At 40.8% G+C, this 116,143-nt stretch overlaps 3 protein-coding genes across 7 annotated transcripts; 2 read left to right on the top strand and 1 right to left on the bottom strand.

Moving 5' to 3' along the window:
• Positions 1-32,674: 32,674 nt before the first annotated feature.
• COG2 (component of oligomeric golgi complex 2) lies at positions 32,675-61,215 on the top strand. The gene is made up of 18 exons (XM_027721321.2): positions 32,675-32,785; positions 33,371-33,532; positions 34,269-34,334; positions 35,158-35,238; positions 35,853-35,956; positions 37,159-37,267; positions 38,974-39,153; positions 40,181-40,305; positions 41,549-41,675; positions 45,226-45,365; positions 48,604-48,665; positions 49,927-50,078; positions 51,502-51,702; positions 52,480-52,552; positions 53,716-53,858; positions 55,635-55,774; positions 58,971-59,151; positions 60,776-61,215. Exons 1-18 carry the CDS (start codon positions 32,714-32,716, stop codon positions 60,875-60,877), a joined length of 2,220 nt encoding a protein of 739 aa, XP_027577122.1. The 5' UTR covers positions 32,675-32,713; the 3' UTR covers positions 60,878-61,215.
• Positions 61,216-63,561: 2,346 nt separating this feature from the next.
• On the bottom strand, positions 63,562-78,710 carry AGT (angiotensinogen). Of its 3 annotated transcripts, none has more exons than XM_027721326.2 (5): positions 78,637-78,710; positions 72,223-73,057; positions 68,431-68,695; positions 67,850-67,994; positions 63,562-66,869 (listed from the first exon to the last, which is right to left on the bottom strand). In XM_027721326.2, exons 2-5 carry the CDS (start codon positions 73,016-73,018, stop codon positions 66,678-66,680), a joined length of 1,398 nt encoding a protein of 465 aa, XP_027577127.2. In that variant the 5' UTR covers positions 73,019-73,057; positions 78,637-78,710; the 3' UTR covers positions 63,562-66,677. The 3 variants fall into 3 exon arrangements, with proteins under 3 accessions (XP_027577127.2, XP_027577124.2, XP_039235449.1); XM_027721323.2 differs by lacking the exon at positions 78,637-78,710 and adding an exon at positions 75,955-76,708; XM_039379515.1 differs by lacking the exon at positions 78,637-78,710 and adding an exon at positions 73,145-73,945.
• A 9,899-nt stretch (positions 78,711-88,609) lies between these two features.
• Positions 88,610-115,463, top strand: CAPN9 (calpain 9). 3 transcript variants are annotated; one of them, XM_027721366.2, is made up of 20 exons: positions 88,610-88,822; positions 93,437-93,506; positions 93,944-94,062; positions 94,669-94,802; positions 95,448-95,616; positions 97,162-97,245; positions 97,497-97,582; positions 99,645-99,722; positions 103,468-103,628; positions 104,388-104,545; positions 105,183-105,391; positions 106,095-106,131; positions 107,558-107,638; positions 108,143-108,200; positions 108,780-108,844; positions 111,198-111,266; positions 112,663-112,741; positions 113,348-113,464; positions 114,496-114,554; positions 115,336-115,463. In XM_027721366.2, exons 1-20 carry the CDS (start codon positions 88,610-88,612, stop codon positions 115,360-115,362), a joined length of 2,073 nt encoding a protein of 690 aa, XP_027577167.2. In that variant the 3' UTR covers positions 115,363-115,463. The 3 variants fall into 3 exon arrangements, with proteins under 3 accessions (XP_027577167.2, XP_039235461.1, XP_039235462.1); XM_039379527.1 differs by lacking the exon at positions 99,645-99,722; XM_039379528.1 differs by lacking the exons at positions 93,437-93,506; positions 93,944-94,062.
• Positions 115,464-116,143: the final 680 nt, after the last annotated feature.

The raw sequence follows: 116,143 nt of genomic DNA, 5'->3' as shown, positions 1-116,143 counted from the left end.
GTTGACATTTTTTTAATCACTTCAAAAATTTTTGATGGTAAAAAGAAGTGTCAGAACTGACACTTTGCTGCAAAAGGTTTTAGCTTGAATGAATCAGCATTATTCCATAGGAAACTAGCTTGATGAAAAACACCTTGATGGTCCAAAGCTCCATTCAAAGCTCACGATTATGCATCACAGTTGTCATCCACTGTAATTCTTTGATGCAAAAGGGTTATCTTCAACCAAGGGTAAATTTGGTCTCAGAACTCTTTAGGAGAGTTTACTTCCATGTAGTCCCTTACCTAAATGCATACATTTTCACAGATAAAAAACTGTCTAAGGAACTCCATTATATGTTAGAAATACATTTTTATTATTTAATTCCAGCAAGCATAATCTGGATCAACTAATTTGGGGGTGGGGATGTGTTGAAATCTGATCTTTTCAGTCTCATCCCAATTTGGCTTTTTGATTTTAAGTTTAACAGAAATTCTCTGGCTCTATGATTCCTTCAGCTGTATGTAATTTAAGAGAAACCAATTTAGAAATTAGATGCATGAACTACTCAGCAGTGGCCAGAAAAGAACCTTCCTTTTTGTAGTTGGCTGAGTCCAAATTTCTCTTCTAAGTTCTATACTATTAATTCTACTTTGAGGTGAATTAGATCAGTTTTTAGAAAATACCAGGAGTTTTCAGTGGAAACATTCCAATTGAAAAAACCTGGTTTTTTAATGATTTTAGGTTGATCCAAATTTGGACCGATCAGGTACTCTGCTCTGTGAAGTGCTAGGCTTGGGGGTGATCCCTCTTCTGATGCAAAATGTCCCTGGGATCACACCAGCATGCAGGAAGACAAATCATAACAAACCTGGCCTCTGGAGAGAAAGGAGACAATCGGGAATCACAATCAGAGCTACTCCTTCAACTGACTATGGCACATTCAGGATTCTATCCTTGTTTATAAAACCAGAAACACAACGCGATTTTTCTGTTCCTTGGGTAACTGCTGAGGTTAGTTTATGTACATTTACTAAACATTTAGACTTCCCCAGTGGAACAGCTGTTACAGCTCAATGTTTTATAAAAACAACACATAAGGGTTGTTGCAAGGTTACATAATCTTCAACAAGGACACTATTTTAAGAAAAACAATTCATTTAATATTTTTGATCTCAAAATCAAGAAGAAAATTACTTTTATTTAGCACTTCAGTGGGCTTTACAGATATTTTTCTAGATAATATATCTGAAAGTGGAACATTTAAAACTCACTGACCAGAACTTTTCCTGTATTGACATTTTTGTTCATCTCTTTGAAATGTACACATGTGGCATACTGTAAAGTCTTAAGTCGAAACCACAGTGGAAGTTATAGTCTGCGATACTCTCTAGTGCTTTACTCAAGAATGTGTGGGAAAGAGTGTTTTCCATATCCTGTAAGCAAACAGACCAGTGTTGTCCTTGGGTTACAATGAAATTAGTTTTATCAGCTGCAGATGTGGCCTGCTGTTTTGAATGCTGGTAAGGAGAGTAAGCTCTGCATCTCTGACTGCACACCCTTATTGTTTCTTAGCTGGCCGGCTCCCTGTCTATATCCAAAAAGCATGTTAAAGCACCAAAGTTATTCAGCACAGAGTAAGCAAAAAGGATGTCTTTCAGTCATTTTTAAGATTAGAAAACTCTTCCTCCCTTCAAGATGCATACAGAGGCAAAGATGATTTCACCTCAGTTTGATCTTAGGCATATTTGATGTCTCTGTCAAAAGTGCCTGTCCTATTCCATTACTTTGCTTCTTCAGCTTCACCCTTAGCTCTGCACATTTGACAACATGGAGGAAAAACGCAGTTCACTAGGTCTTTTAAATTCTTCGCTTCTAAGCTATATTGAGGACTGTAAATTGGTGAAGAAAACTGATCATGCTAATCTATACATCAATGTTTTTTCATTTGGAGAACCAAGAAAAAGTGTTCACACCAGAAGCCTCTGAAAAAAACCACCCCTGCAACAACTGTTTGGCATCTGTCTGACAAGACGCTGATATGATGAATGGACGAAAGTCATTACAGCACGAGGTGCACACCAGGTAGATTTGTATTGCATAACTTGGAGCTGTTTGTCAGTAGTTTCCTGCATGACAGAGATAGTGCTGGAAAATGTTAGGATCGGTGTCATGTTTGTCTCCTGCACATACAGGCGGCTTAGACATTTCTTAGACATACCAAGGATTCAGAGATTACTGTTGCTCCCCACTGGTCTACTGACCTAATGTGATTTATGCTTGAGTTCAGCTCAAGCACTGATCCCAAGAACCCTCCTGTAAATGGCCACACATGCACAATACAGCACATAACCAAGAGCCCCTCTTGAGAAACAGTAACTTGGGCAATGTCTGACAATATGTGTGTTTGTTGGTGGAGCTGTTAGTCCTGATGTCAGTGGTGGTCCCAGCATGTCCCCTGGCAAGTCTGCTACTGAAAATTGGGCAAGGCATTTTCAAACATGATGCTGGTGATTTGTGTTCCCAGATGCACAGAGAAGGCTGGGTCATGGAGTGAGTTCTGTGGCAGTGAGAGCGTGAGCTCCTAAAACATAAAAAGTTCTTGGCAAGGGGCTCTCAGCTAGCCTTGGGGACAGGCATGGACCTATCAGGGTGCTGTTGTAGGTCTCAGCCTTTTCCTCCCCATCTGCTCCACAAGAATGTGTCCCAGAGCATCAAACCAAGCAGCAGTGTTTTCTTCCCTGGAGTCAGACGATGACAGTTTCAACCCCTCAGTGGCCTCCACAGGGGCAGGAGCATACCTACATTTTCAACATGCATGAGAAATATTCCATGAGAAGAGTTCAGAATACTTATCTCTATATAGGGACAGAAATGACAAATGAGTCACAATTACCAAAATATTGATTTTTTTTTACCTTTGTTACATAGATAACATTTGATCCTAGTCCCTTGTACTCTTAGAAGGTGTTGCTGTAGAAACACTGTTATCAAAGGGAAACACTGGCTTAAAATGTTGGGCAATATTCCTGACTGCAGTCACTAAGGTGGAGAGAAAGGGGCTTTTATAACCTTCATCCACTGTTTCCCTGCTGCTGAAGGGGCCATGGGTGAGCTCAGTCCCCCACATAATTCGGAGCAGTTCATGGGCTGCCATACCTTTTCACTTCTTTGGATCACCCCTCCTCTCCTTTAGACACGACTCCTTCAGCGACTGACCCTGGCAGAGGGATCCTTCTCTGACAGCAGCCCCCTGCCCATCACAAAGGGAATGGCATAGCTTCCTCCAGCCTGTTTTCCCCATGCAAGGCCCCGGCTTAGCTGCGGTGGCTGCAGCCCCCGGGATGCCATTACTGGCCTGTCTCTCATGTTGCTATTAGCGTGACTGAGAGAAATGACTCTAGCCAGTAAAAGGCATTAGCAGAGGTCATTAATGAAAGGTTCTGGGTATTCTTAGAAAATCACAGCATTAGTGGGATGATTTGAAATATTTATTAACGTGGGGAATTATGTCAGTTTGCAGATTTCTCTCATTATCCTTCATTTATTTTTTTTTTCAGCTTGTTGCAAGGCTACCAAGCAGGCCTGTGAGGAATCCAGCAGTGGTCTCTTCAATCACAGAAAGTGCTTTTAGAAAACATTATGGTAATGCTCAGCACTAAATACTGTCTGTCCCTGAAAAACAGAAAAATCACCATGAAGAAAATGAGAAAGTAGCACGGGGAGAAGAGTGTTTGCTGGAGGAAATGTGCTTCTTTCCTCCATCTGTGAATGTTTTTCGAATTCAAAATCGAGATGGCTTTGAGCAAAAAAAGTCAGATGGCAAACAGTCCCCAGGCTTGAATACAGGTAATGGCCTAGTCAAACAAGAAGGCAAAATCATTGTTTTCATCAGGTTTCCTTTTGCTCACCGGGGGTGTTTCAAGAAAAAACATGTAGGCATGGTTAAGGAACTGGTATTTGGGGCAATTTTTTGCCTAGTTTTTAAAACAAATATCTAATGTTCATTTGCAGGTCCTTTGTAGGTGATGAGGGGTCAATGTCACAAAATTTGAACCCTCTCTTTAGAGACAGTAAACTGTTTTTCAAATGCTTTTCCTAACTACTTTATTTTGCATCATTCGGATCCATATCATGCTCTGTAGATGCTAATGATGCCTGCCTACAACTGTAGGTTGGAAAAGTAGGGAAAATATAGAGAATCAAGGTAGAGGAGGGGCTTTCAATCTATACTCTCAAGGCCCATGTAGAATCTGACTCATGAAGGAGAACTGCTACCAGAAAAATCATCTTTGAGACTTATATCCACTCATATCTCCACCTGAGCACTAGCACCCACTCAAAGTGAGTCTGTGCACTGATGGGTGAGCATGCTTGTTTAAATTGTTGCAGCAATGGAGATGTTGTTAAAATTAACTGATGAAAGGGAAAATGATGATAGCCTTCAAGTTGGTGAGAAGAATGTAGGTGACTGTCATAAACAGGCAAAAAGAGCATTTGTCATTTGTGTACAATACCAGGCAGAAGTTGCTATGTGGGTGTGTAGCTTTGCATATGTTTGTTGTGGTTGACTTAGCTTAAGTCAATAATTCTGCTGAGATAAGTATCTGAAATGCCAGAGGCAAATCAATGAAGGAAAATGTAGGTATCTAAACTTCTCCAGAATTGAAATAAATCCCCAGTGTAATACCTGCACAGTTAAAGGCACAATCTAAAGAGAAATAAGGAGTTAGTTTTGAACAGAATTTGAGTTACACTGAAAAACCATCAAAATGTAAAAATTTGTTGCATGATAAAGACAATAAAAGGATTTTGATGTTATTGTTGTTTTTAGCAATTGACTTTGTGATTAATCTGAAATTTACCTTTCCTGAATCTGAAAAAACTAAGGGTAACAGGGGATGAAGAGAGATGTGAATAATTCTGTAAGCATGGACTTAAGAAATTTTCTTGTAAACCTGCCCCAGTCATTCTTTTTGGTAATGGGGGAACACATTGAAGAAGGAAGCATATCTGGTAATAATAATAACAGGAATTACATTAAAATTTTTAAATTAAGGAACACAGAATCTACAACAAATATTGACTGTTTGAATCATTGAGGGAAGTCTGAGGGGCTCAAAGCCAGAGGAAAAATGTAGACTCAGGATTATACCATGCAAATCTGATACTACATGGTAGTTTCCCACTAATGCAAGGGAAAGCATTTCGTTATTGATAAGCTGTTAGTAGCTGGAGTCAAGACAAGGACTAAATTAACATGCATGTTTGCTATGCATATCCCAAACTTGGATCAAAACAAATAGAAAGTGACCCTAAAATCTGTATTTCAGACACTGTTTACAAATCTATATATGTGACTTATAACTCTTTTGGTCAGTCACCTTCTTCATTAGAGAAGGAACAAAGACAGCATTGCTAAGATTTCTTCCCAAAGTTATGTTGATTATCTGTAGAAGTCCAGAAGTTTTACACTGTTTTCTCATTCATTTAAGTAGGATTCCTCATGTGACTAAGGGCTCATTGGCAGGAATAAAGCTTGATTAAGTCTGGCGCTGAAAAGATCTTCATGCTATTGACAGATGGATTTTATTCTCGTACCGTTTATTAAAAATATCAGATACCTCAAACTGGAGCATGGTTGCCTATATTTCCTGGTTATATTTCATGGTTACTGCATGTCCCTGAACTGGAAGAATAGCACTTTTGGAAGCAAATTTCTAGAGAAATTATTCCTTTGTATAAATGCAAAATGTATTTCTTCATTTTTGCCATCATTATTATTACCACTTTTTTTGTTGTTGTTGTTAATGAAAATGCTCTCCAGAGTGCTTCTTACTGGAGTATTCATGCACAAGGAAACTATTACACTCTTATCCATTTTTTTTAGTTATACTTTTTGTGCTGTTATTCCACTGCAAATATTGATCTTTTACAGTATATGAGGAATTAAGGAGTTTTTTAATGGTAAACAAGTTAGTCATAGGGTACCGTGCTTTCATATTAAAGGGAATGCTGAGAGACAGCACTGTGGCACATGCAAAATAGAAGTGAAGCTCACCACTTCTTTCAGGAAGCTCTAGAAATGGACTCCTATAGCTTTCTGCAGCTGGAATGTGAGAGGTTTCTCTTTTCTTTGATTAAAACTTTATTTTTATTCCTTATGCCAAAAAATTATTTCAGAACTCCTGTTGTCTTTCTGCACAACATCCTATGGCCTTAGGAAGACCTCTGCTCTGGATGGACTCTGGGAACAACACTCAAGTGTCTAAATGGAGTTCAACTGAAATTTATCTTAAAATGACCATAACTTTTAGTGAAAAATGATGCCTTCCCCAGAACTTTAAAATGCTACAGATAGCATATCAACGCATCTGAAAAATTGTACATTTTCACCTTTTCAAGGTCTAGACAGCAACAACAAACAATCCCCCAAATTAATGATTTCTGAAGCCCCATATTGTGGTAATGCCATTTTGAGAACCTATCAGCAATTGCAAAGATGAAACTGGTGCCTGCCCAGTTTAATTTTTATGCTGAGTAATGTGTATGGGTGCTGAAGAAGCTCTGTCTAAAGACCGCTGCTGCCTGTTCTGCCTTCGACAGCCCCTGTGGCTTTTCATGCATGATCATTGAGATGCTGGTGGCATGGCAGGTCATGGTTCCCAAAACTCCAGTAAGAGAAAAGAGACTTACAGCTGTGCTCAGGAAATGAAACTGCAGTTGAGATGAGAGGAAAAGTGCAGTGAAAAATGAGGACAAGTTCTAAGCCCTCAGAAACTAATTGGCACCAAAGCCAGCTTCATTCACTAAGACATGGACATGAAACCAAATTGCTTTCTCATCATGAAAATATTGAGATTTTTTAATACTCTTTTTCATCCCTTTTATTGTTTTTCCCCTGTAGTTTTATTCTTTCCTTCTGTCTGATCATTGACCTTCTGTTCCCCCTTTTCTCTCTCATTTCTAGCATTTTTGCTTTTCTCTGTTCCTCAAACAAACACTTAAACTCAGCATTTATTTCCCCCCTTTAAATAGTCCCTTTTTCAAGCACCTTTTTTCCCTCTGCTAGTTTGGCTCCCTCACCTTCTGTCTTCTCTACTAACTCACACCCACCCAAACACAAAGTTACTATTTTTTTTCTTTTCTACTTGAAAAATGTGAATGAATGGGCAACGGGTGGGTGTGAAGGGGTTTTCCCAGAATGAGTGTCTTCAACTCCAACCATCAAATTCCCGAGGAAAACTGATCAGCAAATGTGTTGGGAAAAAGGCAGAGAAGATGGCAAGGAGGTTTTTGAAGGTCTTTTTACTAGTCTGGAAAGCTGGAGACAAGGATGTCCAAAAGTTTTGCATGGAAATAGAGCTAACTTTTCAAGTGTCTAACTTTTCAAGCAAATAACCCTCTGGGAATTTACCATTGTCTGAGAAGAACACATACACACACACACACACACACTGTACTCTCTCTGACATGGAATTTTTCTTTAATCTTTGTTATCTGAAATTTTAATTAAAGTCATCCAAATTGAAAGAGTTTTTGACTCTGTGCATGGCATAACAAAAATCACCACTAGCACGGCACTGCAACACATCATAATGAACTCTATCTTTTCATGCAGCAAAACAAGTCCTTCAGTGGTAAGCCAGTTACATTTCTGTGATGAAACATGAGAAGACTGCAAAGAAATGCTAGCTCTTTTCCCTATTATTCTGTTGGTGACATAACTACATAGAAGGAATTTTCTGATATGTGATTAAAAGCCCTACCTCAGTTGACTAAAACATATTTGGGTTTTTTTTTATAATAAACTCAGATTCACAGTCAGCGATCACTTTGCTTCAAATAGATCATGTGGTATTTTTATTTCCTTGCCTACTTTAAAACATATATTAACACTGCATAAGGAGTGGTTTGAAATGGAAGTCTGGGGCATAAAAATACATTTGATTAAATACCCCAATTTTATTACTGAGAAGGACAATTTGGTGGCTGCAGGCTCCATGTGCCCTTATGAAGATGGATTGGGCAGGCAACACATACAAAAAGCCAAGGCTGAGGAAGGAAGAGGCAACTTCATATATTTTTCAAAACAAATTTTCAACCTCTCTCTCAAAATGATGTAACATAAATCTGCTTGATCATAGGTAAGCAGTGGCATAAAGAGAAAATAGAGTAGGCTGAGTGAAAGATCTCACCAAACAAAATTGTATGTCCTCAGTCATCAGTACAAGCCCACTCGAAATGGATTTGCTGATGGGCTGCAAATGAGGTTTTTCATCCTATCCAGACAGTCTTCAGCTTCTCTGCCGGCACCTTTCATCACTAACAGACTGAAACAAGACTGGCTTTGTGCTCTGTCTCCTCAAGATTTATTGTGGGACAAACTAAGATGCCCATCTCCACTATCTCTCTGAAGAGCTATCCACCTCTGAATTGCCACCCAAAGAGGAACTGTACACACTAATAGGCTTCGTCATGAGAACTGGCCCAGGCATGGAGCAGACAAACAGAGGAAATTCTATGTTCTGCTACTTGAATGACTGCTTGTAAATAGAGATTCATACTGTACTCAGATGCGAGATGCTAACACGTCTTAAGCAACACAGTCTTGATCTGGATTTAAACTGACAATCAAAGAGAAATGAGACATATAGCATTTCTTTTGAGTCAACTAATCCTTTTTCTGTGACGTGATTTTAATATAATTCTTTGCATTTGCATAGTGTGGCTTAATCTGAATTAGCTTTCTGAGCAAGACCTGATATGGGCTGATCTTTAGCCTCTCCAATCGGTTTTCTCTCAGACAGACCTAGTTTTAGGTCTCCTTAATATTTCTCCAGCTGTTTTGTTGTGACCTTCAGCAGCTCTAGCTCCCTCCGGCTGACCCAGATGCTTTGCTTCTGTGATCTGAATCCCCAGTTTTCAGAGGCTGCCTCTGCTCCACTGCTCCTTTCTAAGCTTGCAATAAGCTCTCACAGAAAGCTCATAAAGGAAAACAGTCATCATGGCACGGAAAAGAAGTCACTCTTGCAATTAAAATCTGCTAATGACCTAGGGAAATGAAGATACAAACAAATGGTCATTTTTCATAAAGAAGGGAAATTACCACTAAGAATCACAAAAGTTGTGTGCTCGGACTTGTGTAACAACTACAGATGACAGGCAAAGGAGGTGCATGCCTAGCTGACAAACTTTTTGTGATGATTAAAAATGATTTAGTAAAATCAGTTCTAAAGCTTGCTGCAAAAAGTGTCTGAAGGATTTCACAATGTTGAATAGCTGCAAGACAAAATGGTAGGTGAAACATAAGGTTAAGACCATTGTATCACATACAGGAAAAAACATTTCTAAGTGAATGGGCTCTAATTTAGCTATTGACACAGGGGGAAGGAAAGAATGGGAATCACAAATAGAAACCATAATTAATTTGATAAGTACACTGTGTGCCCACACTTTTTCAGAGATTTTTTTTCTGTAAAATGTGGACAAAGGAAAGTCTGTTCGAAGCTATGGAAATAGCTTAGTGTCTTTTAACTTGGAAAAGATATGAATGAGGGAAAATATGATCAAGGTTTATGAAATTATAATGGTTTGAAAAGGACAACAGATCACCGCTTCTCATAATGAAAGAATTAAAGTGCACCGAAACAAAATAGCCAGCAGCAAATATAAATAAAATAAAAAGAAGTGCTTTTTTGCACAGTAGGCAGTTAAACCACGTAACCCTTCGTCATAGGTGTTGAGGAGACAAAAGCAAGAATGGGTTGAAAAAAACAGTTAGATATATTCATTAATGTAGAAGTTGATCAAAGATTACTTAACATAAACTCCAGTTAAATCTTTGAGATGAAGAAAATCTCCTGGTCCAAAAACCTCCAGCTCTTGATCTTAAGGCATCAAGAAATAGAAGAAAGATTGGAAATAGAAGAAAAATTGTTTTATATTTGCCCTTTTTCTTACTTTCTTCTTCTAAGTACCTGGTATCGGCCAGTATCAGAGACACAACGCTGAGTTAGAGTTGTCTTTGTTCTGACTCACTACAGGCATCCATCTGTAATTAAGGAGAAAACGTTATACAGAAACTGTTGACCAAAAGAATCTTTAATATGAGAACGGAGAGAAGTAAATACAATCTCCAGCTCAGGTCCTTCCAATATGCAATTAAAACAGCCCCCAAACAGATTACAAAGATAGCAATGATATTTGTAAGTGCAGAAAGTGAATTTCAAGTGCAGAACCAGCCAAGGAAAAATCTAGGCAAGGAAGAGTCTTGTTTAGATCTTGCATTGTGCAGATATTTGGATGCAGGGTTAACAGAAGCCCTTGTGTGAGCCATCCTGCTCAGGGCAATTTTGTGAACCAGCCTCCATGGTCAAATACTCTGCTGCATGAGGGAGGAGCTGATGATGATTTAAAATGAGCTATATATAAACTGAAGGGCATTAAACAAACAAGTCACACAGAATCACAGAATAGTTTTAGTTGGAAGGGACCTTTAAAGGTCATCTAGTCCAACCATCCTGCAATGACCAGGGGCATCTTCAACTAGATCAGGTTGCCCACAGCCACTTACAATCTGACCTTGAATGTTTCCAGAGATGGGGCATCTACTACCTCTCTGGGCAACCTGTTCCAGTGTTTCACCACCCTCACTATAAGAAGTCTTCCTTATATCTAATCTAAATCTACCCTCTTTTAATTTAAAACTATTACCTCTTGTCCTATTCACAACAGACCCTGCTAAAAAGTCCTTCTCCATCTTTCTTGTAGGCCATCTTTAGGTACTGGAAGGCTGCTATAAGGTCTCCCCTGAGCCTTCTCTTCTCCAGGCTGAACAACCCCAACTCTCTCAGCCCTTATCCATAGCAGAGGTGTTCCATCTCTCTGACTGTTTTTGTGGCCCTCCCCTGGACCTGTTCCAACAGGTCCATGTCCTTGTTGCGCAGAGGATCCCAGATCTGGATGCAGTACTCCAGGTGGGGCTTCATGAGAATGGAGTAGAGGAGCAGAATCACCTCCTTCGACCTGCTGGCCACACTCCTTTTGATGCAACCCAGGATATGACTGGCTTTCTGGAGTGCAACCACACATTGCTGTGTGATGTCCAGCCTCTCACCCACCAGCACCTCCAAGTCCTTCATGGATGTGATTGAAATTAGCAATTCTGAGGAACAATAACAAGTTCTTGTGGAGGAAAAGTAGAGCCCACACAATGATGATTTTGCCAACAGACCAGGCTTTGTATCAGGTGTAGAGAGCAGATGGCAACAGAAGGAAATCTGAGCTACATGTAGCTGTTGCCACAGGCACACTCTGAATGCAACAAGCCAAAACTGCCGTAAGAGATAGGCCAAAAGCTGTTTACATAACTACATGGAGAAGAAAAAGGAAGCAAAATATGATCCAAACAGGATGTTGCATTTCAGGACATAAGGTGGGAAGTGTTAGTCACAGCATTATGCATGCATGTCTTTAATCCAAGAAGAGGAACTGTTTGTGTGAAGGCATTGCCTCTACTTTCCAAAACTGTCTGGTACAGTGTGTTTTGAAAGGATGCAGTAAAAGTTCATGAAATGAGACTTTGAGTGGTGGGGCATGTCGTGTTAGATGGAAATGTTAATCTTCGCCTTTGGTACGGAATCAGAGCGAGCAATCTCTCTGAAGTTCTGCAGCCTGTAAATTTCTACCCTCTATGAAAACAACATTCAATTCAATTCCATTCACCCAAAGTGTTAAGAAGCCACAACTTTTCCTGAAAGCAATGTTACCAGAAGCTTGGAAATGAATGAGATTTCTAAGCACACAATAATAAAAAAACAAAACAGGTGACATGTAAATGCAGACAATCAAAGTAACAGATACATAGTTTTAAGCTATCTATTTCAAATATTTTATTTCTCAAAGTTCAGTGTCAAATCAAGATTTGAAGGCAAGAGCTACAGAAATTATTCATAATCTGACAACTCTTACCACTCCTATCACTAACAGAAATTTCAGCTCCGGGTGTATTTATAGACCAGCGTTCTGAATCCAGATACGACTGATTGATTCTTCAGCTTCTTTTAGCTGATTTGGTAGAACTGGCAATGGTATATAAACAACCAGTGTTTTACCACTGCAAGTCATATTAAAAATATGACTTTGATCAGGATATCAGAACTCGAGAAGAAAATATTTTCTACATTATACATTATACATTTTATACATTATACAAACAAGATGGCTTTTTACTTCAAATTGTTGCAGAAGGATTCTTTGAGAATGCAAAAAGAAAGAGAGAAAGGCTCAGCACCTCTGCAACTTCAGAAGTCATGCTTAGAAAAAGTACAGCTTTAGTGAGTTTGTGTCACCACTGATTTCCTCTGTTTTTAATAAAATAGAGATGTGACCATCTCTTCCAAAGGCAGTGTGTCCTTTATACACTTACATAAAATGTAGTGCTGGGTTTGGCTGGGGTAGAGTTAATTTTCTTCACAGTGGCTAGTGTGGGGCTGTGTTTGGGTTTGTGCCAAACACAGTGATGATAATATAGTGATGTTTTTATTATTGCTGAGCAGTGCTCACACAGAGACAAGGCCTTTTCTGCTCCTTGAACTGCCATGCTGGCAAGAATGTTGAGGGTGCATGGGAGGCTGGGAGGAGACACAGCCAGGATAGGTGACCCAAACTGACCAAAGGGATGTTCCATACCATAAGAAATTATGCTCAGAATATAAAGTGGAGGGAAGAAGGAAGAAGTGGAGATGTTTGGAATGATGGCATTCAACTTCTCAAGTAACAATTACACGTCATGGGGTCCTGCTTTCCTGGGGATGGCTGAACACCTGCCTGCCCTTGGGAAGCAGTGAATTAATTCCTTGTTTTGCTTTGCTTGCATGCACAGCATTGCCTTTCCCTATCAAACTGTTGTTATCTCAACCCAGGAGTTTTCTGGCTTTTACCCTTCCATTTCTGTCCCTGATCCTGCTAGTAGGGGAGGGACTGAGCGGCTGCATAGGGCTTGGTGGCTGGCTGGGGTTAAACCATGACATCCATAAACACTTCAGAGAAATGAGGACCAGCCCCTAAAACCTTTGTGGCTCATCTCTGAGTTGTGTGCCTTGGACTGGTCCATCGGGCACTCTCTGTTCACTGGAAATGAGGTCTGAGTCTGTCATATGTTGTTTGGTTTCTGCAGAGCATGCTGAAGCTAAGGGATGTCAGCAGCATTTACAGAAGCAGGAATGATCCATCCTTCACAACTAACCATGAGTGGGCATGACTGAACTGAAGGATGAGAATGAGCCTCAATGAACTTAGGCATACATGGGGGTGATGGCTGAGGAAAGGGATGGAGAGGCTCAGGGTAGAGTGACAGTTTTTACACAATTCATCCTTCTATACAGGAGACATGGGATCTGAGCCGCTGACTGGTGAAGTCAGAAAGCACTTTTGGAACACTGGTCTCAAAGCACAAAGGAACAGTCACCCCGTAAAGTTAGCATGCAAAGCCTGGCTGCCTCCTCACCCAAAGACATGCCACTGCATTTGCAGCTCCCAACACCACCTATGGCTGCCTCTTGCAAGGATCAGAATACCTGTAGAGGTTTAGTCTCTCCTCTTCATTACCGGCAAAGCTGTTCAACTTTGCTCTTCTCAATTTCAGAAAAATAGATCTGATGTACTGCACCACCTTGCGAAACTGAGAAGTTGTCACATTCCATCACAGAAACAGTGGTCTCTTAAAATGGATAGATCACTGAACGAGGTTGAGATTTCCAAGGACAGAGCATTGCTACTTAGGTTAAAGAAGCAGGCACGTTTTTTTTATTTGCTTATGGCAGTAGCAACATGTATCGTAATCCATTAAAAAGGCTTTTCTGGACAGACCTGGTTTGTAAGATGCCATTCTGGAATTTACTGTTCCAGATGGTAAACATTGGAGAAAGCTTTCCTGGAGTTTCTTTTCTGTTATTGAGTATTTGGCTGGTTTTAAAAAAAGAAAAAAAAAGAATCTATTTGTGGCAGTCACCCAGTAAGGCATGTTTCATCCTAAGCAGCTAAAGAGTTATATAATTACAGTCAACAGAAAGCAGTCTTATCTGGAAAGTGTCAAGCAGGCTTACTTACAGGCAGTGACAGGAACTCAGTCCCTGCTACAGCATGATCTTTCATGTTTATTCTCCTTTTTGTTGTTTCGTGTGTGTAACTTTTTGCCCTGATTTTACCTGGATTGTACTGGTTCAGTATTAGTCTTCTGTAAAATCAATGGAGCCTCTGAATTAAAAAAATATAGATTGAAAGGGAAAAGAAAGATTTTTTCCAACAGAATATTAATGACTTGTCAAGACAGCTAAGCTTGGCTTATGAAGGCAGCTTTCTTTGGCTATCCAAAAACATTTCTACAGTAATTGGCTTCTTTCTCACATTTTTGAAGGTTGTATCCCCAGTACAGTAGTATGCAACTGACGATTTATGCTTCTTATCAAAGTGAGGAAACTACAGGAAAAATAGTGTAAGTGCCTAAACCACACTTGGAAAAAAAATGACTATAACACATCTACCAGAACTTTCTCAAGCCGCTTCTTTAAAAATAAAGAGGTGAGGATACTGTAACAAATCTCAAATCAGTAAAGCCTGAGCTTCTCACAAACTGCAAAGTCATTGCAATAGTCAATGAATGGAGAAGCTATTTCTCTAGATGACTATCAAATAACTTCTACAAAACAATCTGTAGCAATCGTGGAGGAGGTTTTTTTAGCAACTGAGCTGTGTTGTCCTACAGGGACACCAAAGAGCAGCAGCTCCGTATTTTGGCATGCTGCACTTTGATTTGGGCCTATATGTGCATTGACTTGGAAGGTGATGCCCCCTGCCTTTGAGAAGAGCAGGAAATGGTAACAACCAGAACAAGGGCTCAGGTATTTCTTAAGCTCTTTTTCCTGGTGGCTTTGTGAGGGATTAATTGACCAGACAGGGCAGAGCATAGTTACTGTAAGTGCCTGTGCAAGCAGGCTCTACCCAGCCAGTTGCTGGTGTCATCTGCAACCTCTGCACACCTTCACCTGTCTAGTCCTGGGTACAGAATATCCATTCAAGGCAGAAACACCTCCACATGCAAAAGTGATGCTCCTACCCACCTCCAACACAAGGAGAGGAGCTTTGCAGGTCCTAGGAAACAGAGGAACTATAGGGCAAAAAATCATACACCCCTCCCTCTCTGTAAAATGGAATGAAGTCCAGACTATTTTCTAGTCTGATAGTCAAAAATATCATCTATAAGGACTGATAGCTAATGCACAGAATTTGCATGACAGATAAGGAGTCCTGGGTTTTCCATTAGCAACACAGTCCATCACATAAAAGAGAACAAAAAATAGAAGAAATAGTACTGGCTAGTCATGTCTTGTAGTAACAAAATTATGCTAATGCAATAAAAGATACAGGTCTAAGAATGTGCTGTATTAGCAATGAATGGATGAATAATCCCCACAGCTATGCTTTCAAAAACACTCTATCCCATTACTTTTCAGAAGCCTCTAAGAACATAGAAACCTGCCCTGGGTGATGCGCTCATCCTAGGGTAGTATGACACCTTACAATAGCCACAGGACCAAAAAACCCGTCAAAATGACAGGTCAGTCACACTCACGTTGTCCTTGATGCTCTCCTTGGGCCAGATTGTGGGCCAACTTTGCTGAACATCTGTCTGCATTTGTGCTTTGCTATTCTGCTCAGAGCTGCAAGTCATTAAGCCTTCGTTTAAGGAGAGGAGAGAGTGAAAGGACAGAGGTTAGCCATGAACTTTATCATCCAGAGATGAACAGTGCTCTCCATGAAACTGCCTCATGCCAGGAATCAATGAGAGGTTTAAGATGTTGAGGGATGTGGTGAAAGAAGAGACAGAGAAAGAAGAGAACAACCCAATCGACCTTTCTTGTTTCCTCAGATATGGTGGGAGTTCCATTTCCTTTTATGCCTGCAGAAGTCATTGTGACTTGTGTTGACACCTCATAGTGGCATTCTCCAATGGTTCTGTTGTTGGCTGAGTTCTTCAGAATGACTTGAGTTCTTCCTAGCTTGTTGACAGGCTTCTACATTGTGCTTTCTGCAGCTTAATCACATTCTGTCAGACACTAATGGGGATGTTAATTAACTAATTATCATTCATTGGTAGCTGATCTTCCTGGGAATGCAAGGGAAGCTTCTCTTCACTTACATCACTAGGAGAGTCTTGCTCCCTGCTTAATCAGAGATTTTCACTTGTTGATTTGGGGTTTTTTTGCAAAAACAAAGCTGGGAATGTATATACTACACAGTCTTTCTCACATCACAGATCCCAAGAACGTGCACCTATCAGTGGGACAAGCAGTGGTGGGGAAGAGAAACAGAGGATTAGTCACTTGAGTACAGCCATGTATATTCCACAAGTCATCCTAAGAAACTGGGTTTGATCCCCATTGTAGAAACTTTTAGAGGAATTTCTCTTGTCTGTTGGCCACAGCAAGAATAAGGGACTAAATGCCTAATACATCAGATACAATGGACAAATCAATTGAGTGGAAAAGGACATCTTCAAAAATTGATTCCAGATTTTAGGCAAGACATAGCTTGTGCAAGAAAGCAAAAATTGTGATGGGTATTTTCTTCAAGGGAATACTGATACTGCTGTAATAAGACATGTTTATGAGACAGTTTGGGTGTTACAATAAAAGAGTTCTGGCTAATTCAGAAATTAAGGAACATGCACAAGGTCTACCAATAGACTATATTTCTGCAAAGTTAAAAACCAGCATATGGGATAGAGTCACCAAATTCTAATGTGTGATCTGTGCTGTGGAAGAAGGTACCAGATATACCAACCTCCTGTTCTTGTTATGCTATTTTTGTCTATAGCTGAAATGGAGTGATTTCCCTTGGTTAAAATGGATTTTAAATCTGATCCAGGATTCACAGGATCCATTTGAATATCTAGGATATTCCCCTAAGAATGTTAAAGTGGAGAACTGGAATGGAAGAGTGGAGAGAAAAGGGAGAAAAAACTGTTGGAAAATGCATAAGAGAGGGGGGAAAAGAGACAATTAACGCATCTCAGAATAAGTATGTAAGCAAGAGATACACCACACAAAAATAAGTGAAAAAAGGCTACAAAATGAAAGAAGAGAACATTTCTATTCATATCTCTCTCTGATTATAATTTCTGATAATGTCAGGGGGACAAGGCATTACTCCTATTAAAACTGTCTTATGGTTGTAGAACGGAAGTATGTTGCATGTATGTTCCCACTTCAGGGAATAGTCAAAAAATGACTGACTGTATGGGCTTTGCACAGTTTGAACAACTAATTGTTTGATAAGAAATACTGGAGATAACCATCCAGCCATGTACTAGCCTTCAGGGCAGGAGAGACAGCAAAAAAAAAGTGATGAGTTTTGGTGCAGTTGACACTTCTTTTGAGTGTTATGCAGTTCTGATCCTAGAGAGGACTGCAATTTGTTAAAAATGTGCTCCTATCTTCTATGTCACAGTGTCCTATCAATCATCACAGCAGTGTTAGGATTTCTGCACACAGGTAAAATGCTGCCATGTCACAGGTTTGCCATAATGACTTTGAGGAAAGGACAGTGCCAAAACAAGGATATTTTTAAGGAGGTTATATATACGCTTCGGAAATAGTTACTTTAAAATCAACCCTAGTTATCTGCAAAGAAGGGATGTGAATAAAAATAAGATAGTAAATAATATTTTAAATAGTAGATTTCAATATTACTAAATAAAAATTCTATTTTTTTCCCTTGTGATTGGATCTTTTGCTGAATTATTTTGTTACTGGAATAAAATGGAGGTAGAGAATTGATAAAGCTACATAATACTAGAAATCAGTTCTTCACGCTACCACTTCTTTTATGCACAGTCCTAGACAGATAACATAATTTCTGTGCCTTGGTTTCCCTATGAGGTAAGGAATAGGTAATCCTATTAATAACACCATGATTTCTTTAAAGGAGTGAAATGAGACTTAAATGACACTAAGAACTTTCAGATCTACCGAAAGTAAATGCTAAAAAAGATTTCAAGTGTTGTTGTTACCGTAAATGGTTTTCCACAGAAGACAAAAAACAAGCTGAGAGAAAACAGTAAATGGTAAGCCTCTTGAATGAATGACCTGAATTCTCTAAATACAATTCCATCCAAATAAGGTGGCACTGGTTTTTTAGTTTCTCTTGAGTTAGTATCACTTCTCATCTTTGCTGCTACACATATTATATCCAGAGTTCATTAGCTGCATGACCAAAAGGGAGATGGGAATGGGGGGAGCTGCACTACCTCATCCCATGTCACATAAGCCAACTACATGCCAGCTGAGGCTATCTGAGCAGTGGATGTCCTTTTATCTGCAGTGGTAAGTCTGTGTTTTCTTTCTTTGCATTGAAGCAGTGGAGAAGCAGAAATAACTGGGGCAAAGTTCTAAAGGGCAGGATTGTGTAGCTTTTATTCCCTTGTTGCATAACACGTCATATGAGTGTCTGAAACACCAAGTTAAGACTTATCTTGAATTTAATGATGCAATTGCCCCATTCCATAGCAAACTGCAGGAATCACTAATTATATCTCTTAGAGGCCAAGCTATTCGGCTTACATCAAATGAGAGACTGGAAAAAATAATTACTGTTAAGAAGTGAACTGAAACTATTATGCAAACTTCCCCAGTGTGCAGAAGCTGCAAGCCATAATCTGAATGACATGGAGGATAATAAACAGCAAATGTCATTAGAGCACGTGGATTTTTCTGTGTCCTGTTTTAAAAAGAAAACAAAATAAAACAAAAATAAAATAAAAAAAATAAAATCTAAGAGATCAATGCAAAAAACGCAAGCACATATTTCTGCCCTAGGATCACAAAGACAAATTGGGATGCTGATGAGACACTGCTCTCTGCAAAGCCTCTGAGATGAAGGAACAAATTACATTATTGCCATCAACCAGGCCAGTTGAAGACCAGTTCAAAGTCTCCTTTCCCTTTTCCACTCTATCTGCTTCCAGCTGGCCCTGTCAGCTCAGATGTTGTAAAGAAAATTCTCTTCCTTCTCTGGTGAGAAGTGAATGCATGCTATAAAGCCTAGCTTGAAATAAAACTGGGCCACCTGCCAAACTTGGATTCAGGGCTCCAAGTTGTCCTAAAATAAGCACATTTACCTTCCCCCACATGGTGAGAGCCCATCCCATGGCTGTTTTCATTCTTTCCACCTCTCCCGTGTTCTCTTTACTCATCTCCAGTGATTCACTCCACAGTATAACCTTCTTCCCAAGCCTCACTAGGGCTTTTACAGGGCAGTGGTGATCCTAACACTGGCTCAGTGTTTGCACAGGGTGCTGTAGAAGAGATCTGGGAGCTGCAAACCCATCACCTCCTACAAGAACACATCTGTTGCTCCAGCATCACTGCTAACTTGTGCTACGGCCCACATCAAGTTGTCTTTCCTTCAAAGGGAAAGAGGCCTTCAATTATCTTGAATTATCCTCCACAGCAGTGGTTGCTGCAGACAATTGGCTTGATAGGATGCAGAACTGGGCAGGGTTTCGGCAAGATCCTTCTAAGCACATAGTTATGACAGTCATTGGACTATTTATGCCTGAAGCTGGATCTAACTGTAAGTTGAAGTCTTGGTCTTTTGTTTCATTAATGCAGACATTGGAATCACTGTTTGGTATAAGAAGAGATTTTTTTGACATCTCAGGTTGTTAATTTGCTTTGAGGCGTCTGAGTCCTTTTGAGCATTGTCTAGGGAGAGATTTCTGTAGAGTATCTCCCAGGGATTTAATAAATATTCCTAATTTTTTTAGACACCATGAAAGACAGAATGTAGGTCCAGCTGAGCTGGCAATCGGACTTTCTGTAGCAACTGCTATCATCTTAAAACTTGAATTAGAAACATTTTTGATTTATAGCGGGGACTAGACAAAACTATTTAGGACAGAGATGTTGTAGAATGGGAGAGAGCTGGAATAGCAGAGCAGAACCGAAACTTCACCTGCCATATTTTATGAGACAATGGGAGAAAATAGCAGTGAGTTTTATTTGTAGCAAGGTGACCCACAGTGCTTTCATGGCTGAACTCACAACTTGCACAAAATAGTCATGGTTTAGGGCCTGTGAGTCAGAAATAAATTTAAACCCTGTATTTTTTATACTGCCAGCGGTACTCCTTTCTTTCTTCTCCTGTCCTTGCCGAGCGTGACACTTAGAGCCTGTGATTTTGGGACTCTTAGAGAAGAGAGGCAGGTGTGATGATAGCTTTAGTCTATTTATACCTACTCAAAGTGTACCTCAACCTTGAAAATTCTCCCAGGCTCTTTTTCCTCTTTATCAAACAATGTCATTGCTGTGGATGGTTAAATACCCAGTTGGGAATCACTTAATATGGCCATGTGAAATACAGCTTATGAGACTTCAGATGGTTACAAAACCTATCAGGCAATGGAGACACATTTAGAGGTACCTGGTCAAGCAGAATCAAGCTGTGAACAGTAAGGGAAATAGTCATCACAGAACACCAGATGACTCAGCACTGCCAAGAATTTCAAAGGCAACACTTTAGAGGTGAGTTTCAGAAAGGCTTAAAAATATTATTATAGCCTCATTGTTTTCCTCATGAGTCTCTCTCATAATTGAAACAGGAACTATTCCTTCCCTTGAGTTCAATGCACTTTCTTTGGCATTCCCAGATGCCCTGTAACTCTTTCAGGTTCATTTCCTGCGGTTCCATTACTTCAAATGCTTCACGCAGCACTCTTGGGCATCTCAGAAGCACCAGTATACAGGTTTACCGAGTAAGATCAGACTACTCGGGCTCCTTCATTACCTTTCTTTCTCTCTTTGCTCTCTTGCTCTCCTTACCTGAGATGCAAATATACTAAAATGCAAAACAGTGCTCAGTATGGTCTGGGGCTTCCTCAATGCCACAACCTTTTAAAGAAAGCAATCCAGGAAACACTCTCAAAAACACCTGTCAGCCCACCTCTGGATTGCACTCTGTATCTAGGAAGTGTGAAACTCTCATCTCAGCCTGAGAAGTTCTCCTAATTTCTCTAACTGTCAACCAAACACCTATGCCCGGTCCCCCATACATGCCCCCAAGGATTCATCCAACTGCTGAAAATCAGTTGTTGTCCATTCTGCCATTTGGCTATGGCAAAGAGAAGTGAAATAGGAACTCAAGGAAACAAATGCTGTATCATGAGACTTGCAATAAAAATTACCAGCAAGCAGCATGTGTGAGAGCACTGAGAGCAGCTGACAAAAATGTTTCTTTCACACTGGCAGTTGCCCCACAATGGGGTGTCTCAGGGGTAGTTGTCTCTATCAGTTTACAGAAAGGCCACATGTAATATTGTGTGCACCTCAGCACCCTGCCCTCCACCTGGGGTGACTCTGGGGCACTGCAGCAGAAAACTCCATATATCCAGTGCCCCTCACATGAGACCACACATAATAGGACCACACAGGAAGTGGAGAATGGCCAGTAACCTTGATCAGTAAGGGAGGAATAGTTCTTCACAGCAAAAGATATTTAGCACTCCTGCTTCTAATCAATCTCCGTTGCACATCTTTTCCATATCTTACAAGAACCATATAGTCAAAGGCATCAGAAAAGATGAAAACACAGTTTCTGCTTTTGAAGAACTGGATCAGGCTGGGCACAATGATTTTTTTTTAAATAAAAAATGCTGACCACTTCCTCAAGGCAAGTCCTTTTAATCTATATAAAGAAGTCATATCTTGCTTTCAGTCTTCTTCACCACAAATTCATGCTTATTTGAGCTGTTTGTGTTCTTTATTGCACAGCAATTATCCACTGGGAAGGGAGAGATTTAATGACCAATCAGGTAATTTCTATTGCTGATTTCTTTGCTTATATCTCAGGAGGATGCATGCGAAAAATTGTTTTTAATGAAAAGAGCTTTCTTAACCTAGTGCATATAATTAAATCACTGGTAAAGCACAGATAGGTTCTACTTTTTTAATAAATGACTCATCATCCTGCCTGCCTTGCTTTTCAGATGCTGAATGCGATCCATCTTGTAGGGATCTGATTCATAAGAAGCCTCAAGCGTGGCTTTTGAATATGCAGTCCCTTCGAAATGTTATGAACTGTCTAAACAAAAAGCACCATAAAACTAGTAGATCGAAAATTTCATCTGCAATTACAATATCCTTCTGTAGCTGAGGCCAGTGGAAACTCTTTTTTTTAACAGAGGCACATGGTTGCACAAGTGTCCTGACAAGAGCCATTCCTTAAGTTTAGATGGCAGAGGACAAGCAGAAAATGGTGGAATCAACATAAAATATGAGCTCATGTCCAATCATTTATTGCCATGTGTAAATTATTTGGTAGCCTAAGTGAGACTCTGACAAAGCTGGCCTATGGACGGAATGAGGATTGAAGATTATAGCCCTGTGGATTTGGTTTTTTCCCAGCTCTAACTGTGCAGCAAGCACTAGACAAAATTTTGCTTGGGAAAAATGAGAGGATCTCTCACATTTGCCTATGGTTTCTAGGCAGCTGTCCTTATTTCTCACTAGGTCCAACCAAGCTTTTGTATACGTGGAATGCTGGGGTATTTCCTCAGAGCATCAGTAGACCAGATTTATGGTGCTTGACCTGAAGGACCAACACATGAACGTGAGGATGGTTTAGCACATGTGCTCATGGCCCCTACCCTTCTCAGAAGCACCAGCTGATTAGCACATGTGCACGCTCAGGAGAGTGTAACATATCACAGAAGCATTGAATACTCTACATGGCTTGTAGTAATTAGCTGAATCTTACAACTTATGGAGTATCAGAAATGTTAATTCAACAAATCCAATACAAAGATAGTAAAATTTTCTGAGCAGATAAAAAAGGTTAGTAATTATGCGAACACTCATCTACCTGCACGTTAACTGGAAACCATTGCATGAAAAAATATGAAAAAGGAATGACACATACATTATTTCTATGATTTCTTGAAACTGTCAAGATGTTCAGATTTTTTCACAAATATTTGAATAGAAAGACAGAGCACTTCCCCTGGCAATGAGTCAAATTCAAGTCCTGTACCTACAAGTGTATTTTCCCTATACAGTTGCATCAGAAAGATGCTTTAAATGACTTCTGAAGACCATGGATTTCTATATTCTGAGAGTGCACATGAATCTGCAATCTGCACAGCACTTGAATTATCAACTGCCTGAAACTGGTCAAGACATTGCGGACTTTACCCACAGAGAAAGCCAACCAGGCATGGTATAAAAGAATGGAAAAACCCCAGACCGTTCTCTTTTAAAATCACCTTGTTGCAGCACAGGAGAGCTTTCTGTGGAGAGATGCCATGCCAAGTTAATGACAAGCGTCTGCTCAGACACCTGCTGTCCTAAACAAGTTGACATGCCTTAATCACTGAGCAGTCTGGGGTGGAGCTGGGGAGAAGAAGGCTGACGGCCGGCTGGGGAAGCAAATGGCATCCACAAGGCAGCCGTGCATCAGGGAATGTGTTCTGCCAAGGGAAGCCAGGTAGCAATGCAGTGCCTCACTGGCCCTCTTCCCTGTGAGTTCTGCCAACAGCAAACAGCTTTAAATCCCCTCTCAACTGATACATAGCCTTTCCCTGCTGATCCTATTTACTTTTTGGGATGGCTCCCAGCACCTAGCAGTCATGAGAGATTGCCACCGTTTCATGATGATGCTCCCACTCCCCCAGGAGAAGCTAGGAGCCAGAGGAAGATGGTGTGAGGAGCAGATCTTGGCCTCTTTGGCATACAGCAATAAACCTGTGGGGTTGGCAGGGACAGGATGGATCTTGCCAGGATGGGAATAAGAAAGATTTTTCATTTCTTATTTCCACTTTGTTTCTGATCACTTGCTCTGTTACAGGCTGAAGTGGCAGTGTGTACTTCAGCACAGAAAATGGGAGGCTCGGATGAAGCCTGAACTCACTCGTTGCTAAGAGAATAACCCAATTTACAGCAGATGGTGTTTATTGTTACTTCCCATCTGCATGAGGATTAAGAATTCTTCTCAGAAGAAAATTATGCATCTTGACAGCATCCTGGTAAGAACAGGCAAACTTAATTCCAATCAAATACGGCTTTGCTCCTAAAAGACAGGTTTTTCTGAACTTTTGGGTAAGCTTAAGTTAAATGAAGTTTAGGATTTTTTAAAAAATAGTATCACTCAAAGTTGCTAGCCTTGCAGAGTCATTTTAAAAAATGTGCAGGAATGGAATTAAGTAAAGTGAAGGTTAAGCACATTGCCTCTAATCAAAAAGAAACCTAATGTCAGAGCTGAGATTAAAGTTTCAGCTCTCCAAGGCCTTAGACCAGGATGGAGATTCACAAAGGAACTGATAGCACATCTTGTAAGCATCTATCCTTGGCCTTAGCACAGATAAAAGAGAGTAGATGTCCCTCTTGTATTGAGCTCCCATTGACCCATGGTGCCTCATGGCTCAGCATGTCTTTTTGTACACATTAAAAAACTAAATTTTTATTCTATTTATATAATCCATCCAAAATCATAAGAGTTATACCAAGATGGTTAGTACACTGAACCTCAACAAAGTCTGCCTGAGGTTTTTTTGTAACGCATACCCATAAAATTGACATATACCACTGCCACTATTATTTGCAGTTGTGCCTGGGCTTTAGTAAGCACTCAAACACTGATATGACTACAACTTAGAAACCAGGATGAAACTTAAAAATGGAAATGGAAGGAACTGACAGTGGACAAAGCAAAAAATAATAGTATTCAAAGCACAGATAACAAAAAAAACAAAGACTGAAATGACAATTTGATCAAATATGTGTTTACAAATAAGGAAATCTTGCCTTAATATGTGGGCCAGCCCCCAGACTGCAATGGTTGTACTGTATTTACAGTGGTGCTTTACTTCTGCTCTCTATATTCTTGCTTATAGATTCATTTTTTGGCTGGCATGCCCTCTTTTCCTTCCTTCAGTTTAAGTCCTAGAAGAAAAAGCAGAGTCTGGTTATTTTTCTGCAATTTCTAGAAATCAGGCATCCCCCGGCATATGGCTGGTGGTGCATGAGAAGATTGACTGGGTATGTCAGGAAATTCATGGCATTCCAGGCAACAGGAATGTGTCTGAGGCCAGTGGACCTGACCAAACACCTGCCTGGACTGCAGCAGACAGAATCCCTTGCACGACGGCTGCACAGTTGATCTGTACATTCACAGCAAATCTGAAGCAGCTGGGGTATGTCTGATATCTGGCATATGTGCTTCATAAATAGAAATCGCTCTCTAGGATTTCGTGAAGAGAAGTCTAGAAGTCCTACACACATCTGCAGCAGGTATTCTAGTGGTTGCTAATTTAATGCAAAAATCATGACAACATTAAGTCATTTGGTATGTTCTCGTCTTGAGACTTCCAGTGCAAAAGGCACTGCAGTGGTGGCACCTATATGGAGATGTTTTCCAGAAGATGCTTTGCCATTTTAAATACATTTATTAAAATCCTCAGATGTGTATTTGCCTCTTAATTGCTTTATACAATGATGGCACATCTGAACCTTTTTCATTATTTCGTCTCTTGTGCTCTTATTATGTGGACTCCTTGTGCGTGACTGCACACTTATTTACAATACCCGTTATATATACACTGCAACTGACACTCAGGTTTTCCCGTGGAGAGTCTTCCAGCTTAGTTATGCTCATACCTCTTAACTGAGCTGTGCAAGAAACTTTGCTGTGTTTGTTCCCCAGAATCTTATAACAGAGGATCTGTTTGCTACCTGAAAAGTCATCAAGTTCAACACAACTTGGCAAGCCCAACCAGATCCATGCTTACTTCACGCTAATAAGATTTTCTCCCATTTCAGATAGAAATGCTTCACATTCAAACCTTGTGCTCTTCAAGTAATTTTTTACCCTTTGGAAAAAGTGCACATATTTCTATGTTTCTGTGAACCATTACTGACATCCAGTGGCTAAAATGCTAAAAATCTATAGTTCCTATTGTCTAGGGACACCTTCCATCTCTTTCTTTAACAGAAACCTAGTAGAAAAAGGAGAAAGATGAAAAATTATGTTCCCTGGCTCTTCCACAACACATTCTTACTGTGGATTTGATTAAACCTCATGAACTTGCAACATACCACTGTTATCTTTCGTTTTTGATGACGGTAAATAACTATAAAGCTCCATTAAGAAACCAAGTGGCTGAAACCTTGCCATGTCCAATCAAAACACAGATACATATTACAATAAAAAACAAACAAATACATGAAAACACTGAGAAATATAAACCAGATACACATAAGGGTTTCACTAGGTAGTGTTCCAGGGAGGGATGTCCCTGTCAGAGTGAGACGTGCTGAAGAAACAGGACAGAATGAAAGAAAAGCAACAGTAGGGATCTTCTGGACAGTCACAGTATTGTAGAACCAGAGAACTAAAGAATGATTTGGGTTGGAAGGGACTTTCAAAGATCATCTAGTTCAACTCCCCTGCCATAGGCAGGGACGTCTTCCACTAGATCAGGTTGCACAAAGCTTGACCTTTAACACTTCCAATGGTGGGGTATCCACAACTTCTCTGGACAACCTGTTCCTATGTCTCACCACCCTCAAAGTAAAAAATTTTCTTCCTTATATCTAATCTAAATCAACCTTCTTTCAGTTTAAAACTGTTGTTTCTTGTCCTGACACTACAAGTCTTGATAAAATGTCACTCTCCATCCTTCTACAAGCCCCCTAGAAAGGCTGAAATAAGGTCTCACAGATCTTTCTCTTCTCCATGTTAAAAATCCTCAACTCTCTCAGCTTTTCTTCATTAGAGAGGTGTTCCAGCCCTATGATGATTTTCATGGCTCTCCTTGTGAATAATGTAATCCTGGCCAAAAGCTTAAGAGATATTTTTGAGCTAAGCACTGGCTAAAGGAGATCTAGTTCTATAAACCAATATATTGTGCTGTTGTTCGAATAGTCTTGTCCTAAAAAGGTAGGCTTTTTTAATCTCTTGTAATAAGCACATCATCAAAGAAATAAACAACTCTGCCATTTGGTTTTCCTCCTAATGGAAATAAGTTGATAATCCCTGAATTTTGGGCAAGAGTCTGCTGAATCAGATATAGGCAGTTATCTCAGCTCCAGTTTTGCCACATCTGTGATGCCTGGGGTATCACTGAACTCTGATTAGCCAGCTAATGACTCAACAAGTGAGAAGAAATGTTTGGATTAACTCAAAATAATTAAGTTCCATTTTGAAAGCTTTCCTCATTGTCATTGTGAGCATGTCAGGAGGAGCTGAAGGTGGAAACCCAGAGCCTTTTTTTCATTTATTTGGGGCTTTGAGGCAGGATGTTTTAAGTTAAGCAGCTCCTTTATGCTATGATGTTTTGGGCATAGCAGCTTGAGTAAGGGAGAGCTGAAGCCTCCTCCTTCCCACCCCTCCCATCTCTCTCTTTCCTGTTGTCTCTGCATTCAACATATCTTTGTTGTAAAGTATCAGCCTGCACTTACCCTATCAGGGAAAGGGGACAATTCTGCAACATTTTAACATGATATATGCTCAAAACAGTTTTAAGTTGGTGGACTTTCCTAACACAGTTCTACATTTTACATACTTTCACTATAGATCTTGTAAGTAGGTATCACAGATTCATAGAATAGCCCAGGTTGGAAGAGACCTCCAGAGATCATCTGGTCCAACCTCTCATGTGAAAGGGAGCCTAGGTAAGATTATCTAGTGTCCTGTCCAATTGCTTCTTGAAAAGCTCCAGTGATGGGGACTCCACCGTGTCTCTGGGAAGGCTGTTCCAGCGAACGATTGTTTCAAAAATTTCTTTTTTATGTCAAGATGTATGTTTATATCATACATATAAATTAATATTTTGATATAACCACAAACCAATGACATTACTACAATATTATAGTTGTCTTCCAAGACCCATCACCTGAGGAATTTTCAAACTTCTTTAGTTTGTTTACTTAGGAGTAAGGCTTTTTTAAGTTACTTACTGATATTAAGCATGACTAGAGCCTCAATGGCTCAGCAGGATTATTTACACCTTTGGAGTTAGGTGACTGACAGCTACCCACAGAAATCACTCACTTCAGTGTTCAGGACTGGAGTCAGGTATATAAACTCTTCTACCTTTATTTATGTATTTAATTCCATTTCCAAAAGAAAACAAAATAAAGGGACTCAGTAATGTCAATATTGGGAAAATAATATTTTCTGCCTTGAACTTCTATTTATTAATTGATGCTTGTTGTTTTGAAGGTCTACTGTGAGCAGTTAAAATAGAAGTTTTCTTCCACAGTTTTGCTGGAGGGCCTAAAGATACACTGATGGAGATGTCAATTTAGGAAGGCGAGGTACTCAAAATAACACATCAACCCTGGTACCTTAGTTTCCCTAATACTATCTACATTTTTTGAAGGTTCTCAGTACCTGGTGTGTTCTACCTCAAATTAATTGTAGTATATCTGTCCCTACATGTTTTACACGGTCACACTCTTCCTTTTTATCATAAGTTGTGACGTCTTTAGTTTTTTTAAATAATAAAACCAGAGAAGACTTTTAAGAATATGATGGAAGCTATAACTGACTTCTTTCCTTCCCAATCTTTTATATACTGGTATTTCCAAGATAGTGGATTAGTCATTGGCAGCCCTCAGTAAAATGATGCTACAATTATACTAAACATAATTTGTCGTATCATTATGCCTCCCTTGAAATGTTCTTTATTTGAGAATAAGAAAGGATGCTGGAATCTTTAAAATTCAGCACCCACTCAACAGCAAAAAGTAGCTCTTCTACTCTTGTGCGCCTACATCATCCCTATTCAGATAATAGCAATAATACTGAGACAGACTTTCAGATGCTCTCTCTTCATTCACCTAATGGGTCCATTAATGATATGTTATCCAAAACTTGCAGATTAAATAGTGATTAAAAGTTTTCACAAGAAATTATTAAGTGTCATGTCTTTGTGGTTGGGAAAAGAGTTTAAAACTGTGTTTTCTAAGCTGGGAAGTTTTGGAATGACAGTGACAAGAGTTAGGAAAGGAAAGGGACAAAGGCACTTGTAGTAGAAATAAGCTAAGTAATCTTAGCATAAAAATAATGGAAGTAAAGGTATGACTCTTTGGTATGACTCTTTGGAATGGCTAATTCCCCAACTGCTTTGCCTGTCTCTTCTGACTTGGAGAAACTTTGTTTTGTGCACCACTGCCTCACGTGAAGATGGCTGTTCAGGGACAGCATGTGGAAATAACTGATGAGTCCTAGTTCTAGTTTTACCGTTAACTTACTGGAAGTGCTATATGGCAGTTTCCACTGGCAAATTATTAAATTCCACAAACTTCATATTTGAATTTACAATTACATCAATAAATATGAAAAGTGTAAGAGCTCATCAATAAACAAATTCAAGTAGAAGCATACTTTTTGTTTCCTCAGAGTACTTTGTAATTAGAGCTTTGTAAGCAAAAACATAAAGGGCAACATTAGTTCTTTTTAGAGCAAGATTTGTCTTAGCTAACATGTAAGACTTTAGAAAAAGTAAGTGTAACTCCTCGTTGAGAAGTTAACATTGAAAGCTGGTTAGAATTTTAATTTCAAGCATCCAGCTCATTAAATTAAAAAGATAGCTAAGCAGTAATGGGGTTTTGTTCCTGTACCAGAATATAGGCATTTAAATACCACAACATAAGAAAACCTTTTTGATCTGATACACACAATCATAGCTATTGCAAAGAAGTGCCAGTGTAGATTTGTGGTGGGCGTATCTTTTCTGCTCTCTAGCTGACAACACATGACAGCTATAAATCACGCCTGCCAACATCTGAGATCTCTGAAAGAGTTGGACACCATGAAAAATGTCAGTCTTAAAGTGCTTTGCAAAGGGACAGGGTGAAAGCAAGCAGGGGCAATTAGCACATAAGAAGCCAGCCAGCAGGTGCACATGCCCACCACATTCATCACTGAAAAGCTTGGCTCTTCATATTTCTAGTAATTCAGGGAAGTCCGGACAAACTCGGTGCCAGCTATAAATCAGTGGCACGAATCCTTGCTGGTTACAGACCAGCTGGGCTCTGCTGCAGCACTGAAGGAGTTAGGAGGGGATGTACATGTTGGCCCTGTCAAAATGTTGCCTGCCTGAGAGGTCTGGGGGTCTCCAGCCCAGTGTACCACCAAGCCCACGTTCATCACGCCTGGGGAGTCTTCTCTGCCCTTACCCACAGAGCAACTGGCAGAGCTACAGTGGATGCACCTTTACAACTTTTTGGTAAGGCGCTGGGCTCACTCCTTATTTGAGCTCACTGAGACAAAATTAAATCCATAAAATGTTCATGCAAGGAACGAGATCGTTTGCTGTCTTTCATCCTGAGGCGACAAACAGAAATGCAAGTGACAGCAGGGAGGCCTTTTAGAGCTAAATTTGTCTTCGCCAAGGCATAAGCAACCTTGAACAAAAGCTTTTGAAGGAAACAAGAGCCTAAGAGAAGAGTCTGCTGAAAAGAAGGGTGGGGGAGGTAAATAAAGCTCTGACTCAGTTTCTGTTACTCAGGACCATGTGGGTACAAATTACAATAAATTTAAACAAGAGAAAAGGCTTTTTTCACTGTTAAAGAGTGGTCAGACCCTGGCACTGCTTGTCTATAGATGCTGAGGGGCCTCCACCCCTGGTATTACCCAAACCCAGAGAGGATGTCTCTGTGGGCCATCAGATGTGGGTGACCCTGCTCAGGGCCAAGGGGCTGCACTGTCCCATCCTTTGGAGCCCCTTCCCACCTCTGCAGTCCTGGGTCTCCATGGCTTGTGCTGTGGGCTCTGATGGCTGGCCCCTGCAGCTTTACATGACTTGGGGCAGTTTTATGCACTCGGTGACCACAGTGGGGCCACCAGGCACCCACTTCAGCAGCACAGCTCAGCCACCCTGATATCTCAGGGTGACAAGAACCATAGGTTTAGGTTAGATATCAGGAAGAAATTCTTTACTGTGAAGGTGGCAAGGCACTGGAGCAGACTGTTCAGAGAAGTGGTGGATGTCCTGTCCCTGGAAGTGTTCAAGGCCAGGTTGGATGGAGCTCTGAGCAACGTGGTCTAGTGGAAAGTATCCCACGGCAGAAGGGTTGAAACTAAGGGATCTTTAAGGTCCCTTCCAACCCAAACTATTCAAGGACATTGTCCCTTCCAACCCAAATCATTCAAGGACATTGAGGTTCTAGAGTGTGTCCAGAGAAGGACAGCAAGGTTCATGAAGGGTCTAGAAAACATGTCTTATGAAGAACATCTGAGGAAGCTGGGTTAGTTTAGCTTAGAGAAGAGGAGGCTTAGGGGTAACCTCATCACTTTCTACAGCTACCTGAAAGGAGGTTGTAGTCTCTTCTACCACATCTGCAGTGAGAGGAGTAGAGGAAACGGCCTCAGGCTCAGAGAGGGGAGATTCAGATTAGATATTAGAAAAAGATTTTTCACTGTTAGGGTAGTCAGGCACTGGAATAGGTTGCCCAGGAAGGTGGTGGTCACCATTCCTGGAGGCATCCAGATCTGGTGCTGGGTGACATGGTGTGGTGGTTTAGGGGTTGCAGTGGTAGTGCTACTGGATGATCTGGATGAGGGGATCAAGCCTACCCTTAGTAAATTCATGGGACACAAAATTGGGTGTGAATGTTGATCTGCTGGAGGGTCAGAAGGCTTGGCAAAGGGATCTGGGCAGGCTGAATAAATGGGCCGAGACCAATAGTATGAGGTTCAACAAAACCAAGTGCTGGGTCCTACACTTTGGCCATAACAATCCCATGCAGTGCTCCAGGCTAGAGGAAGAGTGGCTGGAAAGTGGCCCAGTGGAGAACGACCTGGGGGTGCTGTTGACAGCAGCTGAACATGAGCCAGCAGTGTGCCTAGGTGGCCAAGAAGACCAATGGCATCCTGGCCTGTATCAGCACTAGTGTGGCCAGCATAATTAGGGAAGGGATTCTTCCCCTGTACTTGGCACTGGTGAGGCTGTGCTTTGAGTACTGTGTCCAGTTCTGGGCCCCTCAGTTCAGGAAGGACATTGAGGTGCTGGAGCAGGTCCAGAGAAGCACAATGAAGCTGGTGAAGGGACTCGAGCACAAGTCCTATGAGGAGAGACTGAGGGAGCTGGGGTTGTTTAGCCTGGAGAAGAGAAGGCTCAAGGGTGACCTTATCACTCTCTACAACCACCTGAAAGGAGGGTGTAGCCAGGCGGGCATTGGTCTCTTCTCCCAGGCAACTAGTGACAGTATGAGAGGACGTAGTCTCAAGCTGTGCCAGGGAGGTTTAGGCTGCACATTAAGAAGTTTCTTCACAGAAAGGGTGATCAGATATTGGAATGGCCTGCCCAGGGAGGTGGTTGAGTCACCGTCACTGCAGGTATTTACAGGAAGACTGGATGTCACACTCAGTGCCATGGTCTAGTTGACAAAGTAGTGTTCGGCCATAGGTTGGACTCGATGACCTCAGAGGTCTTTTCCAATACCTTTATGATCCCTTGAATCCGTAACTTCCCCGAGGAGGCTGGCTGGGCCGGCTGTAACCCCGCCTGCCTCACACACCGCCCGCCCCGCCCCGCCCCGCCCCGCCCCGCCCCGCCGCTGCCTCCCGCAGTGCCGCTCGGAGCCACGCAGGGGGCGCTGCCGGTGCCGCCGCTCTGTGGTGCCGCTCTGGCGCGGGGGGCGGTGCCGCCGCCCTGGACCGGGCCGGGCCGGGCATGGAGGCGAGAAAGATGAACCTGCCCCGGGGCCCCGAGAACCTGTGTTTTGACAAGGACGAGTTCATGAAGGTGGGTGGGGGCCGCCGAAGCTGGCGAGTTGCGGAGGGAGGAGGGGCCTCCTGAAGAGGGGGCTGGCGGGTCCCCTGGAGGAGAGAGGGTCGCGGAGCCTTGATCGGGATCTTACAGGTCCGCCACGGCTCTTCCCCCGGCCTCGGGCCTCGGGAACGCCGAGTTTGTCACTGACAAGGGATCCGGGATGCGGCTGTGTCCATGAAGGGCTGGGCTCCGAGTCTGGCGGGACCGAAAGGCCTCATTGCTTGGAGAGGTTAAAGTAGTTCTTAATACTGAATTTCGAATTTTGGTTGGTTGTTGTTTTTTGGTTTTTTTGTTTGGGTTTTTTAAAGTCTTTATAGGGAGTATACGACCCTGTATTTCGGTGAGCTGGTCTCTAGGTACTCTGTCCCAAGATACTCTGTGCTTATTAGCTTAAAGGCCGAGAGTTTGGAACATTGGAAACTACTGAGTTAAGAAACCTTTTGCCCCCTAGAGCTTTAGTTCGGTCAGCTCACTGGCACATGGAGTACTTTATTTTGGGTGTGTTCACTGTTTGAACTGTTTGCTTACATTCTTCTTTCTTTCCTGTTTGACTTTCAGGCGGATTTTGATGTTGATCATTTTGTGTCAGACTGCAGGAAACGTGTGCAGCTGGAAGAGCTCAGGGAGGATCTGGAGCTCTATTACAAACTCCTAAAAACTGCTATGGTAGAACTCATAAATAAGGACTATGCAGATTTTGTTAATCTCTCAACAAATCTAGTAAGTGTTATTAGTTGTACTGCATAGTTCAGACTTAAGGTGGTTCAGTGAGATTTTTGTTTTTCACATGCAAAGTATATGGCTTTTATTTTGTCATTGTTAGATTTAAGACATCTTAAACTGTGAGCCCTTGCACTGAGAGAAACTGAAAGACTGTTCCTGTAGAACTTAACTACTATACAGAATTGCTCTTGGCCTGTAATAAATCTATAGGTGTATGCTTTTTGTCTTGAAAAACTGATTCATTAGGAAGTTAGATTCAGGGCAAACTTTGTTTCAAACTGTCAGCACTTCTAAAATTAATGGAAATAAATCATTTAAATAGAGTAGCAGTGATACAAGTAAGGCCGTTCTGAAGGATACTTTAGAAGTCTTTAAATTTTTTTGTATAGTCAAAATATCTAAAAAAAACCCAAATCCAATCTACTTGACTGAACATTGTAATTGTTCCAGTTGTACAGGTTCAAAGACTGAGATTTAACATTTTTGTGGGAGGAAAAATTTCTATAGGTGGAAATTTTGTTTAACTTTTGGCTTTATGTGACAGGCAGTGTGATATTTTTATGTCTCTATTTGAGACAACATATTTTTGCATTGAATTTAAAACTGCAGATTATAGGGGGAGGTTTGTTTTCTCAGTTCTCTTTTAAGTATCTGTAAAATGATAGGCTTTGTCAGTAATTCATGTCTGACCTCACTGAAAAAGTCATAAATGTGTTTATGGTAATTTCTTTAGGTTGGCATGGACAAAGCTCTTAATCAGCTTTCAGTACCCTTGGGACAGTTGAAGGAAGAAGTTATGGTATGTTCAAAACAATCATTGTAGACAGCTGGGTAAACTTCAGCTCACTTTCATATCATGTACAGAACATCTTTTACTGAAGTTAATACTTGTTATAATAAACTTCTTTTTGAAAATTGATGACTGGTAGTAGGAGAAGCACTGTGTTTTCAAGCAGTTGTAGTAGCAGTAAATTTATGTTTTCAGTAGTGCATTTCATCCAAGGGATAAAGGATTCCTTAAACATGACAAGTGAATGAACTTTTGCAAGACAAGTCTATGGTGATATCTTGAAACTGTTTTAATATTTGAGTAACTTAAAAATGGTAGTAGATAATTTAGATGCAATACAGTCCCTTTAAGGACTTTTTTTGCTTAGTCTTGTGATTTAATCATAAAACATCACCCTCTTGAAGGTGGGTATTATTCTGGCTCTTCCACCAGTGACTTGGGCTTTATAGCAAGGGCCAATTTTTGATCATCTTGGCAGCCACTTCAAAGAGATGTTTGCTGCATAAATGTACCTTCAAAATATCACAGTCTTGATGAGTAAAACAGAAAGTAGGGGCAGTTAGGGTAGAGAAATCCTTATTATTTGAAAAACACTATTTAAAACTGATTTAAATCTTCAGTTTCAAGACATAACGCAGTGAGTTTATTGTCTGTTTTTTTTAGGTGATAGGTCATTTGTTCTCTCTAAGGTAGTAAAAGAACACTTCTGGAGGAAATATTTATACTTGTGGTGGCAATACCTTAATCTGTGCTCTGTTTTAAGTTTAGGTTTTTGAGTTAAGGTTTTCTTCAAACCTTAAATAGCTTTATATACTGACTGTTTCTGTCACAGAGTCTAAAGTCATGTGTCAGTGAAGGAATTCAAGCAGTAGATGACCGGATGACTAAACAAGAAGATATTAGAAGAAAAAAGGTACAGCAAATAAATTATTACCTTGAGAAGGTTATCCTTAGGATGAATTTGGTTTTGCCATTAACCCAGAGAAAATAAAATTTATAAAGTTTTAGGCTATCTGGGTGCACACTCTGCAGAATTGTGTACTTGTAAAAATATATTTACGTTTTGGTGGACAGACTTAATTTTTAACAGTGTCTAGTTGATCATGAATCTTTATTTTACTTTTGTTCCCCAAAATATAGATGTTTGATTTAGTTGGATTTTTTTTTTAATTATAGTTGTTCTTATTTCTGACTGTAGTAGTATATAAACTTATTGTGAATGGAATTGAAATAGAGCTGTTTAATTTTTATAGGACGGGGGACACACTAACGTTTGTCTTTGTGCTTAACTTTGAAAAAAATCAGGGATAAGAAAAGTTGTCCTTGGTCCATGACAAACATTTGTGGAGTTTTATGGACTTACGTGAGCAATACTTCAACTGAGACATGACTCAAGTATTAAGATGAAGGGAGAAAACTTACACCAGGAAAAAACCCCAAAGAACTAAGAAACCATCCGAAATATCTTCTTTAGGTGATGTCAGTTGGGATTGGGGTCAGATATGGAAAATCTTTCTTTAATTACAGATGTGTGTCCTGAGACTTATTCATGTTATCCAGTCTGTTGAAAAAATTGAGAAGATTCTGCATTCCCAAGGCACTAAAGAATTGTCCTCATTAGAGGGAAACAGGTAAAAAAATATATAATGTTCAGTTCTATTTGTAATTGATGGGACTAACTGAATTTCATAGTGTTGCTGAAGGTAACTTTACAGGCATTAGGATATATTTTTAGAAATGTAACTCTGATGGAATAAATGACTGTAATTTTCTAGGTTTTAGTCTTTTGCCAACTAATCATTCACAGAACATGTAACTTAGACTCCAGAGTTCCAAATTACTGGTGTTGCTTTCAGTAAGCAACCTTTTGGAAGTTAGTGCAATGTTTCTAGGTTTTTTTCTTGGACATTACGAATCTTGTCATGTCTGAAATACTCTCTGCAGTACAGTTTATTCCAATATCATTTGGAAGTGAAACAGAAAATAGCTTTTTTTGTTTTCCGTGATTATGTATAGCCAAAAGGACTTTTGCAAGAAAGCCAAAGGCAGGCAAGGCAAACATATAATAGTTTTGGTACAAGGAAGTACAAATTCCAGTCAGACCTCTCCCTCTGCCTTTACTGAGGAATGGAAGATGTCTTTCAGCCAATTTGGAATTGATGTACCAGTCATGCCCTTGAAGTGCTTGACTGGGATGCAAGTGCAACTTCAGCTGGAGGGAAGAGACAGTGTAAGACTGTCACTTCAGTTTATTGTGCTGGATCACATAGTGGTGGGGGGAGCTGTACAGAAAAATATGTTGATACCTAGAGGGACAAAGCATAAGCAGATGTTTTCAGTCAGAATGAGGCATTTTGCAGAATTATGTTTGTAAACAAGACGGAACTTGAATGGCTGAAAATTTGGCTCATTATTGGGGCTGTGTAGATGGTAGGACTGTTTCTCTGGAGATAACTGTCATTAGTTTTACTGTATGACAGAAAGGGAAATAAGAACCAAATCTGGATGGTGAAAGTCATTTAGTGCAGTTTCTGAGCTCTCTTAAGGCTGACTTTCATGTGATAAGCAAAACTACCATATAGAAAACAGTGCTTCATACTGCTGAGGCAAGAGCTTATGTTCCTCTGAGCTTCTGCTTCACCCACTTCATATTTTGATAGCTGCAAAACAACTTTAATCATGCAGTAAGTCTAGTAGTACTTACCAGAATTCAAAATATTTAGATTAAACCACAAAAATTGAGGGAGAGCACTATTCGTCTGCTACAGGTGAAAGTGAGTTAATTTGAAAGGATCTAACTGTGTATTCTTGTTTTATATCATCTGTCTTCTAGTCCACTTTTAACTGGACAAGTTTTAGAGAGAATTGCCACAGAATTTAATCAACTACAATTTCATGCAGTACAAAGCAAAGGAATGCCCCTTTTGGACAAAGTGAGACCAGTAAGTATTACACGATACCAAGGTTAACACTTGTAGAGTCTGCACAACTGATATAATTGGAAGGCAAATGCCTGTTTCCACAGAGTTTTATTGAATTAATTTATGGGGAAAATGGGTTTCACTAGATCATTTTTATCAGTTGACTAGAACTATTGCTTTTTTTTGTGGATTTATTCCTTGTTTGCTAACTTCTTTAGGATAAATTACTTAGAATAAGAGTAGGAAATATGACAGAGATTTCTGTCAGCCTAACAAATCTTGCAGTTTGTCTGCTTACTGATACTGAGGCCTCATTCTGGAGATTCATGTTGGTTTTTTTAGCTGCAGCGTACAGACCAGAATATAAATGGAATGTGCCTACACAGTGGCTGGCTTGAATATATATTCAAGTTTGTCTTTTCATGAAATTACTCTGGCCATTCAGATCAGTATACTAATCTCCCCAATATCCTGTTTGTGATAATTATCTAATGTAAAAAATGAATTGATGGTTTGGTGGCGTTTTTTCTTCTATCCGTTCAACAGAGAGAGGGAACAAATGAAAACTGGTGCTTAAAGGGAGGTAGGAATATGGAGATGGGGTAATGCTTTAGGCTGATTAACATGGAGGTGTCATTCTTGATGGCTTTTGAGCTAGTAAGGTAGTTCATAGTTCCAGTTTCTCCATTGTATACCTATGCCTATTGGCAGTATAAACTTGTTTCAGCTCAAGATGTCCATTGGTACCATGTCGATTCATGGACAGTTTACAGGACTGTTCTGACCATTGACTTATCAAACTTGGATAATAACACGAGTAAGGGCGAGCAGCAGAGAAGTGTACGTGGTGGGAGAACGTTTGTCATGTAGCTTCCTTAATGATGTTTGGCAGGACTTTTGTCCTGTACCTGTTAAGGGTCTTCAGAATGTAGGTTTTATGACTAATCAGTGATTGGGTTCCTGACTTTGCATGTTCAGTACAAATTCTGTGGAATCATTTTAGGATGGATGGACACAATAGAGCATGTAAAAAGGCAGAAAAGAAATTCTTCTGGTTAAATTGATAGTTCAGCTGAGACTACATTAATGTGTGTTGCTGAATTTTGCATCAAATACAGAGTTGTAAGGACTGTCTTGGGCCAGGAGTGTATCTGCAGGTAGTGTAGCAATGAGTTGGATCTAGTGGGAAAGGAGATCAGGAAAAATGGTTAACGAAAGGGAGAATGTATGTGGATTGAAACCTTTTTCTTTTTTTTTTTCTTATTGCTAGTGTCACTCATTGTCTTTGGTTTGCAGTAATTTGAGAAATAATGTTGGGAACACGCTGTCTTTTTAGTCTGACAGTGAGGGATAAATGCTACAGTTGTTATCTCTGGTCACTCATTGTAAATCTTTTGTTTGTTGTCACACACAGTGGTTCAGTTGAACAAAGAACAATTATTCACCTATTTCCTCAGAATTAAATGGACCTTAGATAAGTTACCATGTAACTTACAACATATAGAGGAAAATAATTGCCTTTAGCCTTATTATAATAAACAGTGTTAAACAGCATCAGTAGTGCATTAAGTCTGTGTTAATGTTCATTAACTGCCAGTTGTCAAAACTTTGGCACCTTTCAAATGAAAATGGAGAGCTGAGTTAGGTATTTCCAGACAGATTTACTTCAACAATGATGACAAGGCTTTGCTTTTGTTTTTATTACTGTATTTTGTTTCTCTTCATAGCGTATAGCTGGAATAACAGCTATGTTGCAGCAGTCTCTGGAAGGGCTGCTCTTGGAAGGCCTTCAAACTTCAAATGTTGACATAATACGCCACTGTCTTCGCACTTATGCAACAATTGATAAAACACGAGATGCAGAGGCATTAGTTGGTCAAGTGCTTGTAAAACCTTATGTAGATGAGGTAAGATAAAGTAAAAAATCCCAACTGATTTGCAAATGTGCTTATTTTTCATGTTAACCTCCAGCTTTCAGTAGCAGCTTCAAAATACCTTTGTGGAGAGAGCAGGAGAACTGAGCTCCAACAAAATGTCATTGTCAATTTGTTTATTGTTGCTATTTAATAAAAAAAAGATGGAAGGATTCTCTTACCTGCCTGTCACCAATTTCAGGTTATATCCAGTTGGGATTCTTCTTCTTATCTACATTTTTCTTGGGCTGAGGAATGAAAAAAACAAACCCATCCCCTTAAGGACAAACTTCCATTGGGTGCTTGCTAATGCTGTAGCAACTGCTACAGTGGAGGATAGGTCATTTTCCCCTAGGTTTTCTCAGTGTCTGTTCTTTCACTAGTTTTGCACCATTCTGCTTGTTTATGCAACAAGAGGCAAAAGTGTTTAGACAGGTGGAAGAATACCAAGAAACAAGCTATTGTTCTTTTCCTTTGTTGTCCAGCTACTGTCTGCCTTCTCTTTATGGCAGAGATTATCCCTTTTCACTGGATATGAGATACTGTCCAGACAAACTGCTTTGCCAGTTGCATTAAAGGCTTAGCTTTGTCACAGAAGTTTCTTGGCTTTGGCTTGCCTGTATTTGGAATTGGACCAACAACCTGTACATTTAGAAGAAATTTTTTACTTTATTCTGAGGTTTGATTAGCTTTTGTCAGTCGACTGTTTAACTTCATAGTCTACTTTAGGTGACAGTGATGTGGCAGTGAGTTGGGAGCCAGACACAGTGACTAACATTCAAAAGCAAAGAGCACGTTACCATTCTTGGGGCTAGTCTTGGCAGTAAGAGTGCTGCACTAAAGGAAGTAATAATTCAAGCTGGCAAGTTGTACTTGTAAACTATAATATAAAAAAGTAATATACTGACTACCCAAATATTTGAGTTTATAGTGTTAGGAGTTTTGAGTGAGTAACTGAATCTTATATTACAGCATTTTATATTCACTTTTCTGACATTTAACACTGAACTCTTCCCAACAGGTGATTGTGGAACAGTATGTGCAATCTCATCCTAATGGGCTTCAGGCTATGTACAATAGACTGTTGGATTTTGTTCCTCATCATTGCCGTCTCTTGCGTGAAGTAACAGGGGGAGCTATTTCCAGGTGAATATCTTGGGGGTTTCTCTCAGTTGCACTGAAATGACAACAATTAATTTTGAAATGCTTTGCATTATTAGCTTTCACGCACTTAATGACTTATCTGGACTTTTCTGAAGATTTGTAGTCAGGTTTGATTTCTCTCTCATGTCTGTGTTTTTCAAAACAAAACAGTGAACAGACTTTCTTGGTGCTGCGGCCCAGACCTTCAGAGGAAGGAAAAACAATCCTGTATTTCACTAGTAGAAGTGAGTCCAGTTCATAATACAATGTGTCAGATAAGTTGGTTTTTTGAACCCATTAAATATGATTTTACACTTCATCCAAGGAGAAGAGCATAATAAAGCTGTTAAAAATATAAGTTCAAAAGTTATTGAGTTGTCAGTGCATCGGAAAAGTGGGGATGATCCCCAAAGGTTTGACTGATTTATCACATGTACTGAAACTATAAGTTTAATTGATTTGTGCTTACACTGTCTTCTCTGAAAGTGCTTAATTCCTTATGCAATTTAATTGCCTGTTTTGAAGTTTAAATAATTCAGGTCTACTGAATTGTATCCATTTATTCATCTGTTTGCAGGCTGGTTAAATAGTAGACTGCTGTAATTAGCAGAACCATGGATGTAGCCCCTAGGGACTGCAGAATTACTTTTCTAGTTAGTCATCCATTGCTGAGCTTTTTATGACTCCTAATTTTTAGTAACATTTCAATTCTTTTAATCCCTTAGCAAGTGTTAATCTCTCTTCTTAATGGAATGTTTCCACTCTGTACTGTGGTGTACTGAACTGGTATTGAATGCTTTTATCTCTTCTGCTCTCAATTTATATGTTTTCATAATCAGGGTAGCTTTTAATCTTTTGCTTTGAACACAATATCATGTATAAATACAGCTTAGAACAATGAGGAAAAAGTTCTGCTTCTTTTCTTAACATTAGTCACATTACTTTTACTCTGTAGGAGTTCTTAGCTGAAATGTGCTCATTTTCCAGAACACCCTTGCAATATATATAGCTGATAAATTTTTTAAAACACCTTGAGAGTTATAAAAAATACTTTGGATTTGATGAGACTGTGGAATTGGATAAGAAACCTCACAGGAAGAATAGTTTAAGGGAATCCGCATAACTATGTAAAACAAAAAATTACGTTTTGTCTAGTTCAGTGCATGTATTTTTTTAGTTATCCCTACCTCGAATTAGAAACCTGGTGATAAAATATAACCATGGAATAATTACAATTTGTTTTCAGTGCAAAAGCAGATATTGTTCCTGGATATGATTTCCTAGTGAATTCAGTGTGGCCAGAAATAGTACGCGGTTTGGAAGAGAAATTGCCATCGCTGTTTAACCCTGGAAACCCAGATGTGTTTCATGAGGTAATTAATTTTATTTTTTTCCATTTCTGATTTCTTTGACACACACAAGAATTAAATGAGTCGTGTTCTCTAGTTTTTTCCCCTCTGCTTTTTTTTGTGTAAATTCATGTTGTCGCATGGCTTGAAAGAAGAGGTTATCTCAAATCACTTGACTCAGTTTTTACGGGAATTAATTCTCCCCTGAAATTTGTCAGAAAAGCTCACAGAGAAGTTATTGGAAGCCATTTAGTCATGTGAATTAATATTTGTTTTGGGAATAGATATTCTTTCATAATTGCAGAACTGCAGCATAATTGAAGGTGGGAGGGGACGACTCCAGTGTTCGCCCAAGTCTAGGACTCCTGTATAGCAAGGGCTGTCATGTTAATTAAATACCTGGGTTACGATTTGTTTTGTACTAGGGGAAGGTTAAAAAATTTCTTTGTTTCACTTGCTTGTTTTAGCTTTTGCTCTCCTACAGTACTGCAGATTATGTTGTGATTAGAAATACAAGTCACCTAAAAGAAACAAAAACAGCTGGAGATTGTGCCATCAGGTTTGGAACATAAAAGTAGTATTTTCTGTGGTATCACAATCAACTATGAAGCAAGCTTAGATTAAATAATGAATTTAAAGCACTTGTCACTCTTGTATTTTCTTCACTGGCAGCGGTGCTCTGCCTCTAAAAGATCATCTTTTACTAATGGTGAAATAGATTTCTTGGTCTCATATGAATATTGGCTCTGTCACAAGTAGAAAATATGAGCTTTCTGCTTTTCCTCATGTCCTGTCTACCTGTATTTAACCATGATTGCTGAAAAAATTGAATTTTTTTTTCCTTGCAACTTGACTTGTGATTAGGACGAGACATTTTATTTTTAAGATGGAGATGGGAAACAGTTATAAATTGTCTGCAGAGGTCATCTTAGGCAGATGACTTAGGGAAAAGCCTTGCTGGTGCAGGTTTATAAGGCATGTGATTCTTCCTGTGTTCATGCTAAATTGCTTTTACTAAATACTTATTTTTTTCTTGGAATTTAAGATCTCTTTTCGTACAGGTTGAATAATTGAAAGCAGGCAGGCATGACAGTGAATGTCTGCAGAGCTGGCTCTGAATAAGAAGCAAATTAAATGAATGTTGAAGAAAGTTTCCATGCAAATGACACTATAGTGTGTTCCCCCTCTCTCATGACAACAGTTTACCATAAAGCTTCAGTCACTATTCAAGCTTTCACCTAATGCCCTGCATGCTGCAAGTCATGAGCCTTTTGGTGTTCTGTGCTGCATGGTCTACCCAGGAAAGTATTTTAGCTTCAGAAAAGCTGGGTTTGCTTGTAAGTCTGTTGTCTTTTATTGCACTGATATTGACCAAAAATGGCATTGCGTTATTTTAAAAGACAACCTACTATCCAAAAAAACCCCATAAAAAAAATGACATCCACCCATGACTTTCAGGTAAGTCATGTAGTAAGTCTAAAGTACTTTCCAGACTGCTTTTGACTACTTAAGTGACTCAGAGGCATTAAAATAATTAAAATATTTTACTTAAAAATCAACATGAAGTTGAAATGCCAAGTGTAAAAATGCCATTATACCTACCTGAAGACTAATAGTTCTGAGTTAAGAGGGAGAAAAAAAACCTTTAAAATTGTTTTTGCACTGCTCATGAGCCAAGTAATGCAACAGAGATTTTAGACAGTTATCTATCTCTGTTTGCTACGTTGATAGAAATGCAGAAAAGTCTTTCACCAGGTTTGTTTGCATATGTTTATGTGTATAGGTTCAGTGCTGAAAAGTTTGAATATGCAGTATTACCTGCATTAGGTTTTTAGATGTAGAGGAGAGAGGGGAATGGAAACATTTATTTTAAATCCTTTAGAAATCAGACTGGCAGCATTAAGTATGTATGTTAAAATAACTATTTATTTGTGCAGGGTTGGGTTTGGTTTTTTTTAAGTTGTTTCAGGTTGATGTGCCCTTATTTCTAAGTCAGATTTGTAGATTTACAGGTATTTGGAAAGAATACTTCTTTTGTCCCTAAAGGTTCATTTGAGATTAAGTTTAGGTTCCTGTGTTTGAATATTGCTCCATTTTGGTTCCTAATTTAAATAACTGTGCAGTTAACAATCCAATCCTAGAAGCAGAAACAATCTTGCAGATCTCCTGGATATAATAGTATCATTAACTAGATAAATGTCTCTTGAGTTGTCTTCTATTTTGAAAGTGATAGGTCTTTACAGAGTGTTTGATTCATATCTCTGACTTAAGATAGCAGAACATTAACAGATTGTTTACCTTTTTACAGTGCTGGGTTTGTTATCTAAAAAGGAGGCTTGAAAGAGCACTAATCTGTCATTCATTCTGGATCTAACTCCCGAACCTTTTATGGGTCCATTGTGTTATAAATACAACCAGGTTAGCAGAAAAGTAGTTACCTAAAAGCTTTTGTGTGCATTTTTCAGAATACTACTCCTTACAATGTTCTGCTGCTTCATAAGAGGCAAAATCACATCACTCCCATAGTGCTCTGGATTGCGGTAAAAGCCTGGCTGCTACAGCCCTGCTGCTGCTCTTACTGCAGTGAAGTCAGAGAGATTCGTTCAGCAATGGCTTAATAAGAATGTGTGATAGGTTTTATGACTGATTCCTATTTTTATAACTAGAAGAAACTTGCACAGAAGCCAAACTGTTTTTCATTCCACAGAAATAATTTTAACTGTAGCTGTATTTTGATTTTAAATTTATTTACAGAAGGTTTGTGTTCTCTTAGCAAGGTCTATTTTATGTGAAAGAACTTTTTTGGTACTATTTTATTTCCAGTTTTCACTTAGATATTTGGCTTTCTGCTTTGTTCATGATTTAATTTATTATTTCATTACTTTCAGTGCATTAATAAGTTACTGTTGAGAGTAAGTCCACAGTGTATTTGGGGATTAATATAATTTTTTTTCGCTTGCAACCAACTTAATACTATTTGTAAATATCTTATTAGAAGTATACACTAGATGAAGTTAGTTTGTCTGAAATTGTTTGAAGCTCTTCTGCAAATATTTGGTATTTGCAAAACATTTTTAGGGAAACAGATCTAGAAATTCTTATAATACAGGTCCCGTGTAACAGACAAAAATATCATGCTTCCATTCTCGTGTGTGTTTGGCTATGTGTGCTTATGAGTTTCATTCCTGATTATTTCTGTTTGTTTATCTCCTGCACCTGACTCTGTTCCTAGTTCTGTGCGGCACTGTTGTTCCACCCCAGTGACTGAGCTCAGAAGTACTGCTGCATCTCTCTGATCCATTCTGCTTGTTCAATGTGCTTGGACAGTTCTATGCTTTTTCAAAGTGACCCATGCTAGCTTTCCTTACTGGAGAGAAACACCTACTAGTTAACTGGTTTTGGTTTTGTTGCAGTCCAGGGTTTTAGCCTTGTGTGATTCGGTGATGGGCTGTCAGCCCACTCTTAACCTCGACCTTAACTGTAGCGTGATACAAGAGTTCTGCTGAATGGGTGGTATCCTGCCTTGGTTGCTAGGCCCCTGTGTGTGATCAGAATGCTCTTTCTCTTTCTGCAGAAGTACACTATTAGTATGGATTTTGTACAGAAATTTGAACGACAGTGTGGGTCCCAGGCCAGTGTGAAACGGTTAAGATCTCATCCCTCTTACCACAGCTTTAACAACAAATGGAATTTACCTGTATATTTTCAAATAAGGTTGGTATGCATTTTTTTTTGTTCACTCTTTCAAAAACAGTTTAGTCACAGCAAGATGATCTGGCTTACAGTCAGATCTCCTCATTGTTCAAAGTTTCACTTGTCAACAAATCATAGTAGAAATCACACTAAGAATTTAATTACTAAGTCATGTAACTGTTATATATCTTTCTGCACTTTGGCGAAATCACAGCCTACTGTTCTTCGATAGGTATCATGTTGTTATACCAGATTTGATATTCTACTCATAAGACTTTGGGGACCAGATCTAAATAAGTCTTGAACTCTTCTTTCAAATTCTTTTTTGCCAGTGTCCCTGGAACTAAACTGTATGTTGAAAGACGCTACTTGTGCAAAATCTAGAGGAATACTTACTGTGAGGGAAGAAGTCTTTCTTCTTAGAAGTACAGAATTAAAGGACTTGACAACTTGTAGATTTTCCAGATCTAGCCATATTTCGACATCCTTTTTGTCTCACAAGATGTACTCTTTAAAGTGCTGGGGTTTGTAGCATTGCCTTCCCAAAGATTGCCCTACTATTCCCTGTTCCTGAGGAGCTAAATAATAACTTTTAGCTTATTTTTCCAACAGGTCTGATGTAGCTGTAGCACTGCCTTTTAGAGACCTTGCAACTAGAAGAGAGCAGAGAGACACAAGAAAGCCCTGGTTTAATTCTAGTAATGTTAGAATTTTAATTAACAAAATAGAATGTAAAACTGTATTTTTAGAAAGTGTAGTCTACATATCTGATTGTAGGGCTGGATACCAAGCCTTCAAGCAAGGAAGACAGCCATTGATGACTTGAGTGTGCCATGTGTGATCTCTCTTGATCCAAAGCCTTCTGACAGTCTCTTAAAAAAAAAAAAAAGAGGGAAGAGAAATTGATGCTTATTTTTAGCCTGAATCACTTGAGTGACCTTGTTTATTGCATGGTTCTGTAATTGGCAGGAACCGTACCATAGTCACATTTATGCAGGTTCTTTAATCGAGGATAAATCTACATTTCTGCTGAAAAATTCCATCCAGCAATCTTATGAGTGGTGGAGTTAATGTAAGTGACAGGAGCATGGGGCTGGGAGCAGGGTCTTAGTGTTTTAGTGCTTCATGGTGTTTGGTAAAATGGTAGTCACAGCACCTGATATCCTGGTTTGGTTTTTTGCTTGCACATCTGTTCCCACGGCTGTGAACTGATGAGGCTCTGTTACTCTGGGCAAAAAAAGGCTGACGTTCAACTCCAGTCCGTTTCCCCAAACCATTAAATTGTGCAAATACTCCTGCTGGCCCAAGGGAAAGGGTAGCAGCTCTCGCTACAGTAGTGGTGTGGAGTGCTCAGACTAAAAGTGTCCATGGAACTGTAGCCATTATGAACCTTTTAACAAATATGTCATTAACAGGTCTATATGTCTGCCCCTTTTGTTTGAAAGTGTAACTTTTCTAATAAGAGGCCACTTGATCCCACTTTTATACTCTTGCTCATAAAATTGAAATGGAGCTTCAGCATATTCTTGCTGTTCAAAAATGATTCCCATTAGGCATTCTGAGCTCTGATTGATTAAAGAACTTTTAAAAAATCATTTTCCTGTAAGATTACTGTAAATCTAAATAGTGCACTATTTTGATAAATGGTTGGATAACAGCCACCGGTTCATCTTTCACCATATTATTGCTTTTTATTGGAATAATCTCATAACTTTTCTAAGTGCCCATTTAGTACAAAATTTTGCCCTTTAGTGCAAAATTTTGAAAATAATGTGACATATTCATTATATATATATTAGGGAAACTTTTTACTTGATGTATATTAACATCCTTTAAGTCATACAAGATTTTTATTGAAATATTATCTAACAATATGACATTTATAGTTAAGATTTGGGGTTTTTCTTCCCTTTTCAATTACAGAAATTACACAGAAAAATCAGCCACCACTAAAGCCTTTACAAATGATCCTTTGAGGAACAGATGGATGTTCAGGCACTTCTTCTTTAGCAGTGCTGGCACAAACAGCCCCAGTAACTCTTTCCTGTACCATTCTTTCAGTTATGTCAGTCCAACTGGTTGTGCAGCTGTAGTGAACCCGACATTGGGGAAATTTTTTTTGTATGTCAGAAACATTCAGGAAAAATCCTGTCATTGTTCAAAATCTTATTCTGTTCTCTAATCCTTTTCACCATAAGACTGAAAGACACTGCTCTGGTGGTGGAGGCAGCGCATAGGCAGAAATGAGGTTTTGAAGCCGTTTCAGAAATATGTTTAGTTGCTAAACATGCATCTTAGTCCATTAGGAGTTTGAACAAGAAAACCCAGGTGGGCCCCTGTTCTGATCTAGAAATGACAGTTAAGAAGCTATAAGAGAAGCCCTACAGGTTCATAATTAGTAAGTTTGATAGAAAGGCTTACAGAGTTACTATGATGGACATAAAAGCAAAAAAAAAAGGGAAACCAATGACAATAGAACTTTCTGTAAGGGAGCTTAAAATGATAGAGTTATTTCAGTGCTTGGAGGGAAAACCTGGTTAAAGAAGGATTTTTTGCAGCTCTAACTTGGCAGTTTTTAGAGGAGGTAAATGCTATGTTGTTTATCCAATATGCATTAAATATGGAGAAATATCAGAGGTTTTAATAATAACTTCTGCTGTTATAATTCACCTAAAAATTGTGAAGGTGTGATTTTTTTTTGTATTTTTTTTTCTTCTTCAAAGGGTGAATTTTTTAAAAAAGAGGGTCAGGGTATCCTGTGAGGAACTATTGATTTTTATTAGGTACAGAATTGTTTGCAGAACCTTATGCTTCTGTTCTTTAACAAACATGTAGAAAGCTGGAGCCTCCAGTGTCACATGACATATCTGAAGGTCAACTAAAGCAAGTACGAGTCAATTTGTTCAGTTTTAGTTTAAAAACAGTAACAAAACAAAAAACTTCACTCGTCAAAAAAGGTGAGGACTTGTCTCTCTGTGAGCTATCGTTTTGATAATATTTGCAACCATGACTTTAACAGTTTCCCAAAGCATAAGCTTTGTATGTGCCTGTAAAATGTCAAAGATTCTCTTTCAACTGTTTGAATGCTGGTGTGGTTTATATCCCACTTTAAGTTGGGCAAAAATAACCCTATGTTTAAAATCTGTGTATGTGCATTGATAGCACAATGAAATAATACTGAAGTAAGCACTGAAAAATGTCTTGGCATCAATTTAAGAAACTGTTGAATTGTAATATTCAAAACTTTTCTGTCTCTTAGATTCAGAGAAATAGCAGGGGCCTTAGAAGAAGCACTTTCAGATACACTAGAGGAAGCACCAGGTAAACTTTTATGGCAAAAAATACTTTTCTTATTGTAAAGGAATCAGTGGTATAAGTAGCAGTGGTTACTGTCCGTCTGTTGAGTGTTTAGTAACATGCATCCCGTGGTTCACATGAGCTTTCTGATTTCTGATTAACTGATTAAATAATATAATACCTTTTTATGGAGATAGCAATGTGGGAGTACTGTTCAGTGATCACTCCGCTTATTAAAAACACCCCTTTTGGCAGCAGTCGTTGACATACTTATGGAACCATCCGCTCAGTGCAAGAAGGAACTAAATTAGCATTTCACATCCTCTAAGTAGCAACCAAAAGGCTATGCTGTGTTATTTGGGCATATTTTTCTTAATTGTTGTAGCACTATGTAGAGGCAAAAATGGCTGTCTGTTGGCAGCATCTGGGCTTGCTATGGTTTATAGTGTTGCTATCTGGTCCAAAAACATACACTGATTTATGAGCAGATGAGGAGGTATGCACAGGAAGAATTAGAGTGGAAGGGGATAACCTGGTATATTCATTAGAAGTATGTTTTAATCAGAAATACTAACTTCAGTTAACAGAGTGCAGAAGGCAGCTAAGAAGGCAACTAAGAGCCACATAAATATCTATGTGTGTATATGCACACACACATGCCCTCTGAAGAAAACAAGGAGAAAAAAATCCTAATGGAGACAAAATGCATAAATCTTACCACTTCAAGGTGTGGAACTTGCAGACACATTCCTTAACTTTCTAATTGTATTCTATAAAATGTTACTGTGAATGGCTTTTAAAGTATTTTGTTTAAATATGGATATTTCTACTGTGTTTTAAATAAATATTTATAGCAAATATCTCATATAACTGTGAGAGGAGCAACAGTTTAGTGCTAAAGGAGTATTATGTTGTGGTTGGCAGGCATATCTAATATAACTTCTTCATAAGATTGCCAAAAATTATCCTGGAAATGTTATCTCCTGAAGTGGATTATTTGGCCAAGCTGTTTCTGCCTTTATTGCATGCAAATTCTGACTTATTGCTTTGGCCTGCACAGCTACAGCAAGACTTAGTGGAATTTGAAATATAAAGCATTGAGGAGCTAGTATTTTAAGGATTTATTTCAGACAATGCTTAATAAATTTCTATCTTTCTGATTGTGTCTCTCTGCAAGACTTTTGTTTGTTTGTTTGTTTTAGTCTTAGATAATGTACTTACACTGATGTTGCATCTTTTAAAAATGTGCTTAGGAACTTGACCTTTGTTCCCTAATTATTTCTAGCTGGCAGCTCATACTGTCTTTTGGCCACTCACATGGTCTGGATGAGTCTTCTGAAGTGCTGGTCAGATCAAATGTTTTTACCATTATTAGCACACCGTTTGTGGAAACTTAGTCTGCAAATTTTGGCACGCTACTCTGTGTTCATCAGTGAGGTAAGAGACCAGCATGCTTTTGCTTTTGGTGATTGGATATGTCCATCAGTAAGAGACCTTTTGAAGCGAAGTATGTGACCTCTTTTTAAGCTTTCCCTCCCCCCCAACTTAACGTTCTTTGACAAGAACACTTTCAACCAGTTCATGCATTTGGTTTATAAAAAGCATCACTGCAAAATACATGATTAACCATAATTATCAGTACTGTTGCAGTGTTACTGTCTGATGGTTGCCAAGGCTGTACTTACATGTTGCTTAATACTGCCTCTGCCACTGAAAGAAGTAGTCACAATCTTGGTTTTCTTCTGGTTTTATTTGTTGATAAAGTGTTTATTTGTTGATAAAGTGAATGAGGTTGTGAAACAGAGCCAGGTGAAAAATAAACATGCAAGTGAAAAGGGGTAAGATAATCTGAATTAGTTGTTTGGTATTGAGAATGTAAAACCAGAAGTTTCCTGGGCAACTGACTCAACATCAGTGATTCTCTGCTTCTGAGCAGGAGAAATTGTGCTTTGCTCTTTTACTCCCTGCTCCCGGCCATACAAGTTTGCCCCTGTTTCTGCTGTCATAGAAAGAGAGCATGATAGAATAACTGGAATTTGAGGAGATTTCTGGGGGTCATCTGTTCCAAATTCGTGCTCAAAATAGTGCCAGCGTAGATGAGGTTGTGCAGAGCCTCAAGTTGAATCTTGAATATATCCAAAGATGGCGGTTTCGCTCCTTCCTGGGAACCCTAGTCCAATGACTGCTTTTTCCTTCTATTTGATCAGAATTTCCCGTGCTACGGTACTTATACATTGCCTCTTACCTTGTCACTGTGCCTCAAGATAAGATCTGATTCCATCTTCTCTATACAGGCTCCTTAGGTGGTTGAAGACAGCAGTAAGATCTGCCTTTATACTGTTTTCTGCAACTCAGTGACTTAGTTCTCTCAGCCAAATTAGCTCATGAAAAATACTGATAAGTACCACAGTTAAAACAGAGTAGTGAAGCACTTGACTGACAGCAGAGAGCTTGAGGAGGTGGGAGAAAGGAGTTGTATGACAGCAGTGAATGGTTATGACTTTGTATTCCAGCATATGTAAATAAACTGTGTTTCTGCGAAGCAGGTAATGATCAAATTCTTGGTCTCGCACGTCCCCCCAGTGCAGCAGTTCATTTGAACATCATGCAGGTGAAAATTGCTGCAGGACTAGACTGCCCTCTCTTATACCAGCAGATTTGCTCCAAATCATCCAACTTTGTAATGCACCAAAATGTTTTTAAAATACACTTTTTTGCATAATTTATGAATGGTAATATCCCTTGAAAGTGTGGCATTCTAATGCTGAGAACTTACAAATCCTTTATATACTGTTTCAGTTTGTTCAACTTTAACTGCCTTCATTATTGCTCGGGTTCACATTTCAGTTTGATGTTTCAGGTTTCTGTAAGGCCCATTTCCAGTGAGAATACAAAGGAAAGCAAAAAATCTGTGCCAGTTGGTAGAAAGGAATCTTCTGTAAGCCTCAACCCTAGTGAGGACCAAGGGAATGGGTCTTCTCCAGAAAGTCTACCAGTGTCTTATATATCTAGTACTCAGCTGGTATATGTTGCTGCAGATCTGGACAAACTCCAAGATCAGGTTTGTGCTTGTGACTTTACTTACAAAAGAGTCTTTGATGTTTGGCATATTGTTAAGGGCATGAAATTCCTTAAATAATGTACCATAAAGTTCTTTTTAAATCTTAAATGCTAAAACTTGGGTGGTCTGATATAGAAGATATCACCTGAAATATTTGGCCTACTCTTACTTGGAATGGCAGATTACAGGGAAACCACCTCAGATATTTAAATGCTTTTTATCGGTAGCTGCTGGACTTTACCCCTAAAATAATTTGTTTCTGCATTTTTTTGGTGCGAAGAGTTACTCCACCCGTCCTACCTTTTCTAGTAAAGTCTCTGTTGGAGCTTGGAGTGTGGTGCAACATTCAGCTTTAATATTATGTTCTCTTTTAAATGTCTACTAGTTTTAGTCTTTGAGGTTGAAAAAGCTTTTATCATCATGATTACACTTGATTAATGATCCAGAATTTTGAAGAGAGTTGTATGGTATTAATTCTGTGTATTTTTGATCAATAAGGCTGAAATTTCTGTAGTTTGTGAAATTGTAAGTTGCAGGTAGAATTTGTTAATTCTAAATTATTTGCTCTGAGTACAATAGTAAGGTAGAGGATTTAGTGTGTAGGCCTTAATTCCTATGCATATTCTACTACTAGTTTCTCATAACTGCAGCAAAACTATAGAAATTGAAGGTGTCTTTTGATGCTCTTTAAACTTGCAGGACGTAGAAGAAGTAATTAAATGTTTATAACATAACTGTGTCTCTCTTGATTTTTGAGTGTTTGGGGTTTTTTTTCAGATTCCTGACATATTAGACATGATTAAACCAAAGCTTGAAATGATTGGTGTCAAGAATATGTCTTGTATTGCAGGTAAAGCTTAGAGGTTCTTCCCCCTTTCTCCCACATCCCCTTTGCCAAACAAATGAAATCAACTTTTACACAGTTTCATTATTACAGTGAAAATTTGAAAAGACTAATGTGTCTATTACTTAATGAAACTTGCTTTATGTTTAAATTTTTAAATAGAAACAATCTTGAACAGACATGGTGAGTTTGGAAAATGTTTAATGATTAAAATTGAGTGAGTCTAAAGTGCTTTTAGGATTCTTCCCCAGAAAGTGAGGACTTTATACCAAAAGATTCATTTCATATCTTTAAACTCCTACATATAAAAGAATTGGGGAAGAAGTAAGGAGAGGCTTTCTGTTATCCAGTTGGAACTAAAATATTTTTCTAAGATGATAGTTCTCTCTCAGGCCTGATGAATCATATAAGGGCGAGAGTTATCAAAGTATCATAGTTAAAGACCTTAACTTCAGAGGACAGAAGCAATTCAGTCTTTTAGCCACTTTTTTTTCCTGTGTTTTTGTTTTTGTTTGGTTTTTTGTTTGGGGAGGTTTGCTTTTTTTTTGCTTGTTTCTGGTTTTGTTTTTTGTTGTTGGTTTGTTTTTTCATCTGATCATTCTTTATGTGAAATACGGAGTTTGATTTTAATTTAGTAATTAAAGCTAAGCATGTAGCTGCATGAGTGAATTAGTCCCTGTCTTCAAGCCTAGCCAAAAGTTCTGTGTCATGAATTCCACTTAAATCTCTAAATTAGAATTATTGGTAGATGTCGAAGTCCATAAGAGATGTAGGAGTTTGTGCACATCTCCTACTCAGTAAATGGTCTGTTGTCAATCACAACTTTGAGCTGAACATAGTCCAGTCATTCCATAAGGAATTTAGAGAGAAAGAATTTCACAACCACCATTTCTTTGGAAGCTCGGAGCCTTTTGATTCAAGTGTCTTGCTTCATTGGTAATACTGAAAAAACTTTTAACCTGGAGAATGTTACTTTACCCCTCTTTTCTTTCCTTCCCTTCATCCGTGTTTCTGGCTGAGGAATGGTTGGTGTTACTAGTAATGTTTTATAAATGGTATATTTAACACCAGAGAGTGAGTGAGATTGGAAGCATGATGGGGTTCACATAATTTGTGTTGTGATTGGACAGGGTAGCTCAGTTTAAACTTTAGCATTTTTACTTGAATAGGAGCCTTGGAAGATTCAAAGACTTCTCTATCAGCCTGTGTGCCTACCTTGAATAACAGGATTATCCAGGATCTCAGTGAGTCCTCCTTCGCGTACCTGAAGAGTGCACTGGAAGTTCCAAGATTATATAGGAGAACCAACAAGGTCAGTGATGGTTGCAGAGGCAAAAGTAAATCTCAGAAAGGCCTTTGCTAAGATTGTTGTGAGTTCTTATCTTCAGATATGCCTGTCCATATCTGCTTGACAGTCAAGAGCTCTATTAAATATCTTGAGATAATTTAGTTATTTATTGTTTACTTCATGGTGAAGGGGAAAAAAGGTAGGGTAACAGTGATGAGAGCCTGGGCCTGAAGTAGAAGGAAGGCCAAGAAGTAGAACTGTAGATGTGCAAAAGAAAAAAGGGTTAATGGGGATGTTTCCCTCATGCCACAGCATATACTGTAAGATGCAGTGCTGCTGAGTGCCAGACTTATTTTAGGAGGCTGACACTTCTGCCTGCAGTGTCAAGAAACTTCCTCCCATTGAACTAGATGCTTTGATTTGGTTCAAGAAGTATCTTGCACAGAAGGAAACAGATAAGAATGGCTAATAAGAGTAATTTGTTGAGAGTGTAACAAGAAGTAATGGTGAAATAAGGTGCTGAAACCAATTGTCTGATCTTGGCTTGTGTTACTCCTGTGACATGCCTTTGCCAGTCTCTCTAGACAGTCATCTTGGTAGTTAGCTTGGTATCATTCAGTCAATAGAGAAAAATCAAAGTAATGTGAACCAGAGACTACTACATCCTTGCCTAATTTGAACCCAGGAGGCAGGCTGAAATGGCAGGCCACAGCTCTTCCCATTTCACCCCTCTCCCCTTGCTTTTTCTTCCTACTGTACTCTGCATAGTGATTTAGGGGACTGCCATTGTCTCTGTTGTCCATTGGCTGTTGAAGCAGATGCTGTGCCAACACAAAGACATAGGACCTGGCCACCTTCAAGTCAGGCGAGGTACTGGCTTGAGCTCTGTACTCCAAGAGTGTGACTGCATTGCTATCTCGGCCATCAGTGTAACTGGCTTTATGCGGTGCAAAACCTGAGCTGATAAACAGGAGAGAGATCACTTGGGTAGAGAAGGTACATTATTACAGTTGTGTTAAGTTCTGGCAACTTCGTTTTTCAATGTTCTAATACTTCAATTTTTTTTTTAGCAGAATTCAGAATTTGGTATGAGAATAGTCTTTTGCAGGAATCGTGCAAAGATTTTTGCTTGGCCAGGTTCTAAGTAAGACGTTACTGAGATATTTTCAGGTGTCAGAGATTTTGTGTACCCTGCATATGTTCTGTTAGTTTGCAATGCATGAGGTTCACCCAAGCTATTCGTGGATCATCCCTGGAGAGGAAGCATTCTGCAACCAAAACAACCTGAGAAGAAGATAGTGAGGGGATATTAGTTATCCCCAAAGCATTCTTCTAGAAAATATAATGAGGGAACAGAATGATGTAAGAACAGAAGGAAACATGTCTTCAATTTAGTGAAGTATAGTACAAAGCAGTAGGTATTTTAACAAACTCTGTAAATAGTCTGTTTTGAGCATGGTGTGTGCTCACCTTTCTCTGGAATCAGCATGAGCAGAAAGAGCATTCATGATCATACCCTGATAATAGGAGTGGCTGGCATGTGCATCTCTCAAAAAACTTTGGTCATTTTGAACCTTGTTCTATATTATATCACATCACACTGTGTAACACTACTGAATAACTGTGATGCTGTCTTTCCTGTGTATAATGATCTCTTCATTGACTTGTCCTGATTGGAGTATGTATCTCGTTGCTTAGATACAGCCTTAGCATTTTATATTATCTGCTAGAATTGGGTGTTGACACTTTAAATAATTACTGGTTCTTTTTTCCCCAACTTGTTTCCATGTCATCTACCAGGAGGTGCCAACTAAAGCTTCACCTTATGTTGACAGTGCTCTTAAGCCCTTCTACCGACTGCAGAATGAATACAAAGATACCTTGAAGCAGCCCATGATTCATCAGTGGTTGGAAGGTGCTCTCTCTGAAAGCACACAAAAGTAAGAGAATCATACAGAACATTCTTTGCTTTAATTAAAAACTCCAGTGTCCATTGAATGGGTACAGAAAAAAACCTAAAACACTATGAATTAATACAACTGTAAACCAAACAAGAATATACCACTCTTTTGTTGGGGTATATTTCTTCAGACTTACTCTGTTGTTTTGTATTCAGCAGATGAAAACCTGGGCAGGGAATCCAGGACCTGGCCTCTGCTCAGATCTGTGCAAACCGTGACCTTGTGGGCATTTGAAAAATTGATTGAGCTCTAGGAATGCAACAATAAACTAAAAATTTGCATTTTGTTTCAGAATTGGTGTAAGACCTTAATCTCATGTTATTTTCAATGAACAATGGTTGAATTTTCAAGGAACTTGAGTTCTGCTGTCCTTTGACTTTTTTAATGTATGTAATGATTATCTGACATCTTAGTGGTGTAAAAAAAAAGGCCTAGGATATTAACTGCTGAAAAGCTAACTGTTCACCATTTAATAAGGCACTTATACAGCAATACTTTCTTTAGTAGATCTTCTATTTCTTAGTTAGCATCCTGAGGACTTCTTGAACATGAGTAGCCATCTGCATTAAGTTCCTTAAAGAATTTTGTTTCTGTTTCTCTAGCTGTATTTTAAATTTGTACTACAGTGGGATGTTGCACTCCACAAGTTCAACCCGTTAAACTGTGTGACATGAGACAGCAATACTTGCTTTTGTTTTAAAGTTCTGTGAACAAGTTTCCAAAGACTCAGCAAAAAAGCCTACTTCCCAGAGAGGGAAGGGGAAAAAAAAATTTCACTGGATACCCCCTATTTCTTGCATTGTGGACAATTTATTCCTTCCTAATTTTTTTATATCTCTAATTGTGCTTCAAACTAAAGAGTCCCTGTAGCCTATTTGAAAGGGTTTTTCTTTTTCCCATCTTTATAGTTGTGCTTTGTTGGTTTACTTTGTCCTTTGTGGCCATGGATGGTAAGATCAGAAGAGTCCGTGCAAGTTAAAGTATGATGCTGTGATTTCTGTCTGTCCTTACGTGGTTCCTGATAATTCTTAGCATATTATCCTGTCTGTTGACTGCTGCTGAGCATTGGATTGATTTTTTTTTTCCTGTGAATTAGCCACATAATAATACTGAAGTTTTAAACTGTAGTCAAGACATGAGTTCTTTCTTGCCCTTTGCCTCCCTATCCCTCCCTACTTTTCTATTTCTGGCACCTTGCAGGTGCTTATTAATGCTCAGTGCACCTGCAGCACTTTGCACTCACTTTTTTCATTATTCAGAATAAACTTAAAATTTTAAGACATTTTTGACACATTCACCAATTGTCTTAAAATTATTCTTGAGTATTTTGGACGAAGCTAAGCTTATATTGGTCTGGACTCCACTGGTCACTTCCATTTTGCACAAAAACTTTTTTCAAGCTTGGTGTCTCTTAATCAGTTACTAGTCCATAAAAAGAAGCTTACTGTTAACCCAGAACAGTTACATTTGTTAACTAACATTGCTGAAGGACTCCAAAGATTCCTGGAATCTCAAGTCACATGCTTATAGAGCTAAAATACCTTAGAGTGAATTCTACCTCTGTGTGTCTGGTAGGTCTTGCTTTTAAAGCTTCAGTAAATCTGGAGATACCATGCAAAGTAACTGTTCTGTAGTTCCTTGGACCTAACCAGAACTTTTTTCTTTTTTTTCCCCAAAATCACACTTTCCATGTTATCATTACAAAAACTGACTTTAAGTTATAAGTTAAACAGTGTCAGTGGTTAAACACCAGTAAAATTGGCACATTCATTTTTTAATTCCATGGAATTTTCTTTTGAATTCTGTTTTCATGATTTGTTGTTACTCTTTTTATCAGTTTGTTTTAAAATATCCTCACTGATAAGAGATGAAACAAACTGAATTTCTTAAATGGAGGAATATTGTAATTTGTTTATTGAGAATAGAGATGCAAGTAAATAATTTCCTGCTGTGACAATATATTCTTACATCCCTATGAGAAAAACAGAGAAGAGCATAAACTGGTTAAAACTCACTGGGACTAAGCTTGCTTAAATGGCGAGAAGAAATTGGGAGTACAGCAGAAGTAGGAAGTCTTCACAAGTGAGTGGGAATAGGAAATACCAAGATATGAAAAGAGAACCCAGTTGACTTTTATTGGAATACTTTTACTTTTCATGGAATGGTATCTTGAAACAGTTTCCATGGCACTGGCAAGCACTTTTTCTTTAGCTATCCCTATCTAATTATCCTTCTAAAAGGTTTGCCTGCTTTCTGTTGCCTCCTTGTTTAAAAGTAAGCATCGGGAAGATTCTTTCAGCTTTGTTAATTCTAACCGTAGTAGTTTTCTTAGGCTCTTAGAAAGTTACACATTTTAGGAAATTATAGAACATAGCTCAGTCTGGTCACTTCTCTTATGGATCCTCTAATTTCCCACTGTTGCTCTATTTTCTCCTCCTAGCTATTCTTATGACTTATTTTTAACAACTCGCTGTCCCAGGCATCTCTTAATTGATATGATATTATGTCCTTCCCACTAAGGCATGGGATTTCAGTCCATAAGGCTTTTTGAACTTTTGTTACTTAGTTGATTTGTTTACCTTCTTTGATTCTATGCTTTCTTTAATCAAGTATGTGGGAAGTGGTGTTTTATTTCATCTATACCATTTTTGGTTTAGGATTAGTGTTCTTCTGACTTTTTCTGCCAGCTTCCTGAGACTCCTGCTTAGATTAGTTTCTTCATTTTAGAAATAGGCATTTATGACTGGTATGCACGTGCATGCTCTCATATACACTTCTGTAACTTTCTTAAAAATAGGACTGTAAGGATGTTATTCTTGTCCTGTGTGTAAAAACAATTTTAGTCAGTGTCAATAGAGGCTGATTTAGGCTGTTGAAAATGGAACAATTGCATTCCTTGGTCACTATTGAGTACAAACATCTTGAGCAGGTCAAAAATGTTATGATGAGAAGGCGGCTTCAAGATGGAATAGTAATCTTGAGAGTGACCTCTAGAAGTAATGATGGAAATACTGATTAATTGATAATGATGAAAACATAAGTAGCTTTCTTGCAAGGAAAGCTATTCTTGCCAGCACTGTTCAGCAGTTTTCCCAGTGGCGTAGTGTTGTGTATGAAGTAGGCTTTTCTATAAAAGTGGACATTTTTTCTTTCTCTTTAATCTTCCTTAATTTAGGTATTATGAAACTGTATCTGATGTGCTCAGTTCTGTTAAGAAAATGGAAGAGAGCCTAAAAAGGTTGAAGCAAGCCAGAAGAACTGCGACTTCAAACCCTGTTGGTACAAACGGGGGCATGAGTGATGATAACAAAATCCGACTGCAGCTGGCCCTAGATGTTGAGTATTTTGGAGAACAAGTAAGTTATGAGAAAGAAGGGGTTTTTTTATTACTACTACTGGTTTTGGAAGGGAGTGAGATAGAAGAGGAAAGGGAAGCTAGACTCAGATTCTGGTCTTGAAGGCTTTGTTGGTGTGGGTTTGTGCTTTGGGTTTTTGCTTTTTTTTTTTCCACACTTTTATAAAGGAGGTGATTTGAGACCTTGATGATTGTAGATACCACATGAGCAATGCATGCTTTTCTGTCCTTTCTTACACAAATGTAAAGCTTTTATTTCTTGCTGTTCAAAATTCAAATACTGCTTAGTGCTTGGAAGCTTTAAGAAGAAACACTGTGTGGACAGATCAGAGGGTAGGGGCCTCCCTTAGATCTGATAGAAACTTCTTTATGGCCCTGCTTTTGTTTGCCTTCTCCCGGGGTGTTTCCAGCCTTGACTTTCTGCACAGTCAAAGTCTGTTCCCAAAAACTGTGAAGATGTTGGCCTGATTTGTTGTGCTGCACAACTGTAAGTTCTTTTCAGTGCCAAATATGAAACCCTAAATAACAAAGCATATAAAAAAAGAAAATATTCCAGGAAGCGTGTGCAGTAGCTACATCAAATTGAATACTGTTTGTACTCGTTTATTTCTGAAAATCATGTATAGAAATAAACTTCCAAGTGCAAGTCCATATCATTAGTTGCCAAGGAGCTGTCATCAGTCTTGTTTATGAGCACATGCTGTTGATGCATTGTAACAGGTAGATTAAGTCTGCTTTTTTGTGAGCAAATGCTTTTCTCAGATATGAGACTTACCACAAGGACAATTTGGGTGGAAGTAGGGAAATCTTAATAACAAGAACTAGTATTTGTCAGCTTTTGCCTCGGGTTGAGCTTTTGTTGTTTTATTCCTGTTATGTGCACAAACATCACTGCACTATGAATTTTAACTGAACTGGAATAGATTATTCATAGTTGTTTAGGAGATGTCTTGATACATGTGAATATTACAAACAGTTGCAGCAGCAAACACCTTTTGAAAATTGTTTCATTATGGTTTTAGTTAAATCCAGATTTTTGTTTCAGTGCACTCTTATTTTTCTCATGGTCATACTTTTCTAATTGTCAGAGCAATAGATTTCCTGGCTAAGAAATTACTAGCAGCAACCCCTGTATTTGTAGAGTTGTTTCCATCTCCCAGGAAGTTCAAGGCTAGAACCATAGGCTCTTGCAGCCTATTGAAATGCTTTCACCATCATGCTGTTGGCTGTTCTTGGATGTATTCATGTTTATCTTTAAAGTTTTGCCCAGAAACCTCATTTGGAGTTTGAAAAAAAAAATCAGTTGAAAATCAATGAATTAAAACCAACTACAGCCAAGTTTCTGGTTTTGACTACTTCACTGGAAAACTTCCAGCTGGCTTTAGTTACAAGTTGCCTAGAAGATGATGAAATATTTCCCTGCAAGACACTACATTAACTAGAAAGACTTATCTGAGCAAAGTTGAAGACAAATATTTTTATACTTTGCACTATATGCAGTTGTGGGTTTTTGCCTCACATAGATGCAGGAGAAAATATATACTTGGCTAAACGTTTGAAGTAGAATAATTCGTGAGGTTTTTTATGTTTTACAGAAAATTAATGCTTTTTCTCTGTCTTTTTAGATACAAAAGATGGGACTGGAAACAAGCAGCATAAGAAGCTTTTCAGCCCTTACAGAGTTGGTTCTAACTGCCAAGGACCAGGCTACAGCAGAACAATCCTAGAAATTTTTGAAAGCATGTGATTGAAGATAAACGACGTTCCAAAAAGAAAGACAGAGAATTTAACTCTGCTTTATTTTACCAAATAAGTAGCAATGAAGTGCTTCCTAATGTATCTCGAGCAACAAATCAGTGTATCTGCTGTCAAGATAAACTTGTTTCACCAAAAGACTGAGAATTTATCATAGTTATCCATTATATGGAAAGCAATTAAAAGTTCTAAACTTTCTACTATAGAATAAAGTAGAAGAAAATGTTTTTCTTATTTTTGTTGTACAACTTAAAATGTAGAAGAATGAAGTTATATGTTGAAAATAATATGTAATAAATTGTCTTCCTAACTTTTGATGTCCCATACTTTTTTGAATCAAATGTATTAATTGATGGCTGTGTTATAACCCACCCCTGAGGTGGGATAACTGAGATTCTTGTTAATAGATCCCTTGGGGTGGATTGGAGTGAAATGATGCTGAATGACTGATGTTTATATATATATATATTTTGCAGGTTTATTTTAGAACAGTCTGGTTGCAATGGAAAGGAGATATGTTGCCATTTCAGTTATTATCTATAGAAATATAACAATATAAAAGTATAAAGATATCAATAAATAAGGGAAGGAAAGAAAGAGAAATAAAGCATAAGTGTACATAGTGGACAGGAGAGATATCACCATGTGTGAACCCAACGACAAGACTTGGTTGAAGTGATGGTCACAATCTTGATCCCTCAGGGCTGGCGAAAGCCCACAAAACAAGGAGTGTAATGGGTGTATATATATATATATATATGTTCAGGCTCAGATGGGAACTCCCAAGTACTTCCCGTGGTGGGTGAGGGTTTTACACTGTCTGATGCAACACTGGATCACGTGCAGTTCTCTGGTGGAAGGCCCCAGAAATCATGCTGGGGGCACTTCAGGGGTTGTTGGTGCTGTCTGTCCGTAACTTGACGTCATCTTTGCTTGACTTTGTGTATGAACAGTTGTGACCTTTCCCACAGTTTGCCACAGTGGGAATTTTTGTCCAGATGCATTAACTGGGATGTACTAACTAGATTTCACCTCTGTCAGGTCTGGAATCAGGGCCTTAGTGTCACAAATTCCTCCCTTCTGTACTTGAGATATCTCAAGTTTCCACTGTGGTGGCTTATCTTATGGCAAGTCGCTTCTGTGGCCTTGACAGTGTTTGAGACAGGCAACTGTGCTCTTTAACTCCTTACAGATTGTCAAAAACTTTCAAACTTTACTCCAGCTCTTCTGGAATGAAGTGCTCACAGGAACATGATTCTGCTGTTTCTCATTACTGCTTTGCACTTACTTGCTTTCCCTCATCATGGGGCATGGTTAGCTCTCGTTTGGTTTTTGAATGTTTTCATTTTACTGATTTGGCTTTTTCATGGATCACGTTGTTGAGAAGTGCTGCATGACAAAAGCTCATAATTGAAGTTTTGAAAATAATTTTTAATATAAGTAGCTTACAGGTTATTACATTCAGAGTACCTGTTTTCCTTCAAACTAAAACTTAGTTCACTAAGATAGAATTTATTCGCCACTGGCATATTTCTGATTTGTATTATATTGTCTATTAGTACTCACCTGAATACACATAGAATTCTAGTAACTTGAAACCTAGTTACATCTGTACAAGGTGCATCTCTATATAGCAGGAAATTTGAAGGTGTTACCAGGGTTTAAAATGGTAGAAGGCTTAACAAAGACCTCTCTTGAACCTGGAGTGATCTGCCTATTGATGCTTCTTTTTTATAGGTGAGGGACAGGTAGCAGAGTCTGGGAACAGTAGGGCGTGAATTTGAGGCTTTCAAATTGGAGAATGCCCCGTATGAGTGAAGGAAGATTTTGTTTGTGGTGTTTGTTTTTTGGTTGGTTTTTTGGTTGATTGTTTTGTTTGTTTGGGTGTTTTTACCTTGTGGAAGTTTAGCCCTGGAATTCTAGTTCATGTTTCTTAATTAAAAATAACTGTATTTAGAGAGCTTGGATGCGGGAGCTGAGATGATGGAAATTTTCTGAGTACTTAGAGATACATAGCAATGTAGCATTGAAGCTGTAGTGAGCAAACCTTTCACAGCATTTAGGCTTTTTATTCCTCACTGTTGGATAACTGACCATAGTTTAGTTGAGAAGACACAACTGTGTGATCATGGTGCTTTTGAAGCAATTAGGATAGGTGGCTATTATGACTTTTCTAAAATTAATTTTATAAGGAGGGCAGTGAGGAAAATATCAGTGCTTAAAATTATGTGGTAGTACTTGGATTCAGTCCCAGTACTGGAGAGCAGGATTTGGCTCTTCTAATTTGCTTAGCATCTCTCTTTTCATGGCAACATAAACAACTGAGGGAGCATCCAAATTTATTGTTGAAGAAAAACAGCAAACTGAACCAACTTGCCAAATACCCAGATCTGTTTGTTTCCTTCAGGGACATTGAGATCTTCAGCCTTAGGCACACTCTACGGAATGGACATAACTCTTACGGCTTATGAACAAGAACTTCTGTATTATATTTTTCCAGGTTTCTAAATGATGAACCCGAAAGCTTGGTCTCCCCACTCCTCTTCATTTGTTTTTATTAAGAATTGAAAGTAGAGACATCTTCCTACCACTAGCTACTGTTTTCAAGAATGTTTTCTTATAAAATGGACATGCAAGTTGTAGGCTGAGACTAAGATTGTAGTATTGTAAATGCATCGTGCAACTTTTTATTTCAGAATGTGTCTATCTGTACACACATGATACATAAATGTATCTATACATTTAAATTTATGTAACATCTGTAACAAAAGTAGCAAATTCTGAGATCTGTGCATACTGGGGAGTGAGGATACAAACAAAGCTGTCTTATCCTCCAAAATAAGGGAAAAGGATGCAGTCTGTGTACCAAACCAAAAGGGCATGAAGGGGTGACTTCACCTTAAGTTGCATGAGATTTCCGACATCGTCCTGCAATAACAATGCTTCCCACATGTCATTATCAGCTTGCTGAGGATATAGGCTGAATTCTGTTCTTTTTCATTGAAGACCAGCTTTAGTTTCTGGGCAGGAAATAACATTGTCTAGCAAATCAAAATTATTGAATGGTTTTATGATTGCTGTAAATGTCTCCATCACAAGTTCTGTGTCAGTTCCCCATCTTTTATTTTTGTTCACTTGAATAGCATTTAATTTTCTTTCATTGGAATATGACATCAGTTAAGAATTTATGTGATACCTCTGTTGAAAGAAAGAAGAGGTGTGAATTGGCTTTGTCTTCGGTAAAACAAATTTTAGCTTTTTCAGATACTGTGGATCAGTGAGGAGGAGAGGATCTACCATGTAAGTAAGTGCGTTCTAATGAAGGTGTCTTCTGCCACTAATCCTCTTTCTTCTATTCCTTAGGTAATTTTTTAAGTGCACTTCACTTCGTGACAGTAATGCAGCTTTGATTTTGTGCCTTTTTCTTCTTCCATTCTAGGACCTTTAGAAAACTTGATATGCCTTTCTAATCCTGGAAGGAATTTAGCTGGAAGAGGTTTTGTATAATATTGAGGAGGGGAAAAGCAGCGGCATGTTTTCCTCTAAAATGGTAACTGCATTCTCAACTTTGTAAGTTATAGCAGCGGTAGACCAGACTGTTTTAACTTCATCACCTAAAGATAACTAGCAGTACGTATATTTGGCTGGATCACTCAATATGGTGGAATATTTACTCTCCTTTTTCCACCAATAATAATGAACTTGTTCTGTTCTATATTTTTAATTCCCTGTTTCTGCCCTTTTCTCCTTCCTTTTCTTCTCTAAGGTGTCAGTGGAGGTCTTCACCACAAAGTTTGTTTTCAGAAAAGTGTGTTTGGTTTGGTAGATGGTGGATTGGTTGGTTTGTTTTTCTGCCTGTAACCACTGAACAGGGTATGGGGTTTCCAGAACATGCAGCCCACACCTGGGAGTAATGGCATTTTGCTCCAAACTTTCCGTCAGTGTTTTCAGGGGCTTCCTTTTGGTATTGTCCATCTTTATCATAGAAATGGAACATTTTGTGGTCTGAAGTTTTATTTGTAGCTGATGCTACCTTCTGACTTCAGTGAGTAAATGAGATAACATTTAAGTTAGCATGAACTTTTTAATTAGTATGAAGCTTTCATGCTTAAAGCTATACCATTAACTGTACTGCATGATAATATGCAACTTACTGTCTTAAAAACATAAATCTGACTTGGAGCAGATTTCAGAAGCCAGAACAAGGGATGTAGTTAGGGGCAAAATCCCAACTGAACTGTGGCAAAGAAACTTAGAAGTAGGTTTATTTGCATCTATCCATCTCTGTATATTTGTAGTTAATTGCTTCTGTACATAATACAAGTACAATATTTAGATGTTAGAGCATCTGAAATACATACAGTATGATTGGATAAATACATGGATGCTATATCATAGCACTTGAAATCCTAGTATTCTTGGGATTTGTGTTATTTTATTTTATTTATAATGTCATAGCATTTTCCATTAAGCTAGAAGGACCTGTCACATATATACCTCACCGACAGCAAGCTGCTGGCATTAGTGCATTTAGATTAGATAGACATTTGGAGCACCGTGGATGATAATGAACTGCTGTGCTCTATAGGATGCATCTAACATCTTATGCCCGAGAAGTCTGCAGTTATTTTCTAAACGCCATCAGCGCTAAAGACAAATCTAGAGATGAGAGGTGGAAATCCTTGTTTCACTGGAAGGCTTTCCTTAGTAACAAGGTTTATCTCCCAATTCCTCAGTTCCTAATTCAAGAGTCCTCTAAAAATTTGTGGTTCCACTTTAATATTTCAAAGTCTGTTAAGAGTTGGACTTGACCACTGTAATAATTTTATTTACAAGTTGCAGCACCACATCCACCATTTATACTAATATATATTACTGCCATTAATGCTATTTTTAAAGAACATATGGTTTGGATTTGTTAAAGTTTACAGAACTGGGATCTATCCAGTAGTGTCTTTTTTTACTACAAAGTGGTAATAAATGCCTTGCAGGTTAGGATGTAATCTAAGGAATGCAACTGTATTGGAATAGTAGGCCTTTTTTTTTTCCCTTAAAAAAATCAGAGATAATTCTGTCCCGCTCTGAGAATTTATCCATCACAGTTCATTAATGCTACCAAGCCCTATTTTTAGCATTTCCATAGAGTTAGGAAATTAATGTATCCGTCTGGGCTGCAGAAACAAGAAACTTCCTCTAAGCATGGTTTTGCTTTCAAGGCAAAAAATCTTGTCTCAGTGGGACAAGCAAAGCCTGCCTGTGCTGTTGACAGCTTTTTAAAGGAAAATGTTGCTGATGAAGCTAGAAATTTCTGTGGATAATTGCAAAATTTTCACTGTAATGTAAAAGGCGGTCTCTCTTGCAAAACTGACCAAACAAAAAATTTAAACAGCTTCTTAAAGAATGAAGAGGTCCTTTTCTATACCTTTCTATAGTAAATGCTGTTTGTGCTTATAAAACTGTTTTTTTAAAGTCGATGCCTTGCATCGAAACGCTGCCCTGCCCCACTGCATCAAAAAAGGGAGCTGGGAGCAAAAGGGAGACAAAGTGAGAATAAAAAGAGAAGCTGGAGGAAGAGTGTGTCACCTCACATGAAACTGATGAATGAGGATGAAATGCTGCAATGTGTTAGCTTTCAAAAAGCTGTATTTCAAACACTAACTGCTTCATCTCTAAGTAGAGCACTCAACAACATCACAAAAATAGCCGATGAATAAGAAAACGGTGATGGGAAATGGCATCATTCCCTTCCTTTCTTATCCCCTGTGTTTGCATTTAAACCTCATGCAGAGGGTTTGTTACTCTGCCAAGGAAAAGCATTGCCCTTGACTTCTTTTCCAAAACAGCAAAAAGGAACGGCTTGTTCAGCGTTACATCCAGGTACACCCCATCTTCCTTCTGTGCTGCAGGATCTTCTGCCTGATCTGTTTCATCATTGGTCAGTTTGAAAAAGGCTTTATTTATTACCTGTAAGGCAAAACATACAAGTAACTCTAGAGTCACCAGAGCATGATAATGAAGAGACAAATAGGAGTCTGAGTGCATTATAAAGCACATGAAGCAATCGATAACTTAGATCAACTGTAAGCAGCACATTACACTCCATGGATGCTTAAAAAGATGCTGGAGTACTTGTTCTGTAACATGAGAAAAAGCTGTACAACTGCTTGTACACTTGGTTGGTAAGTAATCCTGATACCCTTGTGTCATGGTTTAACCCCAGCCGCCACCTAAGTACCACACAGCTGCTCACTCATTCCTCCCCTGACTTAGCAACAACTAAAACACCAGTGTATTATCAACACTTTCCTCATACTAAATCCAAAACATAGCACTAACCAGAAGAAAATTAACTACCAGCCAAAACCAGGACATCTTGAAGCCCCTGACAGAAATTCCAAGGGTGGGGCACCTTCTAAAAATAAAATTAAAGGTACTCAGATTATACTTCTGGAATGTAATATGCCTTCTTTTTGTGAGTTAAGCTCTCCCTTCTTCCCCTTGAGGCTTGAACTCTGGAGCCTTCTTCAGGTGAGGCTGTGAGCTGCATGCATCTCTGTGTTTGTGATTTCTGGGAGTAGTCCCTAAGTGATGGAGGATTATCGTCAACAGCCCAGTAGCTGCATCCTCTACTATGTGCTCCAGCTGTTTGAACTGGAGGTAGTACTGAATGTAGTCTAATTTGTATGTACAGGGCCTAGAGCACTCAGATCTTGAATATGCTGTATGCTATAGTGATGAAATTTAAGTAGTTTAGGGAAAACCTATTGCTGATAAATTAATCTAAGGAATATCTGCATCTTTCAGTCATACTGCAAGTCCCCTACTAAATATGTCCCCCATATGGGTCTGACTGCTTTGTTCTAGGTAAATTTATTCAGTTTATGAGGCTAAAACTGAGCAGGAAGCATGCTTTTTTTTTTTAGTGCCAGTAAGAGGTACTGTACCTTTCCAATTGTTAGATTGGTGTTGCTTATTTTACTGAAATCTGCCCCCTTCCCCAGCAGTGCCGGCAGTTCCATATCTGCAAGAAGCTCCTGTAGATCAGAGCTGTCTTCTATTCTTAATGCCGGCAGCGTTAATTTAATTTCTCTGCAGAAAAGAGCGGGAAAGAGAGAGGCAAGTGAGTGCTTGTTCTCCACTGTGAAAGCATGGTGTTTGGGCAGTCCTGAGGAATGGGTGGAAGCTGTGAAAACAGCTGCAAGAAGTGCTTTGTATGTGGGGACAGACACCAATGGGTGCCTTGTTACTATTTCCAAGTGTGAACTCACCCTGACTTCACCCTGGGTACTCTATTAAACCCCAGATCATACCACTTCATGGGTCAGCTCCGCAAAGGTACTTGCTTGTTTCCTGGAAATACCCCCAGGTAAAAGGCCCCACCAAAGTTGAGCTTCCTTGAAGTGCGGCCTTAGGGTTTGCAGGGGTTTCTCTTTGTGTTCGGTAGTAAACTCTCCCTGGCTGGATCCAACCCCTGTCAGCAAGCAGGCGGGCCTGTGTGGTGGACCCCAAACCCGTTCATCCCTACCTTGGGGACAGCCGCTGAAGCCAGGCTGAGGACTGCCATGTCAGCTCAGACTCCACGTGCTCCGGGTCACTGCCATTGATGGGCTGCAGCAGCACCAGCAGTGCCGTCTTGCTGATGGGGACTTCTACCACAGAGAAAGTCCCACTGGCATCAGTTTTGTACTGGAATGTCCCCATGATGGACAACATAGGGACCAAGACATTTGTGTTTGAATCCATCCAGAACTCCTGAGGCTCTTTCAGCTGGAAGGCTTGCTTAACCTTCACTGAAAAACAGATTGAGAAAGAAGAAATTGATTCTTCTTTTTCTTCCCTCCTCCCCTCTGCCCCTTAGCTGGCATATATGTTTGTTTAAAAACAACATGCTGTGCCTTAGAAAAGGACTGTGAGTATAAAATCACATTTAACTACTGTAAACATATGTATCCTCCCTTTAATATGTCTTCTGGTGCATCACAGCACAGGGACCCACTGTGACTAAAGCTGCTGTATTTCTACTGGCTTTGTGGCCTTTCTTGGGCACAGTGTTTCTGCTTGCTTGGCTGTCTGCTTCCTCACAGGCTGCCACGTGGCCCCTCGAGGGCTCAGAGGCCTGTGCGGAGGGTCTGCTTGATTTCCTGTCCATCCCTCAAGCGGTGATGATGGCACGTTTGGAAGCACATCCATCAGGGCCAGCCCTTACTGCAGGAGCACCCTCAGGCAGCGTGGTGGACTTGGGAGAGGGAAGACAGCACAAATTCTGCCTGAGGTCTCACCCTTCACAATCTTACAAACTAATGGGGAAGGTTGTAAGCATAACACCAAAATGTTGGTTGAGCCAAGGAGGTTGAACACTTACTAAACCTTAACAGAAGTTTCTTTCCTGGTTCACTACTATGGCATACCTTGCTCTTGCCTCCCACTATTTCTATGCAGCTTTGCATTTCAAAATGTTATCTGCTCACAGCCATAGATCTGTGCTGCTGCCCAGTTAGGCAGATAATCCTGTTAGCATTGAAGAAACAACTGGTGTCAGCGAGGGGGCAAAGATCAGAAATCTCAAAATTGTTTGGTGGAATTAGGGAATTAGGAAAACAGATGTATATTTTGTAATAAAGAAAGGAACTCCTTACATTAATGTAATTAATATTGGTACATTAATTAAAATAGGAGCTGGTCCAACTGTACTGTTAACTAATCTATTCTCCAATAAATCCAGATAAATGCTGGGCCCTAACATATTTAATAGGTAGTAAGTGGTTTTGCATAGGAGTACTTGCCTCTTAAATGAGCTTGCATTAAAAGAACATTTAGACACCTTTACCTACTCTAATTTCACCAAAAGAAGCAGCAGGTAGAGATGGGAAAAGTGTAAGCAAAACAAAGAATAAAGAAGTAGAGATGTTCACCTGTAATTGCTTTTAAGTAATCTTGGGAAAATATTGCAGAATTGCAAAACTCTGCTACTGACTTTGGGACCGAGTCCCTTAACATTGTGCCAGTTGAGAACAATGGATAATCAGCACCCCTGCTTTTGAAATGGCTCCCTGCTAGATGAGCGTCTGGACATCTGCGCTCTCAAATGTATAACTGGGTGGTGCAAACTCTCCTGAAAGTGCTCTAAAAGATGTTAAGATCTTAATATGACTGTTTCCTTCTATAGAAGGTGATAGCTGACACATTGGAAGAAATGGTTTCTTACAGTGAGATCTCTCGCATCAGGACATCGAAGAAGCCTTGGGTTTGGGCAACCATTCAGCAACCATATTGGAGCAGAAAAGAAATGTGTCTACACTGTAGGGAAGATAACTGAAGTGGAAAAGGCTGTCAGTCACAGAGCAAAGATGTACCTTGGGAGGGTAAAAGAGTACTTTGCAATACTAACTTGGGAGTACAGAAAAGAAACATTGGACCTCTCTGCTTCAGGTGATGATCTCCATGTTCTGTAATACAGGCTTCATGCTGGCCTGACAAGCCTAAAGAGAGGATGACTTTCTGTGAAAAGTTATGGCTTCTTACTTAAAAGCAAAAAAAAAAGCAAAAAGCATCTTAACAAATTTCTAGTTAAAACTGAAGCTGTTGAGGATTATCTGTTAAAGACAGTTTAACCAGCAGAAGGTAGAGGTGCTTAAGATTGTGAAGACCCACGGTGCTATTTTTATACATTGCTTTGTAATTCTTTTGTAACTAAAGGGAAAAACCCAAACAACTAAACACAAAGTCTATCAGTGAAACTTGCGCCTGATGTTCTGCATTGGATTCTAAATGGCAGGCCCTGCTCAGCAGCAAGTCTACAAATATGAAAAAATCTGTGTGCAAGTGAAGAACAGATGAGACCACTGGAACATTTAGCTGTTGTCTTGTATGGATTTCTGTCACTTTATTGATACTATGGCTGTTAATAGCATCTCAGGAGCGTATATCGTGTTTCAGAGAAAAAAACTTAGTTTTTCCTTTCTGCAGCTATAGGGACAGATATCAAGTGTAACGGCATTGGCTGTCATGGTTGCCCCTTCACAACCAAAAGACAAAGAAAATGCTGAAGTCATCTCCTGTGTTTATTAGAAGAGAGTCACTTAACTAATTCATTTGTTCTTGAGCCAATTTTCTCTATCCCATGTGTGGAGACTGTACATCTCAAGTGCACCCTTCTCAGAGAAAGAAGGTAGTAGAACTGAGCCAGTGACTCAGACCCTCAAGCATGTGTTCCTAAGCTAATAAAAATTGCAAGTTTCCAATACAGAAGAAGACAAAAATTTTTTCTGCTAAAGGAAAACTGATCTTATTACCATGTTCAAGTCTGTAACACAAGAATTATTTTTGCAGTATCATCTCTATGCTCGACCTTACACTGAAGACAAAGCTGATGTTCACAGCTCCCTGAGGAGCTGGGATCAAGTAATGACAGCACCCATGAAAGGCAAAGAAAACCTGATATCCAGTTTAGAGGTAGGAAGATGGAGGCATGAAAGGATTTCATGGGCACCACAACTCTTCCTTTAAGACTAGAGGCCCACTCAGAAACTTAGGGCTCACTGCAAGTTTATTTGAGATACCGTCACAGGGTAGGTAAGCTGTCTAAAGTATGTGGTCTCTGGTACTGCATTGAGTCACAAGGATATTGGAAAGCATCTCCACTCAGAAGAGAAGGCTCAGTTGTAGTGCAGGGAAATTTCTGGGACAGCAGCATGGAATGACCCTAGGTGACTAAGGTATTGCCTTATTTCTTCCAGATTTGTATATTCTTCCTCGCTTCCATAACTGATAGCTTGTTTGGTTGCTTCCTGAGCAAGATGTTGCCTCCAGACCTCTATGTTTAATAGCCATTAGACAAGTCATGTCCATTATATTTTTTAGCCTTTCTTGTATCTACCTCTGGCCTTCTACCCCCAGCTCCCCTGTGGAAATACAGGTTCTTGGGAAAAGTATTTCTTTGGCTTCCTTTAAAGCTACTTCCTGATCATTTTTGACAGAGGTCTCTCATTACTTTTAGTTCCTTTACCTACTAGTCAGAAATGCTGCGCAATTGTCTCTCATGCACCTTCCCATACCTTTCCTAATCCTTAGCTTCCCGGAAAAGGAAAATTTCTGCAACGCCATCTCCCTCCACCTCCTTCCCATTGCCCTTACTGGCTTGTGGCAGAGTGCAGGCAGGACCCCCAGCACAGTGGTGGGGAGCAGTGGTCCAGCGTTTCATCTGAGCCCTTCCCTTTCACCACTGGCCAGGAGTGGCCTTGCTTCTTTCCTGGCAGCAGGGCCACACTGCCTGCCCTTCACCCCACCTGCTCCCAAAATAAGCAGTGCTGCCTCATACCTGCCAAGCAGACGTCCACCGCAAACAGCAGGTCTGCAGATGGATTGATATCTGTCAGTAAGCGCTTGCTTTGGCCCTTGCTTTTGGCCTCCACAAAGGCATTTATTTGTTTTGCTGCCTCACTTGGATTTGTGAAGTCAACAGCTCGGGCGTAGAAAGCATCAGCAGAGTGGAGCAAGTCCTGCATGAACAGTTCAAATAAAGGTATTCCAGGGGCAGAGAACAGGCAGAGTGTCTTGGAAAAGAGCAGCTCCTCGTCCCTACTCTTCATGAGGCTTTCGATTGTCCTCAGGCTGGAAAGGAAATTGCTTCCCACTGCCCTGGAAGTGCAGTCAGGGTTTCCAGAGGGGGGAACAAGTCCCAGCAAACCCTGCAAATCAAGTGCTGTTTGGTTTGAGGCACCCAGGTAGAAAGACACCAAGGAACTGTAAAGACTGGTTGGGGACAGAAGCACATTTTGGCCCTGCCGCGCTTTCCGCAGCATGCTGTAAAACCGCACTCCCAGGATGTACACCAAGTCCTTCATGTAGCCTGGTTCCTCCTTCCCCCAGCCATTTAGGCTCAGGGGTTCCAACGTGTCCTTGTCATTCAAGTCATCTTCGTAGGCAGGTGTGGTTTGAGACTCAATGGAGACGGGGACAATAGTTTTCATCTTTCCCTCCTGAACCAATTTTTCTGGCTTGTCACAGTCACTCTCGTTGAAAGAAAACAAATTGAAAGGGTGGACGTAGACCCTGTCACAAGTCACCAGGGTAAGGCAAGCCAACAAACAGAGAAGATCTGCTACCAGATTCATGTTGGAAAATTGCCTCCACGGTGTCTGCTGAAAGAAAAACTGAGGAGAAAAGAAGATTGGTCAGCTTGTTTTAAGTACAGTTTCTCTTAATCACAGGATGAGGTGTTAGTGCTGCATTGGACTTACAAAGGTGGGAATTTCAGTATTTAGTGGTGGCTGGTCTGACTCCGTTCCCTGAAAAGCCCAGGATGAGACGGACACCAGTTTCAATGGCAGCAGGTGGGGAAATGCTAAGCACAGATGTGACTCCATTACCCACTGCAGTACCCCAACAATTTAGCATGGCAAGCAATATGGTTGCACAGGCTGGTTAGGCCTGCAAACTAGAGCACACTACTTCTGCAAAACATTATAATAATGCAACAACATTTGTTCCTGGGACCTGGTCAGAGCTATCTCTGCAAACTGCCACACTGAGTCTTCCTGACACATGGACGGGCTAAGCCATTTGCCTGCTGTTATGCAGGAAGTGGGTTTGGAAACCAGCTCTCTTAAGGTCCAAACATGGAACAATCCTCTTTTGTATGCCTAGTCAGCAAAATACTTGGCACTAATAGAGCATGTTACATTTTCATAGCCCAGTGAAAACATTCATTCTAGCTTCTAGGCAAACACACTCCAGGCTCCCTTATACAAATGTGCTAACACTGAAACCATTTTCATAACACCTTTTATATCTGAGTACAGAGTTAGAAGGGGTAAGCTGAGTTTAACTCTGCTGTACACACAGTCTTCTCCTGCGGTAAAAGAGCACCTGCTGCTCTTGTTTTTCCTGACGAGAAGCAGAGATTTTCACTGTATGTGGATGTCACTGGTGTTTTGGCCCAAAGGATCTAGTGCATATTGGGAATGAGAAAGTCATAGGTACACATAAACAGACACACACAGGTATACCCACTGACAAATTTTACATTTTTAGAATTCTCACTTTTCCTATATCTAATTTTTTGATAACTAACAGTTCTGCAGTAGCATTCTTGGATTTCCAGTATATGACTTTTAATTTCTGTATTTGAAATCCAAATATGTTGAAAATTATGCATCTATAAAACTTATCATTGGCCAAAATTCTGTTATTCAGAGCTGTATTTTTATTCTACTATTAATTTCTTGTTCATTGCAGCTCTGTTCACCTTCTTCAGCTTTTCTAATTTCTGTAGAGCTCATTGAATGGACAGAATGCTATAAGCCTTGTGAGCACCGAAGCTCTGCTCTCTGCTTGCGTTCTCCAAGACATTTCAAGTCACACCAGTCTGTCAGATATTGTAATTCCAGTAGCCTTCTGAGAGGACACAGAGCAATGTCTGTCTCACCAGCACTTTAATTTACACAGGGTAGAAGTGTTTGGGTTTAAATCCAGCCAAAGACCCGGCACTTTCCCAGCCTGATTTACAATGTATAAACATATTAATTCCCTTGAGGGGTCCCCAAGTGTTTTATGCCTAATAATACTCCAGTTTGCAGTATCACTACTCTCTTGCTCCTCCAAAAACTGAGATGTGCAGATGCTTGACAACTAGACATACCTTGCAAAGTATGTATGCCTGCTCATGTGCACATCTACATTCTCAGTCTTTAGACTCTTCTAACAGCTTGGTTTGAAAATGGAGTTTCTGCTGCTGTGATGTCTAAGTGTCTTCCTAGAGAGTGCCTGCACATAAGGCCTGAAACTGTTTGCTCCCCAGAGGCATGAAGGGGAGGACCTGCTGTAGATCTCTGGCCCTGTGCCTTCATCCAAGGATTGTTCTACCCCATTGTGTCCCACCTCATCCTCTAAATTATTTTACAGGCAGCACAGTTCTGCTGCTGTTCCCTCTGCTCCCTGTCCTCTCTTTGCCTCCCCAGCCCTGCTGGCAGCAGGTGACCAGTTAAAAAATTATCTTTGGAGATGCCTTCCCAACTTCATCTTCACAGACAGCCCATCCACTGTGCTAGTGAATTTCTAGACTATGTGATACATTTTTGATATTGGGACAGCTCGGGAAAATGAACCAAAAAGCCACAGATTAGAAGCACTGCCCGCACTGTTCTCTCCATATACAATTCTTTTGAGGCATTTCCTAATCCTTCCTGCAGCAGCAGGGAGGGTCACTCTGTGCCACCCAGGCAGGCTGTGCCATTACGCGCCACTGGTGCCCAGCGGTTACTTCCCTACGGCTGCCAGAGCCCCCAGTTCAGCTCTTTTCTCATGAGCAGAAGTAAGAGGAGCAGTTCTCACTGCCAGCACTTACGCTAAGACCCATCTGTGGAAAGTCTGCCTGGTTTATTTCCGTAAAGAAGACAGCCCCAAGCCCTTCAGAAAAGCATGAACACCTGAGTTGAAAACTAGCATTCCAAGAAAATCCAAGTGCTTACTTGCCTCTGTCCTGGTGTGTGAAGCCCTTCCGCTGCCCCTCCGACACTGTTACCCCTCAGGCGAGCTCCCCACGGTACCTCTTCCCCCTGGGGTGGTGTGACTGCAGGTGGATTTATGCCCTTTCTACCGGAGGGCCCTTTCTACATGTCTGCAGCAGCATTGCGCAAAGCTACTTTACATCACAGGCTGGGGGGCTGAAAAAAGTGAGCTCAGGCCAGACAGGGCCCAATGAAACCTGAGCCCAGCTTAACACCAGCTGTGTAGAAAGTTCCAGGGATGGATACACAACCTTTAACCAGACCCAGCACACTTGTGTAGCCTGCAGTTACATATTTACTAAGACAGACACAGGCATTTTACTATGCAGAATAACTGATTACAGGAGCTGAAAATAGCTCATTTTATGCCAGACTGAAAGGAATGCAGATTTCTTTGTACGTATATTTGTTGTACAGTTGGACGAGATTTTTGTCTTCTTGGATAAAGCACCTTTAATCTCTACCTTGCAGCCTCGGTACCCATCAGTGTGTGAGGCATGTACGTTATTACAGAGTAAAGTGACTAAGCTCTCCATTTTTACCCTTTCTTTCCCTCTTGATCTGTCCAGAATGTCAAAGCTTTGTTCTTTTTCTTCTTCAAAACAAAATATGTTGGAAAGGAGAAGATGAGAGCCAGATGGATAAGGTTGCCAGAGCTGGATCATAGAGATTTCATCCCTCTCAGTCTCAGCCTTCCAAGTCCTATTTGGCAAAAAGGGTGGGATTTAGAGATCTTTCTGCTGCTTTTGAAACTATCTTCCAATTTTGGTGTTCCCCTTCTTCCTCTTTAAGCAAATTAACACTGAATCAAAACAGGGATAATGTTTAGATGGTTACACTGGGTCTCGTTCAGTGCCCCTGTTATGCTTAGTAATTATAATTCCACAGCTCTAACAGGAGTAGGGTGGATTTGTCATCTATGCTTTGATTTTAGAGGGCCACTCAGGCATGATTTGTACTGCAGTGCCCAGTTACATGTTGGGTTCAAGGAGAGAGGCTCTAGAGACAGATGTTTTCAGTGCACCTGGCCAGTGGAGCTGGTGGAGATGAAGGTGGAGACAGAGACAACCGAGCCTGCCAGCCCAAGGGCTGTGTGCCAGGTGCCTAATGCCAAAGAGATGGGAAATTTCAGTCTCTGAAGTCTTGCTTTTCATTTAAATAAACTGACTAGCTTTGCTCTAATGAGGTCTGAAAGTGGTTCTGAGCCCAGACTTGTATGAGATGCCATCATGCACTGAAGGCTTAAACAAACAGCTTGAAATATTCAAGGCGTTTTGTCCTCTTGCTGCCTGAGCATCTCAGTTAAGTAAGCTTCTGGCTGCAGAACAGTCTCTGAGCATTTGTACCATCCCCAGACAGGTATGAAATGCATGCAGCTCATCTGTGTATACAGACAATAGGAGAAGTAGTTCCTCCGTGAAAAATGCGTTTTGTTCAGCTAAATGTTAAGAGAACAAGATACGTTTCAGGTTGCAATCCCCCTTCTTTCCTCTCTCCCCTAGAGAGTCCTTCCTGCAGGCAGGCTGGGGGAGACAGCTGGTCCCTTAGAGGCCAGGGGAGGTGTGGGTGGGACATGAGAACAGGCCAAATCTCTATCTCCAGAACCACCACCCATGCGGGTTGCCATGAGGCACTAGGCATCTGCAGCATGCACAAATGGCCAGACAATGCCAGGTCTGTGAGCTATAGCTGGTCTGCTGTGTCCTCCTAGATGAGGCCTGAATACAGGGAAAAAGCAAACCCAGCCTGGCTGAGGACACTCTCTATACTAAGGTTACTCTCTGTATTGAGGAAACACAAATGACGGCTGTTTCAGTGAAGGGCACTTTGTGTTCTGTAAAACTCTGAAAAGTATCCTTATTAAAAAGAATTATTGCCTTTGACTAATAAGCTACAAGTGATGCTAATAACATATAGTACAGCTGCCAGACTTACATGTTTGCTGTGGACAATAAACCCTGGAAGGGGAAATCACAAAACATGCAGCCACTGTATTTTTTTTTCCCTGAAATCATTATGCCCCTGTGCTGTAGCACCCTTAGGGCAGTGTTGTTCAGGTTATCTCCTACTTCCAGCTCCCCTGCAGGTCATGACCAAGCTATGCTGCAGCTGGTGGTCTTCTTTTGCTGTAGGTACCAGCCCTAAGTCAGGCATCCCTGGTTGCAGGGGATGTTGCCCTGCAGAAGAGGGGGAGCAGGAGGCACCTGAACAATAACTCCAGCATGGTGGTTTGGTGGCTCTGTCACATAAAACAAAGTTCAGTTTAGTTGAATGTTCTCAGGTTTTTCAGACAAGTTGACCTTTGGGTCTCTTCTGGTGTTTGCACACTCAGTTCTATTGTTTTCTGTCAGTAAAAAAATTGTCAATGCCCTTGAGAAGCACAGAATTCTATCTTCCCCACTCTTCCCTGCCCTCCTCCCCCCATCCATAGAGTCATCAAATTATAACACTCAGCTTTCTCCAGAAAAAAGTTTCATGAGGAAATATTCAATGTCCTGGTTTCACGACAGTGCTCCTCCTGCTTCAGACCACCGGGAATTTGGCTGGCTTCAGTAATGAGGGAGAACCTTTGATTTCACCTTACGTTCATGCCCTACTACAAAGCTCAGACACAGCTCTCCCCTCATTTGCCAATCACTTATGCTCACTCAATTAATATTCCCCTATTAAGATGCATCACACACTAGCGCACTTCTTAGATCTTTGTCTTTTATCTTCTAACAGTTTCTACCAAAAGGAGAAGGTTTCAGACTATGGAGAACATAGCCTGCCACACCCGCAACATATTTTATCCTGGTAGTATGTAATTACAGTTAGTCTTTCATTTTACTTCTGAGCCATTTTTAAGCAGGAGTGCATGAGCATTATTCCAATTACTAGATGTGGATTCTGTTGTGAGGCTTTTTTCTTATTGGGTTGGCATGGTTTTAGGAATGAGCGTGCACTTAAAGATAAAGCTTCGACTTCAGAAAGAAGAGTCTCTATCCTGCCCTTCAGCTCTGTTGTCCAAGGATTTTGTCCCCTAAAGAGAGCTGTGCCAGAAAACCCGCTTTGGGCCAAACTCGGACAAAAAGCTTTCTGGCAAAAAGGAACCAAAGGTGAAAGAAAGGCTGTTCCTACAAGCATCCCCTGTGCAAAACTAGCTCATGGCCCACACATTTCCTAATGAATCTCTCCCTGCAACAGCCACAATAAAGGTACAAAGAAACATAGACCTCTCAAACCTGTTCTTCAGCGATGAGGTTCGTGCTCTTCTTTTGCCCCACTCTTTGCAATTTTGGAGGGGTACTCTGCTCCCCCTTTTATACCCACTCTTGCATAAAATGGGCCCGCCTCCCTCCCCCCCTCCTCTGCCCTCATTTCTCTTCAAAACCTGCCTCTGTTTTTCCTGCTTGTTATTCATGGTTGCTGCTGAGAGCCAGCAAAGAGGGGTGGAAAAACACTGGTGCTGTGGTTATGGGTTCCCTCGCAACTGTGCTCAAAGGGATCAGATCTCCTGGTCAGCCTTATTTTTCTGAAGTGCTAATGTGGAAGCATTTCCCTGCCTCGAGAAAATTTCTCGTTGATGGTGCTCTAGTACTTCTTCTTGCATATACTGCCAGATAGGCTTGAGATATTTTAACCCTGGCAGAGGAACACTAACCCTAAAGCCAGCAGCACGTAATTTGGTCTTGAATGGGAAAATTATTTTGTCCGAGCTAGAATTTCAATTGATTCTTTTGCCAAAGAACATTGCGTCTCCACTCTGTCAAAAAGTGTTCTCATTGATCCAGATTGTTCTGGGAAGAGCTATATAACATTCAGTGTGTGGAGACAATAGTAAATATTTTATTCCAGTTCATTTAGTTTGTTTTCCAGTTTTCCCAAATTTTGCTTTGAGACCTAACTCAAAAGGGCCAGACATACTTCTGTGATGATGTTCTTGTGTCCTGCAAAGTGGGAGTCCTGGAGGAGGGATAATAAATTACCCTGCTTACAGCCTCCGACTACAGACCTTCACATGGAGTCTTCTGAGCTTGATTTGATATGTCTGACATACATAGATTATGAGTAAGTATATGGCTAATTTAGAAATAATACCATGTATATGGTCATATATAATTCATTACTAAATTTGAGGTTTCCTTTTATTAAGCCTAAAAGTTCCTTGAGAGAGAAACAGGCCACAAACAGTTGTTTATACAACTTGTGGACTGGCATTGGTAATCCTAAACCTCTACACCCCATCAACATCCATATAGTTTCCTCTCTCATCTGCTTTGGTAAGGGAACACAGCCTGGGGTCTGAACAAAGCTTCAAATGGAGAGGGCAAACAGGCACTGGGAAAAGGACAAGGGAGGAGAGGAAAAAGAGGATGCCTGTGTGGGAGGATCTGACCAAAGGAAGATCAAGGACTATTGCTTCATTGGCTGGTGCGCCACACCCCACATGTGGCAGTCAGTTGTAACCGTGGAAGGACCATTGTTTGTGAGACCTCCAGGAAAAAACTTTGTAGAGCAGTAGAGTGCTTATGGAGACCAAGATGTTTCAATTTGGAAGAGAACTGGTATGGGAAGTATAAACGTAAAATGATGAAGGTGAACAGAAACTCCTGAATCAGTCTTTTGTAACATTGCCAGAACCAGTGGGTTCCCAGTAAAATCATCAGACAACAAATGTAAATGAAAGGAAGGGCTCTTTTTCATGCATGAACTGCAGAAGGCACTGCCATAGGGTGCTGCAGAGACCAAAAGTCTTGGTACAAAAAGAGATCAAATGAAATAACAGAGGGCATGGTCACTGGCCTCTGCAGAACATGACTGCTGACTCGGGAAATCTCCGGACACTCAGCAAACCTGACCCTCAGCCTCAGCATTGCTGGGATCTGTTCCTGTGCACAGAGCATTTAGGAACGTACTATTATCTCTTCAAAATCAACATAAGCCCTGGAAAATACATGATTTTAAAAATTGTGGGTAGGCTCTTAATATTAATTAGCCACTTTTCCATTTTTTTCTTTTTTTATTGGTGTACACGTACTAAATGGTGGCAGAATTATTGCACTGAAGTCTGAAACGCTCTCTGTCTCTTGCCAGACTTATGGGCTCTATTCTCACTTCAGCTGCACAAAGAGGATTCGGTGGCTTTTTCCAGAGTGAATAAGTAAGGAAGAAGGAGTACAACTCTGGCAACACGTCAGGCAAGTTTCTTTACGTTAGTAAACCAATCTTCCCCCCATTCTGTGAAAATTGTGGCGAGCTGCCATGGGCCTGATTTTGTTTGTTTATTTTTGCTATCTCTGGTGGGGAATGGCTGTGTGAAATAATTTTTTTAAACTGTTTTAATAAAACAGGAATAGGTTTGCCTGTGATTTTTCCTGTATTTTCTCTGTATACCTGACCTCTGCCCTTGCTGGCTTAAACCACTTTTCTGTGAAAGCTGCTGGTGAGCATGAGGGATGTACTCAGCTTGCCCAATTTTTTGTGTAAAGAGGATTGCAAAAAAGCTTTTCAATAATAACATTCAAAGTACAGATGATGAAAGAGAGAGATTATCCTGCTTCTGCCATGGGTCCTCACAGCAAGGAGCAATGGAAAACTTGGTAACATGGCTCCCATAAACCCCAAGGACCACATGTGCCATCCCTGTGCAACCGCATCCAAACTGTCCCCAGGGCATTTTGCACAATAGTTGTTGTCTCCTAGCCTGGAAATTCAAAGCATAGCCATAGAAAGACCTTTGGAAGATGGAATATCTGTGTTCCCTCTTCATATTCTCCCCAGCCTTTCTCCACTCCTCTGCCTGCAGCTACTTACCCTGGATGGGCAAATATTTGCAAACAGAAGGACTCCACTATTTTGGCTGCTATTTGGTGTTCCTCCGAGAAGACTGTCTGTGGTGGTCTCCTGCCTCACTTGAGGAGTGGTTTTAATCATATGCAGTTTATGCATTCATTAATGAGAAACAGATGTCTCCTTCCCTGCTGCAGGCATTATGGGACTCTTCCATTTTCTGGAGTTGTAGCAGGTCCCACTTAGCCAGCCAGCTACAGAGGCAAAACTGCAACTCTCTTGGGCCAGCAGCAGCGATTTCCAGTGCTCCAAATGTAATCTAGAGTACAAAAAACGACAGACCCTTTTGCGACCTAAGAGTGAGGCTTTCAGATTTGCTTTAATTTGAAGGGTGCACAACTGACGATAGCAAAGTGTTTGGCTACACTGGATCCACTCCTGCTCTCACATCCTGGTAGAAAGAAGAGAGACTGAGCCAGGCAGCCTTACGTTAAGGCTGCCCAGTTTAAAAGAGCCTTGCAGGACCTCTCTTTTCGGGGCTACTATATGGACTCACCTCCTTCAGGACCAGCTCCAGTCCTGCCACACAGAAGTGGGAATCAACTTCCCACGCTAGCGCCCATTTGGAACTATTGGCCAGTCTAAATTTTGCAGCGAAAGGAGAATGGGGTGCAGCCAGGCGCTGATTCAGCCGGCTGCAGCGCCTCAGGGACCGCGGCAGATCCCCGTCTCCTTAGCCAAAGCTGCCGCCGTGCGGAGTCGCCTCCGCATCGCTGCTCCCGGCTCGGCTGGGGCTGTCCCAGCCAGTAACATTTGGAACTGTTATTACCTTACTGCCCTTTGGCAAACCAATAATTCTGAAAGCAAGGGGAGGGGAAAGTTAAATTTATACCCAGTGATGTGTTGGGTTTTTTTTTTTGTTGTTTGTTTGTTTGGGTTTTTTTGGGGGTTTTTTGTTTGTTTTATTTTTTTATTTTTTTACAGGAAATAATAAAAGAGCTCGTAATTGAAGTTTCTGGGGTTTCAGTAAGTGGCAAAAATCAAATTTCTTGCAGATCGGAATTTCCTGCTCTTTTGTTTTTACTGGATGATTTTTAAGCAAAGGCTCAAATATTTGCTGCAGTTTTGGGTTCGTTTTATTTTTACTTTGCTTTATTTTTCTACATTTTCTATGCTAACTGTAAAACCATGAAATAACAACTTAGCTTACTGCTTGAAGAATAAATCTGAGGAACAGTATGTTGAGCCTAGAATATTCCTAGTGAGAAAAGAATTAATATTGCCTCCTGGCAACACATCCTGATGAAAGCCCCTGAAAACCCTAACTCCTCCCCTCAAAAAAAAAAAAAAAAAAAAAAAAAAAAAAAAAAAAAAAAAAAAAAAAAAAAAAAAAAAAAAAAAAAAAAAAAAAAAAAAAAAAATCAATGACTGCTCTTACAGCTATTCTCCCAGGAAAAGCTGAGTTCCCTTAGGGATTGCCTTGATTCAGGGGGTTGAAGACATGCGGCAACTTGGCTCCTCTCCCACACTGCCACTTCGTGTTTCACAGTCTAAAGAAAAAGAATAAAAATAATCTTAAAAGCCCTCTTTTGTTTGTAAAACTGCCGCTCCTCCAAAGTAATGAATTAATGCAGCAGTCTGTGCTTAGCTCTGACAAAAGCCTGGAACAACAGCTCGGAAAGCTGTGCTGTTTGGCTGGGTACTTAGATGGCTGCCTAATGATATTTCAGCAGCCAGCACAGATCATGTTGTTATTACTTACCAAAGCACACAAGAAGACACGTTTCATATTTCTTTCTGGGTGTGCAAAAGGGATTGTAGCCCATCAGAGATGTCGGGTAGAAAGAGGACAGGCAGAGCAGAGCTGCCTCCCGGTGCTGGAGTGCTGTAAGCATCAGGGTAACTTGGGCAAGGTGGGCTGTGATGTGGGAGCTGCCTCATGGGATCACCCCCACTCAGGGCAACAGCTCAGCACCCTCCTACCCTCGGCCCTGCGGTGTTTCTGGGCCAAGTCAGCATTTCATAGCTAGGCATGGCAGTGGGCAGTGATGGCAAAACTGTAGGTAGTATAAGCACAGATTAGTCCTAAGACTGCATTTGTGATTCATGCCTCTTTAGGAGAAGAACCCATTGCCATTGCCTCTGGCCGCTCACCGCTATGCAAAATGATAATGAAAATTCACTGTAATTTTAAGATCCTCCTTTGAGTGAAATTTTGATATCCTGCAAATCATCAAAGATATTTTTTTCCTCTGATCAGCAGGATTTTCAAAGAGCACTTCTTAAAAACCCTCCCCTTGATTTTCAGTACCCCTTTTTCTCACTGCTCTCTAGCATTTTTCATTAGGCTGTCCATAATATTTTGTAGGGACATCCAGTCCTCAGACCATCCTGCTGACCTTTCTCACATTCCATCTCTTTGCCTCACTTCTGTCTCGGGAAATGAGGGAGAGAAGGATGCTCTAGCCCCCCGTCAACTCCAGAGAAAGTGTGTATTACTTTATTCCTAGAAGATGACACAAATGTCCTTAAAAAACAAGCCCCAAGCTGGACTCAATTTTATCCGGTCTCAGCTGTTGTTAGAGCAATAGATCATGTCCCCAGTTAGCAAAGATGTGCGCAGGAGCATGTGCAAAGCCTGCCAGGCTGCAAGCCACCGGGCAAAAGTCCATGCTTTGCATTAGAGCCAAAGTAATGGAAAGTATCAGAAACAGCACGGTTTCATGTGACTGTGGCATTTGGATTCAAATCAATGCAAGGTTCAGAGGGCGCCAAGCAGTATGAAATGAGACTAATCTCAGAGACAGAACAAAGATGTTTTATATAACTTCATACAGATTCAGAGGAGGAAGGAAGGACAGAGAGTTGCTGAGCTTCACAGATGGTACCTCAGTCCACATAACATTTACCCTTAAAACTTTGCAAATATAAGAGAATGATAAAACGACCTAGACAAAACAGGTTATGTCCCTCAAAACCCTGGAGAAAGAGCACAAAAATTAAATAACTCTAACTTAAACCACTCCCTTAGAGAAGGTTACATGACACTGAAGGGGCGTAACCAGCAGGCAACAAGCACTGGAGAATATGGGGTCAGTCAGGTCAAAGGCTACAGATAAGCCCTCCAATGTTAAACTGTTGACAGGGCATGAAGTTTAATGACAACAGGGTTATGAAAGACTTAATCAGGTTGTTGTCATTTGAATAACCAACTTTAAATCCTTAATGACCAGAGTCTACCTGATATTAATGGGGAAGGAACTATGTAAGTGTGACTCAGAAAAAGCACATGCCAGATGCCGAACAGTGGGGGCTGAAAGTCAGAGCTGTAGCACAATGCTAAGTGAGGAGGCCAAGGAGAAGTGGAAATCTCAGCTGTCTACATTAAGCCTTTATGTCACCTTCTATTCCATGAGTTATGCTAGAAAGTGAATAAGAGTCTCTCTTAGAGTAAAAGCAGTTCAAACCACAGAAAACCAAATCAGACTTTCTGCCTTCTTGAAGAAAATAAGAAGATCCAAGGAAGTCTGACCCAGTAGCAGACAGAAATTACTCTGTTCCTGTTTCTATCAGCAGTAAGTGTGCCTGAGGTTCTGCTCTTTGCAGAAGATGCTCACTCTCTGCCAGATCCACCAGTTCTTCAGTATGATGCCCCCCTGGCCCCCTCTGTTGGTGCTGTGAGATCAGCAGTCTGCCTAGGCACGAAGGTGATGCCTGCAGGCAGCTGCAATTGCGCTGGTGTTTGCGCTCTCTGAGTGCTTTGGAGACATGGATGAAAGTAATGGATAAAACTCCTGATGTTTCAAGAACAGGCATTTAACGATGGTATCTGGAAGAAAACAGTGTTCAGCTTTAACATATGTTGCTAGCCTGTGCATCACTCATGCTGTTATGCTGTCACCTTGAAATCTTGCCTGGTGATATGACCTGTAGAGAGATCTCTGCAGTCTGCAGGAGCCTAATGGTGTCCAGAGCTGGCCTGCTGGGAATTAATTGCATTCGATCTGACAGCTCTCTCTTGGCCAGCAGCGCTTTCACACGCTGGCAGGCACTCACTGACTTCACAGACCAAGGACAGACCTGCACTATTGCCCCTGCTGGGAGACGGCCAGTGGGCTGGAAACCTACAGTTCCCGAGACAGTGTAATCATGGAGGAAGGCCTTTTTTTACTCAGGGCTGTCTTGTATTGCTTAAATGTCACAATATGTCTGCTGCAACAGCATGCCAAGTGAAAATGTACACAGGCTGGTGTTGCAGCCTCTCATTGTCTGTGTTCACCTGCTGTTCCAAGGAGTGTTAAAATACACCCTTTTACTCAGGGGACCACAACACTTAAGGAGCAAAGATGTTCTAGGTCAGTGGCTCAAATCCTGCTCACCACTCTCCTGAGCAAGTAGGACCATGTTACTGCTGTCTATCAGTAACAATCACAGGACTTGTGCTGCACTTTCCTCCCACCCTGAGTATCTGCAGAGAGCACCAAGTGGCAGCAATAACAAGAGTCATCTTAGGGGAGAAATGCACTCTCACTGCTTTCAAAAGGGGACTTAATGGTAAAAGAGCAAATCTGCTTAAAGTCCTTGTAGAACTCTGGAGTGGGGTAAGTATGTAAGTTAACAAAGGTTTGTTTCTGCCCTTCCAGACCTAAGAGCCTCAGAGATGAGCCCATGATTTGTAACACTGACAGGCCATGTATTGTATTCTCATGAGAACTGAGACATTTTAAAAGTGTTTTCTGCTCATTCCTCTTTTTTCCTCCTGCCCTCCCCAGGCACCATCTCTCCTGGGCACTTTTAGTGCCTTGACACCAAGGCTGAAATCTCAGAGATGTGAAGCTGCCCTGCAGTGTCATGACCTGAGGCAGCAGGGCAAGGAGAGGGAAAAGCTCCACCTGCCCTCAGGGAGAAAGGCTACAGCATGAAAACATTCCTTATTGCATGCCAGTGTTCACATAGGACAGAAACTGCATGAATTCCCCTGCAGCAGGACAAGCACCCCTACAGCTCAGCCCACAAATTTTCATATGCAACTGAAATCTGAAATGAAGAATTCCTTGAAGTGATATATTGTTCCTCTCCTTGGGATGTAGCAGGTATGGAGACCGCATGTCTAGGGTGCTGAACGTCTCCTTCCCCAGTCAGCCTGTTACTCTGGTGTATGAGAATGTGCCCTGGCCTACACAGAAGTGCTGTGGATTAAGTAAGTTCCTGGGTTTGCCACTGGCTGAATGTGGGATGTTGGGAACTTCATATCCCTGGGCTTGTGTTGTCACTGAAATGCCTTTCACCTGCCTTAGCCCCTTAGGGTGGGGTTCTTCTCACTGGACTATATGCACTGAATAGCTGGGCATCTACTCTAAGCTAGTCCATGAGGGTCTGTCTACAGGCAAATGAATCCCACTCTCCAGTGGGATCTTACATATGAGTACACAGTAAGTCACTTTCTGGAAGTTCCGATCTTTTCGCTGATTGTAGAAAAAGCTGAGGTGAGTAGCTTGGACTCTATTCTCCAAACCAAAAGTTTTGCCAAATGATGGCCACATTTGGAGCACCAGGCCTGCCTCTTCTCGCACATTTGGACAGCATCCATACATTCGAACAATGGGAACTTGGTCTCAGCAGGGAGCCTGCAGACATCAACAATGGATGCAATTCTGGGCAATAAACATGGGAATATATGCTCTGAAAAAGAAAGCTTTCCTCACAGCGCTGCTGCGAAAAATAACAGAACAGAAAGGAACTAATTCAGTTTCACCTAATTGGTCTCCATAAATCATCTCTTGGCAGCAAGCTCAACTAGTCCACCAAAGGACCAATTAAAGCAAAGGGAGGCTGAGCGCTGTTTGTACTCAGGGCTGTGTTTTGCATTACAGGAACTCTAATTTGTTCCAAGTGGGTGGCATCTCCACCCTTTCCAAGCAGAGAGGAATATCCATGTCTGTTTGACACTGAGTGTTATTCCTTCAGAGCATCCACGGCGCATTGCCTGGCATCCTCTCCAGCACAGTGTTTTACTGTCTGATGTGAGATATGATGCTGAAGGTAAACGCTGGTTAGCAGAAGAATCACAGAATCCTTTAGGTTGGAAAAGACTTCTAATATCATCAAGTCCAACCACCAACCAAGCACTGCCAAGTTCACCACTAAACTATATCTCTAAATGCCACATCTACATGTGTTTTAAATACCCCTGGGGATGGTGACAGCACCACTTCTCTGGGCAGCGTGTTCCAGTGCTTAACAACAATTTCCATGAAGAAATTTTTCTTAATATCTAATATAAACCTTCTCTGGTGCAACTTGAGGCCATTTTCTCTTGCTCTATTGCTTGTTACTTGGGAGAAAATACTGAACCCCCCACCTCGCTACAACCTCCTTTCAGGTAGTTGTAGAGAGTCATAAGGTCCCACTTGATCCTCCTTTTCTCCAGGCTGAACAACCCCAGCTCCCTCAGCCTCTCCTCATAGACTTGTGCTCTCAGCCGTTCACCGTTAATGGCGACAAATGAACAAAGTCATGAAACATGGAAATCAGCAACAAGTACATATGCATTTGTTTTTAAAATCCTATGTTACAGTGCTCACAGAACTCCTTCAGCCTATTAGAATCCCTCCTCATGGTAACATTTTCTGACACTTTTCCTGTGTTTGCCCAGGACACGCCTTGCTCTGAGTCCTCCCCACTAGCTTTCAACACCCCTCCTGCACACACCCAGCCCTTGCCCCATGCCCAGACTCCTGCCAGCAGAGTGGCTGTGGCCACCTCTCGGCCCTGCTGTCCCTCCTGCATGTCATCCAGTGGGGACAACACCTGCCCAACAAGGCAGCCCTGCCAACCAGTAAGGCGAGGCTGCTCTCCCACCTGTGAGAAACAGGCAAACTCGCACTGCAGCTACACCCCGCCCCGCCGTGGTGCTCTGGATTCCCTCTCAAGACTCCCCCCCACCGCACAGCCCAAGGGCTCTGGCTAGGTACTGCATACCTCGAAACCATCGCTGGACCTGTGACAATCCAGCCTGTGCTGGATGGGGAGTGGTACCGGACCCCGTTCCCACCCTGCCACGCCAGGCAGGCACAGTGGCTCTGCCCTGGGGAGGACGGGGCACCTCCTGGCCGCTCCCAGGGTGGCCGGGACCAGCCGCTTTCCCTCCCTGTTTGCTTTCAGGGTGTTTGTCTCTGCTGCTGTTCAGAGCAGCCGGGAGGTCAGTCTCATACAGCAGCAGTTCAAGGAGGTGCAACGGAGGAGGGACGGGGGAATATTTCCGGCTCCCCCACCCCACAGTCCTTTCCTCCCGCTTTTGCTTCACGAGGCACTTGAGGTATTTTTGCTCTCCTCTCTTTCTCCTCTTGCTCGCGTCCTCATTCCGTCTCCACCACCAGCTAAGCCTTGGCTCCCCGGGCTCTCTCTGGCAGGTAGGAGGGAGACATGCCCTACCTGTACCAGAGCTCGAAGCCGAGGCCATCTGCGCTGCCCGGGGCTGCGCGGGCCACCCACAGCTCGGGGAAGGGCTACGAGGAGCTGAAACAGGAGTGCCTGCGCAGGGGGGTCCTCTTCGAGGACTCCGACTTCCCCGCCTGCAACTCCTCGCTCTTCTTCAGTGAAAACCCACCAATTCCCTTCATCTGGAAGAGGCCTGGGGTGAGTGTGCCGTTGTGTTCTCTCTTCACACCGTGCCAGGAGTCAGGCACCGCTGTGCTTCAGGATTGCTCCAAATGTGTGGAAGGTTCAGGGAGATGTGGAGGTGAAGTGTTGGGGGGGAACCCTTCCCATCTCAGGGGCAGTGGCATAGCATTGGGATATCACTCACAAAGAGCTCAAGCTGCAGGATGAGAGCTGGAAAGCTTTACACCATTTTTCAGGTGTAGCTCTTTGTATAGACACACTTATGCATGTGTATTTATGTGCATGCATAAACAACTCATAGTCAGCCTTCTCTCCTGCATTATTGCCAAACAAAAGATGACAATAAGAGGACATGCGAGGAATTAAGGGTAAATACATTATGATGATGTTCTAACTTTGTAAAATTGAGTGTTGTCAATGTAGGAAATTCATAATTGAGGTTAAACTTAAAAAAATTCAAACCTTTTAATTTTTAGAGTATGAGTCTTACAGTTACTTACTCACTTCCATCAGGAAACACTGAGAGATTACGAATACATGCCATGGTTACTGAGCCATTCAGCAGTAGCCAAGGGCTCAATGAGTATCTCTTAATGCATCTTGCATAACAGTCATTAATAACACAGCAAGAGCCTGAAGCTTCACTAGTCCCATGCTCTCAGATCACAAACCCAGCATCACTCCAGGTTCCTTCTCCCCACTTCACTCTGTAACTAATAACCACAGAAAATCTGTGGCAACATTTCATTTTTTTGCTAATGACTGATGTTTATTCTCTCTTTTTTTCATAATCCGAAAGGTTCTTCCTTAGTAGAAAACTTTCCTTTGGCGACACTGATGCCAAGGGAGAAAAAGAACAAAATAAGCTTAAAGAAGTGTTTAAATTTTGCCTTATCTTAATCCACAGTGATAGACGTTCAAATGCCTCAGCATTTGATAGTTAACACAGTGCCACTACAGAGCAGAATTAAAGCTATTACTCCTGGACAGGTTTCAGTTATGAAAAAAACACGAGATCCCTCCACATGGCAAGTGCAACCCCCACAGGCATTGCTGCCTGCCTTGCCTTTCTGTGCTCCAAAAGCCAGGTGGGCTGTGGGGCTGCCCCTCCCAGTAAGGAGGTGGCTGTGAGGGTGAGATACTTTGGATGTGGTGACTCTGGAGTGCTGTGGGGCATCAAAAATGCAAGTGCCTGCAACAGTAAATCATAAAGAATGGTTTTCCTTTGGCCAGCCATTGGGTGCTAGTTTGCCTTTTTTTCCATTTGGGCTTCGTAATAGTTAAACTTTTATGTAAAATGTGACCAGGAGTGGTTGAGAGCTTGTGTGTCCATGTGTATGGTAGCCAAGGGTAGTGGAGAACGGTCTGTCTTCAGGATCTCTGTATGCTGAACTGGAAGAATTTCCAGGACAAGTAAGTTACCTGAAATGGCATCTGCCTTTACGCTCCAATTCCTACCATGCACTTTTGTGAGCTGCACAGTGAGAAATAAAACTCAGGGGAGGCTGAGAGGATGTGTAAGGGCAGAGTATTAGTTATGCTCTTCTCTGGCTCCTTAGCATTTAAGGTAAACCTTAAGCATTTAAGTTTCATCTCAACTGTCCATCAGGACCAGCACCAAAATAGAGGCATTGAAAAACAATTTCAGTTTAACACGTTTTACTTTGCAAGATATAGGCCTGGAGCCTGTGCCAGTTTAGGTGCCACAGCTCAGCTGGTGAAGCTGTGGTGCTGGAGAGGGTGAGCACACGAGCACGGCCTCTGTGTAGGGTATCTGCATTCAAACTGCCTTTCATGGTGACTGGTTTTTACTGCCTCTCCCACCAGTATTTTATAGCAGCTTAGGTGGAGCATAGCACAATACATGCAGGTCATTGCAGGGACAAATAGTGTAAATCTTCTGATCTACAGTCTGTTAGAGTTTAATCTTTAGTAATGGGAGTAGAGAAGGCTTTCTCATTATTTTGACATGCACAGATCTAGGTATGCATGTTTGTATGCAGCATGAACAAGACCCTCAGCTAGTCCTAATCTGTAAATCTCCCATTGCAACTAGTAAGATGTGGGAATCTGCATCAGATGAATATCTGACTTTCTACATAAATTTCAAGTGCTGTAAGATGCAGAAAGATATTTAGTGATTTCATTTAGCAATCCCTTTTCTTTACAAATTAAACCTTTGAAACTGTACCTTATCAAAATTTTAGAATAATTTGCAGAACAGAAGACCCTTTTCTCATTATATTTCCCCTTTTTCCTTCCCTTCCCTTTCTTTTTTTCTTTCATACTTTCTATCTAAATTCAGCTGCTGTGATGAATTCAACAGCTCAGTGTCTGGGAAAGTTAGACATATAAATTGAAGAATGAAAAAAAAAAAAAAACCCAACCCCAAAATAGAAAGACAAATGAGTTTTACCCATATCAAATGAGTCTATGGTCTACAGGAGGAAGTAAGGAAGAAATACTCCTAATATGAACAGCCATGGGCAACTGGTATGACAGCTTTGAACCAGGCAGAGAAATGTAATAGAGGAAACCACCTAAACAGCTTCACCCCCAGCCTGTCTTAGGTCCCTATGCACTCCCTCTACCAGTGTGAGACAGGAGCAGGTGATGCAGTTTCTTTTCTTTTGAGTTGAAAGAAACACAGCTTTGATGTAGCATCAGGAGAGTCATGGGTCACTGTGTTTCATCTCTCTGAGGACTGCATGTCCCTACTTTTAGGCAATGTCCTCGTACAGGTGAATCTTTGAATTACTGTATGCTGTGTGTGAATGCAAGATCCACCTCTGGGTTTTGTCCTTTAGCTTATTGAAAGCCCTGATACATTATTAAACCATCCAATCTGAAAATCCCTTTAAAATTAATATTTTTTTCCAGTATCCACTCAAAAACTGTAGAGTATGTTTGCTTTCGTGTAGTAGAGAATGTGGCACGTGTCCAGTTAAAATCCTTCCAAATCCTTTTTATTGATTTTTTAAAATTATTTTTCTTTGCTCTAGACATATGAGGTTCAAAACATTTTTTCCATATGTCTGTTGCAGAGATGTGTAATGAGCAATGAGTCATAAATCTAATGTTCAGACCTATGTCAGTGGAAAGGTTTTTTATCTTGTCCTTTGCTAACACACAGAGTTTCTTGGTAACAGCTAAATACATTACTTGCAGTGAGAATTATGTCTCCTGGGAGCAATGGTGTTAAAACAAGGTAGGTTATTGAAGACCAGCTACTTTTTCAGGCATTGCTATATTAATGTCTAAAGGCAGTGAGCTATGGTTTTTATTGTTCATGTCCAGTCTCAGCAAGACTGAGTGTATTTAATAAGCAGGTGGGCCAGGTAAGGAGGAGCTGTTGTTTGATTTCCTTTTGCTCTACAGTCTGATGATATGACATTCTGTAGTACCTCCTCCCTGGGGCACCTGTGCCTGAGGCACAACCTGGCCACCACCTCCTCCCCAGCAAAGACAAACAAAAACTATGCAAACCAGCTTCCTCCTGAATATTGCCTCTGCACAGTGACCTTTGCAGGAGCAATGCTGTTTCACTGTGGAGAGTGCCCTGGCTCCAGCAGTGGCTAGCAGTAGGTGCTTCAGCAATAAATGCAGGAAGCTGAAAAAGACTATCAATACTCTGCCCTGTAGCCAGACAAAATACAGTGATATGAACTAAAAGCAGCTCAGTTTCATCTAGGCAAATGCAGGGATTAAATGACTGAATGTGTCATTCTGTTTTCCTCTGTCATTAATTTGTTTTATTTGCCACTTAGGCAGAAGGATCTGCTTCATGCCATAGGGTCTGCAATAATGTATAGGCCAGACTGACTAACTACAGGCATATTCCTCTAGTAATATAGTAGGTACTCTCCTCTTCCATTTTCTATTCAGTTCAATCAATTAAATTCAATTTACAATTCATGGGAGAAGAGAGGAATTCCTGTCACATTTATTGGTTTATTACTGTAATTTTTCTATCCAGCTGTGGTGCTAGTAATTGAGCTAAAACAGTCAAATGAATGCTTGAGAATTCCTTTAATGCCACCATGAGTACCAATCCCTCTGACTTCTGAGCACACAAGGGTGGGTAGCATTAGCTCCTCCTAAAAAGTAACGAGGCTGAAGTCTGCCTTTGTTGTTTGCTTTATTGAGGAGGAAATTGTCTCATGGTTGTCAAACACTGTATGTTCCAGATATTATGGGCAAGTAAATAAAAGGCTTAATAATTCGATTAAAAGTAAATAGCCAATTTTAGTTTTTCCAGCCATTGGGGGAAAGCAAGCTAACAAAAAGCCCTGTTAACCAAGGTTGTAGCCTAACATCAAGCTTCTGGACCAGTTTGTGCTATGATATTTTAACAATTGCCTACAGATGAATAAAGTTTGCTACCTTCTCATTAGCAGCCAACTAATTATAAAAAAATGAGGATAGTTGATTTTTTAATTGCTGTACACTGTAATTAATTAGCAAAGATTCCCCATCTAGTTCTTTGTGGTGGCTACACTGCTACAGGATAATATAGCTCAAGTGGCATGCAGGGTTTGTCAGCACTGGTGCAAGTCTAGGCTCAGAGTGATGGTGTTATTTTCCTGGCACGTTCTAAGTAATTTCTGTGTCTCTCTCTCACTGTTGCAGGACATTGTCAAAGACCCCAAGTTTATCCTTGGGGGAGCCACAAGAACTGACATTTGCCAAGGGGATCTTGGTGAGTGATTCCCCCTGGAATGTCTACCCACCATGAGGAGCAGGAGGAATATCATCACACATGAGGGCATGTTGTCCCTCCTGAACTGGTGGGAGCAGTGAAGCTGGAGGTACTGCCCATGCTCACCTGGTCCACAGCTACCTTTTGATTGTTCCCTCCCATCCCTGTCAGGGATTGTCTTGGAGCAGTGGGATTCAAGATCAGGGAAGGATCTCCACCTGAGGGTACTGTGAGGCCAAGGGAATCTTTTGTCTACCAGCACCTTCAGACTGAAGCATAGTCTGACCTGACTAGGCAGGGACACCCTTCTGGGGGCAAGTGGGCTGTCTTCTGGATTTCAAGGGGGGTGGTAGCTAACTGCCATAACATCTCCTCTTGCCCCTGCTCTTCTTGAAGGGAAGAAAATGAGTTTTTTTTTTCTCCTTCTCAATTGACAGGTGACTGCTGGCTATTAGCAGCCATAGCTTCTCTCACACTGAATGAAAAAACACTAGCAAGAGTGGTACCACTGGATCAAAAATTTGGGCCAGATTATGCTGGAATATTTCACTTCCAGGTAGGATGAATATCTGGCACAGCATAAACACATTTCCATCACTACATGTCATGGTTTATTTTGCAGTGGGGTTGCCAGATACTGCAGAGGAAACATTAAAAACGTATGGATTGCCGAGCTTACGCTGTTGTTCGTGTTTCAAGAAACAACCTAAAGACTACATCAACCTCCCACAGGCACACGCACACACACACACACACGCTCCTGGTCTGTGAAGAGACACATGGCTTTAGATATCATTTCACGTTTCCTGGACACACAAACCTCACTTAGGTTATAAGTCCTTAAAGGAGTTGAACTAGGATCTGTAATATGTATGTGTCTTAAAGGTGTCTTGAATCATGTGGTGAACACTTCTGTAGCTACATGAGTGATGTTATCCCGACAGGGAGCTGCAGTACAGGTCTACACTTTTAATCTTAGTCTTTTCTTAAGATAGATTACCCTTCCTAGAGAGCAGCCTAGCCCAGTAGAGTGGGAACAGATTATTTACGTATGTCTTCTAATCAAGCCTAACTTACAGTTAGAAATACTGAGACACCAGAATCCTATGCTCAGAAAAATGACATGTTGTCAGCAAATTCGTGCCCCATCCTTTCTAAACAGTTTTGGCAGCACAACGAGTGGCTGGATGTTGTGATTGATGACCGATTACCCACCTTCAAAGGCCGGTTGGTTTTCCTGCACTCAGCTGATCTCAATGAATTTTGGAGTGCCTTACTAGAGAAAGCCTATGCCAAGTAAGTCGCACTGCACAAACATATTTTGGTATTTGTACATATATTCTTCACAATTTGTTCATATGCTATTCACAATTCTAGTGAACAGTTTCTAGCCAGCTTTATTATTATTATTGTTGTTGTTGTTGTTGTTGTTTTGAAAGGGGTGGTTTACATTTGCTGCTGCCCTGATCTAAAGATGTCTATCTCTTGTGAGCTGGTCCAGCTTCCAGCACATCATTAAATACAGCCTAGCTGACAGCAATAGCATTGAATGAAAGCCTGAATCGTGCCATTTGAGTCTCTGCTGAGACCTCAATTGATCGTTCTGGCTAACTTTGCATTTTTAAATGCTTTGGCAGGTAGCAAGCCACTGACACATCTGACACACAGTAATATTCAGTCCTGGCCAACCAGACAACTCACACTAAAGAAAGAAAAGCCTCAGGCTTTAATGATATGGAGAAATGGATGAATTAAAAATGCATCTAAAAAGGAAAGCAGAATGATCTTAATACTCCTCCCATGTATCCTGGGTACATTTTAGGGTACTTATTTTGACTTCAATGCCATTGCTGCAATTTTACACACGTGCGAGAATGCTCTCAAGCATAGATATCTTCAAGGTTTTGGAAGCAATTCTCACAGTCAGCATATGTTTTCCAGGTTGAATGGAAGCTATGAGGCTCTGAAAGGTGGCAGTACAATAGAAGCCATGGAGGATTTCACTGGAGGTATAGGAGAAATGTATGATGTTAAGGCGGCTCCTGACAATTTCTATGAAATCCTAGAAAAAGCCCTGAAAAGAGGCTCAATGGTGGGCTGCTCTATTGATGTAAGTAAGAAATGGGATCTGTGTTTCTCAGTTTAGTTTTGGGGTTTTTGTGCTAAAAAACTCTACTTTTTAAAGACTGTTAAAATGAATGAAAAGTAGATGCATATGCACTTAACTCTTCCAATAACTATGAACTGGTATATATGTAATATTAATGTAGTCCTTAGTACAGTTTTTCAAAAGAAAAGAAAAAACTAATATCTTTTCAGTAGGTGATGTCCAGTGTATTTAAGGCAATAATGACAAGCAGTTGGTGGGAGTAAACTTTATTTTCTCACTTCTTTGGTCACTTAGCATTAAAATTGGCCATAGCTTTTCTGAAGGCTTACTGGTTCCAGAGACTACAAAATTGGGGGATTTTTCAGCCCTGAATTCTGCAACACTTGTCTTGAGTTCCCCCAAGTCCCCGTGACTTTTGGGGATCAGTGTGTTTGTTTGTAAACAGAGTCTGTGTCTTAGGATATTTCAGTTTTATCTCTCCAGTGACTAAAGCCTCCAGCTTTCACAGAGAAAAGGTTGCTGGTGGGTAGTACCTACATTGGTTACTTACACTGCTCTGCCAGTGTGTCAGACCTGTGGTAAAAGGAGCTGTCTACATGTCTTTAGCTTTCTGGTAAAAAATGCTTGAGCTGCTCAACAGCAAGAGTTTCTGTTCCTTGCTGACTGTGCTCAGCAGGAAAGGCAGTTCAGAAACAAGTGTGTGCCAGGTTTCTCCACCAGAATGAGCAACTGGAGAAAATGGTTTCTGAGCAAAGGCAAATTCCCACCAAGCACGAAATGTTTCATTTCCCTTTTGGATCCTTGTAACAAAGGCAAGGGAAGTGCCCAGGCTGGGGTAGAAGGAGAGAGGCTTTCATTTACCCTCTGACCAAAAGCCTCATCATTGAAAATACGGCCAGGCAGAGGGAGGCCTGTTATATCAAATCCATTGTCTGCCTGATTGAAAGGACGGCTTTTCCACAAACTTGCTCTTTCACTCCAGACTATACCCTCAACTTTGGGCTTCAGTGTTTTCCAATTTGAGTTTCACTCTTCCTCCAAAAGAAGCTTTGCTGCTTGCAAAGACTAGTTAAATATTTATTGGGATAGACAGAGAGTGTGATATTTGGCTGGCTGATGGGACCCTTAACCACCATCACTGTCCATCAATGTCTTTTTACAAGAATTGAGACCATATCAACACTTGATCTCAGTCTGAGAGCACTTTTTCCTATCCCTTAGCTGGCACAAACTATATCTGAATGGGAGTTAAGGATGAGATCCTGGAAATGTAGATGATGCTGAAACAAAATCATGGGGCAGAGAAGGAATTCCACCCTGGAACCACCTAATTTTTGCTCTGAGTAAACAATGCTTAAAAAAAACCCATATCATTTCCTGAAAGGGCCCCATTCCACCATCACTCCCTGCACTGAGCAGAAAGGTTTCCTGCTCATAGTACTGGTTAGCCACTGACCTCCCACCTGCTGCTTGAAAAGGACCAGGTGGCACCACTTGCGATCTCACTCTGAAGAGAGAGATTCACATATTTTTCCCATATTTCAGACCAGCAGTGCTGCCGAGTCAGAAGCCCGAACCCCCTTTGGCCTTATAAAGGGCCATGCTTACTCTGTGACTGGCATCGAAGAGGTATGTTCAGCAGTGTGGGGGGCAAGGAGAGACCTAGGGAAAAAATAAAGGAGTGTCTCCTCAGGTGACGGGGGAAGTTATGCTGGGGAAGTTACCCAAATTCCCATCCACCTTTCCCTCCTACATATCCTGTGGCAGTCTGCACCTTTTGCCCAGCTGTTAACACCACCTTGCCAAGCCTCTACATGCTGGGGAAGTCCTGCTCCCCAAATACTGACACTTGATATTTTCTCTATTTCCTTCTTCCTCAGGTGAGCTATCGGGGCCAGCAAGTGCAGCTCATAAGGATAAGGAACCCCTGGGGACAGGTCGAGTGGAACGGTCCTTGGAGTGACAAGTGCGTGTGCTGTCCCATACACTCTGGCCTCACGAAGGCCAAATCCCAGCTTCTGCTCCACAGATAGTTTTCTGCAGCCCCAGCTATTCCACTGAAAATTAAATCAAGAGTTTGCACATGCATAACAGTATTACTGCCATTCTAACTTGTCTCCCTCAGCATTTTCAAGGCAGTTCAACACAGGGATACTGGCAAGGTTGTTTAGCCCCAAAAGCCTAGCATTAGCACAAATTGTACATTAATACAAATGAGATAAGTTAATTTTAATAGACTCCCCATTGTAAGGTAAAATATACGAAGTACTTTCCCCCAAAATGCCAAGGCAGTGGAAAGGTTTATTTTGGAGGCCAAGACAGTAAAAACTTACAAAAATCTTACAGTGCTACAGACAGCACCGGGCCTCAGAGAAAAGGCCAACCTCCTGTTCACTCCTGGGCTTTATCATCGCTGACCCCCCCGACTCTCCCCAGGCCGCAGCAGCCCTGTTGCATTTCTGTAAGCATTATCTCTCTCTTCTCATATATCAAAGAGAGGGGCTGAGAATTTCCCTTGGAATGTGGGGGAAGGGAAAGCATTGAAACTGCCTTTGAGAAAGTTACCTTTTAGGCAGAAAGCCTTTCTAAGTGAAACTCTATCTCCTCGTACCAAAATCTTCCAAGAAAGAGTATTCTATCCTCACATCAATTCTAAAAATTATACATTTGGAGTGATCTTTTTGTTTATTTTTTACAAGCCTGCTGCTGTAGTACTTGTAACACAACATCCGTACTTTGTGTCCTACTGCAAATAACCTGAAACTGATATTGTATTACCCCCTCTAAACAGCTTATGAGTCTCTAGTTGCATTTACTGTTTAGGGTTTCTAAACACATCGGGAATAAGCAGAAACCTCTAAGGTTTCTACCTATATATAATAATATATGACCATTAAATGAGACCCTCTCCACGTGGTACCCACCAAAGTTGTGAAAGGACACAAAAACACACAACAAGATTAGTCTGAAAACCAGTCTGGTTTTACTTTCAAAGTTAAACAAAGTGCAAACAATACAAAATAAAAAAAAAAAAAGGTAGTAGAAAACGGCACTAAATTCCTCTCCAACATACGCTTTCCAATATATTTTTAGGTATATGCATGGCTTCATTTTTGTTTCATTTTCTTCTTCTGAGGTTTGTTTTATTCACACAGATGTACAGGAGAGGAGCCATAACCTGTCTGGCCCTTTAATATTCCTGAGACATGCAGTCATCTGTGGGACTACTTTGTATGTCCCTGTCCTTAGCATGACTCAGAAATAAATGAAATATGTCCACAGCAGCTCTGATTCTTTGTTATCGTGAAGAAAAATATGGATAATTGGCATATATAATGACTGCTTAAATCTGAAAAAGACACAGAGGTTATGATCAGGACAGGCATCTACCAATTTGTGCTGTTTATTGAAAAGGCTGTCTCTGCAAAGCAAAGCTCTGACTCTGCACTTGGGAAGCTTTCTGGAGTTCAAGATGCAGAGGGGCTTGCAGGTCAATACAGGAAACTTTATTAACATTTTGCAGTGGTTGCTGGAATTAAAAACCTCAACACAAGGTGCCTGCTACTCTCTGTTTGTTATGTCAGATTGGAAATGTAGTAGGGCACTTCTGGTTTTTTAAAAAAGCTTTATCAGGTTTTTTTTGGTTTTGATCTGCCACAGCTGGTGTTGTAGGGGTGTTGGGTGTGGCTTACCAAAATCTTGAGGTTTATGATTAGCCGTATTATATCCAACCTGAACATCTGACAGCAGTCTCAATTCTGAATTCAGGCAATAATTCAAGACTGTTCTGGAGAAGCTTTGGGATCTTTGACCTGGTCCTGCTTCCAGCTACATTAGTTGGGTCTCTGTGACCATGAGTGTCAGCAGGATTGGGAAGCCTCTTAAATGCATCTGCATCTGTGTAAGCTGTACAAATAAAATACATTTGGAAGAAGAACAGCCTGGTTCTATGCCCAGACAGTCATTCTGAGCCAGGGAAAACTAATTGCCACATACCTGTAATAAAGCTTGGTTTTGTTTTCTTGCAGCTCTCCAGAGTGGCGTTCAGTCAGCCCGTCAGAGCAGAGACGCCTATCTCAGGCAGCACAGGATGATGGAGAGTTCTGGTAAGCCACAGATTTTTAAAGTGTGTGATTCTAGTCAGAAATCAAGGTGCAAGTGGCCAAAACAAGCAATAAGGAAGAAGTCTCTGTGTGAGGAAATTCTGCCTAAGTTTCTGTCTAAGAGAGGGCAGGTAGAATGCTCACTTGGTTTTTTGTGTGTTTCATGTGTGCCCGTATCTATTTTAATAACAAAAGTCTTCTAAGCTCAGTTTAGTTAATGGCATTAGTATATTTCAAATACTCTGTGTATCCCATGAATGTAATATCCTTTAAATCCTTCCTGTGAACAAAGTCAGGCTATACAGAAGGGAGCATTGTATTGTATTGTATCAACTATGAAATGCCTTCTGGAAGAGAAGGGAGTCCTGAGAAGCAATACTACTAATTGCAGAAAGTAAAAGAACACCAAGATATGTGTGAAATTATGGAAAAATTGAAGAAAAGATGAAATGAAAGGGAAAAAACCCCTACAACATGGTGGAAATTGCTTTAGAAGTGTGAAGTGTTCTTCATGCCAAATTCATGATCTCAGACAGAGCAGATGGCTGACTTGCACATGATCCCCCACTATATCAGCCACACTGTGAGCTACTGACGATGTGTCTTATCACATTTTCTAGGGCCAGATGCTCATCTCTTTTACACAAAAGTAAATCTAGAGAGGAATGCAGTGCTGCTATTCCAGATTTGTCCTGCAAGTTAAACCAAAGTTCAACTTCAGTCATGAAAAGTTATTTGAGATAGATAATATAGCACATTAAGTCCTATACTGTAGCACATAAGAGCTATCCCAAACTTTGATGCCTCTGGAGGGAGGAAGGTACAGTGGCTGCTCCATTACTGTATTTTTATATAGGATATTTTGAGTTATTTTCTTATTGACATTGCAAATGCAATAGGGCATTTCCAGTCTCTCCAGAAAGCTTTTGTGTTTGTTTGGGTTTTGGGTTTTTTTCATCTGTTTTTGACCTGGCTACAGCTGGAGCTTGTGGGGTGAATGAAAAGGAGACAAAGACTTTACATGGAACCCAAGTAACTCCGGGAAGTCTCTCAATACAGGGCATAATTTAAAGCCTGACTCTGTAATGGAGGTAACAGTGTGCAAGTAGGCATCAAATGGATAATGAAATTTGTGAAAAAGTCATTTATTCAATGGAGCTAAGCTGAAAGTTAAGTAAATCCTCAGAAGGCAAATAAAAATTTATGAGTTTGAACTACTCAGACAAGTGCTGCCTTTCATCATCCTGCACCTCAACCATTCAGATCAGAAACAAAAGCCATTGGGACTGAAATTTCCACTGAAGGGATTAAGTGGACAAAAATCATATGCAAAAGATAAGAAATGCTTCCAAAACCAGTCAGACAAGTGCAATGCCAGTTAAACTCTCCACCCCATCCATCTGACTTATTTTTCTTAATGCTTTTTGACTTCTGTGTGTTTCTCTAAGGAGTGTTTGCCTCTTTGCCCTCTCTAAGCCACACCTTGATGGTTTCTGCATCAGGCTTCCCATAAAGACTTTGCATAAGCAATAGTGTGTCGTATCCCTAAAGACATTAAAATTATCAAATGAGGAAAGAGATGAACGTGTACTCCTCTACAGCTGTGCTGCCTTTTTGCATTGACTGAAAACACTCAGATAATATGACACTTACCTTGCATGGGATAAGTCAGTCAAGGCAGGAAACATGATCTGATAAGACCTTTTGTCCCTTTTTTAGTTTGGATTTGTGAGAACTGAAGAAAATCTTCATACTAACATGCTTAGGTCCTGTTAGCTCATTAACTAACCCAAAGATATTTTGGCTACATATTGGCAGTTCAGATCAGTCTTGTCCAGGTGCTTCAAACAGATGTGAAGAGATATCTTGCTGCTGGCTAAGAAATCAGCTTCTCAGTCACCCTAGTCCCTTCCCTCCTGAAATCAGAGGGTCGGAGTCTTCTCTTCCTTTCATAAGTACAAACCCAGAACAGCTCTAGAGAAGTCAGAACAGGTGTTATACCTCTTAGACATCAAATCTAATCTATAGAGTACAACTCCTTCATCTGCTTTGCAGCGCATTTCCAAAGAGCCCAGAATTGCATAGTGTTACCAGGAAATGGAGCCACTTAGAGACAGATTTTGCTGTGCTGCCCCTGCTTTAGTGTACGGAGCATCAGAGTGAGAATTAGCTGTGCCTAAGGCCAGCAATACATGGGAATCACTGACAAGAAAGAGGACAGAGCTCAGGATAGCAAACCCTGCTGTTTCTTCCCACACCAAAACAAAGTTGTAAAATGGCCCATAGCAGGTGTAAATTAATACCACCACAGACATATATTTCTTGTGAGGAAGAAAAATGAAACTAGCCATGTTTGATGAGCCACACTGGGGGCTGGCTGGGTCGTATCTGCCACTGCTGTATATAAACTCTGCTCTTGGGGGGCTTCTGCTCTCTTGATACTCCATTTTGTTGTTAGGCACCAGCCACAGGACAAAAAGGATAGTTATAGAAGTTTGTTAATGGGGAGATTGATTTCTGTATGTTATTTCTATAGTCCATGGAGATACAGGGGTTCTTATTGATAGTGATTCAGAGCAGAGAACACATTGGATGCCAAATTGCCCTCTGGAAGGCCTAATACCTCCACTCATTTACAAAGGGAAGTTCAGCCTACCAAGGCTGCCCTCAGTCTTATAGCTTATGGTCCTCCTGTCCTTACAGTGCAAATCATGCAATCTGCTGTCTCTCAGACAGCTTCGCTGCTCTGTTCCTTTTGCTCGGGGCTGTACACCGTGCCCAGTGGTGCCTGGCTCTGGCTGTCCCTTCTCTTGGCTGTTTGCTGAGTCCTGAACCAGGCTCATTGGCCAGCAGGACTGTTGGTATCTTTTTGCCCTTCTGCTTGCTAGATAAAATCACATGGCTTATCTGCTTCTTGGTATGCTGAGCAGTCTAGTTTCATTCAGCCCAACCTAGCAGCTCAAAACTACCCATATTGTGACATTTGCTTCCTCCTTCCCATGGCCATGTATATGTCTCCACATTGGGTATAAAATACATGTAGTGTAATCTACATGAAACAGTAGCAGACAGCAGTGTCTATGCCACCTTAAAGGGCAGGTTGGAGCCATTTCTAAAGTCCAAACACACTTTATCTGTCATATTTGGTGTATGTTTTTGCTAGGACAACATCATAGGCACCCATAGAGGAGGGGAGGGTGAACAGTTTGAACCTAGGAACCTTAGCAGAGACGCAAACGTTACTTTAATTGCAGTGCAGATTGGTAATCATACCATGGCTTGACTAATCCATCACCATGTGACCCTTGTAGTGCTATCATTGTGGCTGACATTGAACACAGAGATTACTTGTTTGAAGACTTAGTTCCTGCACATGTTTGATATCCTTTGGTTGGATATTCAACTATACAAGTGCAACCATTGAGGCCAGGATGGTGTTGGTGGAATAACTTGTGCCGGTGTCACACCCATTTCATCTTATACTCAATTGTAACTGAATAAAATCAACAGAGTTATAGTGTAAAAAGAAAAGTGTAAGAGATGCAGACAAAAATGGTGCTTGTGCTTTACACCACAGTGAGTGAAAGCTAGTTTATCTCCTGCTGTATGCTGGCATATATCCATGGTCACCACAACTACTCTACACGAGCTGATGATCTGGCCCTAGAACTCTGGGGAGTAAATACTTCCGCTGGCATCCTTCACTGAAATGAATGACTGCCTGTTCCTTTCCATGTCTTTCACTCAGGATGAAGTTTGAAGACTTCAAAGTGCATTTTGATAAAGTTGAGATCTGCAACCTGACTCCAGATGCCCTGGAAGACAACACTGCTCACAAGTGGGAAGTGACCATCCACCAGGGGAGCTGGGTCCGAGGATCCACTGCAGGAGGATGTAGAAATTTTCTAGGTAGGTAGATACTAGTTTGAAAATGAGAAGCAGGCACAGAAGTCTTTACCCACCCTCAGCTATCTCTCCAGTTACACTGTCACCAGAACCATTCCACCTCCTGTGATTGGATGATTTGGATGAACAAACCAAGAATGACGAAACTCAAACCATGGGCTTTATGACTCGCTGATTTGAATGAGTAAACCAACAATGACCAATGAGGGATAAATGTTCATATGGTCTCACTTGAGACTTTGCAGTACAAGAGTTGCTTTCTTTGCTCTCAAGTTCATTGGATCTGATTTACCTCTCATTGACATTTGCAGGAGCAGGACTAGGTCCAAATAAGTCAGTTCAACTGCAGCAGTAAGTGTAAAATGAGACAAAAAATCCAGCTCAGCCAACATGTTTATGTGGCTCTGAAGCAGTGTCATGGATCTGAACTGTGTTGCTGCAGACTGGCAGCAGCACTGTGGAATCATTGTAGCTATATACTTTTAACAAAATCCCATCTGACAATGTTATTTAAACCATGGTAACTTAATAAAGAACTGGGCGTAAAATCTTTTTACACCTAGTTCCATGAAGGACTTTGGGATTTGGCTTATTTTCTGCAAAGCTTAGTGGAAAGAAGCTAGTGGAAAAACTAAGTTTGAGTGAAACCTCAGCTTAATTGTCGTTTTTCATCTTTTTTTTGGTCTTTTTTTTTTTTTTTTTGGTCATGGTGGTTTATTATTCTTGAGGCAAAAAATTCTCTGATGTTCTTTACATTGGCAGAGACTTTCTGGACAAATCCACAAATCAAGCTACATTTGACAGAGAAAGACGATGGACAAGATGACTGCACATTCATAGCAGCCCTGATGCAAAAGGGCCGCCGCAAACTCAAGAAACTTGGCGCTGAAATGCTAACCATTGGCTACTCTATATATGAGGTGCTCTATTGCTTTTACAGTGCAGTAGCCGCATTATCGGTATTTGAATCTTTCTCTGGGTTTTTATCCCTTCCAGTCATCATGTATTTTTAGGGCCCTTGCTCTTAAAATAATCTTCTCAGTGATGCCAAGCCCCATGGAGGATGGAGTCCTCTCAGAGGAGGATTTAGGAGTCTGTATGGGGCCATGGGTTCCCAGGATAGACTCCTCAGGCCCATGATTCTGTTATTCCCTGCCTGGCTCACAGAGAGGAGATGTTGCTTCTTCTGAGCCTCTTGGGGCACATTACACACAAGGATGCCTGTCACTGAGTGAGATTGAGATTGGCAAGTCTGTTGTTACTGCTCTGTGACACCTGTCTGGGATGGTGACATTTAACGACAGGGAATGTATAAGTAGAAAGACAATGTCCCAAAGTCATCTGAGACTGCCTTCTGTGTGGGAAAGCACACTGGTAATAGATCCTTGCTGTAAGGTGGGAGCTACATTGCTGTGAGCACCTGGGTGAGGGGATGAGAGTCAGGATCACAGTGGGGAGTGAGTGTCAGGAGGGGTTTGCCTTTGTGATTAGGAAAGGGGCAAGTATAGCCTCCAGCACACCCTGGCCAGTGCAGCATTGCCTCTTGTCTCCTCCTAGAGCCCCGGCAGAGATGGACACTTGGACAAAGACTTCTTCAGGTACCACCCCTCCAAGGCCAGGAGCAAAACCTACATTAATTTAAGGGAAGTATCCAACCGATTCAAGCTGCCACCAGGTGATTACATTCTTATTCCAACCACGTTTGAGCCGCACCAGGAGGCAGATTTCTGCCTGAGGATTTTCTCTGAAAAGAAGGCCATCACTGAGTAAGTCAGCAACAAGCCCTGGGCCCTCCAGTGCTCCCTTGCACATGGGATTGGTGGCTGCTGGGGAGAGTCTGGCTGCTGGGCACCCAGCCCTACAGCAGAGACCTGGCATGGCAGGTCCTGATGGTTTGGGGGTTTTCTGCATTTGCCCATTTTTCCTAAACCTGACTTTTTTTTGAGAGGAGTTTAGGAGGTAGGGAAATAGGGTGTGCCATGGTGAATCTGCTGTAAGCTTCACAAGGAAGCATTGCTAGCTGCCTGATACTGTTTGGGAATCTGTGTATGCAGCAGTGTTTGCTTCCTCTTTGTTTCCTCCCAGTTTGTCTGAAGGACAATTTTATATTAAAAAAGGGTGTTGAGGAAAAAGTGTGTTCACAATGAATAAGGAATGTTATTAATTCTTTATCGTCCTTCCTAAATCTTCGTTCGCGAAACCTAGCCATGATGATGATGATGAATTCTTTAGCAGACAACAAGCAGAGCTGTGCTCTCTTGGAGTCGTGCTTAAAGTCTGTTTCAGGGGTTTATACTAAAATTTAAACAGTGCTAAAGTCTAATTTCGTGATGAATTTTATCTAAACTGAACCTGTTCAGTAAAAGAAGCCATTTTATCATTTACCTCTGGAAAATGCAATAAGCGAGCTTCCACCCCAAGCAGATGTTGAATGTCTTCATATACCGAATAAGGTTTTGTTTTCTCCAGGGATCTAGATGAAAATGTTGCCATTGATCTCCCTGAGGTAAGTCTGCAGACTGAAAATAGCAAGAGAATAGCTCAGCAGAAGCCGGCATACATTGCTTTTACTGTCTTTGGCTAAAACACGTTCATTTCACAGGAATGTTACACAATTGCCAGCTTTGTGTATGTCACTGAAGTATTCAGCTCTGCTGAATATGGTAAAAGAGCTGTAACAATCAAAATCATAATTGTTAGCCTTCTGCACCCACTTCAAGGCAGTCAGTGTCAGCCAGCATTAGAGGTGGGTGTCAGCCACCATGTGTGCAGTGAAAGCACACATTAGCACTGGAACTACATTCCTTTTGTATACAAATAACTTTATTTTACTTCTCAGTATCTTCAGGGCTTGAGAGGGAATGCTTACACATGAACGTACCTACTGAAATGAATAAATTCTTTTTGGTTTTGAATGGCTTGGTCTACCTGCTGAGCACTAATTGCAGCTGAGTCTGAGTCAGCTCCTGTTTAAGAGTATCCCTGCAAATAAACCATTAATTGTTGTGTGCCTTTCTGTGGAAACAAGCTAAGCCAAGATCTCATTTGTCCCTCTTTAGTAAAACTCTCCTCCAGGGACCAGCTAAACAAGTGCATCTTCATTTCTGGGATCTCAGGGCCGTGTTCAGTGGCAAAATAAATCTGTTCACCTGTGCCAGTGTCATTAAGGGACTGCATCCTAACTTGAGCATAAGGAAGTGGGAACATACATACGGTCATAAAATGTGTGAGCATCCAAGCAGTGTCACCAGGGCATTCTAGAGCGCACTAAATAGCACCCATATTGCATCTTCTATGGGTAGAGAAAACAAAGCTCTATTCTTTGCCTCCTGTGCTGTGCTGTTACCTTCTTTTTCCTCTCTCTGTCCACATGGTCACCCTGACCATAGCAGTGGCTGTACACTATTCCACTTCTGCGTTCATTGGTGTAGACTGAAGCTTGGACTCTATGCTCTCACAGCTGCACTGAGGCACTCAGCTGGCAGCCAACTGAAAGTATTTCTAGGCTCAGGATGGTGCTGGGTTAATATGCTGAAGTGCAGCCTCTTCTGGCTGGTGCTCTCAAGAAGAGTGAGAGGTCCCAGGATGATGCCACTGGAGAGAGCTCAGTAGAGCTGTGGTTGTTGGAGGACCAGGGAAACAGAATGGTGCAGGAGTGGAATGAGAGGAGAGGTGTTTTCCAGGATGGGTGCTCTTGTTTTTGATATGGCCGAGGCAATGGCACACTACACACTCACCCAGGTGAAGGAAACGAGGGGGTGAGACTCCTCTTGGGCAGCTAGATGACTGGGAGGCCTCAGATCTAGAGACGTTCAGGAGCATATGTACCCTTATTTTAAGATGTACTCTGGTCCACTGCACAGAGGGGCTATGTGCAGGAGAAATGTCATGTTTTACAATTCTCATAGTAACCTGCGTGGTTGGTGTTTCAGCCTCTGCACCCAACACCAAGCCCGGAAGAAACTGAAGAAGAAAAGCAGTTCCGGGCACTGTTTGAGCAGATTTCAGGAAAGGTGAGTGCACAACCCTTGCAGGTCAGAACAAGATGTAGAAAGAGGGGAAACTTCTGCTCCCACATAGTGCTAGGTGAAACAAAACTGACGTTTTTTGGGAGTAGTATGTTTAGTTGTAGTGTGTTGTTTGGGCAGCAGATGTCATCATGCCTTATGTCTAGGTGGAGAAGGGTGCAGTCCCTGGTGAGCAAGCAGGATGACCAAATCTAGAACTCAAAGTCTGAGGGAGCCTACCTGTTTTAATGTTCCGCTGCAGTTGATTTTTCTTTGAATCAGCAGATCTCCTGCAGACAGACTTATGTGCAGCAGCACTCCCTGTATTTTGCCAGTTCTTCAGTTTTTAGCCTTTTCTGGGGTTTGTATGGTTTTCTTTTCCTGAGCTACGACGAAGTACAGATGGGTGATGTTTGTGTTTTCTGAGGTTTTTGGTATGTTTCATTACAGAAACATTCAAGTGACAGATGCTTCACTTTATTCTTAATTTATTTTTTTTTTTTACGTTAGGACATGGAGATATCTGCAGAAGAACTTGAATATGTTCTGAATGCTGTACTAAAGAAAAGTAAGTGCTGATAACTTCTAAGTTAGGAGCTGTACAGAACTTTATAAAAGCTATAATTAAATTAATTTGCAAATAGAAAAATAAAGGCTGTGCTACAATCCCTGCCTCATGTCCTCCAACCAGCCAGGGCAGAGCCAGGAAAACATCTGGTCCATGATCTAACCACGAACTTGCCCTGCCTCCAGCAAGATCCATGTCAACTCAGCGAGGCCGGCTTTCTGTTGCACTACTGCTCTGCTGGGAAGAGACAGGCACTGACTGGGCTGCAACTTTTAAGACCTTGATGTAGTTCATGACCCTGCTACAGGCCTTTTGTAGAATGGGAAATCTGTTACTCTCTAAACCTTAACTCCTGATTTGGACAGGACGATATTTCCTGTCATGTCTTCAGTGGATACATCTTCTGTCTGGCTATGACTTCTCTGTAGTGAGAGCTGCCTTCATCTTCCAGTGCACAGGTCCTCCCACAATGAGGACTAATAGTCAGCTATCTCTGCTCATGAATCCTGTTTTCTACTTTCAGTTCATAAAAGACATCTTTGCCCAATGACTTCTTTTCCTATTATTGTTCTTTTTCAGCAAAGAACATCAAATTCAAGAACTTAAGTCTCATTTCATGCCGAAATATCATTTCTCTTATGGATGTATCCTTTCAAATAAGTGCTTGTGAGGCTAAATGAATACTGAGTATAGTTGTCCATAGCATTACCTGTCATGGGTATCAGAGATGAATTTGGTAATGTCATGGCAGAACATTACCCAAAGGAAAAAATATGTGAAAGTTATATCTTGATTTTTATTTTAGAAATGTGCGGTTAGCAATTTCAAGACAGACTGTTTTCTACTGCAGACTTAGGTGCAGATGCTTTAATGCTGAGCACCTTTAGAAGTAGATCTCAAGTTACTTCTGTATAGAACAGTGCACTTTTTCAAGCTGTGGTTTATCTGAAAAATGCCTAGAAGACATAATTCAAGTCTGTTGTCTGGAGAATTAAATTACCGGACAGTTGTGCATGTAAGTTATGGGTCAGAAATTAAGGTTCAGCAGAGTGTTCAGAATTGCTGATATCAAAGCTGTGGCTTTTTTGACAACAAGTCTAAAAACTGGAAAATCTGGTCTTTCAGCTAGATTCTGGGACTCCAGGAAACAGACATGTGGGCGAGAGTTATCTGTCCAAATTTAGGCATTTGTGGTGTAGGTGTCTACATCTAAGCTAGCTTTCTAGACTTCCTTTGTAGATAGCGAAAAGGACGGTGTAATTAATTGTTCTGGGTGTACCTAACTGAGGGATGCTAAATGACTACTCAGACATTAGATGAGATGAATCACAGCCCTGGTACTTCCCCACCAGATTCGTCCTTTGCAATGTTCTGGTGCCTGTTGAGTTTGCTTAATATGGCTTCTCCTCAGGTAGAGCTATTTTTGCAGTACGCTTTCCCAATAAACAATTTCGTTACATGTGAGACAAAACAGATAGAGTCCTAACAAAGCAAGTATCTAACATTTGGTTTAGGTCTTGCTTGTTCAGCTGAGATGTTCTTATCTTTTGATTTTGTTACTCCAGTCCATGACAGAGGTAACATCCTCTCAGACATTTCTAATAGAAAATCAAAACAGTCAAAACTTTATCCTGTTAAAGTTGTGTCTGTAATATTAAAATTCAGTGCAGACCAGTCACCCTGCACATGCAGTGAGAAACGGGGGACCAGTCCTAAATTTCCTCCCTTAGAAACCAAACCTCAGTAGGGAGCTGGTCCATGTTCACATCTCATCCTTACATGGTATTGGCACAGAGCCAGGGTCTGCACTTGACCCAGGAGCATGGCAGGAGTCCTAGGTTTACTATTTAGGATATAACTAAATAGTTTCCATGATTTGCAATGCTTCCAAGCAAATTTCTGCATAGTTTTGAACAAATGGGGAGGTATCTCTTCCTCTGCTTTGGAAGCACAAGGAATGCAGACACAACCACCCCATTCTGGACATGCTATTTGGAGCACAAGGACAAATGCAAACCCAAGTCAATGCTGGCAGAGTCTCTTCTGTGTCACATGCTACCGAATTCCTTGGCAACAGTCACCATGTTGCAGTGAGGAGCAGGGACAGAGTCCTACCTGACTCCAAGAAGAAAAGCCTGGCTGGGTAAAAAGACAGAGTCTTTGCAGAAGTGATAATGTTCTTGGGATCTGTGGGTGCCCTCAATAATGTCACTAGTGTAGATGCTTAAATAACAGCAGGCATTAACTAGACGCCACTTGACATGTTTTGACTTTTGTGAATGCTTGCTGAACTAGTGTCCTTCTGAGCGAGGGCTTTGTCCTAGCAAGATGGAAAAGGGAGGTGGAATGGGACCATTCATTATTTAGCATTTCAGAGCAGGTGCCCCGTCCTGCAAGTGAACTGTGCTTTGGAGGACATCAGTAACTCAGTAAAATAAGTCACTCACACTTCAGGAAGAGGAAAGGCCAGCCAGATCTAATCACTGTCTCTCAGAACTGTTATACAGACATTTATTTCAGGTCATAAGGACTAGATCTCACTAGCCTTACCCCACCACTCCCATTAATTTTTGGTTGAGCCATTGCAACAGAGTCTGGTTTCTAGATAAAAATACTGAATAGCACATTGGTTGACTAACTCCTTTGGGTACAGTTGCAATTTGTTTTAATCAGGTAATTTAATTCTCTGAATCATTTATATCCCATTTACATCCAAAGCTGTTCTTGCCTTAGAACAATCTGTCTTTCTTCCTCCTATGAAGTCTGAATTGCTCAGCTGTGTTTTTATATCACATAATGTTCCTCAAGTATCACAGCCACAGCCATGACTGAAGCTGCTGGAGCTATACATCATGAGAAATCACAATACCAATTTCAGCAGCACCATAGGCTTCCCAGTCAACTTTACATTTTCTGCTTGAAGGAACAATGCTGATAGGTTCAGACAGAATTTGGACCTTCTTTTAACAAGTCCTTTTCCTTAGTTCAGATTACCAGACCAGTGGCAATGGGAAACTGGAATTCAGTGAGTTCAAAGTTTTCTGGGAAAAAATGAAGAAATGGATAGTAGGTGACATTATTTATTGTATCTGTTTCTTCATTTCATGAGTTACTTCCTGCATAGTTTATTATGTATGTGCAGACAAAAATGGAGACAAGAGTGTTTACAAGCCATGAATTTTAACACAAAACAAATGTTTTAAAAGCATGGGGGCTTGTTTTGAATAGTCAAAGACATTCTTAGCTTTCCCTGATGCTAAACCATAATGGTTTTCTGGAAATAACAGAGATTTTTCTAAGCAAATCAACTATGTTTGGGATAAAGAATGCAATGGACACTAATAAGCAAGCCAATCAAAATGAAACTTAAGGAGTTTCCGTTACTGCTGTTGTGCAGAAGAAGAAAGTGATGATTCATGACTAGTGGAAACAGTGATTTCCTAAGTCACTGCATTTTTATTACCGATCTCTCAGGAGTCAACTGTACCAAAGTCTGGGAAAGTATTGATTCTAATTTTAAGCACATTTTCACTGTATATGGCAGTAATCAGGCAGTATGCAGAATGAGGCCACAGACTGAATATTCAAATACAGACATCATAATTATTTCCTTATGGCCATTAATAGGTTTTTCTGAATTTGTGCTTCACCAAAGCATTCAAAATATGCAGTTCTTTGTTTCTTGTCTAGTCCATCAGAGAAGGCAAACGCTTTTTCTGGGTACTAACGCCACATGTCTTTTTACAAAGGACATATTGTTTTTTAACAAGGGGGCTTGAGAAATCCTTGGGTCCTGTAGGAAGATTTGCAAGTATATTTGCTGGAAAATTTTAGGCTGAATGTGACAACATCTTTAAATAACTCATATTCCAAAGGAGAGTCATATTTGTTGTCTCATTGAAAGGATGTAATTTAACTCCAGCTTAAAAATTGTTTAAAATTTAGGATAAAAATTCAAACTGTTTGACTAGTTCTCTTGGTAGTACCATGAATGTGGCTATTCAGGTCTTTTATACCTAGAAGTAAATGAGTAAGTGACAGTCTTAGCTTCATGTTAAACAATTTGTCTCCAGTGTTCAGAATTATGGAGAAAAACTTAAAAGGAGATTAAGAGAATTTGTCAGTTTACAGTTAAAAGACAAAGAAAAATACATTCTTTCTAAATAACGTCACCTTTTTTTAAAGAATAGAATTTTTAATGAAGAGCAACTCATAATTTCTTAGCTTTTGGATTTGTCAGAACTTGTTTAAGTCACAATGACCTATTCATATGACAAAGAGAATTGAGACTGAGATTTGCTCCTCAGTTATAAAATCAGAGTGGATCTAGACCAAGGTCTTGTCAGCTTTCTTAAATGCTTATACTATGTAGTTAGAGAGAAACACCTTGCCTTTCCATGCCATATCTGTGCTCCCTTTCATATTCCAATACTGAGCTTCCCATGTGCTCCTTTCATAACAGAGTATCTTTCTTCAGTTTGACTTCGATAAATCTGGCTCCATGTCCTCTTACGAGCTTCGTGGTGCTCTTAAAGCTGCAGGTGAGACAAGCACTGCATTTTATCTGGCAGATCAGCTGTGGGTAAAGAGAACAGAATGCAATTACAAGGCCAAGTGCTCCTGAACACAGGGGAGGTTTAGACTCCAGAGAGGACCTGGGCACATTGAGCAGACTAATATTAGCCCAGGTATCCCCAATCCTACACGGCAGTCAGTCAGGGAAATCTTGAGCTCTGCTAAACTCAACATGTGCTTCTTCACAGTCCATCTACACTGAAGAGTTGAAGGAATAGTGAGTAAGATGCTTGTTAGGAAGAGCACTCACTGAATTAGTATTTCATCCCAAGTTATTTTTATTAAAGCACATAGTTTTGCAGAAATCCCTCCAAATTTCAAGAAGGCAGAATGGTCTCATACATCACAACAGGAATGGAATAGAAACTGCACTGACTGCAAAATTTCTTGTTCAGAGTTTATTACTCATTGCATGCTTAAAGACCCTTGTGGTCAGATTGTTTTCCGGAGGGATGTGTGCCCCAGAGTATCCTCCCACTAACTGGTTTTCAAGATTAGTTAACAGAGATATGTCGATTCCCCCCGGCCTACAAGATTGCTCACTTTTTCTCTGTGCGTGTGTCTTTGGGAAGGGTACCAACTCAACAACTGCCTGCTGCAACTCATTGTCCTCCGATACTCAGATGAACAGTTCCAGATTGAATTTGATGATTTTCTGAACTGCTTAATTCGCCTAGAGAATGCAAGTCGTGAGTATCTTCTTCCTCTGGAATTTCTTCCCCTTTGAAAGAAAAAAAGTTCCACTTTCGGCTGTTGTTGAGTGTGTTGCAAAATATCCAAGATTAAGTGTGTACATGACTAACAGAAAGGAGCTCTGTTTAGCATTTACTTTTAGGATGGCTTTTCTCCTGTAAAGTGAAAATGTTCTGCTGCTAATGAAAAATTTCCCCATGTGAATAGAACTTGCTTCACAAACTCTGCAGTAATGTAGAAGGCATGTGAAGAATGCTGGTAAAGTCCATGTTATAGCCCTTCTTGTGGCTCACTCGGGAGCTTAATTTGGGATCACAGAAGTTCAAGGTTCAAGTATTTCTTGTGCCTCATGTAAAGAGACAATTGGCATGCATTTGGGCAGGTATCTCCTGTACCTTTTAGGTAACTTGTCCACTTTTGGCTGCAGATATGTTTCCCTGTACATCAAGGCACCCTAGGTCTCAGTTTATTTGTGCACAGGGTCACACTCGTTCCGGAGCAGCAGTAGTAGAGATAGGTAAAATGGCTGGATATATGCTGAAGTGATCATTATTACAGCTCCAAATTCAAATAAAACACAACTCACTCTATGACAAGCAAAGTCAACTTTCTTGACTGATTCTTTTTTGTTTTGTTCTTCTCTTTACATTCTGGTTCAATCTGTAGCAATAGAAGTATTAAGATACTGAGAGATAAAAGTTAAATAAGGTATATAAAGAAATGCAAATTACTTGGCTTCATTTTGGAGAATCATCTAAATCTGACTGTTTAGCACAATCAGGACACCTCTTCCAGAAAAGTCCTGAGGTGAGACTTGCACAAAGGCCTTAAGTAAGCAAGACATTTCCTCTTGCAAGGACTTGCTTTGTCAGAGCAGCTACCAGCACCAAGCAATCCTAAGCAAGCCGCCTTTGCGCCAGGCCTTTCCTCTCCTTGGCATGGCCACTCGTCACTGTGGGATGGAGAGCTCGTGTATGAATATGAATGAGGTGTATTTATAGCACTGGTGTCCTGTTTTTCATTTCAGGAGTATTCCAAGCACTGAGTGTGAAAAACACGGAGTTCATTAACCTGAATATAGGCGAGGTATGAGCACAGATTCATAAACACTGACAAAATGATGGGGTTTCTCTAGAGCTTTGTCCTCTTGTAAGAACTGGAGTATTTCTGCATGACACTTCAGGTGACATCTGTGTCTGTGGGAGTGCAGAGGGTATCAGCCATAGGTTTCAGCAGGGCTGGAATTTTACAGCCTACACACTGATTACATCTCCTCCATGCTATTTCCTTCCTTCCTTGCCCTGTGGCATATTGACAGCTTCCCATATCCCTTTCTAGATTCTCTGCATTTTTTACTTCCTTAGCTGCCAGGTTTCAGTGGGGGAAAGGGGAAGGAGCCAGATGGGGAAGGGGGGATCTTTCACTCTGCCTGAATCCCCTACGACTTCATATCAGCCTGTCCTGTGCATATCCATCATCTGCTTCTTATACTGCTCAGCACAGGTTTTTTATTTCCTTGTGCTCTCTTTGTCTCCCTGTTGCATATGACCCATCTCTCATTTTACTAACTCAAAGCTTCCTGGGGTGAGGCACAATAAATTTCCAGGCAAAAGAAATGTGGGAGCCTGTGTGGACTGCTGGAATGCAAACGAAATCACTGCTGTTACCAGCATCTAGGAGTTGGAGAACTCTGCCTTCTTCCTTCCAAACACAAAAGTAAATCTGGCTGAGGTGTCTCTTTTTGCCTGCATGGGGTCAATTCAGAGAAAGGCACTGCTTTTGAATGTCTCTAATTTGGTGAAGGAGATGGGAAGGGAGAAAGGCCTGAAATCATTTATTGTACAATTGATCTTTCTTCTGATACTAGTTTATCAATCTGGCAATGAACATCTGAAGAAGTCTGACTTGGATGCCGGGAGTTTCTTGCAACATTGCTGCTCAGACTTCTGCCCCAACAGCTGAGGTCCCCATTACATGCAAACTTTACCGGGAGATTTCATGCAGAGGAACATGCGTGCTGCCCACCCTTTCTGACCTCCAGCCCTGTTGATGAGTTCAACAGTCAGATCACGTTTTTGTTTTTGGTAAAGCCTGATACTGGATTTGTCACTGGGATAGGGCACACATGCTTCTCAAGCTGACTGAAACTGATGTTCCTGAGTGACCACAGTTTTTATAAAATAGGATTGTATTCAGTTTCAGCACAGCACAGACTACAGTGATTAAAAGTCTTTATTACTGCTTGGCTACAGTTTGCTGTAAGGTTCTTTTGAAAATAAAAGCTGCACAAAACTTTGTTCAGTTTGGAATTTATTTCCAGGCATACTGTGTGGCTGCATAATGAGTACCCTGTTGTAGCCATATGAATTTCAGTCTGGTGAACTGTGTATAAAGGAAGATTAGGGTATGTATGGGTGAAAACTCACCTTTGAATAGTTTTGACAAAAGTCCCTGGTCCACACTTCCTTAGAAGAATGCTGGAGCTAAGATTTGACATTCATCACAGATTTAATTTAGGGAAAAGTTGTTGCGTCTCACCTTTCCTTAGTCCTTCCTCTTCTAACAACAAAGTTTCTCTGCTTCACACTTTGCTCTGTGGCCAGAGCATGTCCCATAGGCCAATCTCTGCAGAGTTGCACACACATTGTCTTCATCTTCAGAGAAACACATGGCCT

This window comes from Pipra filicauda, unplaced genomic scaffold (assembly GCF_003945595.2).
Source record: "Pipra filicauda isolate LSUMZ 115617 unplaced genomic scaffold, ASM394559v2 scaffold16_size7369187_pilon, whole genome shotgun sequence".
Classification (NCBI taxonomy): Eukaryota; Metazoa; Chordata; class Aves; order Passeriformes; family Pipridae; genus Pipra; species Pipra filicauda.
The sequence above is the reverse complement of the archived record's forward strand: the minus strand, read 5'-3'. Positions and strand labels throughout refer to the sequence as shown.

Coding starts and splice junctions, on each gene's coding strand:
- AGT (XM_039379515.1), bottom strand. CDS start 73,270: ATGGAGTCACATCTGTGCTTAGCATTTCCCCACCTGCTGCCATTGAAA. Junction 73,058..73,144: donor ATACTGAAATTCCCACCTTT/GTAAGTCCAATG, acceptor TTTTCTCCTCAG/TTTTTCTTTCAGCAGACACC. Junction 66,870..67,849: donor CCAATCTAACAATTGGAAAG/GTACAGTACCTC, acceptor TTTGCCTTACAG/GTAATAAATAAAGCCTTTTT.
- COG2 (XM_027721321.2), top strand. CDS start 32,714: ATGGAGGCGAGAAAGATGAACCTGCCCCGGGGCCCCGAGAACCTGTGT. Junction 34,335..35,157: donor AGTTGAAGGAAGAAGTTATG/GTATGTTCAAAA, acceptor TTTCTGTCACAG/AGTCTAAAGTCATGTGTCAG. Junction 41,676..45,225: donor ACCCAGATGTGTTTCATGAG/GTAATTAATTTT, acceptor CTCTTTCTGCAG/AAGTACACTATTAGTATGGA.
- CAPN9 (XM_027721366.2), top strand. CDS start 88,610: ATGCCCTACCTGTACCAGAGCTCGAAGCCGAGGCCATCTGCGCTGCCC. Junction 97,246..97,496: donor CTGTGACTGGCATCGAAGAG/GTATGTTCAGCA, acceptor CTTCTTCCTCAG/GTGAGCTATCGGGGCCAGCA. Junction 108,201..108,779: donor GAATGCTGTACTAAAGAAAA/GTAAGTGCTGAT, acceptor GTTCTTTTTCAG/CAAAGAACATCAAATTCAAG.